Raw genomic sequence first — 130,292 nt, 5'->3', positions numbered from 1 at the left:
GATGGTCGCCACCACCTACCACCACATACAGTAAAAGCAGCTCTATATTGGAGCAAGAAATACAATGTCTGGTTATAGCCATTAGTTGCCAAAGAATAGATCTATACATTGTAACCAAGCAAGATAAATGGTATAAATCGAAAAATGGATGAAACAAATTCTACATAAACAGTACTTTACAGAGAATCTTTTCATCAATATCCCACCATCGCTGGATAACGAAACCCCGCTTTAATAATTTACTTAAGTGGAAAAAAACCTAAGTATATCTAAATGAATTACGTATGCTGATAGCTACCCACTGTATGCTAATTTCATTCCTTTGTGGGTATGGTCAAGGCTTAAACCTCCCCCAAAATGACGTACACCACCATGTCCCGCAATTTAAATGACACAGTAAACAAAGCTTGACCAAGGTACATTTCCCGCCCGAAACTCCCTCTTTTACCTACAAATAACACAGTAATTCACTACATTCACATTCTACTTACCCTCACTGACGCCCTAGGTTGCTAATTATGCGTGTGTGCGTCCATAAACACTAATTATTACCAAAATAAGAGCACCTCCCCGTCACACATAAACAAACCCGGCCCGCTCAGGCAACACTTTTTGAAATCGGCCAATCACGAGCCGGGATTTTGGAGGGTAGCGAAAACCTATATTATTTCATTAATTCACTTCTTACACTAAATTATTATGCATTGGTTCACTATAAACAAAATAATGCTATATTATCTGCGGTGTTAAAATACCCATCAATAGCCTACATTAATATCAATGGAAGACTATGACGCCACTCAGGTCACCGCCATCTTGCCCCACCCATTACTCCTCATAGTCTAATTTCTGTTATCCTTTCACTACCTTCAACTCATCCATTACTCCTCTCCGTGATATTTTTTGTTACCCTTTCACTGTCTTCAACTCATCCTCTTCTCTTTTATCTTATACTCTTATCCTTGTCCATGCATACTCTTCATTTCCTTTTTACTTCATTTCCCCTCCTCTCCTTTCTTCCATTTCTTCTGTTTGTTCTTCTACTACTGTACTACTTCTTTGCTTTTTCTTCCAATATGTTTCTCTTCTTTTCCTCATCTTTCTCCATTCATACTTTTTAACTATTTTTTTATTTATTTATTCCTCTCTCTTTCCCCCCTTCTCTCTTTTCTTAACCCTCCTTCTCTTCTTCCACTCCTCCTCTGCTTTACCTTCATCTTCTGCTCCATCTCTCCATCCTTCTACTCCTCCATTTCTTCCCTACCTCATTTTTTTCTCCACTTAATCCTCCACCTCTTTCATTTTCCTCCTTCCCAAAACACTCCTACAGTTTTCAGTTTTATATCAGGCAAACTCTGATCAAACTTGTGTGAATAACTGTTGCTATTCTATCTCTTCTTGCCATCGTCTCCCCCTCTCAGTTTGTACTGTCTCCTTAACCTGCCTTCAGGCAGTTGTAATCCTATTCCCTTGGCCTTATTCTTAATCCTACCATTTAACCTATTCTTATTTTGAACACCCAAACCATTTTTAATGCTACCCTCTTAAAATTTACAAAATTTGCAGGGTGTTGTAGTGTTATGCAGCAAAGGTTGACCAGATTCATGAAATAACACTACTTAGGCTTACTGTATACAGTACCTGTACCAGTAAGCTACAGTAGGTTATAAGTGTGTATATATTGAAGATGGTCAAGTTACAGGATCAATCTGTGACTCTTGCTACTATGTGGAAGGCACAAGTTAACTCCAGACCAGTGTAGAAACCAGGGATTCTGTTCTTCTCCAGCTGCCACAGGAAGGTCCTCTGTTAGGGCCTCCAGTCCCGCCAGGGTAAGATGCAACCACTGTGGATCCTGCCAAAGCAATGTAGCTGGGCAGTGCTTCTGATTCAGTTCATCTTGCAGCTGATGGCAAAAACTGCCCTGGCTGCATGATCTTCTGCATGCAAGTAAAGCTGCGGGTCCCTTGCATTCTCTTCAGAGTCTTCTAAAGTAGGGTTCCCATAAGACCCAGTCAAACTCTGCATCGATACCTTGAACAGCTACTCACTGATCCCAAGATGAAAATGTAGCAGTGGTGATATCTGCTGATAAATATTGTGTCAGAGGGCAGAGCAAAACTCAATGGACACCTTTGAGAGGCATGTTGTGGACCTGGCATGGGCCTACCACTCAGAGATGATTGCCTCAAGTGGCAAGCCCTGACTTATTTTACCACCTTCAGGGTTAAATGGTGGAGTATTGCTAGGTGGATTGCTATGGGAACTGCAAGAAGGCCTGAAGGGGCATCACATGCTTCAGGTTCAGAGATGCTTGTTGGGTTTTTTCTTCCTGCAACACCTTTTATATCCAGCTACTCTAAGAACCAGGAGGATTTTCTCTCTTTGATATTTATGACAGGAGATCTGATGTCAATCTGATAGATTGTTTTGGTAACAAAGAGTGGTCATGTGACCTTCGGAGCAGGCAGGAAAGCCTTGTCTAAAGGAAAAAGGCATCTCCTACTTCATCATCTTCTGAAGAAGCCACAGCGATGCAAGAAGGACTCTTCTATTTGGTGAACCTGGTGGAGAATCTTGGAGTCATCAACAGATGCTGACTGCTGGTGCTAGTGACAATGAACATGGGTAGAGGGCCCCTGAAGATGAGGGGGAGGTCCATATCAGTTGTCAGGCCTGATATGTTCTGTCTTCTTTTGTTGGTCAGTTATCTCTTATTCAGTCTGAGCTGGGGGGCTGCCAATGAATTTTTTCATTTTGTTAGTCACCTGCAACGGTATTCTCAAACAGTCTGCTTGCTTCTCACAGCCGTTACTGTCCTGTGCTGCACAACATTTTCCTTTGGAAAACATCAGTTCAACATCTAGTCCTTATTTACTAATCTGTTCCTGAATCCCTTCATCACAGAGATATAATATGTAAATTATTTTGGTTGTTACCATGCAATTTTATTTTCCCCTGGAGAGACCTCTTGGGGTGAAGGAGCTAAAAAAAAAATCTCTTGTTCATCCCAGGAGAGGCCTCCTGGAGTGAATGAGCTAGAAACAATCTCCTGTTCATCCAGAATGAGAAGTCTTCAGGTGAAATGAGCCAGAAACAATCTCCATTACCCATATACCCTTCAGCATGATGATGTGTTTTGTATTTCGTTCAGGATAATACCAAATGATATTCAGGAGAGACACCCTGAGGTAAAGGGGTTAAATTACAGTACTTGTAAGCTGAGGGATAACACATGGACACCCTGATATTCAGCAAATATAGCACACAATACCTTTTTTATTATTCATTCTTCACATAAACTTTGCATGTTTAACAAAATAATATATCAATAATAATCTGTACATAAAGTTTCACAAATGCTTGATCCCTAATTATTTCCAAGATTCCCATTTATCAGAAAAGTACTTATGTCAGTATATCTAAATCTTAATTTTGGAAGGTATCATTCGGGTTGCTGGTTCTTTGAAAGCAGTGGTAAGAAACAGGGAAGTGAGCATGGAAGTGAAAAAGTTACTACATGACAGTATTGTGATACCAACTCTAACGTATGGAAGTGAAGCTTGGACATTGTTGGAAGGACACAAGTCAAGAGTGAGAGCAGTGGAAATGAGTTATTTAAGAGAAGCCTGTGGAGTCACATGGAGAGACAGGCTGACGAATGAGGATATAAAGGAGCGTTGTGGTGTGGATGTGATAGGAAGCATTATGAGGAACACACTGAGGTGGTTTGGCCATGTGGAGAGAATGGAGGGTGAAAGACTGATGAAGAGAGTTTATGCGAGTGAAGTGGAGGGGGGAAGATGGAGGGGGAGGCCAAGGATGAGATGGAGGGAGAGGGTGGAGAGGTATATGAGAGAGGGGTGTGTGAGTTGGGAGCAGGGCAGTGAAATGGCGGGAGACAGGACGACATGGAGGCGATTTGTTTGTGGCCACCCCAAACGGGATTGAGGTGTCTGGCAATAGATAGATAGATAGATCATTCGAGTTGCATGGGTCAGCCTCATTTGCTATACTTGTAGTTCATCCACCCTAACTTGGCAGAAATTTAATAGTTTTGCAACTTATTTCCTACATTTTTCCTTTCCACAGCACTTTTTGTGACTGGGACAGTACAGACTCTCAAACCCAAAATGCTTGGTTCTAAAGGCTTCATAGAAAATGGAATATTTTCAAAAGTGGAATCATAATGATAACCATGAAAAAGACATTTATAATAAATAGTGTAGAGCAGTGCTATTCAACCTGGGTGGACGGTCCACCTTAGGGTGGACGAAATTCAGTGTGGGGTGGACAGCTTTCTTTGGGTGGACAGAGAGTGGACCAGATCATTACCGTATATGGATAGAAGAAAAAAGAAGAAATTAATAATATAATACAAGTGGAGAATTTACATATGTGTAGTCAAAGATAGCCTGTATGTTGATTTTTCTGTGGCTCACGAGCACTTAATCCAGCTTTATCTCGAAATGCATACACTATACAATGAAATTTATACAAGATTTAACCTCTCTGTCTTTCCCTTCAGATTTATCACAAAGTGTAAACATGAAATATATATTTGTATATTGTTTTTACTTGCCTACGTATTTGTACATTCAAGAATCTAAAAAAGTAAATATATAAGGGTAGGATCATGGGATTATACAGTTAACCGATTGGGGTGGACAGCTTTTAGCAATTCAACACTAGGGGTGGACGACGCCAAAAAAGGTTGAAGAGCACTGGTGTAGAGTACAATACTGTGAACAGTAAATATAATACAGTACCTTGCATTAGTAATTTTTCATCTACAATACTCTTACACATGCCTACAAATGAAATATCTATCTACTTATCTATGGCAAGATTCCATAATTCCGTAAGGGGTAGCTGCTTTTTGATTGAAGTGTTTTATGGGGAAGTGCACTAACCCTCCACCAAACCAACTGTTGACACACAGGGAACTCACATAGGTTGGTTATATGGTTACCACCCAGCACTGTCAATGGTTTCCTGGCTTACAGGAACCATTTGGCTTGTCATTCAATGTAAAGCCACCTGAAAAGGAAAGAAGACTAATAAAAAGTGACGGGAAAGATGGGAGAAATAGGAATAGAGGAGGGTAGGTGCAATAAAAACACGATAAAGGTGAAGGAAGAAGTAGGCAGCACTACGTCAAGTGAGCATACGATGGTCGCCATCACCTACCACCAACAAAAGAACTCTGTCTTCAAATGTACCTTAATTGTGTAACTACCGGTTACATCAATACTCCTCTATAGCATGAAAAAAATATTTTGGGAAGTAGGAGTTTTTGGAAATTGGGTGTTTGGATGTGTGAGTCTGTACTATACTACAGTATATTCTAGTGTTAATCTCTCGTTTCTTCAGAAATCAGTATCCAAGATGAAAAGATGGGAATCTTATGCCAAGTCAAAGTGGATGGAGTATTGTAACCAAGCCAGTATTCATATATCACCCATATACATGTAGCCATACTGCCACCTGTCAGTGGTAGCCAGTTCACCTACAGTGCTACAGTGTGTTTGCTCTAACCTGACAGAGATCCCTAACCCCCTTCAGCTTAGCCAATGGCCAAGTGTGGTCAGACTGATGGGCTGATTTGACCTATAACCAAGGACTCTCATTTTAACCTATTATGGCTCATTTATTGGTTAAGCGTAGTCTGACAGAAAGGTTGATTCGATTTGAAACCAGGGAGATGCCTAGCTATCACGTAAGGCTCATTGAATTTCATGCATAAATGACATGATTCAAGCTGCAAGTGACATACTGTAGTTCAATCAGGTGAGAGCAAACTGACTTTAACTACCAGTACAGTACCATACTGTACTGCAATATTTACAGAGAGCTGAGATTCAATTACAGTACAGTACCATATTATACAAAATAATTTTGCAAAAATATATTTTTGTAGTACAGTATCATCTAAATAAATAAATTTAATTTTTCTCTTCCAATATAATTCACAACCATTTAAAATATATATCTGTATTTAAATATATAATCATATTTATATATGTCTGGGTATGACTTAACATAAATATGGTACCAATTATAACAATTACAGTATAGTTAAAAAAACGGTGTCATGACTGGCATCTTTACCCTGAGACAAGGAGTTCATCATGACACATTAAAGATTCTTCCTACTTTCCCCATGTCTATGCTTGTAAACCTAGTAAAGGTACAGTGATCCCTTGGTTATCACACATAACTGGTACTGCCTCCAATGTATGAAAATGAAACTGTGGAATAAAAAGGCACACAACCTATGGGACTTATCTTAAGTGGTACCGGGAACCCCACTTGTAAACCCAAATACTCCCACTTACAACAATTTATTCCCAGTAGTACATACATACTGTGATGGTAGGTATCAGAAACACACACACAGGCATGGTTAGGTTAACAGAAGTGACAAAAAGGGCACAATAAGGAAGAAACACATACCATAGAGAGAACTGGGATGGGCTTGAGGTACCTGCAAGGAGTTCTGAGGTGGGGGGTGGAGAGTCAGTGATCTCCACCACCTGGGATTAAGTCTTCGAGTAGGGCTTCATCTTTGAATCCTTCAAAGCCATCAGAAACCACTTATTCTACACCATTATTGTTGGAAGAAACAGGCTCAGGTGTGTGATAGTGAATCATTTTAGCCAAAAAATATGCAATAATGACAGGAGTGCAGATTTTCATCCTGCAGTGGTAACAAAAACCTCTACTGTATAACCAAAGGCATGATAACCAAGGAACCACTGTATTCACAAAAACTTGCCCTTTTAGAACTATAATACTGTACCTTATTTATTCTACTTACAGTATCTATTTATTTATTTATGGCCGTGAGGTACTTTTTTACTATGTTTGGGTAAACCTCTCATAGTAAAAATGTTATTGCTGTTGTGACCCCAGGGACATCTGAATGTAAACCTGGTGAACTGAAAACTGAAGATGCCTTTGGCCGGCAGTCCACCATCTTCCATTTGGGAGAAAGGGTTAGATATAATCTTTATCGCCTCCCTCAAGTTATAATTTCCTTCCTATTTAATTCCTACCAATGGATGATTTCATTCAGCCTAGAGGAGACTCTCATGATGAGAGGATTTGATATCATCCCCATTAACCTCATCAGTATGATGAGGTTGTCCTTTAAAATATATAGTTGCTAACAAAAAAAAAATAATAATAATAATAATAATAATAACAATAATAGTTCAGCTTTAGAAAGATCTCTAATAACGAAGGGCTTCTATATGAAGGATGAGGGGAACTACAGAAACTACCATTGTTATTATTAGTGCCCCAAGTTCATCTGAAACATGAACCTGCTGGTCTGCAGGCTGAAGTTCCTCTCCTCCTGCATTCCACCACCTTCCTTTGTGGGACAGGGAGGGAGTTGAGAAGCATTTGTATAACTGGTTAGTTGAGCCACAACATAATGGTGCCCCCACATGAAGGCATCTCTCTCCATCACCACAGAATATCTTAAGTACATGTGTGTGCAGTCTGGGGCTCATATTCTTGTTGATTAAGGCTGATCTCAAATTCACCTATCTACTAATCTAATTTTGCATAAGGCACATTAATATCCACTTGTATTCTATTTATACTATCTATGTTGGCAATACAAAGGCATAAATAACATACAAGTGAACAGTAAAGCGTAATATGCAAACTAAATGGTAAACAGTTGATGATATGGGCAAGTGAGAGCATTGTATTATTCTACTGACAAGGCAAGGTTAAGCCCCAAGATCATAAAATTAATCTTGGCTCTATCTATCTACCATACAGTATTTGTTAATCCTGGTTCTATCTCTTAAAAAAAAAAAAAAAAAAAAAAAAAAAAAAAAAAAAAAAAGGTAAATCCCATTACCACTCTTTTCCATCTCTTTAAGGTTCTCTTTTTTAACTCTCTCATAGTCAGGACAGCTCCAGTATTATATTCCAACTAAAGACAGCTAAAATTATTATATTCCAGCTAAAGACTGCTAAAATGACTATGAGTGATAATGGAGACAGTATTAACATTCAAAAGTTCCCATGACTTAACTGTATCTGAATGAAGAAGTCTCATACTGTAACAACCAAAATATTATAGTTGTTATTGTTGCTGTTAACTCAGTCTGTCTGGCAATGCATATCCACCAACTGCAGGCAAGCAAACATCCCTGCAGGAGTGTCCCAGGCAGTGAACTGATGTTCCATGCAGTAAACAGCAACACGCTGCAATGAGGCACAGGGAAGGGCATGGAGATTTGGTTTCAGATAGACTCTACATTTGTGTTTTCCCACTTAGTTAACTGGGGCACCAATATCATGGTAAAACCAAAGCGATCATGAGAAAGCTAAAAAGAGTTTTGTTGTCTTAAGTAATTCAAGTTTTTGGTATAAAAAACAAAGAAAATCATGTGACCTTACCGGAAGTCTGAGAATTAGCTGTCCTGTATAGCTGAGCATAATTGTGACAAATTTTAGCTGCCAGTTTCCTCAGCTGTATCTGAAGTCTTTAAAGAGTACAAGAAAGATTATCCACCTTAACTCTGATTGAGATTTTCATCCTTTTGTTGTTTCTCATGCCTCAGTGGCAGATTAAGACAAGCACTATGGCTCTACATTCTTTCCATACTACATCTTTATGACTAGCACCATATTCTTGTGTTAATCTTTTGTTACAGCTCAACATTCATGAAGAAGAGATGGTAATATCAAGACACGTTAAAGTGGACAATATAGAAAACCCTACTACTTCTAATGTTCTGCTGCCTTCACTTCACAGGAGATATGTGGTACAGTAAATTCTCTAACCTGCAGGAGATATTTGGAAAATTATCATACCAAGAGAGATATGTAGGAAATCATCTTACCAACAGACATGGAAAATTATCATACCAACTTGAAATGTGCGCAATTATCATAACAACAGGAGATACAGTGTGTGGGATATTTTCTTATCAACAGGAGATGTAGGAAATTATCTTATCAAGAGGAGATATGTGTGAAATTACCTTATCAACAGGAGATCCTGTGTGTGGGAAATTATCTTACTAACAGAAGGTATGTGGGAAATTATCTTACCAACAGGGGATATGTGGGAAATTACCTTACCAACATGAGGTATGTGGGAAATTACCTTATCAACAGGGGATATGTGAGAAATGATAAACAGATGAAAAGGAAATAGATCTTACCATATAGAGCTGCCAATATTGCAACGTAATGAATTACGGCTTACGGAAGAACTCACAAGACCTTTCTAACTTATGTTTCCTTGTTGTCTGGAGAGGTGACCAACGTGGGTACCCGGTCACTGTACCCAAGAATCGGGTATTTGGGATCATATCGGAGTTTTGTTGCTACGGCTGCCACCTGGTACCATCCCTCGTCACTGGACTTTGGCCGGTCTGCATCTAATTTCTGCGGTTCCCATTTATCTGTCTCTCTTCTACTCTGTGTGTCTACTTTCTGCAGTTTCCATTTGTTCATCTCTTTTCTATCTTGTGTGTCTACTTTCTGCCATTCCCACTGGACTGTTTCTTTGCCTGCTGCTGTGCCTAGTTTCTGTGGCTCACAGAGGCCTGTCTCCTTTCTTGTATATGCATTTTCTCTCCGCTGTTCCCATTTATCTGTCTCTCTTCTTCCTTCTGTATCTATTTTCTGTGGTTCCCAACTAACCATCTCTTTTCTTCCTTCTTTATCTTTCTTTAGTTCTTCACTTGTGTCATCCAGCTTAATATCTGATGGTGATTCCTGCTCTTGACATGTTGCTGTTCCATCATTCCATATCTTCTCTACTCCCTCTTTACTCTTCTCCATTTCCTCCAGTCCTTCTGCCTCCCTCACACACATACTTTTGCTGCTTCCTTGCTTAGTTTCCCAGTCTTTGGTGTGCTTATTACAATCCTCTTCCACTGGTTGCCTCTCCCTTTTAGTTTCTGATTCTGATCCTTCCTCCCTGTCATCTTCATCTGAATCCATATTCACTCTTGTCACAGTCAGCACATCCCCCTCCTTGCTTCTGTATACGCCAATGAATTCCTGTCAATAAATAATCAGTGTTAATTTCAGAGAAGGCTATATCAGAAGGTTGTCATAGCAATTCATGGATGTGTTGCAAAGTATTCAAATTTCTGCCATACAACTGAGACAGTACTGTAAAATTGAGGAAACTGACAAAGCAGCTTTAAAGGACATCATGGAACTTTAACAGAGAAATTTCCTCTTATTATTTTTCTTGTATTTCCTGAATACTACAACCAGAAAAGATCATAAAAGAGTCAACTTATAAAGAGAAGTTTTAGTGTTTTCACTACCTGTAATATAAAATCGTGTAGGTGGCCAGTAAACAGCACTCTTCTAGAAAGTGATGTGGCACTATCTTTGCATTGCAGGGATAACTCAGTTGGTAAGTAAGGGCATAGTTGTGGCATTTGGAGTAGGAAATGTGTAAATGATGCAGGGTAGAAACTAATAACGACTGAACCATCCCCACAACACATGAGAAATCAGCCAATGGAGCATCCTGTGTGTTCATCACTCTGCAGTAATACAAAATCTTTCCACCTAAATAACATTAGAGGAGTCATATCAAAACACTGAAACTGAATGCCATGTAAACTCTGGGTTATATTATAATGGTAAAAAAATGGGATGATTCTGGCTTTTTGTCTGAGCTATATCCTTAGCTATTTTTTACCAAAGTACTTGGTTATTAATCTTAATTTCCACCTCTCTCCTTCTCACTTTTTATCTCTCTATCTCTGGAACTATATCTCTGGCACTACAGATTCACAAGATTCTGTGGAACTCTAACCTTCATAAATATTCTGGCCTCAGTATATTTTGTACCTTAGTCTGTTCTTCTAAAAAACATGGGTAACAAAACAAGTAGTGTCCATAGATCTCTACATTCAGTGAAACTGGGTTTGAGCATCTTATCTCCATTTTTCTTCTGATTATGCTTCTCTGCAAAAATAAATATATAAACAAATAAACAAATATGGGGTAGAATGTGTGGGGCGGTATAGGTGGTATGGGATCAAATGGTTGTGAGTGATGGGACATGGCAGGGGAAATACACCCCGTGAACACTGGTATTTTGGGGTGACCTGTATGGGCATAGTGATAGCTAAAACAAAAACTTTATCCAAGAAATAAAACAAAAACATGAAATACGTATGCACCCCCCTTGCACACACATCTTAGGGCACAGATTCTATACTCTTTACCCTACCTTGGCCTATAATTCCCATCTCTCCATTGTGAATTCTGAGCTGTAACAATAGATTAACATTAGAATATGGTGCTAATAACAAAGAAGGACTATGGAAATGATGCAGAGACATACCATCATCTTATTCAGCCATTGAGCTGTGATGTAAGCTCCAAAAGGACAAAAATCTGGGCTAAGTTAGAGTGAAAAAGCTACAGTTACTCATCTCTGAAAGCTACCTACATGAACAGCGAGAGGCTTGCTTGCCTTAACCCTGTGATGCACATGTTCAATAAATATTTTCACCTGAAACTGACATATAATGCTATCCTGTCTGGAAAGTACATGATTTGATTCATATTTTACTTCACGTTGCAGATAAATACTCAATTCTTCACCTAAATATAACACCCTCATATTAGACATTCAATTTTAGATTTCATGAATGTTTTACCTAAGAACAAATGTTTTTGATACCACATTATGCAAAACTTTAAAAGCTTTCCAAAATGGTTTCAGAATTGTGAGATGATAAACAGCTTTTAAATGATAAAAAACTGGGAGGAATCTGGATTTTTTAAGCATGGATGGTATTAATTATCCGAAGGATTTAGTCATGCTTTAAAATTTACAGTTACAAAACATTATGTTAATTTTAAATGACAGTATAATAAGTATTACATAATGAAATTTGATGCAAGCTAGATAGACAATAATTCATTTGTGAATATTTTTCAAATGTTATTCACTGGTAGGTGGGGGTGCTCACCATCCACTCATTTGATGCAGTGGTGCTTTGGGTGTCTGCTCTTTCCTCTCTTCCTTCCTTTCTGTCTTTCCTTCATTCTTTCCTCTACCTTCTGCCTATGGATGACTTTACACTCCCTCTTCTGTCTTTCTTTCACTCTTTCCCTTTCTTTCTGCCTATGGGTAACTCTACAGTGAGTGACAAGCCAAATGGTTTCCTGTACACCAGGAAACCATTTACTATGCTAGGTGGTAACCATATAACCAAATAACGGCGCCTGGTGGTTTAGTAGGTAATTAAGGCGCTTCTGTCGGATTGAGCTTGTGCAGGTGGTTGGAGTTTATTGCTCATGTAATGCCACTCAAGGATGATGAGGGTGGTCACTCTCATCTTAAATGTCAGGACCAACTTGCCTAGCCCCAGATTCCTATGCTCCTCTTGGGGTGGCATAGAACTGGATGATGGATGGATGGAATATTCACTTTACTTACACTTTTTGCAGCATCCAGTGTCAGTTTAACCTTAACACTGCCAGATGCATGTACAGTATATTCACATCAGTGTTCAAGAAAAGGTTAACATTACAGAACTATACCTGAAAAACAATGAAATATTTTACCTACTCGGCCTAGTATTTTGGCTTTTGTAACCCCATATGAAAAGTATGTACAGTAATGTATAATGAATGCTTGCTTAGTTTCTACACAATTTCACAACAAATTATATGCTCAGTACCTTAGTATCCCATTTACTTCTTTGATATTATTCTGTATTTCAGGTGCATTATGTACCATCAGGTGTCAATGTATAAATTATTTTCCCCTTTTTACTTTCATTATTTTTATCAAGCATGATGGTTGACAGATCTGATGTTAAGTTGGCAACTAACTCTTTTAGTAACATAATTTTTGAATTTATTCCAGATTATCACTTATCCATCATCCAACTCTGTATCATCCCCATCAGGACCACAGGGACCTTGGTCTAAGTAACTCAGTCCAGACAAATGTGGCAAAGAGGAACAGCTGTTCTCCCCTGAGAAGCATGACATGTGCCAGAAAACCCAACCACACCTCAGAAGCAGATCTTATGGGCCTCAATCAGCTGCAGCACCCTAACTCAGTAGACAACCAGACATCTGAAAAAGTACATGAGGATCACAGGACTTAAGTACCACATCAGAACTTAGCATATAGGCCCATCCAGTATCTCCCAGCATACATCAGAGAACTATCCCACAGAGAGGAAAGTACCCAGTGATCCAAAGGCCCTTCTGACTACCACCAGATAATATTTCTATCAAGCAGGAGAAATCTTACACTAAAGGGAGGACAAACTATACCCATAAATCCTCTTCATATAATAATGACTATATTCTTCAGTTCCTGATACACCTCTGAGTTAATGGGTTAATTTATCTATAGCCAGATGCCTTAATCCCATAAGAGGTAGCCACAAACAAATCGCTTCCATGTCTCCCTGTCCCTCGCCATTCAGCTGCCCTCCCCCCCCAACTTACACCCCCCTCTCTCATGTACCTCTCTACTCCATCCCTCCTCACTAAGTCCCATGTCTGGTCCTTGGTCATCACCAGCAGGTCTGTCTGGGTTCAAGGCATTTTGTTTGTCTTTTTAGTCAGTTGTTTTTCGGGGAGGGGTACTAATCCACCACTAACCCACTTCTTGACACAGAGGGAACATATGGGTTGGTTACATGGTTACCACCCAGAATATTATATTAAATGATTTCCTGATTTATAGGACATCATTTGGCTTGTCACTCAATGTACAGTCACCCTGGAGTACCCCTACACTGAATGCGTGGATGACAGGCAACCCCATCCACCACACAATGGGTTAATGGCAAATGATAAAATGACTAAGAATATTTTCAAGCTCAGAAATTACCTCCAATACAATTATTGGTGTTCTTTATGTTTACTCTAGCTACTGGCAAATAAATTCAGACGAGAGGACCCTTGATAATGAAAGGATTAACAGTGGTCTTCGCAAGCTTTCTCAGTCCAATGGTGGGATTGTTCTGGCCACTGGCAAATGATTTCATTCATATAAAGAAGGACCTCTCGTAGTGAAGGGGTTATTATGACTGTTGTACACCTGAGAGGTCAGTAGGAATGGAACTAGAAACTGAAGAACTACTTTTGAACAATTATGTACTACATCATCACAGATGAAGTCCCCTTTATTCTGAAGATCTGAATTCATCATCATTGTTTTTTCAGGGCCCTAGTTAACTTTCCTACAGTGGACTGTGACAACACCCATCTTTGATTCTAGTCCAGTACCATCTGCTGGTTTAAGCACAAGGTTAATAAGACAAGTTCTAGTTTTTCTTAAAAATTTTACTAACACTACATAGTTTACTTGACATAAGGCACAACAGCAGCAACAACGACTTACTATCAGGTGTAGTGTAGAAATAAACTGTCAGGGAGGCACTGGACTAAGCTGAAGCTTAATTATAAACAGATGGATTTGAACCCCTTCACTATGATAAGGTCTTTTCAAGCTTGCATCCTGGTATCATGGTGCCATGAACTGTTCACATGAAATTGGTCACTTGTAAGTTATTGGCCACAAGGAAGTTGAAAATATCAATAATGATAATTTTCACAGTATTAGCATAAACTGCATTTAAATTAGACAAATATTGTGTGAGGGGTTCTGACATAATAGAAAGTACCTGATGAACAGTGTTATGCTTTGACTTAAGACATAAAAAAGGAACCTACAATATTGTAGGTTGTTTATTATTTTCAGTGTTTGAGAACTGCTTATTATTTTTCTTGTGTTCCACTAAACTGAAACTGAACATTATTCATCAAGTGCCTGATATTACATCAAAGCTATTTTCACACATTTATTCTAAACACAGTTTAAGATGGTAGCACAAAAATAATTAATGTTGAAATTTTCAATTTCCCTGTAGCCCCAAACTTGCATGCAGCCATATTATACTCATGTAAATATACTTTGTGGTAGATGGGGGCGCTCACCATCCACTCACTCGATGCAGTGCTGCTGTCGGGTGTCTGCCCTTTCCTCTCCTCCATCCTTCTTTCCTTCCATCCTCTTCTGTCTTTCTTTCTTTCATTCTTTCCTTGTCCTTCTGCCTACGGGTAACTTTACACTCCCTCTTCTGACTTTCTTTCCCTCATTCTTTCCTCTTCCTTCTGCCTGTGGGTGACTCTACACTGAGTGACAAGCCAAATGGTTTCCTGTACACCAGGAAACCATTTACTATGCTGGGTGGTAACCATATAACCAAATTTTGGCACCTGGTGGTTTAGTGGGTAATTATTGAGCTTCAATCGGATTGAGCCGGTGAAGGTTTATGTCCAAGGGGTGGTTGGGGTTGACTGCTCATGTAATGCCACTCAGGGATGAGCAAGGCTGGTCACTCTCATCTTAAATGTCGGCCTCCTACGCTCCTCATGGGGCAGTGCAGGATTGGATGATGGATGGATGGATAGATATACTGCTTATTTTCAACATAGAGTACAAATTTTTGGGCCAAACTTAATATATGACATTTCTGTCTATGGGTACAATTCTGCCAATGAAAGATTCTCACAGTGAATTGATTTGAAACTGTCTCCATTAACCCCTTCAGTACCAGACTTTTCTTTATCTCACTTTGGCTACTGACAGGCAATTTGATCCAGTCCAAAGAAGACCTGTAGTGAAGTGGTTAACAATGTCATGATACATACCAATATAACTAAAGTACAGTACTGTTACTAACAAACATTTTCTTTATGTACCAGGATCACTTAAAGGAATATTATCATCATTAAAAACACATGCAATCATTAACCTTTCAATACAATCATGTCTTTTTCACATAAGTCTTGTAACTGCCAAATGATTTTATTAAATTCAGAGATATTTAAAGTGAAGTGGCCAGAAACCTTCACCAATTACTGTAACTCTTATATATGACATTTTTTTCACTATTCCTCCTACTCTTGTACCAAGCTTATTACTGTATAACCAGATGACGAGCCATAACCTTTTTAAGCTCTTCAATACAGTGACTCATTAATTCACTCTAAATACCTACAGATGATTTTATTCAGCTTTGGGTAGACTTGTTGTAGTGCAGGGGTTAATGAAGGTCATATGTAGCCCCACCAGCTCAATCCATCTCACTAAACCTAAATAAAATCACCGAAAGGTAGCATGAAAATACTGTATATAATAAAAAATACCTGTATGTTATCACATTAATGGGTTAAGCTCAGCTGATGGCCATGTATAGTCAGATTAGAAAGATGAATGAATTAGCAACTAGTAAGTCATTCCTGCCTCATAACTAAGGTTCACTGACTTTAATGAACTCACAACTTTGCATTCAAGCTGTGGATGTGGCATAGTTCCAGCAAAAAAAAAAAAAAAAATTACTCAGCTCTGGAAAGATCTCTGCTAGTGAAGAGGTTAAACAAAATCCAAAAGGTAAGTCACATTGAGGTGTGGCATCTGTATAACAAATTGCATTTGGTACTATCTTGAGTAAAAGTACTCTGGTAATCCCCTGCCAACACTGTGTCCTGTCGTCCATATTTCTCACTCCTTTATAAACATCACAGAGTATTCACTCTTGTCATGCTCTTTTGCTGCATGTTTCATTCATAATGTTATCCCACAAGAATATTACATGTAACATCTTCCTCAGTACAGCTAGCATGGTACTGTCAGCAGACTTTTTATCAAGATAGTACAGTAAGGGTACTATTGTTACTGGAAGCATCAATATCACCTATCTGTGCAAAATACCAGAATTGGTAAATTGAAATACTGTAACTTCATACTCATCATCTCCGATGCCTTGCTTCCTCCCAGGAACCCTCAAACAGGGAATGGATGTGACACAAGTGCCTCCAGGCTACCTATTCCTCACACACCTTTCTCACTCTATCAAACACTCCTCTTCCTGCTCTTCAACAACTTAAAAATGCTTAAGGAGCTATATTCTTGTCAGCTTAGGAGGTATGCTACTACTTCTTCCTTAACAACTTATTTCTGCATAAACTATGGTACGCCAAGCCTTTCAAGCCTGATGATGTCCTCTTCAGCTTATTTTTGCTGCTACCAGACTATTTCATGCAATTAGGAAAGATTCTTGTATTGTATGGGGTTTGCTATGGCTTTATCTATATCCTCTTGACTGAAATATCTCACCTAAGTTAAATAAAACTGTTAAGAGATGGCAAGCTTTACACGTAAAAGACACCTTTTGGCTCAAATAATTAATATTCTCTTTTATGTGCTGGACTTGGGTAAATTTGCCTCAGGCCCCTACATCTCAGGGGTAATATGATACTGACTTTCTTGTGTGTGTTATTTGTGCAAAATACAGTATTAAGAAGACATTAATGTTCATCATCATCCAGACCTCCTTTCCCACCCTAATGCATGATGAAGTTGAGTTCAGAGAACCAGAAAAAAAGTGATAGAATGAGATACTAACTTGAAAATTCAGAGATGTAATATCCAAAATCAACTGCTAAGTAAGAGGTGCCTAGAAAGTCTCCTAAGCTCAAAAGAATATGGCGTTTCGTAAATGAAGTACATGAAATCAAAAGAACAGTCGCTAAATATTCTGCGTGGCAAATTACAATGCAATATAACTGCTCTGTAAGTAACTCTTGCTGCAAAGAAAAACACTATCAAAATATCAAAAAACACTAACAACTGAACCTACTATGAAAACTTCACTGAATAATTACAGTAAATCAGACTATAAAATTAAATATACAATAAAGGCAAGAATAACACTAAAACATCATATTAAAAAAAGTGATAATGTCTGATAACAGTAAAAACACAGTCCTTCAGGAAAAAAAAAAAAAAAAAAAAAAAAAAAAAAAAGTGTCCATACACAGAACAACAAGGGGTTAAAAAATATCAATAGCTTTGAACTCAGTGATGGCTAAGGAAATACTTCATTGTATTAAGAATGAATCAGAGGTTGAAAAAGCTCAACCACTTTAGTACAATGATGTCTCTTTGTTGTTTGTTCTTGCTGTTAACAGAAAAATGTATTCAGTAATATATTATAGGTCTGTTACTGAGGGGAAAGGACACACAGTGAGGTGCTGTACAAAGACCTCAGGGTATAATACTAAACAGAGTTGCTGCAAAAGATCAAGCCATCTGGACAGCAGCTATCAGGTGACCAAGGCTTAAATGTTATACTGTTCATATCTTGTCTTGCAGATCTCTCTGTCTCTCTCTTTTTACAGAGATCAAGGACAGAATAACACACTACTATAGTTCTCAATCCTTTCCATGACACTGTTTCATGGTCAGCACCATATTCTGATGTTAATCTCTTACTACAACACAGCAACCAAGATGGAGAGACTGCAGTTTTAGCCAGGTCAATGTGGGTCAAGTACAGCAGAGACAAACCAGTAAAAAAGATAATGTAAATGTGACTTTCAAACAAACTATAAGGGTTAGATATAACTTTCTTTAATCCCTTCAGTGCTAGGAAGCTCTCCTAAATTGACTTAAAGATCTAAAGTATATTTCTTCCACACTAACTTGACCAAGATTATTATCCTCTGCAGCCTAATTCAGACAACTTAGTGGCAGAAGAAGACAATGTTACAGCTCCATATCTTTCCACAGCACTGCTTCATGACTAGCACCATATTCTTGTGTTAACCAATTGTTACAACTCAGCATTCAAGATGGAGTGATGGCAATTTTAGGTCAAGTTAGTGTAAAAGGGGTATGGTAGCAGCAAGAATACAAAAAGATGTCATCATACTAAGGAGGTTAAAGTGATTCTAAGCACTACAATAGAGCATTTATACAATTTCTTATTATATATAGTATCTGTAAGTAAAAACTCTATTCATACAAGCTGAACAGAGCACTTTACATATGTGGTTGTTGCTTGACCCCTTCCTGGCCGAGCAAACCTACTGACCACAGGTACATAACTGCTTCTATGGGGCATCCTGCAGGTATAACACAAAACATACACCATCTAGGGATCCGGCACCATGTTTGGACCAGGGTCCTTCCCATAGTGAGGTGTACAAAAACATGAGGAGGCAAGACTCCTGGACAGGTGCTGCAGCTGCTTTGCTCCATCCAGGGTACACAATGCCACCACATGTGGGTTCCTCATCAGTGCTACTCTTTACTATTACATAACATAAACTGGCAACTGCTAAATACAATAAAGTATAAATAGATACAGCTGTATCAAAAAACTCTCTAGGTTTCTTCATTATGATGATGTCTTCAGCATTTTTTGTTTTTCTTGGTTACTGCACAGCACCCTTGTTTGGTGCATTTTTCTTACCTGCCAAAAATCTATAATTTTTTTCTGCTCATTTTATGGCCATGTGTAGTAAAACTAGAGGATTAATTTAACTGGTAGCCAGGGAGACCCATTCACACTATATAACAAAGGCTCGCTAAACTGGACCTAACTATGACTTACCCGTAATATTAAAATTTTGGGAATGGTGCAAATTTGGTCGTGTGAAACCATGCCAACTACACTGAAGGGATTTGAAACTTTTAGCTGACTTTCCAGGTCTCTTCTAGGCCAAGCACAACTGCCTGGCAGTAGCAAGACTAAAATACATAAAGACATCGCAGTACTGAAGGGGTTAACTTTTATAAGAACACAAGACTGAGCCAGCCAGAAGGTCCTATACACAACAGGGATGCAGGGTTACAGTCAATAGTTCCTTTACACTTTAACAAGGTGCTGGAGAGGGGCACCTTCAAGTGGTGGTACCAATATAACCAGGTCCTCAACTATTTCTCTATCCCCCCAAAGGAGGATGGTGAACTGCAGACAAGCTTAAACCCGCAGTCCACTGGGTTCGCATTGCAGTTGAGCCACGGGTTGCAACTCGTACTTCTACTACTACTACTATTACTGCTGTATTTGTGTGTTTTTTTAAGTTGAATAAAACTATCTGGTACCTGTATCAGAAATAAGAACAAAAGAACTACTGTATATCATCTGACTGAAGTGGTTAAAAGCCTCAAAAGTGTAAAGGAATTGCTGACTGGAAAATACAAAGAGGTTAGTACTGTACTGAAATACTTATACCCTAAGCTGATGACAATATATAAAGTTCTTAAATGTTAAAATCAAAGGTGATCACAATAGACAAAATTCTAAAATGCTACTACCTTAGTCTCTGAGGAACATTATTAATGTATCTGCTTTCTGCAGATGGGATATGTATTGTTTGATGCACATGAATGATTAACATGCAAAAAGGTCTTCTATACAATGAATTTGCACTATCTGCACTTCCATAACATCACAACACTGTACTTTACTATACCTCACTTACAAACTACACATTTTATTTATATATATATATATATATATATATATATATATATATATAATATTGTGGTAGGTGGGGTCGCTCACCATCCACTCACTCAATGTAGTGCTGCTCTTGTGTGTCTGCCCTGTCCTCTCCTCCATCCTTCTTTCCTTCCATCTTTCTTTCCTTCATTCTTTCCTCGTCGTTCTGCCTACGGGTGACTTTACACTCCCTCTTCTGTTTTTCATTCCTTCATTATTTCCTCTTCCTTCTGCCTATGGGTGACTACACTGAGTGACAAGCCAAATGGTTTCCTGTACACCAGGAAACCATTTACTATGCTGGGTGGTAACCATATAACCAAATTTTGGTGCCTGGTGGTTTAGTGGGTAATTATTGTGCTCCAATCGGATTGAGCCAGTGAAGGTTTATATCCAAGGGGTGGTTGGGGTTTATAGCTCACGTAATGCCACTCAGGGATGAATGAGGTTGGTCACTCTCATCTTAAATGTCAGGACCAACTGCCTAGCCCCGGGCTCCTACGCTCCTCATGGGGCAACGTAGGATTGGATGATGGATGATATATACAGTATATGATTTCAATTATCCATCATCGCAATATCAGGCGCTGCTGGCTCGGCTCTAATGATGCAATATCCGACACTGAAACAGGATGTAACTGGTGGTTCTATGCAATATCTGGTACCAAGGTACCGGTATATCAACCAGCTTGTAAATGGTTGCTAACCGGAGCTGTATTGCTGTATTTTATCATTACTTTATTGTATTTTATGCTTAATTTTCATCTTTTACTTATGGGAAAGCTCTTGGGACAGAAAGCTGAGACGAATAATAATGCAATATCCATCTCAGTGCCGAATATTGAGCTGGATGCAATATCCAGCATTGGGACTGCCTGAATTATGCCAGAAAATATAGAGTTTGCTGTATAATTATGTATGTACCAGTAAGTATGTATGAATGTATGTTTGTACAGTACTGTATATAAAATTTGGTTTTACGCAAGGTATCCCCGAAGGGCTAAGGCGTCGTCCCTGGGTAGAGGACTTTGGATTGGAGCGTGTGGCATTTTATGAGCGGATGCCCTTCCTGATGTCTACCAATGACCCTTGGGTGTATGTCGACATTTGAGATTTCACTGTATGTATGCCCTATTGATTATTCTCTTAAATTTAAAAATTTTCTGGTCAGTAACTCCATAAAGGATATATTTTGTATATCTAAGTTTTTACTTAAGAAACCATTTCCAGCGTGACAACTTAACTTTCACGAGCATTCTTCTTCACTTCACTCATTATAAGTACAGTACCTGAATAATAGCATTTTCTGTTCATTTTGCACTAAAAAAGTTGATCATGATGGAAAAAAAAAAAAAAAAGAGGGGGGGGGGGAACTGGAGTACAATACTATAAGGCAATCTGGGTTTAGGGAGGTCATAACCACAGAAATCTATTACGTTGATTCGTTCAGTTTGATGATGCATTTTTCATTTTATCCTTGTTACTTTCAGGCAATTTCTTTAAGTTTAGGAGGCTTTTCATACTGGACACAATAGAGACAGCCGTTGTTTACCTATGAACTACACAAAGTCTCCTCAAAGCTGAATAAAATCATTGGGGGACTAGAGGAATAAAGCAAAAAATACATATCAGGTTCAAAAAGGTTCAAGGGGTTAAACTAGGCCATATCATACACTGCAGCTCTTGTGGCCATACGCTGGTATGAATATGAACCGGGTGAACTGCTGGCTAAAATTGTCCTCTGCAGTCCACCATCCTCCTTTTGGGAGATCGGGAGGGAAATGAGGGATGTTTGTATTACTGGGCTGCAGATCCACCTGTTTATCTCAATGTCACCATATGAAGGTATTCCTCTCTAGCACCAGTTGTTACCTGAATGCATGTTTGCTGATAATGTTATCTATGATCAAATGCCACCTAAGAATGCATTTAGTCACTGGAATGGGATGGTTACCTGATGTGGTTATATTATTAAGTCACCTGGGGATTACAGAAGTTACCTGGGGTCACAGGTCAGCTGGGATTGCAGAATATCACCTGAAATCATGTTTAATCTGCTAGGGGTTACTGTAATTATCTGAGGTCATAGGTGTGGGATTTTTTAACAATCAAAATCCTATTGTTACTTAGATCTGCTTCTGTGGAAGGAACACGAGAGACAGGAAGACTTTACAACCTCCTTTCTCTGTCCTTCCTGGGAAAACAAATCCCAGTGGCAACTAGGAGTTTATCGTAAATTTGTTTGTGAATCAGATCCCAGGTCAGCTCGAGTTGTGGCAGGTGTATGTGGTACCACACGTCAGTTAAGAGCTGTGGTATGCATAGTGTCAGGGAGGTCACAGGCCAGGAAGAGTTGCAGTATGTTAAGTGTGGTCACAGGTCAGACTGAGTTATATTGCTGCATGAATAAAAATCATCTGAGGGGTTCCAGGTCGGCTAGAGTTGTGGCATATGAACATCTTAAGAGGTCACAGGTCACCGAGAGTTGTGGTATGTCACCTGGAGGTCTACGGAGAACAGATGTGACCAAGGTGTTCGCACGGCCTGTATGATGTGACATGCGGCCACCTCTGAAGCCACATGCAGGTCCCAGCTGCTCTCTGTCCCTGTCACCTCATCCTGGAACTGTAGGCTGATGTGGCTTGCACTACCCACTTCCTGAGCACAGGAAGACATACAAAATTATCATCATTATTATTATTATTACTTTTTTCCAATGAAATGTCTCTAGTCCAGGTAAATCTATGGGGAAAAAAAAAAAAAAAGTATGACCTATTTCAATGGATATTCTGTACACAGATACCTGTCCTTCTTCTATTTCTGGATTCTACACACCCGCTTTATCAGTGGCACTGAATGTAAAACTTGGACCTTGCTTGAAGGACACAAGTCAAGGGTGAAATGTGAAGAAATGAGTTATTTAAGAGGAGTTTGTGGAGTTACATGGAGAGACAAGTAGGTGTTAATGTGGATATGCTGGAAATTGTTAGAGTACCCTGAGATGGTCTGGCCATGTGAAGCAAATGGAGAATGAGTGATGGAATAGGAAAGTATATATCAGAGACAGACACTGAGGATGAGGTGGAGAGACAGGGTAGAGAAGCATATAAATGAGAGTGGTGAACTGAGTGAGATAAAGGATGGGCTGTCTAATGGCAGGACAGGATGATGTGGAGGCTATCTGTCTGTAGTTATCCCCTCCATGATTAAGGTGTCCAGCTATAGAGTAGATACCGGTACATATACAGACACACAGAAACAGGATGAAGATAATAACAGCATACTGTATGCATTCAAAGAAAATCTATCATCACTGTTTGTATCACAAGGGGCTGAGCTGTCAAAGAAATGATACTGGTATATCCATCACCATCATCATTACCCTATTCTACTTTCCCCATTAGTGTGATGTGTAATCCCCCAAACAGAAATGTCAACAACGGAAACAGATCTGCTAAATTAATATTTCCATCTTTCAAAGTACATTACACATTATCCTAGATGTTCTGAACACACTTTAAAGCATCATTCAATATTAACTGATAAGAAAAATGGCATCTGCATAATTCTTGGATCATTTACATTTACTCACTTTTTCCAAAAAATTCCGTTGTTGATACTTTAACAATCACAATCTTTTTAAACTTCACTACAGATCCACCAAATAATGTGACAGATCATCTCCTGAAAGTATCATTACCGTAATCCATTACTATTATCCCTGTTTTTATTAAACAATACACATTACATCAATCATATACCAGTACGAGTCACTCTGAAAATTAAATTCTAAATTTTTTCTACAGATAAATATTTATTGTATATTACTCACACCATACATACCAACAACTAATTACCATACAATACGAAAACACATCAGTGATCATCATATGCAAAACTGTAAACTCATAGAACCTGTAGATGTTCTGACCCCTGGCTTGTGTGGATGCGAACCCAGTTGACTGAAGGAAAGTGGTCACTTCAGTTTGGTTTTAACAAAGATACACTGAGGTTATGTTCAAGGAATGGCTGTGTTATAAGGGTGAAGTGCATGAAATAACAGTTGCAAAGATATAGAGTGTCAAGTAATAAAAAAAATTAGGTGGTATTTCTGAATGGCTTTAAGGATTTTGCGATTCTTCTTCCTCCGCGATCTATGTTGCACATCAGACCTAAATATTCATCTACAGTAGTATGTTTCTGTACTGACAAAAACCATGTCAGAATTCAACACATACATAGTACATAACATAAAAGGGAAAGCAAGGTGTAAGAAAGAAAAGAGATAACTAAGAAACCTACAAAGTTCCCTAAGGCACCCGGAATACAACTCCATGACATACAGATATTCTTACAACAGAAGTAATACTGGCAATTATCTGGGTACAGACAAGAACAAGTGAGGTCAGCGACAGGGGTTGGGTAAATGCCATGAAGATTAGGTGTGTTAAGAAAGAAAGAAGATAGAGGATATACTTGCAATAAAGATGGCAGGACATATACTTACAACAACAGTGATACTGACACTCTTCGGAGCACCTTTGAGGGTACATGAGATGGTCAAGGGAAGTAACAAAATAGCAGCAGCAATCAGTTGTGTCAAGAAATAAAGATAGGGCATATACTTACAAGAGCAGTGAGATTAACAAGCTTCTGAGTAAAGCTGAGAGCAAGTAAAGTGATGATGGGGGTTAGATAATGCCGGCAAAGATTACGTGTGTTAAAGAATAAAAAAGATAAGGTATACAGTATCCTCGCAATAAAGAAGGCAGGACATATACTTACAATAGCAGTGATATTAGCAATTTTCTGCGTACAGTTGAGGGTAAGTGAGGACGACAAGGGGGGTGAGGGTGGCAGGTACCAATTCAGGTCAGCATGGAACAACACCAGGTCAGCCTCCGTCACCACCAGGAACTGACTCTCGCTGCAGCCACCCTCTGATTGCAAATGGGAAATGGAACAGGATACAGGAAACATTTTTAACCCCCTTCAGTCAGATGAACCAGGGTACAGGTATTATTTTAGTCATGATAACTGCAACCAATTCTATTCCCCTCAAAAGCTATTTTTTAAATAAAGGGTTTGATAGCTTTCACTAATGATTTCACAACAAAAATATTCCCCCAAACTGACTTTAAAAAAAAAAAAAAAAAAAAAAAAAAAAAAAAAAAAATAATAATAACTGAATTGCAGGGGTTAACCAGTTTGCCCTATGTGACATGTAGAGGTGTATGGAAAGCAGGAGGACTACTGCATCTTGATAGCAGGCTGTGAAGCCTATGCCCGAAGTAAAAAAAAAAAAAAAAAAAAAAAAAAAAAAAATCCATGCTGTAGTAGGATTGCATCTTTATTTGCCAAAAATAATTTCAGGCGTTTATTTTCACTTTCACCCCAAAGATGTCTTGCCTTGGTTTATTGGGTTATTCTTCTGCCTCAAGATTATTATAATTATCATTATTACTGTATTACTATTATTATTATGACTTTTATTAATATCATTTTTATATTCATTATTATTTTTTCGTTGGGGGGAATCTCTTGTCCTGAAAGTGGTTTACAAAAGCATTATCATATCCCTCAAGTTTTTAAAAAAGTCTCCATAAGTTGAATACAATTTCATTGAGGGAGGAAGAACAAAATACAAATGATATGTTGACCCTGAGGGGTTAATTGTATCCTCTGATGTCATTTTGGTTAATAGACTGAACTTGCATAACCATCTGCACATATTTTTCTGAATTAATATATCATAATCCTACCAAAAATAACACAAAATAAGAAACACATCATCATACTAAAGTGATTAAGTGATAATGGCAAAGCATCTGGGAAGGCAGTTATTTCAAAGAGACATGAAGCCATGAGCAAGGAGATGATAGGAAAAACAGAGACTGTGGCAGAAGGGAATCTGAATCTGCCCAAGATGATTTAACGCTCCATAATGTAACCTTTTTCCAGCCTAAAGATGCTGTGAAGTAAATGTTCCATTATGAGTATTAACAGAAAGAGACATGAACCCATAAGCAAGAAGACGATGGCAAAAGCTGAGGATGCAGCTGCCAGGAACAAAAATTTGCCTTGGTGGATTTAACTGCTCATTATGTTCATGTTTCCCAGCCTACAGACAGATATTCAAAGCAAAACAAAACCATGAGCAAAAAAGTAATGGCAAAAAGTAAGGATGTGGCTGCAAAACTATCCCTGCAGCCAAGTCAGGGCTTCCTCCTGCATTGAACTGGTTTTCTCTCTGTTAGGGCTCATATTGCTCTCATCTGCCACACCAAGCACCTTTGCACACTCATTTATCATATCTATTCACCTTGACCTCCTACACCTCCTTCCATCTCACTCACATATTGTACTGCATACCCTTTTCAATAATGTATGGAAGACATTAATGGTGGTAAAATTCCTGTCACTTCTTATTCCTTTTCTTTCCTTTACAGGTGGCTTTACATTTAGTGATAAGCCAAATGGTTTCATGTAAGCTAAGAAACCATTTACAACGCTGGGTGGTAACCATATAACCAACCAAACATGCTCCCTACGTGTCAACAAGTGGGTTGGTGGAGGGTTGGTGCCCCTCCCTGTAAAACAACTAACTCAGTGTCAAATGGCCACCCTTTGCGGGATTGTGGTGTCTGGCAATAGATAGATAGATAGAAAACTGAACTTACAGTATTATACTTGTAGTCATTTTACCTTAATATAGTTAAGATTTTTGTCTTTCTGCAGCTTACTTCATGAAGCTTCAAGGTAGCATAAGCCCATATCATGGCTCTACATCCATTCCACATCAACTGACTTGCATCTTATTCTAGCATTCATCTTTTGTTACAACTCAGTATTCAAGATGAGATGATGGCAATTTTAGGCCACATCAGAGTAAAACAGGCTTAAGTAGTAAATGCTGTGACACACACCCATTAGCAAGGATACGATGGCAAAGACCGAAGGTGTGGCTGCAGAGGGAGTCACCCCAGCAGCCTCTGCCACTAGCCTGGTGAGGGCTTCCTCCTGTGCTGGACTGGCCTCCTCAATGTCTGGGCTCACACCACGCTCATCTAGCACCTCTGTGGGGACGAGATTAATGACATCATAATACTGTAATCACTATCATCATCATCACCTCTACCAACACTGATTTTCTCTTCCAATAGTCTAGCTGAAGCCTGATTTAATGGACTAATTCAGCCAACCCCCATTCCATTATCTCAAATTGCTAAATCGAGTTCCGTAATCAAGGCTCAATACAAGGGAAACTTTTCCGGTAATTGGAGGTACTTTCTGCTAAATCCTTGAGGGCAACTGTCAAGCTGAGTTCCAGACAATGTGCACCTGAACCTAGCAATCTAGGCTAACTCTCAATGCTACACACTGCAGTCTGAACCCATAATTAATACCCCCACTTTAATGCACTAGCTATTGTGTACACGTTAACAGTGCTACATACAATACTCACTTACTAATAAAATATGCACACATACAGAGTATGCTGAAGATAGTAGTGTACAGTATGATGAAATGTCTAGCAGGATATGGTAAGGATTGCACTGTAAAGTACTGTATGATGAAATGTCTTGTAGGATAAGGTAAGGATAGCACTGTCAAGCATGACGAAATGTCCAGTAGGATAAGGTAAGGACAGCATGGTATGACAAAAGGACTAGAAGAACAAGGTAGAGATAGAACAGCAAAGAGACAATGGCAGGGATAGCAAAATACACTAAGGCTTACCTTGGTGGTTTTGGGAATGGAATTTCTTAACGGAATTATACTAGTGTCAACGGAAATTTTCCTTTAAATAGGGCAAATAAATACCAGAGAATAATGCGTCCGCTTTTTTGGGCTCCCTTATATCGGGTTTCTACTGTACCTTCAACTTCTTCTTTATACTCAGTACATAACTACATACTGACACTGTTTCTACCTTCTCTTGGTATACCAAATATCAGAAAGTTCTTCCACTTAAAAAAAAAAAGAAAAGAAAAAAAAAAAAAGAAAAGAAAAAAAAAAAAATTATAATAATAATGTAATTATGATCTAACATTTGAAGATATTATTCCTTTGCCAAAGAGTAGAGCTGGATTTAACAAGACATTAACTTAGGCTGTAGAAGGATGTAATTTATCCTTCCATCCACAGCAAGCATTCCAGTGTATTCCATAAGGAGAAAATTCCCATGACAAACTATGCCACAGAGATTATGGGCTCTGAATAATAAATCCAAAGCAAACACTTAAGGTTTAGAACATAATGACCTTAGTTTATACACTGTTTCACAGCAGCTATACACTGAATCAGCTTGAACCTAAATCTAAGATGATTAGAACTAGTCCCTTGTAAGCACTGAAAACCGTCCTTAATGCAACTTGTAGATCTGATGCAAAATACATCAATATACCTAAAAGACTTAAAGTCCATAGTTCTGAATTTTAAGAAATGCTAATACCGTCTTATCAGCAACAATGATGAAATGACTACAACAGTGTGCATCCTGAAGCTGCCAAAACTTTCTGACTTCCATTTTCTTTTATTCACTTTCTTATCATTTAACTCATTTTGTGCTACAGTACAGTAGTTATAGCAAGCAGAACATGTTCCTTCTAACTGAGTACTATATGTAACAAAACCTGTAATGTCTAAACTCATACATCATCTCTGTGAAAGAAGACACACAATCAGCCTTACCACAGATGGATGACAAAATATGGAAACTGTTATTTATATACAGAATATATATTTATATACAGGCAGTCTGTTTAACCTAAAGTTCATTCATTATTGCACTACTGATGCATTCAGATCTATTTTTCACTTAAAGTTGCTCTTGAATCATTAAAGCCAGTACTCAATTTGTGTGCTTTTAATATCTAAATCATGGAACAAAAACATACCTCATATAAAGCTGTTTTATTTAAAGTTGCATTTAGCCTGTGTATATCCATGAGGGCTCATAACGAAGGGTCATGATCAATCATACTTTCCCAAACTCACCGCTAAGGAAGTTAAACAGACAGTTGGCCCTGTGTGGGTCGGCAAGCGAGATGAGGATGAGTGAGTCCGGCACCGAGACAGCCAGACCTTGCCGCTGGTAGAGGCTGTGTAGGCAGCTCACCTCGCCTAAGCTGTGGCTTGAATGCAGCTCCAACCACGACTGAGGGGCATCACTATACAAAAGGTGGAGGTGAAACTGTAAACTTGGATTCTACTGCATTACTATCTACATAGCTTGGACTTTTCTTATCTTTTAGTACTTTTTCTCATTATTACATTTGTTCCCCAACCTAATAACTTAACTGGGACTGAGAAATGTTTTCCTTAATCAAAATTCAGTAGTATCTGAGGCCAAATATGTAAAAATTACTGGTGAACACACACAAACACACACAGAAAATTAATACCATTGTCGTATCAACTACTTCAAGCAAATCTGATTGTTTGTACCACTTCATTAAAAAGTATTGTATGCTGTACTTTGTAAATGTCACTGATAAAACGATTAAATAAGTGCTTCTGAAAAAAGGTTGTACCTCTGAATTTTGTACCTTGAGAAAGAACTGTAGCACCATCTATGTTGCTTGGATAATTGTCCCTTTAGTTTTTTTTTCTTTAATTACATACCTTGGAACAAGATGGCCAGACGATAGGAGAACTGTCTACGGCATGCCCAGTAATATGGGCCACACAATCACTCACACGTTATTCAAACTCCCACAGTTATGGTTTCAACTCACAAGCCTAAACAGCTTCACAGGCTTTTGCATCTTTCTTCATAGCTATACCTCACAAAGCTTCACTTGTCAGATTGCCAATCCACTGTCTTCCATTCCAAGTTAACAAAAGTGGGTGCCTAATACTCATCATGTGCTCCTCTACACAGTACATACTTAATTAAACCAATTTAATCCTCTGTCACTTTCAGAACACAATAAACAAGAAACAGTAAAGGTTGAATGAATGTTAGAAAATCCATACTCACTCCTCGGGCCCAACAATCTCCAGGACGTACAGCTTCTTGTTCGATATGACTAACAGACCCTGGAACTCACGTCGCCCTCCCTTCACCAACAGTACACCCTAGGGAAGAGTGACATAGGCCTATATTTTCATCAGTTAAGAAGCCTCTCTAGAAACTCTTCCTTAACAGCTATTTCTGGATCTGGTGCATTAACAGCTTCTTGTGTTACCTTTGCATTTTCTCATCTAATCTAATTTAAAAATGATGCCATGTTTCCTCTTGAGGATCCCTATATTACGGTTAGCTGAGGTACAGCTGATGCTTTCTAAGGACTGGATGCTAAACCAAGTGCCAAATCTGCTAATTACTTTCCAACAGCTGCTGGTAGCTGTTGGGAGAAAAGAAATCTGAGATGTGTAATAAGATCTGTAACAATGCGAGAGTCTCAGCTTAGACTTCGACCCCATAATTATACAGTTACTCAGAAGACGGATCACTGAGCAAGTGTACTGTACTTGTGGCTGAATCTTTCCCGCCCAAGAGTAATAATTTTGTGGCCAGTTACCAAGCTTGCAGCCGCATTTCACTCTCATGGACGTACATCCAAGGTAGGTGGTAGCCATCCAACTACTACCTACTATTGTGTTTTACCTTTGTATTCTCTGACAGTACTCAAAAGATACAGATATCATAACAGCAACAAATAAGGTATAACATGCAAAAAACTTCATTTTGGAGGCTCTCTGGTGTATCTCCTTCACCATTTCATTTCTGCATATGGCATCTATATTTAAGATATAAATATCTCATGAGAATAATATGGAATAATACTGTATGCAAACTATATCACCAATAATGAGGTGCTAAAAAGCCTCTTAAAGCAACAATATTATGGTTCTTGTTCATGTATTTCTTTGGGCTTAGGAGGACTTTCTAGAACATCTTTCTTTGCAATTTATTTTGCACATTACATGATGACATTTTCTCATAACCTATTCATGCCCTTTGATACTGAAATTTGGAGCAGATGGGCAGTGCCAATCATCCACTCTCTCAATGTGGTGCTGCCTTATGGTTTCTACACCGAGTGACAAGCCAAATGATTTCCTGTAACCCAGGAATCCATTTATGGCATTGGATGGTAACCATCCATCCATCATCCAATAACCATATAACCAAATTATGGCACCTGGTGGTTTAGTGGGTAATTAAGGTGCTCCAATTGGATTGAGCCTCTGCAGGTTTATATCCAAGGGATGGTTGGGGTTTATTGTTCATGTAATGCCACTCAAGGAATAAGTGAGGCTGATCACTCTCAACTTAAATGTTAGGACCAACTTGCCTAGTTCCGTGCTCCTATGCTCTAATGAGGCAACATGGGATTAGATGATGAATGAATGAATGAATGATACAGAAATTATCATCACTGCCCTGCTCATTCCTGGGCACCCCACCATGACAAGACACACCTCCATGCTACCGAATCCCCATACAGTGACATAAAATCCACAAACATCATGTCTCCAAAGGTCCTTCTGTATGTGGTATTCAAGACATTGTAACACCTTTCCTCTCTTCGCCATACCCTCTATTCTCCCTTTCACATGACTATGCATAAAATCATACCTTCCTGTACTTCATACTTGTGCATCTTCCTTTCTAATTCTCATCGATTATAATCCTCTCGTTTTCCCAGCTTTATCACTGCTTCTCTTTTTATCCTTATCTTCCTCTATATTCCTTACTTTTCATTCTTACTTTTACAAGATATCTCACTGAATAATACAATCAAAGGTATTTCTTTCCTACTCCTCATTCGTCATAATCTACATTTCCTTGTTTCATTTCAGGTTCCTTCTTCTCTTCCTGTATTCTTCACTCATCATTACAAGACTATAATGCTACAATCCAATGCATCCTCTTTCCCTTTCCTCCTTTTTTTTGCTTAACCTCTGCTTCCCTTTTTCTTGAGTACTCGAATTTCTGCTTCCCTCTTTCTTCGTTTTTTCTGCTTGTATCTTTTTTCCTCTTTCCTCATCTTCCTCTACTTTAAGCTCACCTTTACAAGACCAAGCAATTCCTCTTGTTCTTTGTGAAATAGTACTACATCACAGTGCAATTTAACTCCTATTCTTTGCTTTATCTCAACTCTCCTCTTTCCTCATTTTTCTCAGTTACTCTCTACAGTATTTCCTTAGTTCCTCATCCTCTTCTAAACTCACCTTAACAAGACCAAGCAGCTCCTCTTGTTGTTCATGAAATAGTACTACATCACAGTGCAATTTAAGGCGGTGATCAACAACAGAGAAATCTTCATATGAGTAACGGATGGGATTGGTGGCTCTCTGCACTTTACCCTCGGCTTCTGGTACCTCCTCCCACCACACCCAGTAATACCCTGAGGGTAAAAAATATAGAAAAAATAATTTAGTACAGTTGTCTTATTATGATCTGATGGAACTGAGCCACTCCCACAACTTGAACACTAAGTTGTGGCTGCATAAAATTTGATAAGTCTTAATCAAGTGGTAGGAGTGAATCGCCTTGGTTAGTAATCGGATCAACCCTCTTACTGACGATGCCCAGCCATCAAATGAACTTGATGGGGTTTGGGGTCTTTGCTAGGTTAGAAACAACTATCTATCTATCTATTGCCAGACACCACAATCCCGTAAAGGGTGGCCATTTGACACTGGGTTAGTTGTTTTACAGGGAGGGGCACCAACCCTCCAACAACCCACTTGTTGACACGTAGGGAGCACGTATGGTTTGGTTATATGGTTACCACCCAGCGTTGTAAATGGTTTCTTGGCTTACAAGCAACCATTTGGCTTGTCACTCAATGTAAAGCCACCTGTAATGGAAAGAAAAGGAATAAGAAGTGACAGGAAAGATAGGAGAAATAGGAAGAGAGGAGGGCAGGCACAGAAAAAGAATGATAAAAGCTAAGGAAGTAGGCAGCACTACATCAAGTGAGTGGCTGATGGTCGCCACCACCTACCACAAAGTGAAGTGTTAACCATTACACAGCAGAGCACAATCATCTGGAGTATGCCTACATAAAACATCAAAATTACTGTACTCCAACACTGCAAAAGGGTTAAATTACATAGCATTAACTATGGAAGTAACAATATCTTGCAAATTTAGTAGTGGCAATGGCTGTGGATGTGAAAATACTGATAGTAATGACTGATAATAACTATGACCATAACAATGACAGCATAAAGCGTAAAGGAAAAGAAAAAGAGATGGTAATGACCACAATAACCATAAAGGAAATGAATACTGAGAAAGGAAATCATACTGTTTATACCATCAACAAAATGCAAATGGGAGATGGCATCAACTACTGTACTTGCCTGTAAGTGTGTGTAGAAGGGACTGGACCCAGGAAGCCAGGTTATACCTCTGCCCCTCCTCCCCTTCTTCCTCCCTCATGCTTGTCATCACTCCCTTGTTCTGCAAGGTTTTCACATTTTCCGAGTTGTGTGTTTTTTCACCTTCCATGGATTCTGGACCAAATGTGTTTCCGTTCTTTACTGTATCTGGAGATGAAAGGATATCATTAACATCTTTTATCGATACAAGAAGTACCGTATATTCGTGTCATAATTTTTGCTCAACCTTTACTTCTCGCCGTGACTGGAAGGGCGACTTCATGTGGTGGTGCTGATATAACCTGGAGGTGGAGCTGCCATTCAGCTTGTCCCTAGTGTAGAGTCACCTGAAGATACCACTTCAAGAGTGCGTGAATGATGGCCATATCCACCCACCACCATGAAAATAAAATTTAAAAATCCTGACTGTGAACCAACACACTTGTGAAACTTGAGCAGAGCAGCCACAAAATGTTTAGAGAGGTGGTACTAAATATATATCCCCAGAGTAATGGAGTTAAGATAAAATAAAATATCCTGACTATGAAGACCCTTACTTGTGCAACTTGAGCCGAGCGGCCAAATACAGTACTGTAATGCTAAGGGAGGTGGTGTCAAACAGACATCCCTAGGGTAAAGGGATTAAGAAACAATAAAATAAAAAATTCTGGCTATGAAATGTAGACTCATACTGGGATAATGAGCAAATCAAAATAAAAGTAAAAATTTTTTTAGTGAGAACTGACCCACACTGGTGCAACTTGAGCCAAGAACTGGTGAAGTGCCCGGTGAAATTGTGTGATGGGCAGGTGATGATGACATTATCCCCACCAACGATGACTCGGCAGTCTGGTACAGCGCACTGGATGAATCTGTCAACCAAAACACCAAAATAAACTGATTTTAATGTTGCTTTGAACCCAGGCTCGATGGGACATAACCCCGCTGGACTGCAGAAATCCGGGATGGCAGAATCATCATAATCAACTGAATCTCTTTTGTCCACAGTCATCCTGATCCCTTTTTTTCAACTTATGGATGGGAGGAGGTAGGGTTAAAAAACCTGGAGATACAAAAAACATGACAGCAGGAGAACTAATCAACAACACATCCGGTGAATTGGACTACACATACATTCACTCACCATTCAAGTCCCTGGAATCTTCACTCTGCCTCAAAGTAAATTAATATGACCACAACCTATAATAAGCCATGCCAGACTGAGTTATCATGTGGAAAAATTACGGTATTGCAGTGCCTGAGGATATAAATTCCCTTCATCATCCCCACTTCTTTTCCCACCTAAAGATGGAATGAAGCAGGATCCAAAATCAAGGGAGAAAATATGGAGGTTGAAGAACTGTCAACAGCATGCCCACAGTGAACTGGTCCATATAATTACAGTATTTGCATATCATATAACTGTCAGGAAAAATAATGATGTACACCTACTAAAATAATTATCAGCACTCTTATAGCGTGATGAAATTTGACACACCGGATGAGAGATCTGAAAATAAACTCCTGAGTTAACGTCCTAGGTTAGTATCCCAGCTCTGCTGAGCCTTAGGTCTGTATTCATAGTGCCGTCAGAGGCTTCGTAGCACCGCTTACTGAGCAGTTTGTTTTACTTATTATCAACCTTTTTATGGTACTTAATGACTTTAAGTATCAACATAGTTTTCATAAAAGTTATAAACGAGGATTTTGATGTGTAATGTGCAGAATAACTTGCTATTTAAGAAGTGTTACGAAAAAACCTTGAGACATTTTGAATATGAACCCTAGGTGCGAATATGTACCCATACTATGTACACCTAAAACCTTTATATATATGTATATGTAACCAGTACCATTGATGAAATCAGGACACTTCTCTAAACTGCTGACTTAAACTAAGGTTCCCATCCCACCGCTGCCACCAAATTGTTTCAATAGCCTCGTCCTCCCCACTCAGGTTTATTTCAAAGATCTGAGGTGACGTATAAAGGAGGTTTATTCCAGAGAGAATTTCTATACCTGTGCTCTGTTAGATGTCTAGCCCCATACTAACTCACAGTGCTAAGGCTGCAGTGTGTGTGGATGGTGAACTGAGTGAATTTTCCTCTTTGAAGGTTGGGTTGAAACAGGGATGTGTCATGTCTCCATGGTAGTTCAATCTGTACATGGATGGGGTTATTAAAGAGATACAAGGCAGGGCAGTGGATTTTGGTGTGGCCCTAGTGAGAGAGGGTAGTGTTTGGAAACTCCCTGTACTGTTGCTTGCAGATGATACTGTGTTGTTAAGTGAAGACGAAGGGGAGCTGCAAGACTTGGTGGATGAGTTTGGGAGAGTGTGTAGGAAATGGAATCTAAAGGTGAATGTAGGTAAAAGTAAACGATGGTCTTTGAGAGATGTGAAGTCAGTGAATGTACAGTGAGGTTGGATGGTGAGGAAATGGAAAATGTGAGTATGTTTAAGTACTTTGGGAATGTGATGAGTAAGGATGGAAGTTTGGAGGGTGAAGTGCTTGAAAGGGTACAACAAGGAAGAAAGGTTGCTGGTTCCTTGAAAGCAGTGATAAGAAACAGGGAAGTGAGCATGAAAGTGAAAAAGTTACTACATGACAATACTGTGATACCAACTCTAATGTATGGAAGTGAAGCTTGGACGTTGTTGGAAGGACACAAGTCAAGAGTGAGAGCAGTGGAAATGAGTTATTTAAGAGGAGCCTGTAGAGTCACATGGAGAGACAGGCTGACAAATGAGGATATAAAGGAGCATTGTGGTGTGGATGTGATAGGAAGTGTTAGGAGGAACACACTGAAGTGGTTTGGCCATGTGGAGAGGACGGAGGGTGAGAGACTGATGAGGAGAGTGTATGTGAGTGAGGTGGAGGGGGTGGAGAGGGAGGGAGAGGCTGAGGATGAGATGGAGGGATAAAATGGAGAGGAATACGAGAGAGGGGGGTGTGCATTGGGAGCAGGGCAGTGAAATGCCGGGGAACAGGGTGATGTGGAGGCGATTTGTTTGTGGCCACCCTGTATGGGATTAAGGTGTCTGGCAACAGATGGACAGACAGACAAAGGAGGGAATAATAAAACTTTAAAAATTCCTAACGGGAATGGATGTTGATGTAAGAAAGAACATGAGGCAGCTCAGAGATACAATACTGTAGTATAGTTCTTTGGAAGTGGACGTGTTTACTTGAGTTTGCCATCAACCCACTCCTTAAATGCTAATGGTGGTCGTCAGTCAGAAAATCATAAGGTGGTAACTTTGGATACAATGGGTGCCATGCAGAATAAGAGCACTCTGATTTCTATACTTTCTAGTGGATAATGCTTTGAGACTTTTCTTTGAGCATCAAGTCCACTGCTTTCAATTATTCATTATACACAACACGAAGATATGGGAGTTTTACTATATCTGGGGGGGGGGGGGGGTAGAGAGAGAGAGAGAGAGAGAGAGAGAGAGATGGGGGGGAGGGACAGAATCAGATGTACCAACTGTTACCGAGTATTTATGGTTTCTGTGTCAGTATGGTTTCTGTGTAAGAGTTAGAAAGGATATCGAACACATGGGGTGCCAAAATTATTATTATTATTATTATTACAATGTACGGTACCTTTTAACTCTTGGAGGTACTGAGGGAGACAACACTGGGTTTATATGGTGAGTCTGTTTAAAGTCAAAGGATTCAACCTCTTACCTGCCAGATTCCTATTTAGCTCCACAAATACGACTGTCTTCACTTACAACCCCTTCAATCCTGAGAACTTATTTTACACATACGTCAACGCTGCATGATATAGTACTCTTTGTCGAAATAACATGTTTTTTTAAAATGAACATGGTAATCAGAGTAAAACTGCCTATTAAATTTTCATCGTTATCTATAATGCTGAGCTGCCATTTCCTCAGATTTACAGTGCTCGTTGTACAGAATAAGTGCTTATGCTATGGAATGCACTCCCAACACATCATATGGACTTACAGTAAAGGTTATTATTTTTAAAGTGTTATGGTATCCTTTATTTGGATCTTAATTGAAAAAGAAAAAAACAAATGGGTAATTATAAACCCAATGAACTGAAGGCTGATGCTCCCCTTTTCCTGCAGTTCACCATCCTTTCTGGGGCCAAAGGAGGGAGCTGAGGGATGTTTGTACAAGTATTGCCTTATTTCAGTTTTAACAGTAAAAAAGGGCAAATGGGCATGATGCAACAAAGACCTTCAGTACAGTAAACAGACAACAAACACAGGGATCCTACCACTGGCGGTGTCCATGAAGGTGGTGGTGTGGGGTGTGGAGGTGAGGGTATGGGGTGCGGGGGTGCGGAGGGGGGAGGTGGTGAGGGACCCGGGTCGCTCATACGTCGTGCACACGCTCCCCGTCATGGACCCTGCAGCATGGCAAGGCAGGGTTGATTAGGCTAGGCATGGATGGTAAGGCAGGGAAAGGTAACTCAGAGTTGGGTGGAATAGGTTAGGCATGGTTAATAGGGCATAGAGAGGTAAGTTAGAGTTGAGATAGATAAATGGCAAGGTAATGTGCACGACAAGAGGAAGGGTTAGGCAAGGGAACAACAAAGTGATGGGAGACATGGCTAGGTAAGGAAAAGGAGGTGAGCATAGGGAGGGATGAAAGATAATGTATGGCAGGTGATGTGGGGAGGGGTTGGATAAGAAGAGGTAAAGTTGGGTAGATGCCTAGCAGGACAAGCAAAAAGTAAGGTTTGGATTGCGAGGAAGGGTAAGTAAAGAAATAAAAAGTGGGGTAGTTTTCAGGAATGCTAGGAAAGAGGTAAGATTAGGAAGAGTTGGTAAGGTGGAAAACAGGTAGGGATTAAGGTAAAAGATTGGAAGGGAAGGTGAGAAGGGGTAGGGTATAGGGGAAAAAAAAAAAAAAAAATAGTGTAACGGTCAGGTAGGGTATGTATATGGCGCGGAAAGGAAGTCAGCGTTGGGCAGACTGAAGGGGAAGGTAGTGCAGGTTAGGTATGAAGAAGCAGGGTAAGGTAAGGTACAAGACTGTGAAATATGATGAAGGATGGCAATGGTAAGCACAAAAAGTAAGAGGTAAGGAGAGGTGAGATCACCAAGGATGCAAGGAGACACAGGGAAGGTAAGGTACGAGGCTGGGTAGGGCAAGGAAAAGCAGGGTAGGGGTCATGCAGGCCTGGCAGGAGGTAAGATTAAGTATTGTTGGTAGGGTAAGAAATGATAAGGCAGGGTTGGCAGGGATTGTGAGAAAAGTAAGACAGATGAGGTAAGAAGGAGTAGGATAATGAAAGGGGAAGGTTAGGTGTAATATGGTTAGAGGAGGTAAGGTTAAGTGGGATAGGTAACAGGCAAAGTTAGGTAAGAAAAGGTATGTTACTGATGGTAGACTAAGTATGACGAGATGGAGTGTTGCAGGGTAAGGCAATGGCAAGGCAAGTTAGGTAAGAGGTAGGGTAAAGCAAGAAGAGGAAGGTTAAAGTCAGCAGAGATGGAGGAAGTGGTAAAACACAAGAGATGAGTGAGGGAAGGCAAGGGTAAGGTGGAGAGGATGGTCAGGGTAGGCAAGGAAAAATTAGTCAGGCAAAGAAACGTTGGTTAGGGCTGGGAAGTTGTACTGGAATGAAGGGAAAGCCAAACATTAGTAGCATTTACGAGAAATTAAAGACACCTAACTGATAGTAAGATTAAAGGTAAATAACTTAAATCCTGCACTATGATGGCACCACTCTTTATACAGTATTATTACCTCCATATGGTTGTATTCTGCTTAGGGGAGACCTCACAGTGGAGACAGAAGCAATCTTCATTAACCCAATTGGTACGATCATTTTTTTTTTTTTTTTTTTTTTTTTTTTAATGCTACTGCCTGACAAAATTTATTCAATTTTGGAATGACCACTCACAAAGAACAGGTCAGACACTATCTCCATTAACTCCCTCAATACAATGACGTCTATTCTATTTCACTCTTTCTCATGCTAAACGATATTACCGGGTATCTATCTTAGGGGAAACTTCTTGAACTGAAATTTTTTATTTTAATGCAAGTTAGAAAGAACCAAAGGCTGGAAACCCACACTATTATTCCCTTAAAAAAAAAAAAAAAAAAAAAAAAAAAAATAATAATAATAATAATAATAATAATAATAATTTTGAGATGTCTAGACACAATGCATTTAAAAGACTGGAAGTAACAGGCAGAAGGAAATAATTTAAATGTAAGTGTGAGGAAGCAGAATTAATAGCACTGGAATCTGTGAATGTACATTTAATAACATACACACACACACACACACATGCACACAAGGTATTGCAGTAACAAAACTGACACTAGACACTGGCCAGACAACAGCATCCAAACCTGCTTCTGTTCCACACCCATCACCCAAGCATTTAATTGCCCCATCAGGAGTACAGGGACCTGGGGCTAGGCTATTAAGTCCTTCATATTAGGTGAGAATGACCAGCTTTTCATCCATCAGTGGTATTATATGGACAATAAATCCCAACCAATCCTTAGACTTAAACTCCTATGGCTAGATCTGACTGAAGTGTCTTGACTCTTTATACAATCAGGTATCCACTTGGTTACACTGTTACCACTCAATGGTTTCCCAGGCTACAAAGAATCACTCAATGTAGCAAATGGTTTCCCAGGCTACAAAGAATCACTCAATGTAGCAAATGGTTTCCTAGGCTACAAAGAATCACTCAATGTAGCAAATGGTTTCCCAGGCTACAAAGAATCACTCAATGTAGCAAATGGTTTCCTAGGCTACAAAGAATCACTCAATGTAGCAAATAGTTTCCCAGGCTACAAAGAATCACTCAATGTAGCAAATGGTTTCCTAGGCTACAAAGAATCACTCAATGAAGCAAATGGTTTCCCAGGCTACAAAGAATCACTCAATGTAGCAAATGGTTTCCTAGGCTACAAAGAATCACTCAACATAGTAAATGGTTTCTGAGGCTACAGAGAATAACTCAGGGTAGTGGCTTGTTTCCTAGGTTACAAGAAATCATTTGGCTCTTCACTTAGTAACAGTACCGGTATAAAGCCAAGTGAAATATGCACATCATCTGAGTGTGTAAAATAATAGGTGAAGGGAACTCAAGTAATCTGAGACCTACCTGATGAGCTGCTCTCCTGCATGTTGGTGGGAGGGGGATCCTGTTTGTGAGGGGTGGCAGGGGATGGGGAGGGGGCAGAGGGAGGAGTTCGAGCATCACTGTTGACGGCTGCAGGAGGAGGGGGTACCAGGCCTTCAGAATATCTCCTCCCAGCGACTGCATCCTCCTCTAGAATGACATCTGTGAGTAAATCTCATCAAAACATGTTTGTGGTATGATTTATGGGTGAGTCTGTGCTCAGGCTTTCCTTGATCATATTAATGTGAAACTGAAGAATAAATTGGCTAATATTAGGCTTAGCCCTTGCTTATCAAAACTGAAAGCTATTTTCTCTAAAATCGGTATTTAAAGTACCATACATATACAGTAAATCCTCGAATTTGGACACATTTTACTTCGATGCCTCATTTTTGCACAAGAAAAAAGTTTCCGAGTTGTCTCACAATTCGCGAATTTCCCCACAATTCGATGCTCCCACCCGGCAGCCGACACTCAGCAGATGATGCGTACCCATGCTCAGTCTAGGCACTGTCCATTTTTCTATGCAACAGTTTTACATGATCTTTATACAGCAGGTCCAGAGGGGCATTAGCCACAAGTGAGAGTGTTGTTGTTTATGATCGCAACGTACGATCTTCAGCCATGTCGTGAATACACAGCAGGCCCAGCTCGGCAGTAGACAATTGAGTTTGTTATTGTTTGTGATCGTAACGTACGATCTTCAGCCGTGTCGTGTTACTATTTCTCAACAAAGAATCGTTATGTGTTTCGCGTAACACTATTTATTTTTGTTTTGATGGACAAATACCTGAAATGGATGTAAAATAAAGCTTATCGATATTTAAGGAAGGAAAGAATAATAACTGTCCCAATACAGAGATGGTAGACTCAGCCCACCAACTTTTTATTCTATTTGACTATATTACAGCCTCTCTTCCTTGTAGCAGTGAGTAAAATAATGATATTATAATTTCTCCCTTCCATTTAGTGACAAAGAGGGCACATAAAATGACCAGGGTTTTGTTGAGCTACTCTGATGCCGAAAATTAAGTAATGTGGTGAAAAGTGGCAGCTTTTCCTTGGTTAGTGACATCGGGAACTAGCCCATCCACTTTCAACACACCTTCACTTGCCACTCAAGCCAGTCTTCACTTTATTTCTGGTAAGGATTTTTGGCATTGCAGCTCTTTATAACAGTTTTAAAGTCTTTTCAGGCACATGTTTATTGTGTTATGCTGTTTTAGCAGTAGCAAACACTCTTCATTTAATTTTGGGTAGGGCCTGTTTGGTGTTAAAGTTCTGTACTTTCCGATAGGGTAGGTACGTGTCCTACCCGAACACTCCTCTATTTTTCCCACTGATTCTTAACTTCACACGTCAACGTTTCATAGTCGCGAGGTTTTGGCGGAACATCCAGGCAGCGAAAAACGAGGATTTACTGTATATATATATATATATATATATATATAATATATATATATATATATATATATATATATATATATATATATATATAATATATATATATATATATATATATATATATATATATATATATATATATATATATATATATAATACTTTTGAGAAAATAGAAGCAAATGCACAGGTACCTGTGCTGTGACTACTGTATTCTCTGTTAAAAGATTTACTACTGAAAATGGTGGAGTTACCATTTTGGAAGTTTACATATCAAGATAATTCAACAGTCATTTGCAAATTAACATACACAGGACACTGGACAGGAATTTTCAGGGGAAAGCTGAATGTCAAGAGACAGAGAATTCAAACTTCCACAGTAAGATAGTGTATGTATGCAAGGTTATTAACATACTATATTATGAAATCTAAGTTAAATGTCAAATACACACACAACTCTTAGCATAATTTGTAAAAATTCTTATTACAGTCTTGCTAAATTTACTATACACAAAAAGTTGGTCATTCAGCAGGCTTTATATGCAGCTCACCAAGTGAAGACATCAACTCTAACTCCAGATATAAAAATTATTGATGGGAGAGGTATGACTGACAAGCTGTTCAATTATTCTACACTGTTAAATGCAACAGTTACAGTACCTGTACTACCAGTTTTAAGCTTAGGAGGGGATAATACCATAAATGGCACAGGAAAATTTCTTATTACATTACTGAACTACAGTCTCAGTAGTGTTAAAGAAAAAATGAATTTACATTATCATACAAAAACCTGATTTATATGTCTACTAGTATGTTACCTGATATGTAATTACTCTAAGATAAACTCACACAAAGGAATTAATTACAAGCAGAAGAAAATATTTTACAACACAAAAAAATAAAGCATACAAAATATCTGTAATATATAAAACAGTAAAAGGTTTTAGGAAGCAAATTAACTCTCTCAGGCTCCTGTAACTCAATGTCAGCTGGAAATAAAAAATCTGGCATTAATTGAAACAGAATACACTACTAGAGTTCCCCTGAACTTGAGAGGATTAATGCCAATAGCTTTAACACTCTCAGGCACATACAACTCACTCTTGGATGAATAAAATAATCAGGAGTTAACTGAAGGAAAATACTAAAGTTGTGACCATGAGAGAGCTAATAATGAAACAAAAACTGCCAAGAGAACAGCTATACCAACTAAAACACCAAACCACCACCAAAGCGTTAGGCAGAGTGCTGTACAAAACTGCTCTGTTACAACCACACTGTTTATACCAGGATGTTCAGTTTAGGTCAATTATTCTTTAAAATATCAACCACTGAATGCAAGAAGGACCAGAAACTATTTTTCTCTGACATATCACATTTTAAGTCAAGAAAGAGGTCCACAATAACTGGGAATAAATATTTGGGTTCAGGTGCTGGTGAGGGATGCCCCAGTGTAGCCAATATAACTAAGGTGTTCCACAGCTCGGTTATACAAATGTCCCTCAGCTTTCTCTCCATCCCCCCAAATGAGGATGGTGAGCTGCAGGAGGGTTATTTCAGCCAGCAGTTCATCAGGTTCATATTCAGATGAGCTTGGGATTGCAAATACTGTACTACCAATACTAGGACTCACTTGCATCACTTGCCCTGACCACACTAGACTAGAATTATACTTCAAGTCAAGAATGCTGAATTATTGTCATGAATATTTTTTGACTTCAAGCCAAGAGCAGTGAATTATTACGTAGTGAATATTTTTTTGTAACACGACAAAAGTTTTGGTGATACCTTTAGGACATATAAGAGTAAACCATTTTGATTCACAGAGGAATTTGGTATGACTGTTTAAGTGGTACATAAAAAGTCATTCATTCATTCATTGCCAGACGCCATGTATCCCAGACGGGGTGGCCAAGGGCTTAGAGTTAATTGTTTTACAGGGAGGGGCACTAATCCTCCACCAACCCCACTTGACACGTAGAAAGTGAAATTGTTTTCTATTCTGCTGTCAGTATACATTAGCATAAAGCTAGTGCAAGAGACCATGTGACACCATGTAGAATAAAGTAAGAGCTTTACTATCGCTCACTGATATAAACTAAATCTTTAGTACATAACTGCCATCTCAACTTCATCATCAGAGTCTGTAATGAAGTTTAAAGTGCTGTTGTAAAATAATGTACAAGTATTGGCTACTATGTTCATGACAGTTCTTAAACAGTATTTAATTCTTCCCACATATGAACATTGTCTTGAGTCTCCACATGAAGTGTCAACTTGAATGACAGTTCTCATATACCTCTGATAAGTCATTCATGAATATGTAAATCAGCATGTTCTTGTAATGTTACCTTCACAGATCATGAGGATCTTTTTTTTTTTTTTTTTTTTTTTTAATGTGCTCCACTCTGGGCATAGGCTTCTCAGCCTGCTCCCAAGGCCCAGTAGTCCTCCTACATATCATACACCTCTACATGTCACCACTTCGGCATTAACACCCACTGTCCATATTGAATACATGCTAGGGCTGTCTCATACAGGACTGGTGTATTGGTATTAGCGGGGGTATTTTTACGACATGTCGGCGGGTCTTCTGGTAGATCGGTAAAGTCTGCCGTAATGCACTGTATGGTACCGGCACTCATGGTAAGATTATGAACGCATTTTTTTTTTTTTTTTGATCAATAAATTGAAATGCACTGTGCAATGACATCAGAGGGTCAAACTATAGATGGTACAGGAGTCTGCCGTAATGCATTTCATGTAATTTTATTATTTGGTTTTTAAATAACATCATAAAGGTATCACAGCTGATTCACCTCCTGTATAGCACAACAGTGCATGAACTGTTGGATTCCGGAAAATAATTACTAACTGTACTATAGGTACAGAAAACTTCCTGAACCATATTCTACAAGAAAACTGAAAAAGTACTGTAACCACATTAATCTCCCAAATGCACAAGACAGAAATTGGTTAGATAGGGGCAAAACTGGGGAAGTAGTAATTTTATCAAATTCAAGCCAAGCAGATTTTGTTTAATTTTTAGTTACCAAAAACCAAACTATAGGATGTGATAAGGCTTCAATCATCCAATGCAATTACTATGAGAATGAGCACCCATTATTTCCTGACAAACATCAATTACAAAAATTGTAATGGAATAAATGCAGCAACAGCAATCACATCAACACAATAAACCCCTCATATGAACAAGGATTTCCCTACTATAGAATGTTCGCTCTAACCTGAGAGATCCCTAACCCCATTCAGTTCAACTGATAACGAAGTGTAGTCAGACTGGATGGTCAGTTTGATCAGTAACCAAGGAGATTTATTCTTACCTCATAACTAAGGCTCAAAATTTCACTAGCACCTAATATTCGAGTTGTGGGAGTGGCCCAGCTCCATCGGACAAAAACAAACTACATAAGTGGAAAATTCTTGGGTAGTGGGAACCAACATCATTATAAGAAAGACATGATCTTCCACTACTGAGATGTCTGACTAACCTTACCATATGATAAAATCCAGCCAATGATTATGCAGATGGCTTATCCGGAAAAACATTCTTGTACAGCAAGGATCAACTGCCCCTTTCCACACTCCTGAAACTGACAGAACTTATCCCATCCCTTGCAGGATGTCTCCATATATAACACTCTCCTTCCACTTTACCTTGCAATATCTCATGTGTTGTGGGACAGCTCAGATTGCATCTATCCGGCATCATTTATTCATTTACTACACCCACCCAAGCCCATATCAGCATACTGAGGCATCCCCACAACAACACTTAAGATACTACCAGGTGAGTCTCGTGGATCATTATTTTCAGACCATCCTGTATTCTATTCTTCCTACACCTACTAATTTTTGCTGCAAAATATTCAACACTGGAATGGTTAGATAAAACTTACAATAATCCCATCATCCCAAGAGGTATAGTACACTTGGTAGCTCCCTCAATCTGGTGATGAATATACAGTACTTCAAATATTCTATTCTTGCCACTGCTATGTAATTTCATGGAGGCTTTTAACTGGAGAGGTTTGACAAGTCTTTGCAAATTCCTTCAATGTGACGGCTCTTCCCTAAGTTAAATAACATCACCTGGACACAAAATAATTTAACAAGAAAACTAAAAATAAAGATAAAAGTACAGCATGTCCTTAAACAGAGTATCCTACAACTCTTCAAATACTTTTAAAGTGGCAAAACTATCCCAACGTCTAAATTTTAAGTGCCAACATACTGTACTAAGTCAGTGAGAGCCAGCTACACCTAAATCAATACCTGGTTAGATACAGCTGTCCCTTGCTTCTTGTGGATGTTAGAGAACAGGACACATGCAAAGGAAAAAAAAAAATCTAAAAAGTTCCCACAGCCATAATGTAACAATGCAGTCAATATGTTTAAGGGCATTCTCAGATGATTTAACATCAAATTTTGTGAAATCTCCCCCCAATACATTTTAATATAGTGTATTTTGTTATGATTTGCTCATCTGCACATAAGTGAAACCAGCAAAGTAAAAAATGCAAAAAACAAGGGGTGGCTATACCGGTACAGCTTTTAATCTCTAAACTACTGATGCATTCTCATAAGCTGAGTAAATTTTCTGGGATAACAAAAATCAAATATTAATTGAAGTCCCTGTATGCTGTTATTGTTGCTGTTGCTGCTGTTGCATCAGAGTCATCTGGACATGAACCTACTGGGCTGCTGACTTAAGTCCACCATCCTCTTTCTGGGGGATGAGGAGAGTTAAGAAATGTATGTATAACTAGGCAGGGGAGCTGCCTGGTTATATCAGTGCCACCACAGGATAATATCCCTCTCCAACACCCATCAATGTACCAAAAGGGTTAAAATTGACACCAAATTGTCACTGGATGACTGTCAGCCAAACACACCCAAACCAATCCCAGGCAAGGCAGGAACTGACCCTGGATAATCAGCTGGTCAGGAAGGACCTCAATGCTCGAGACGGAAGGGTTGGATATCACCTCCACGTCACTCTCCCGTCGCAGCGACGCATCACTACATACGCTCACACTCTCACTAGATTCACCCTGCCCCTCTCCACCCACTCCTGCACCTGTCATCATACCTACGTACATTAACACACACACTCATCTCTTTTCTATAGTGCAGAGGTTCGCAACCTATGATACAACTGCTGACAATAATACTGCTCCACAATTCAGTAAAAAATTTCTGAAAGACTTACACAATATTCTGAGAAGTATAATGGCCTCTGATGATCACAATATTACTGGATTTCAACAGTCACTGTCCCATTATTTATCATATGGAAGTGGACCAATATTAATGCCTGCGACTGCATTGCTACTAGTATATCGCCTTTGCCAGCAGTACAGGGTGATTTGAAACAATACAGTACAGACTATTCAGTGAAACTAAATAAAAATAAGTGATAAAAAATTTCAGTTGTGAGTGTCAAGTACTTGGTGCTATCCTTAGAGATAGCAGAGTTGCCAATTTAACAATTTTTGAGTCAGAAGAAGAGACAGAGCTCTAAATTTTAGTGCTAGATTTTTTACTGATATCACCATTATTTATACTGGGAAAAAAAGTAAAGGTAATATCTGTTATGATTTAACCGTTCATGGTATAAGCTGAAAGTCAGTCTATGAGCAACTATCCAGCTTTCACACTCACCCACGTACTGTATAGATAATGTTAAATACTGATATGCAGCTATCTATGTAAGTATCAAGAGGTACATGAAATAAGGCTGAGAAACCTTGGTAATGTGCAATACTGGTAATTGCACTGTATGGTACTGGTGCTCATGGTAAGATTGTGAAGGACTTTTTTTTTTTTTTTGAATAAATTGAAATGCACTGTGCTACGACATCAGAGGGTCAAACTATAGATGGTACAGGTTTTGTAGCACCTTCTTTGCTATTTACAGTATTTTACACATTACACATTCTTTTGTATGTTATTTATATCACTTTAATACTGACAGTTTGCATCAATAACATACAGGAGGAAACTGAAATGTAATGTGCAGAATACACTGCTAAATATAACCTCGACACTACCAGAAACTTCATTCTTCAATCAATAAATTGACTCCTTACAACCACTTAAACATTTGCTTGGTTCATCGTAACATTCTGAATACTTGTTCCGGAAGGCTGCAGCTAACATCAACATCACTGTTACTCCCATCATTCTAATCCTGTTTCCTTTACGATGCATAGGGGGGAAAATGATCCATGGCAAATCTGTACGAGGGCTTTCAGCATACATCACTGAGAAGGAAGCTTTGGATTTGCAATAGGAGGGGTTTCCATTCCTGTGTCCACAGTTTTCAACAGATTCACTAATATCCAATCATCTTTTTCAGCACCTTCCATCCATACTCTCAAACTCGTTCACATTCAGTATACGGTACTCTCTTCACCACACTTTTCACATCCACCCTCTGTTATAACATTAGTGAGAGGGGGTACAAAACCTGGAGGGATTAGATACAGCCTTCATTAACCCCTACACTACTACATACTGAATCAAACCGGTCAAGTGCACTTTGTGAGTGCATGACGAGTGAGTGAGTGTTTGTACATATGCCTATCATTGTCATTTCATCTTGGTGTAAACTTTCAACATTTCTGGTGAGGTTGTTGAACAATAACAGAAGAATAACTAAGCTAAAATATTTACTTTCTCACATTTTTTCCTCTCTCTCTCTCACACACACACACACATGAAAGTGAAAAACAACTCATACCTCCCATGTGTCACTTTCATTTTGCTTTAAACTGATTTCAGTGGAGCATGTCAGCTGAGGCCCTCAGTGGAAAGCTGGGACTCCAGGGGGTTTCTTTGGTCTCATTAGTAAATATGTAACTAAGAACAAAATTTATTGAATGTATCTACTACTTACTGAAAGAAACTCTTCTCTACCTCATATAGCAGAAAAGTTATTAGCATCTGAAAACTATCGCGGTCGGGCCACTCATTTCTCCTGAACATAAACATAGCTTCCCTATGCTTGCCTGCTCACTCATAATGAAATTACATTTTAAGGCTGAAGGGGTTAATTCTCTCTCTGTCGCTCTCCCTCCCTCTCTCTCTCTCTCTCTAAGCCTGGGAGACAGTCAGAGCACACAGGGGTGAAGATATATAATCAGAACAACAAAAAATGCAGGAATAAGAAGAGTATATACATAACAACACAGCCACAAATAATGACTAACATCTGTAAACAACACAGAGTTGCTGAAGTATAATGAAAGTTGAAAAAAGACAAATAATAACCACTCAAAAACAACAGAGAAATACTGCATTGGATGAAATATATAAATTAATTTCTGAGCCAAAATTGAAATAAAACAATGCACACAATTACACAGAACATAACTATAATCATCGAATGCAATATAGTCCATAATTAATTAACTTAATCACTGCACTCTTATATACACAAATTTCTAAATAAATTCCTGAGTAAATATTCACTAACTATCATAAATAGCTATGACTATTCCTAGATTAACACTGCTAATGACTCTTTCACTGAAATGATGTCTTAAATTTATTCTCCCTGTCTCCACATTATTTTATAAGGCTAATGAGAGGCTTTTTCAAACTGGAGAGGTTAGATGATGTCTTCAATGGTCCCTTCAATTGGCCACTTGAGTTTTAGGTTACAAGGAAGCTGAAAATATCAACACTGATGACTTTCATAGTATCAGCATAAATTGTGTTTATAGCTCATATATCTCTCCATTCCATCCTCCATCTCCTCCTTGGTTTCCCTCTCCTCCTCTCCCCCCTCATTTCATCCTTGGTTTCCCTCTCTTCCTCTCCTCCTTGGTTTCCTCCTCCTCTACCCCTCATCTCATCCTAAGTCTCCCCCTTCTTCTCCCCCTCCACCTGACCCATATACAGTCTCATAGTTTGTATTCTCCAACCTCTCCACCTGGCCAAAGCAATTCAACCTATTTTAACTGACTACACTCCACATTTACTACTGTACCACAGAAACAATTTTAGCAGACCTATACTAAATAACCACTAGTCAGTCTCTCTGTTTTTTTCTCTCGCTCCTAAAATGTACTTAACCAATTCAGGTGGGCCTAAGCATACCTCCACTCCACAACTACTAAGCCTACCCTTTTGTAATGTGGCTAATTCAACCTTACTAGAGCAATTACACCTATACTCTACACCCACCCTACACACAAACCTGACTGTGAGGGTGGCATCTGTGTGGGTGTACTGGAGAGGCCTGGAGGGAGGAGAGGAGGCGGCTGGGCACTGAGCTGAGGGGATGAGGTGGATACAGCTGGGTGGTCCACGCTGTCCGCTCTCACCACAACCCCACCTCCACAATTAGGGCATCGTAATGCATTGCCTGTTGGAGTTGGGATTTCTGACATCATCATCATCATCAACAACAACAACAACAGCCTGTCATTGTTATCATCATCCTCACCATGATCTTTTCTTCACATATAAAGAAGAAGTAACGTAAGATCCAAAAACAAGGAATGGGAAAATACAAAAAGGGGAAAACTATCAACACGGCCAATGAAAAGGGTCACACAGTTATTCAAAGACCAATCAAACCCCCACAATACCCCAGGGATTTCTGTTTAGTTAAACAATTCCTTGTGATGATGCATGGGGGCAACAATATGATGCAAAAATAATCATAATCATCATTCCAGCCCTAATCTCCCTCTAAGACATGGTGTGAGGTATGCTTCACAAACAAAAAAGTGCAAGCACAAAAGTATCTATCTATCTATCCATTGCCAGATGCCATAATCCCGTAAGGGGTGGCCATCGACTTTGAGTTAATTGTTTTACGGGGAGGGGCACTAACCCTCCACCAACCCACTTGTTGACACGTAGGGAGCACGTATGGTTTGGTTATATGGTCACCACCAAGCACTGTAAATGGTTTCTTGACTTACAGGAGACCATTTGGCTTGTCACTCAATGTAAAGCCACCTGTAAAGGAAAGAAATGCAATAAGAAGTGACAGGAAAGATGGGAGAAATAGGAAGAGAGGAGGGCAGGCACAGAAAAAAAAAAAAATGATAAAGGCTAAAGAAGAAGTAGGCAGCATTACATTAAATGAGTGGATGATGGTTGCCACCACTTACCACAAGCACAAAAGTAGCAGAACCTTAATGCCCACCTAACATACAGGTTGAGGCAGAATCCAGAAAAAGAAACGATCAACAAAAAAAGAATATATATATATACAGTATATATAAAAACTGACCATGTGAGGACTGAGCCAGGTCGCGTGAAAACTGAGCTTGGCATCGGAGACACACCATGGCTGAGTGCAGTAGCGCATGAAGCGTGTTGCGTTCCAGTATTGGGGACAACACTGCCTGGAGGCTCTGTAATACAACAACGTTCAAGAGAGGGATGCCTTCAAGTGGTGGCACTGATATAACCCGCTGCCCCATTTTACAGATTTTCCTTAACTCCTTCCTTATCCCTCAGAATGGAGAACGGTGGACAGCAGAAAAACACGACTTCAGCCAACAGTCAATCAGGCTTGTGTCCAGATAAACCTAGGACCAAAATAATGATGGCATTGCAACACCACAAAATATCCATATCATCATTAGCAGCAGCAGCAGCATCCCAACCACTTTTTGCTACCCAAAGATGGGGTTGGTAGGGTACAGTTGAACAGTATTACAATGAAGAACATCACACCAACACTACATTCTAATGGTCTTATAAGAACCATATAACAAAACACTAATTTATGACAATACCACATTATCAAACATCACATCTAAGAGAAGCATATGAAGTTACATGGACAGACTGACTAACATGTGAGGACATGAGGTAGCATTGTGGTGTGGATGTGGATGTGACAGCCTTCTTGTCACATTTAATTACTCTTCTTTCTTCTTCAGGTGGTAACGGCTTCCTGGCTTACAAAGCTGGGTGGTAATCATATAACCAACCCATACATGTTCCCTATGTGTCAACAAGTGGGTTGACAGAGGGTTAGTGCCCCTCCCCATAATACCACTAACTCAAGACAAACGGCATGTGGGTTCAGATAGATAGAGTGTACTTCCTCTTTAGGCAAACGACTTAACACAAAATTATTTTCAGTCACAAGTTATTGGTGGATCCTGAATATGAATAAACTGAGTATATTTTTTTCTGCCAGGCTGTCTCCTTTGTGTCAGGTAGCAGCAAGCTACAGTCCACAGCCACTTTATCTCTCTCTCTCTCTCCTTGCCTTCCTTGCTTTCATTTTTTTTTTTTTTCCCCCCGGACCAATTCAGAGATGAGGCAGGAGTTCATTTTGTGGATGTCTGGAGCTGGCTATACTCATCCTGCAACATTCAAGAGATTTAACCCATCGTACAATAGTTTCTGCATGCACTTTGGTCACCTTTCTTTTGTATATGGGCACAATTACACCAATATTCCATTTCACTGATAAGAATCCATTCATCTAAGACCAGCATATTTCCCACAAATATATCACTCTACTCTTCACTACATTTTATCATTTCTTCCTGTATTGTATCTTTCAGACCAGATGATGAACATGAGTAGACAAACTGATGGGTTGATCTTACTATTTAACCCGCGCCGTCCCGAGGACGTACTTCCACGTCCTCACGTTTTGTCACAGCTAATCCCGAGGACGTACTTCAACGTCCTGCAATTGCAAGGTTCATAATTTCCACAATTTTCAATTTTCGCGAGTCATTTTTGGTACGTATACATGGGACACCTTCCTCAACAAGATGCCAGGCAGAGACAATGCCTTACCCAGCATGACCTCCCCCCCCCCTGCAGGCCCTTTTCTCAGCAATTCACCTGTTATCAGTGACCTGGCCAGTATAGCCATGTCATGCCACTGTACGAAATTCAGGGCCAGAGTGATTCCCCAATCAATGACAATGTGGAGGACAAACTTCACATAGCATTAGAGGAAGAAACAGTTAGAAATGATGATCAGGTAATGTGGCAAAAAAAGGTCAGGAATTAGTGAGTGAAACAATGCTTATAATGCCTATATTACTGCTTGAAAACCAATATACCCTTGTACTACATATAAATTCGTAACAGTAAATAAATAAATACCGTTTATGAGTGGTGTGAAATAGTTATCCTCCCATAGAACTCGTTTTCTTTGGTGCCAGCCTGATAGAAAACCCAGTAAGGTAAGGAGGCTCTCCTACCTGTAATGAGTATTTTAAACCTCAGGTGAGCGATTTCTCTATGAATTTTCGATGTTTCTCACCAAAAGCGAAAGTTTAAGCAAAAAAAAAAAAAAGGTCGAAAAATGCCCGGGATTGGGGGGTACCAGTGGTCGAAAAGTGGCCGGGACGGGGCGGGTTAAAAAGCCAAATAACGGGGTGCTGTGGAGCCTACTACGGTGCTTCTGTCAAGAGGGTGGAGACACAAATGCAGCATCCACCCAGGAACCAAACCTCCACAAAAGCGAGGTGCTGTCAGACGTATGGGAAAATCTGTTTACTGCATGGGATGGCCCTGCGGGGATGGTTGCCTGTCTGCAATTGATGGGTCTGCTTGGTCAGACAGACTGGGGTAGCACAACAACTTAGTGTTCAAGTTGTGGGCATGACCAAGCTCCCTCAGTGGAAAACAAACCAACCATAATGAGTGTTTACCTGGAAGTCTTCAGGTGCCAGAATGTATGTTCTGGTCTTGTATGCAGGCCTGAGTGTGGTGAAGGTGAGGTGAAGACGACGCACCCAGGGTTCACACACCAAGGTCTCTGCACTCTCCAAGGTCACCAGATCCCACTGAATGGTAAAAATGCCTTTGGTTACAATGCACTTTTTACTTTAACCCGGCCTCAAGCTGTCACCTCTCTACCTCGATACCAACTTGTGATGAGATTAACACTAGAATGTTATGGTAGTCTCAGAGAAGCTCTATCAAATGATGGGACAGACAGTGTTGTCTTATGCAGCCACTAAGCTACATGAAATAAGCTGCAACAAAACAAAAATCTGGACCTGGCTGGGGTAAAATGAAAACACTCCTACATCCCCACTATACACTAATAAAGGTATTCTTAACAACATCTGGCACTATACAGTATTCATAAACTTTCTTGATGTGTATAACTGCTTGCAGAATGTACAGTATATACTGTAGAAATGTATGTAACATCCACATCTGCATTCAAATAAAAATCCACATCCGCAGTTTCACTGGTCAATATCCACATAGGCATGTCATCCACATCTGCATCTGCATCTGCACTTGTATTATGAGGATGTTGCAGATATTTGCGCATGTATGAAATTATGTTACAAATTTTTTCATTAAAACTGAAAAAAGTCACATCAGTATTGTTGGGTCTCTCTCAGATACAATCTTTAAGTTTACACTAACTTTAAGTGACTACGTTGAGTACACCGCTTCCCGTCCGATCAGCGAAGTTAAGCAACGTTGGGTCTGGTTAGTACTTGGATGGGTGACCGCTTGGGAACACCAGATGCTGTTGGCATCCCTACATGTCAAGAGGGGTTGGTGGAGGATTAGTGCCCCTCCCTGTAAAACAATTAACTCTAAGCCCTTGGCCACCCCGTGTGGGATAATGGCGTCTGGCAATGAATGAATGACTACTTTCCAAAGGGTGGGGGTTGGGGAAAGCAGTAGGTGGAATGCATGATGAGATGAATCCCCATCCCGCATCATGGTAACACACAATGCTTACCTGGCTGTGTGGTTTTCTTACCAAGGGTGGGAAAAAAAAAAAAAAAAAAAAAGTTCCTATGATACAAATAAATAACAAGTTATTTGTCATACTGCTGCTTAATATACAGTAGATTATTTAAAGTCAGGTACCATCAGTATCAACTAAACTCTCAATTTTCCGTTGTCACAATATCCGGCCCAACACAATATCCAATGCTCCTGGCTCGGCACTATGAAAGTAATATCCAGCACCAAAATGGGACACAACCAGTGGTTCTATGCGCTTTCTGGCATCAAGATGTATCAACCGGCTCACAAATGGTAGCCAACCGGCACTGTATTATTGTATCATTACCTTATTGTATTTTATGCTTAATTTTCATCTTATACATATGGGAAAGCTTTTAGGATAAAGGGTTGAGACAGACAGTGATGCATTATCCGGCGTATGCTGAATATTGAGCCGATGGGGAGTACTGTGCAATATCCAGCATTTCACGTTATCCAGTGCAGGGCTTGGCTGACTTACACCAGATAACTGAGAGTTTACTATGTTAAGGTGAAATAAAATTCCATAATTTTAAAAAAGTATTTTTAAAACTGAATCCACATCAGCAAACTATGTTTAAAACCTGCATTTACCTTTAAGACATATTAAGAGGTTTGGTGGGCAGTGTGTGCATCTATTAATTCTCCTGATTAAAGGTTTAGTCCAATCCAGGAATACACAGTCATTAATGTCCAGTAATATAGCAATACAGGAATTGTTTTTATTATGAAATCTAAGCTACAGATAGAAAGATAATAAGATTTTGTTCTTAAAATAAAAATAATAATAATAAGCTGAATACCAATAACAGTACAGGAAACCTTATAACACGGATCAACTGTGGCATACATATGATCTGCTCATGCCAATAATGGCCAGACTATCTATCTATCTCTCTATCTATAGCCCGATGCCCTAATCCCGCAGCAAAGGGTGGCCGCAGACAAAACGCCTCGAAGTTGCTCTGTCACCCACCATTTGACTGCCCTCCCCCTCACTCACTCCCCCTTCCGTCATATACCTCTCAACTCCATCCCTCCACCTCATCCTTGGTCTCCCCTCCCTCTCCCTCCCTCCACTTCACCTACATACACCCTCTTAGTCAGTCGTTCATTAGACTATCTATCTATTGCCAGACACAACAGGTGGAAAAAATGGAACAGTTCTTGACTGTCCAGTACTTCTTTTTTTCTTATAATGTACATTAATCATATCTCATGTAGCTATTTGCATGTTCCGTGGATTTTTTGGGTACTTATCACACAAAATATTTACCCCCGTTCCCCCCAAAAATTCTTGAGGTATTCCATATTAGGGTTGGTCATGGTACACCTGATATTTTCTATAGACTGAAAATTAAACCAAGAGCCAAAACTAGCTAATTATTCCCCCCCCCCATCAGTTGCTAGAAGCCATTAGGAAAAAACAAATTTGAGATGTGTAATATGATCTGTGACAATGTGATAATGGCTCTTTGTATTTGAGGCAGAAAGTTTCCTGCCCAAGAGGGTGGATTGTGTGGCTAGTTACCAAGCTTGTAGCCACACTAAAAACTACAGTTAACTGGTACTGAAATATAACATGGGCATTACACAAAACTGGCTCTACAGAAAACATGAGTTTGACTTTAGCTTACCCTGTAGAGTGTCCTGGTGGTGATGCTGTGTTTCTCCTTGAACTGTGTGGCAGTAACAGCCAAGATCACATCCTCTAACAGCATCTCTTTCTTCTCTCTCTCCGTTCCACCTTCTTCTTCCTTGTCCTCAGCTTTACTCTCTAACTCTTTCTGGGCCAGAACTCTGTGGATTTCACCATCATCTTCCTCTGTATAAAAAAAAAAAAAAAAAAAAAAAAAAGTTATACAGTATCAATGTCTACCTATTTACCTACTTATCTATCATCCATTTTGGTGCCCCATCAGAAGCACATGGGTCAAGGTCTATGCTTTTCTGTCTAGATACTATCCACAGGAAACTTTACAGCCATCTTACTTCTTTATAGGCCATTCATCATCATTTGTCATCATTCTACAATAGTCACCACTGTTCAGGAGTTCCCTGAAGGACGAGCTATGTTGAGAGAGAATCATGACAATGATGATGATGCAACTCTCGCACAATACCCGAGTTTCAATAATAACCATTAAATCTCACTGTCAAAACCAGATTCCCATTTTTGACACAGGGTGGGGAGATCTACAAATTGCTCTGACAACCTGGGATGGACATGATAAAGGGTAATACAACAGCCAACCCCACTTTATTTACTTCCAAGTATAGGGGCCACATGCTAGGCTACCACAGTCTACTACATTTAGGGGTAGATGACCGGCTTACTTCCCCTGGTGGCATTGCATGAATGAACAGCCTACAAAAATCTCTCAGGGATCAAACCTACCACGAAAAGCTGTAATGCTTGACTGAGGCATTTCAACCACCAGCTCATCAAGCACCACAATGCGCACCCCACAGCTGGCTTACTCTCATCTGACAAAATAATGCTATTCTCCATATCAAACACTGAGCTATTACAGGAGATAGGTGGTAAAACAGATTGCCAGCTATGAAGAAATGTTTAGGATATTATTTATGGATGCACAGCTATGTTACTCTTCCATTAAAAACAAAAGGTAACTGGCCAAAAAGGGATGCAAATATGTCAGGTACAATCAAACTGACTTTAATTCAAATATCTCCCAACCCTTACAGTAAAACCAGATGCTCAGCTTATTCTAATGGCTACAAGAAAAGGTTACTGAAACTGCCACTCCCTGTCCTTTAATCCTTTCAGCTCATCGACATCATAATAATTTCATTCTTGTTATCTCCACTTCTTTTCTTCTTTGTTTAGGAGATACTTTTGTATTAATGGGATTAGATATAAATTTTGTTACTCCCTGCAGTAACAAAGGTCTTTCTGAAGCTAAGTAAAAGTGTATACGGAGGGAGTGAAAATAAAGAGAAATATATGACAACTAACTGTGAATATATAATCACCATCATCATCCAACCTTCCTTCCATTACATCAAAGGAACACAATATTTCAAAGAGATGAACACAAACAAAGAGCAAAGAGGAGGAAAAAAATAAAAATTACAAAAAACATTACAATACAAAATAAGAGAAAAACATTATAAAAGAAAAAAACATTAGCTAACACCAAAATAAGAGCATACGGTATAAAAAAAAAATGGAATAGCATTAACAGAAAAAAAGATAAAAACATTACAGAGAAAACACTGCAAAAAAATCAGAGACAAACATTAAACACAAATCATACAACATTACAACACAAAATTCACAGAGAAAGAACATAAAAAAAACATAAGAACAATATAAACAAAAATAAGAAAATTACACCTGAGAGAGAGAGAGAGAGAGAGAGAGAAAGAGAGAGAGTGTTACCTTCACTATCACTATGGGGAGGAGTGATGTCCCCAGATGATGCCACAGAAACATCCATTCCTCTCTTATAGAAGCTGGACTCCAGTAAGGTGGTGTTGGGACTTCTGGCTTCCTCTGTATTCTCTTCTCCCTCGCTTCCATTTTCAGTACCTTTCTTTTCCTCTGTTTTGTCTTCCTCAACTGTAATTCCTGTCTTGCTTCTATCCTGGGTGGATGATTCAGGGTCTGAGCTTGGAGCATTCTTGACTAGACTGGAGGGGCTCGCAGACGTCCCTGATTGAGGCTTTGACTGAAGTATTTCTTCAAGCAGACGGTCACTCTGCTCTGGGGCTGGGGAGCTAAATCACAATGCAGGATAAATAATGCATTATCACCACCATTACTCCCACCATCATCACTGTCACCAGCAACATCATTACAATACTGTATCACCACCACCACCATCACTATCACCAAGATCAGTACCATCACAGCCGTCATCACCACCACCCTATCATCATTAATGCCATTAACTTTGATATTTCCCACGTAAATTCAAATAAACCATATTCATAACAGAAATTATATATATATATATATATATATATATATATATATATATTAGTGGTTGGTGGGGGCATTCACCATCCACTCACTCTCTCTCTCTATATATATTAGTGGTTGGTGGGGGCATTCACCATCCACTCACTCTCTCTCTCTCTCTCTCTCTATATATATTAGTGGTTGGTGGGGGCATTCACCATCCACTCACTCGATGTAGTGCTGCTCTCGGGTGCCTGCCCTTTCCTCTCTTCCTTCCTTCTTTCCATCCTTCCTCTTCTGTCTTTCTTTCCTTCATTCTTTCCTCTTCCTTCTGTCTATGGGTGACTCTGCACTAAGTGACAAGCCAAATGGTTTCATGTACCCTAGGAAACCATTTACTATGCTGGGTGATAACCAAATTATGGCAACTGGTGGTTTAGTGGGTGATCACGGCACTCCAACTGGACTTAACTGGTGCAGGTTTATATCCAAGGGCTGGTTGGGGTTTATTGCTCACGTAATGCCACTCAGGGATGAGTGGGGCTGGTCACTCTCATCTTAAATGTCAGGACCAACATGCCTAGCCATGGGCTCCTACACCTCTCATGGGGCAACACAGGGTTTGATGATGAATGAATGAATGAAACAATGTAAAGCAACAAGTAACATTATCAGCACCATCTAGACCAAACAGGGAGAGGTAGGATCCTCAGACATGGTAGGAGATAAGAAATACATGAGATAACCATCCACAGTAAGTCCCATATAAATGGGCCACACAATTGTTCACACAGACACTGGTCACTTTCCTGTGAGCAGAATTATATAATCAACAACCACAAACCACTCCTCAAATTAATATTCTCACGGAACATATCAATTTATCTAGATGGAGTGCCTTAACCCACTAAATCACCAGGCATTTATTTGTTGAGCATGTAGTTACTACCAATTACAATAAATGGCTTCCTGGACAACAAGAAACCATTTGACCCGTTATAAGTAAAATGAAAATAGCCCTACATCAAGTGAGTGGATTTCTAGATCAGTTTGTGTCTCACCTCATCCCTGCCTTGAGTGTGAGGGCGGCAAATGCAATGGTGTCTGGAGGGCTGGCTTGCTGCATTGATGATGGAGCTGCCAGGCTGGGGGGTGGAGGCTGAGGCAAGACTGGAATGGGGTTAAAAGCAGTTTTAAATACATGAAAGGGAACATAAGACTGCGATCTTTTCACACTCTTATGGAACTCAATACGCAGGCATGCACTTGCATGCATGTGCAAACACGCCCACGCACACGTGTGTGAGAGTGCATATGCACACACGCACACACACACACACACACACACACACACACACACACACATCTTTAAACATGATTTAGGAAATGGGGAGACAGAATGGGGCACAAAGGTTTAGGGTACCGTAAATGCAGATAAAACAAAAGTGATGACATCTAGGACTGGTGAAGGTAAGCAGAGGGAATGTGGTCATATGTGGTTTGCCAAAAGAGTGTGGAAAGTTCTTGCATCTTGTGCAGTTTTTGTAATATGTTGGTGCATGGGAGATGCAGTGGTATTACAGGCAGGCTGTGAAAAAATGCTGAATTTGAATGTGCAGTGCATCAAAGACCATATAGAGACTGACAGGAATGAAAGGACTGATCTTGCTGGAGAGTCTCTCGAGTGTATAGAGGAGTTCTGTTATTTGGGGGACATGTTATATGCTGAAGGTCGGCCCTGTGGGTAGGGTAAGGAGTGCTTGGGGGAAGCTCAAGGAGCTGTTGCCTGATTTTTTTTTTTTTTTTTTTTTTTTTTTTAATGTGTCCAACTCTGGGCATAGGCTTCACAGCCTGTTCCCAAGGCCCAGTAGTCCTCCTACATACCATACACCTCTACATATCACCAGTTCCTACCACTGAAAGGGCTCTTCATCTGTGCCATGGGATCCTTATATGCAGCACATGTTAGGACAGTAATCCTGTATGACAGTAAGACCTGGGCTTAAGAAAGGAATTGGATATTTATCAACTCATGTGTACAGAAAATGAAGTGCATCTTTGAATGTGAGGTCTGGGGGAGACTAGTTTGTGACTGAAGAGTTGAGTTAAAAGATGGGACTGGAATGTATTGTGTTGTGATGATGAGAGGTTGATTGAGATGGTCTGGTTATGTTGAAAGGATGGAGGAAGACATCTGAGTGCAAAAGGTGGAGGCGTGAATGCAGATGGTAGAGCTGTGAGAGGCAGACGTAAAAAGATCTGGGACATGGTCACAGAGTGTGACCTCAGGGATAGAGGACTGAATAGGAAGGTAATGAGATATCGAGCAACGTGGAGAGTCATCATTATGTGACCAAGACCAAAGCATGGTAGCATGTTAGAGCCTTTACAAATGATACAAGATGGTTAGGCTTGTGAGGTGGAACCAGGATTCCAGAGGATTGACTGATCTGTGGGTGTATGAAACACTCTATTTCACCAGGTATACTGCTGATGGTTCTCCCTCTTTCATGCTTTCTCTTTCTTTTATTCTGGAACCTACCTCACAAAATTTGAAGGTGAGAACAAGTCAGGATGATTATGATGATGATAAAGAGGAGGAGGAGGAGGAGATGGCCTGAATAAAATGGAAAAGGCATCACCATGCTCAATGGGTTAACAGAAAACAAGACCACTGAAAGATGTACTTACAGCTGCAATCCCAGGCTCATATCAATGGCCAGTGGACTGCAGTCCTTTTTGAGGCTGAGGGGAGTCGAGGGAGGTTTGTGTATCTGGACAGGTTCTCTGTCCAGGTGTATTGGTGCTATCACAAGAAGGTGTTCCTTTCCAGTGCCAAGGTGACTATACCCTTTTTACATTAACTTGGCCTAGACTTCTGTCCTTTTGCAGCTTATTTCATACAGCTCCAGAGGTAGAAAAAGACAATTACCCTGGTACTATGACTCAACATCCTTTTCTTTACATTTCTTCTTGATCATCAACATATTTTATGGCTAATCTAATATTATAACTCAGCATTCAAGATGGCAGATGGAAAATTTAGGACAAGTTAGGGTAAAAAGGATACAGCAACTTAATGTGCTGACGTCATACTCACCTTCCACTGAGGATGGAATGAGGGAGTCTGGCCCCCCTCCCTCAGCACCCTCCTCCCCCTCCCCCTCCCCCTCCTCACAGTCTGGGTCTTTGATGGCTATGTGTCTTGTGCACTTCTTCCTCAACCTCCTTTTGGGCTGTCCATTACCTGTGTTGTGAGATATGGCAAATTAACTCACAGGTATCTATGACTCACTCTCTTTTCGTTTCATTTTTAAAGGTTCCAACATGCTTGCATGCATCAGCCTTTGTCACCTAATGGTAGCTCTCCATGCTGTTCGATCTCTGACATAATCATCATTAGGACCTCCTTTCCCACCCTACGGCAGGGTGAGGAGTAGCAACATCTCTGACAACTTCCTCATTTAGTCCCTTATCTCTGAGGTCAAGCTCAATGCCTTAATCTGCTGAATAAATGACCTGGCATTTGTTGGAAAAAAATACTAGAATTGTCTTAACCTCAAGAGGGTTATTGCATGGTAGAGGTGTTGGACTGGCAGAAAAATTTAAAATACGATAAGGAAATAAGAGATTAGTTGTCATTTTTTTTTTTTTATAACCCCTAAATACTGAAGCACGTCAATGTACGTGTTGACCACTTTAGCCCTCTCAGACGAATCACATCAATATAGTGCGCCTTGTAAAAAACTGCCTGCACATTGCTCTGCCCCGATTGTGATGTATATCCCTTCAAGCCAATGAGAACTAACCCCTCTGGCCTTGGGCTGGGTGATCCGGCCACTCTGGGGGCAGGGGGGGTCACCCCCCCTCCGCCCATCCATTGCCTGAATGTTTCGTCGTCTGTCACCTAACAACCCTCTCTGAAGACCCTCCTACCCCTCTGTACGCCCCAATAGGATGTTGTTAGTCGAAGTTTACCCATCCCCCAACCACGAGGCCCATTCCATCCCCCCCCCTACCTTGTATACCTGTACCTACCCTACCCCCTCCCTCCTTTTCAGCCCCATACTACCCTTCTACCCCAATAAACCATCATGTGATAGAGAGCACACAGCTTGGCTTGCTCTCCCCCCCCACTCCTCCCCTCCCCCACTCCCCCCACCCCCAACACATGTACACGTGCTTTATATGTATTGCCTCGATGTTTTTTTTTTTCTTTGCCTTTTCATACCTGAACATAAGAAATGCTTTCAGTATACTACTCTATACATGCAAACAGGTGCAATCACATGCATCTGAGCCCCAACCCCCCCCCACCATCCAGCCCCATCCCCCCACCATCACCCCCCCATCTCGATACATCTATTACTCCCATACGTGAATTATCTCCCCACACCTGCAAACACACCTGCTTGCATGGTTGATATGCTAAATCACATAGATTTTTTGTTTGTTTCAACTAGCCAAATTGGTTGTTACCGTAAATGATCTCCCAAGGTTCAATGTACTCGTTGTGGGCCTTCTCCCCGATCGAATTTTATCTCCCCACATGTACATAGACATCAGTTTTCATAGTAGTTGGTCAAGAATAAACTAAAGTGCTCTACTTTGATGAAAAGATGGTTTTATCCAACCTCCATACCTACAAACCTTCTCCCCACAGGGTACTTTATCTCCCCAAAAGCAAGTAATCTCCCCACATCCCAAAACACCTGTTCTCGGGCTTGGTGTGACATATGATATTGCAATGACCTATTTCAGTAACAGAAATAGTTAGTTATCAAAACTATGGGGGCTTTCGAAAATTTTTGGGGTAACTATTTTATTTTTTTTCAACTTTGACCCTCGATTGTGTGGTAACCATTAGGCCCAGGGGGGTGCCAATTGTGCTGTCAGGTGTGTAAATTCTTCCTCTTTAGCCAGAACATATTGATTTTCCCCTTGGTGAAGGTAGAAAAAATATCCCTGAATTGCGGCTCCAGTGGCAGACGAGCCAGATCGAATTGCGGTATTTAGGGGTTAACATAACAGGTCAACAGAAATTACTGACTCACTGGACATCTTGTAAAAACCTACCTGTATACAGTCAACATTACCTAGCTTGGTCAATGAAAATTCCTTATGGCTAACTTGATTGCAGTATTGTAACTGTGTTTTACATGCAGATTGAAGGTCTAATACAGTACAGTGTACTATACAGTGTACGAAGTATAGCAACCTAGGTAGTCGTCTCACCTGCAATCCTGCTCAGAGAAGTCAACGAGCCCTGCACTAGGCTGGATGGCTGAGAATCTACAGAGTCTGGGTCCTGTGGTCCAAGAGAGAAGACTGGGCAGGAGGGAGAGGCTGGGGTGGGCAGAGAGGAGGGTATGGGGGATGGCAATGCAGAGAGGGAGGTCAGCAGGTCCTCAGAATAAGAAAAGCTGGACAAGTCTGCTGATAAACCCACATCACTGTGTTCCTGTGCTGTCAGAGGCTGCCCATCCAGGATCACCTAGAAATAAACCAAACATTAAGTTCTAGCCATTAATTGTCTTTTACACAGGTAGACAGATAGAAAGATAGATATTCTGTATAGGTATAATGTCCAAGGAAAATTACTGAAAAGTGTTTCTTAAAACCTGTTGCTACCTGTTTAGCTGATCTGCCTATTTCTCCAAATCTGCAGCAGCTATGAACAGCATGGAGATGGTTATGATATTTTTTATGAGAATCCTGACTTGCAATAAGGACGGTGTAAATAAAATAAACTGTGTAAAACAACTGGAAATTTGTCTGACTAAGATATCACTCAGTTACAACAGCAAGTGCTTCCTCAAAATTTTCTAGACCAGGGGTAATAGCTTTTAGGTTAGTTGTTGAAATGCATATGTATATTCTCAAGTCCCTAACTCTTTCTCCACAATTCTAAGACTAGGGACCGTATGCTTAAACCTTAAATTACAAAGAGGGCTAACCCCGAATTCTTTATGGTCACTTTTGGAATGCCTGTGGTTATTAGGCAATGTTCACCTGCATCCCACATGACAGAGTGCAGTCAGTAACAATATGGGAAGGGTAAATACATTCCAGCTGACCCACTTGTTTTAGAAATTATTATAAAAAATACAAAACTTGCATTCCACTTACCAGCTTAATGGTTAAGCATATACACACAAAGGCAAGCCCCTTATTTTTTATTAAAATTTATGAAATACCCCTTGTTGTTGCCATATGTACTTCAGAAAAGATCATACCAAACTTTCTAGGTTGTAAGCTATAGAAATGACCTGTTGTCAGAACAGCTGGTGATGATTAAAGTAACAGAAAAACTTACCAGTACTGTATAATGAAATGAAATGGAAAAAAGGGGAACAAGAGTGACATATGGCATTACTGAATGGAAATGATGGAGGCAGACCTCATGTGATATGGAAGACGAGTGGAGAAGTATATTAGTGTGAGAGAAGGAAAAAGAAGAGTTCTTGAGAGAGTGTGATAGGAGTTATGTGAGGATAAAGTAGTCTGGGGGTCATTCTGCCATAGTTATCCCATGTCTGGGGGTTCCCAAGAGGGAACATGATAATGATGATGATGATAATGATGATGAAAATGATGATGACTTGAGTTTACCATCACATTCAAGATTTACAGCTTAACCCCTTCAATCCCATAACATAATTTTATTCTTGCTTTCACCAGATAATCTTATTCAGTATACTGTATGAAAGACTTCAAACTGGGAAGGTTTGATACAGCTTTTGTCAACCCCCTTATCTTCCTGTGTAAAATCATCTGAAGGTAGTAAGAATAAAACTTAAAATGTCATCATAGCTGTTTCTGTTGCGTAACCCTAGACTGCCTGTCTGAGCAGACCCACTGACCACAGGTAAGCAACTGCTGTAGAGTTATCCTACAAGTGCAGATTGGTACAGTAATCCCTCAACTATCCGGACATCCATTATATGAATGATTCATTACCCAGACACTGTGATCTGGCTGAATTAAATCATTATACGTACATTTCTCCATTTTATCTGGACAAAATGCTTGTGTCTGGGTGGAAATTATGGCAGTGCAAATATTTTCACCTCCCTGAGCAGGGATAGTCCCGTACAGCCGTGCTGTCTGGCTTGGTAGTTCACCCAGCATCCACTAGAGAACCCCCTCAATCGTTCCCAGTTCCCGCCCGGCAACCGTGTTGTCAACACCTATATGACAGTTGTTATGGTGGTACACGTGGTGGCTTTTGTGGTTGTTCCCTACCCTATCAGGGTATGCCATTAGACCATATGGGATGTACTGTGGAGTGCAACAGCTTCGCCAGCCACACTGCAACAGTCAAGGAGCAAGCAGGATATTCAGCACAATGCCCTGCGAGGAATCTTGAGTGTTGATGTTGATTTTACTCTAGTTTACCGTACTGTACCATTATTTTATTCTATTTTACCACGATTTTATTTCATTTTACCATTATGTGTTGTGCACCCACTGCATTTTTCTTGTGTAGCCATTTTTTTCATGACACTGCAAGGTATGGCCCTTTAGTGGTGATTGCTTGTCTGTGGCTGATGGGTCTGCTTGACCTTGGTAACTGCTTGGCTGTGGTTTACTGGTCTGCTTGACCAGACAGATTAGTGTTAAACAACAGGAACAAGTGTTGTACGATGTACTATAGTGGCCTTTTACAATGGTTTTCAAAGTTAGGTCATGTACAAAGAAGGGCCAAGGGAGAAGTCCATTATCTGGACGGATCCACCTTCCGGCCATGCCTTTGGCTCTATTACGTTGGATAATTGAGGGATTACTGTACATATATTGTGTAAGGAATTGGCACCCCCATATGGTAGACGGTACCTCACCAGGACAGATCAGAATCCTTCGCAGGGTGAGGGGCAGGGAAAAATGGGGAGGTTTGGCTTCTGGGTGGACGCCATAGCTGCTCTGCCCAGGGTGTACAGCTCCAATGTGTTTCGGCTCCTGCTCAGCACTGGTTATCGGAGGGAAAGGGTTAAGCAATTGAAGGACTCTCTACCTCTTTATTTGAAATTCTGGGGCTGAGCACGCGGACGACCCTGGTCCTGTAGTCTGGGTGGCAGGTGAGTGGGTTGTCGGAGAGGCAAAGGGTGTGGAGTTGCCCTAGTGCACCCAGGACACCCAGCACCTCCAGTAGGCTTAGGAGATTTGCTCGTAAGTCCAGATCTTCCAGGTTCCTCAGTTCCTCCAAACCTGAGGAGGACACAATAAGGGTGAAAGTGGATGTGAGTGTGTGGGTATGGGCAAGAACCATCAACATCATCATCATCATCATCCAGACCTCCTTTCCCATGCCAAGGTGGGGTGAGGTAGAGAAAAAAAAAAAAAAGTTAGAAAGAGATACTAACCAAAGTCTAACCAACTGAATGAGCCACTGTCCCCAATCATGCCCCAAAATGAGAATAACAGTGAGCGGAGATGAGTGGAAACAGGCAGGGTAGAAAGTTTCATTGAAGAGAAGTGACTAGAGAGTGGATGTGTTTAAGGATAAGCTGAGACAGGGGTATGAGAGTACAGAAGAGAAAGGAAAAGAAGAGAAGTGAGGAGGGACTAGAGATGAAATAAGCTGATCAATATCCTTCAGGCTCCTAGGCTCCTGCAAGCCTGTGTAGGAAGTACCGTACTATGAGTGGAAATGGATGTAAGGATGAGTAGGAATGAGTTATGATGAATGGAAGCAAAAAGAATAGAGTGGAAGTAGAGGTGGGAGTGAAAGTGAGTGGAGATGGGGTAAAAATGAGTACAGATGGGGGTGACAGTGAAAAGATAATGGGAATGAAAGTGAGCAGAGATGGGAGTGAATGTAGGTAGAGATGGGAGTGAAAGTAAGTAGAGATGGAAGTGAAATTAAGTGGAGATGGGAGTGAAAGCAAGTACAGGTGGGAGAGAAAGTAAGTAGGGATGGGAGTGAAAGTGAGTACAGATGAAGTGAGAAAGGAGTGAAAGTGAGTAGAGATGAGAGGGAAAGTAAGCAGAGATGGGAGTGATGGTGAGTAGAGATGAGTAAAAGTAGGGATGAGTATGGAATTGAGTGTGGACAAGTTGAGATTAGTGAAAGTGAGTAGAGAAGAGGATGGAACTGCATGGAAGTGAACAGGAATGAGAAGTGATGTGAGTAGGTCAAAATCCTCCAAGTTACTCAGTTCTGTCAGGCCTGAGAGGGATGTAGTATTGATAAGAGTGGATGTGAGTATGGAAGTGAGCTGAGATGAATGAGAAACGAGAGGTGAAGAGAGATGAGTACGAGAGAACTGAGTATAAATGAATGTGGAAGTGAATACGGATGAGCACAGATGAGAGCAGAAATGAAAGAGGAAAAAGAAGGGTACAAAGACAAAGGGAGCTAGTATTTTTTTCACTTGTACATATCAGTATTTACTAGTATTTAATCAATGGGCACTCTACTGATAACTTTTCTCCTCTTATTTATGTATTCCAGCCATCCCTTTCCCTATTAATGGGGCAACAGAGTTATGACGACAACTTTAAGATGAATTTTCTGATAACTGTGATAACAAGCTACGATGCTTGTTAGAGTACAGTACACAAGTTATTTCTGACTCTCTCTCTCTCTCAAAAGCCACCTGACCTGCCAAATGTGAGATGAAGTTATGACTAATGGCAAGGATGGTGAGTGAGGTGGCAGCAGATGGAGCAAGGGTTGGGAGGATGGCCAACTGGTTGTGGCTCAGGTTGAGGACCTTGATGCAAGGCAGGTGGCTCAGCGCAGAAGCATCACGCAGCTCGCAGTGACTCAAGTCCAGCACCTGTGATAAGAAGGTAGCAGGTAAACATCCAGTTGAAACATCTATATATTGGAGTGAAGTTGGCTGAACCTTTATAAATGATACAAAAATACAATATGTGTCCTGGGAGGAAATGGCATAACTTTGGGAAATGGTAGGTGAGGGAATTTTAAAATCAATTATTTTTCACTGAACTATCTGGCAATGCAGTGACCAAAAAAATTTGAAACCCAGCCATCACTTCTTGGGATAACTGTACCTGGTATATGAGATTAACACTAGAATATGATGCTATTCATGAAGAAGTGATTTGGAAAGGATGCAAAGCTGCAGGATTGTCTTATTCCTGCAAATTAATATAGCTACCACACTCAAATCCACATTGTGAGTGAAGTAAATGTCAATGAAAAGGATTGTGCAAACCAAAACAAAAGTGTACTGAACTTTACTACAACAGTCGCACTGATTAAAATTTGGTACTGTACTACCATTGCACATAAACATGAATGGCATATATACTTGTAAGGCACTGCATATTTTATTAACAACTATCTTAATGAACAAAGTAAAAAGTAAACACATACCAGCTTTGACCTTACTAGCTCCATGATGCCAACCACATACAAGTAATAACGCTACCACATATAACAAACCCTAAATTCACCAAACATGAGATACCATATTACCTTGATGTTAGGGAGGAGCGAGAGGCAGGGGTCAAGAACATGTAGTGTGTTGTGGGACAGCACTGCCTCCTGTAGTGATTCCCAAGCAAATTCTCCTGCCTATAAAGAAAAGACAGATCAAGGTTATATTTATAGAGAATCCTACCCAATTAACAGAAAAAAAGACTCCATACAACAATTTCCCTGTACTTTACCATGGCATTAAAAAAAATAAAATATAATAAAGATTTACCATATTCTTTACACTAAACTACAGTACTGGTAATCAACTACACTGAACCCTCAATTCAGTAATTCAGAAATACAAGTGAAAAGGAACTGAAGAACTTGGAATATATACAAACAAACTGAATCAATGATGCCAGCATTCCTCTTAAGGAAATCCCAGAATGAGGCTCCATGTTACAGTCAATAATCTTCTATGGACTAGGTGCTACACCATGTGCCCAAAAAAGCTGAGTAATTACTTCCCGGTAGTTGCTGTAAATTTTCTATCTACCTATTGCAAGATGCCTTAATCCCATATGAAGAGGCCACAAACAAACTGCCTCCACAACACCCCATCTTCTGCCATGTGGCTGCCCTCCATCCAACTCACACACACTCTTTCTCTCATATATCTCTCCACTTCATCCTTCCACCTCATCCTTGATCTCTCCCTCCTTTCCTCCCCACCACACTCACACTCTTCTAGTCAGTCTCTCATTCTCCATCCTCTCTCTCTCCAACCTGCCAAACCAACTCCAAGTAACTACCGGGAGAAAAGATATTTATGGTACTGTATGTTATATGGTTTGTGGCACGGTGAGTCTCAACTTGGACTCTGGAAATACTCACATTATCAGCACCACATCGGACAAACAGATCCTCTAGAGAGCTGAGTCCCCGGCACACGGTAAGGGAGCGCAGGGATGGGCGGAGTGTCTGTAGAGCTTTAATACTGGTGATGGGAACACGCACCACTTCCAGCCATACCACACTCCGGAAACAACGCACACTCAACGGGCCACTCCCGGGGGGCAAACCTTGGAGAAAATTCAATACAAACAAAAAGCTAGATAAGAGAAAGATATGGATGAATGATAATGCAGTAAGTAGAATAACTCTTCAATTAAAATGCATTTGCTTAACATGTTTTTGACACTTGAGCCACTAAGCAATAAAAGGACATTTCATAGATAACACCATTTGTTCATTTCAGTATTTAGAATGTGCCATGAAGTGTCAGTGCTGAAACAACTCGCAATAGTTATTATAAAAACACTGGGATACAAATGCTCCAATCTAAAAAGTTACACAATTAAGTTATGCCAATTAGGTCTCATTTCAGATTAAAAAAAAAAAAAAAAAAATCTGGTTTAATGACCACAATTCACATTAACATCTATCTCCATGTCTTTTTCTTTTTTTTATTTATCTATTTTTTTTTTTATGTGCTCAACTCTGGGCATAGGCTTCACAGCCTGGTCCCAAGGCCCAGTAGTCCTCCTACATATCATACACCTCTCTACATGTCACCACTTCAACGCTAACACCCACCGTCCATATTGAATACATGCTAGGGCTGTCTCACACAGGACTGGTGTATTGGTATTAGCGGGGGTATTTTTACGACATGTCGGCGGGTCTTCTGGTAGATCGGTAAGGTCTGCTTTGCATGAAATTCAAATCCTTAAACTGTTCCCTGCCCCAGCTGGGATTTGAACCTGGGTCCAGTAGGACCGCAGGCCACCTCTCTACCGATTGAGCCACCGCCTCCCCCATAAGAATATAAAAGAATATAAAAATGCACCTCATCACATCATACATACATACATCATCAAATCCTGTGTTGCCCTATGAGGAGAGTAGGTGCTCAGGGCTGGGCAAGTCAGTCCTGACATTTAAGATGAGTGACCAGCCTCACACATCCCTGAGTGGCATTATGTGAGCAATAAACCCCAACCACCCCTTGGATATAAATCTACCCCGGCTCAATCCAGTTGGGACACCTTAATTACCCACTAAACCACCAGGTGTCATAGTTTGGTTATATGGTTACCACCCAGCACAGTAAATGGATTCCTGGTGTACAGGAAACTACTTGGCTTGTCACTCAGTGTACAGTCACCCAAAGACAGAAGGAAGAGGAAAGAAAGAAGGAAAGAAAGACAGAAGAGGAAGGAAGAAAAGAAGGAAGGAAGACAGGAAAGGGCAATCACATGAGAGCAGCACTACATCAAGTGAGTGGATGATGAGCACCCCCACCTACCACTGTCACATCATACACATTCTGAAACTTTGTTTTACAACTTTTTTTTTTTTTTTTTAAGAAGACAATTTTTCATGCTCAAACATACTCTTCATTAAGCAATTACTGCTAACCACAAAAATTTCTAAGAACAAATCTAAGGTGGTAAATATGAAATAGCAGCAGCACCTCACCTTTTTGTCATTCAAATCTAGAAAAACATACAACCGCATACATATACAGTACAATACCAGTACACGTTCAATTCATTTCATTATGATCCAAGTGAAGTGGTCTTTGGAGCTCAACATATTTTTCAGAATAATGTGTAAGTTTTACGACTGTTCAATGCAAAATTGCATCAATATTACTGTCTCCAACAGTGCATATACTGCAAAACCGCCAAAGGTGAAGTTTCCTGGTAATAACTCTGGAGGAACATTAATCTGGGAATGATCATCTCCAGGACTTGAGTGTCAAACCCTCTCTAAACCCAATTTCTTTACACCTTTTTCAAACAAAAGTTTTATGTCAGTGGATTCCCTAAGTTTCAATTTAAAAAGATGAGAAAGTGGTAGTCATAAAAATATTTACTCTCCCAAATCTGTGCGAGACAATCTATAGTGTGTGAACCTGAAGAATTGTCTGAGCAGTCACAAATGAGGGAGTACATCTTTGTTTGGTACAGTACTGTATATATTTTATGCCTTCTGTCTGAGTTATTGATATTTGTCACTGTCTTCATCTTCAAGGAAGTAAAATTACAGGTACTGCTATAACCAAAATTGTTTATCATCTAAGGGTCAAATGCTGCCCAAGTTAAAAGATCTACTCCCACTGTTCTTTGCATCATTGTTAAGTCAATGCTTCTCTTGTAAAAGAATGCTGAGAAGAGCAATAAAATACAAGAAAATTTTCATTCCTCATCATCCCATCTCTCACTTCCACCTACAGTAATATATGGAGGGAGATACGATTCAGAAACAACAAGAAAAAGCATAAAAAATAGAAAAGTTAAACAGTATGTCCAGTGAAAAGGGTTACCAGTACACAATCATTCAGGCCTTCAAATCTTAGCTCCACCTCACAAGCAATACCAACTGCATATTATTGTTTTATTTCTGTACTGATGTGCTACATACACACTTAAAAAAAAAAAAAAAAAGAATGATAAATACATCTCCACAAATAAAGTACGATATCCATGATGATGATGATTCCAATTATTACAATACATACATCACTTTACTTTTACACAAAAACGGTACAGGTATACACGTAAAAATAAAAAACCACCTACCATCGCGAGCCCATAGTCTCAGCCCTGGTATCTTCTGGAGCAGGTCATAAACAAATTGCAGGTGTGGTATGGCAGGGTGGAGTCTGTGATTAGGAGGCAGGACATGGAAATTGGTGTGCTGTTCCACCTCCAAAATTAAACTGAAGGCTGCCTGAACCTCACTCAAGGTCCATGTGTCTGTTTGGGAAGCAACAGCAGATGATAAAACATCAATTACACTGAATACAGGATATGCCTTCCAGTAGGATGATTATTTTCAGAGCATATTAAATTTCATAAATCATCTACAACTGTACATGACCAACAAAGGATAAATACAGGAAGTCCCTGTTAAAAGTCAGGGTTATTTTCTACTGTATCACATAACTACTGTACAGCAGAACCCCTCTACCTTAGAGAATGGGGAAAGGGGGTGGGGGGGACTGTCCAAGTTATGGCATATAAATTTTGAATAAACTCAAAAGTGTTTTGTTCAACTATAATTACAATTTACAATGTTATGTCGTCTCTGAATCTAAATAGCCAGCCAGCACTAGCCCTGAAACCCGCACATTTTGTATGTTTTGCCAGATGTTCAGCAACTGCTTGAATTTCCATGCTTCTAACTTCAACACCCACTGAATACCGTTGCTGATACCACTTATAAATGGCCTTATCTAAATTTTCAAAACTAAGCTCACTAAACTGCTTTACTGTTGACTGGTCAATGCTAACACCAGACCTGGCAGCACTTCTCACAAGGCTGTCTTTAGCTTTCCTTATATCAGGGGCACACAATTTCAAAATTCCATACTTACTCAAAACTTCGACTGGAGAAGCCCCTTTGTTTAGCTTTTCTTTTTTTTTCTTTTTTTTCTTTCTTTTTTTTTCTGGGGGGGAAGGGGGGGGGGGCAGAGAGCAGATAAAAGCATTCCTGTTTACATCTGGGAGCAGATGTAGGCCAAAGGCCAAAAGTCCTTTTGGAGACTTCTTTCCTGCATATCTTTATCTTACCTGTGAAAAAATAAATAATATAAAAAATAAAAATAAAAACTAATAATAAGAAGATTTTTTTTGGCTGAGTGATGTGGGGTCCCAGTTAAAGGGGTTCTACAGTGTGAGTATATACATACAGTACATACATATTCAATTTTATATATACATATACATATATATATACCTGTATATACAGTATATATATATACACACACACACACACACACAACAGGGCACCAGGTTTCGTGCCTAACAGGGAGTGTGAAAATTGCCATGAAAGTTGATTTCATGAAAGTTGGGGCACTGACCTTATGGAAAATAAGCTAATAGGGACCGCAGGCCTACTGGGTCACACCAGATCACTTCCCGCATGCAGGTGATCCAGAACACAGTTAACAACAATGGTGGTGTTTTTTCCACCCACTTAGGTTAGTCATGAAGAAGTGCTATGACAAGAGTGAGTGCACAATGGGTACAGTTTTCATTTTGAGTGCTGTACTAGAATATGCTTTTTTTTTTTTTTTTTTTTTTTTTTAATCCCACTTGTGGGGGAGGGGACCATTGAACTGAAAGATTGTTGGCTTTATCAGATCAGGCTCCCCCTCCCAAATGATCTGGTACTGAGAGGGTCTACTGTACTGAAATTTGGGGAACTAACAGATAACTTTATAGACAACACAAGAACGTTCAACAGATATTATTTCTGTATGCTAGTGTGGATTTAATAACATAAAACAGCAATTTATAACAAGGGCTTGGTATTTGGTGCACACATTTTAGTCTACTTGAGTGGTTAAAAACAAAGGAGTTGATACAAGTGAACAGCTGTTGCCGGCTACCTAGTGAAAGCTTGTGCTGCTGGTCAAGGAGGAGGTGTGCAGAGTGTTTTAGGGCAGCAGCCAAGCCACACACCCGCTGCAGTGAGGCCTCGTCCATCACGTCCACCCTTGCATGTCCTTACCGCACATTAGGCTCATTAACGACAGGTGTTGATTCAAGCTGCAGAAAGATAACAAAAATTATAAATAAAATGGATAATGCAGTTTATCTTTAGCAAATGGAAATCACCTGTTTAAAATTTGGGAGGCGGATTTAATTTTCATGTTAACTATGTTCATAAGCAAGTGAGCTAGTAGGTTTTAACATTTTCTGTCAACTCCTGCATGTTAAATTCTAGATAAAAGTGGCAGGCTTGATTTTCAAGCTAAACTCAAAAGATATGAAGGAGAAGGCCATTTAAAGGGTGAGATAAATCATGAGGTAAACACATGGCCTAATCACATTTAATTACAGTCAAGTCACCTAAGGCGCGGCTAATTGGTTCTGGACCGAGCCCGTGCCATAGAAAACCGCTCCATACAAATAACTAAACCTATGGGAAGAATGCAATTTGGTTCTGGATATTCGCCCAAAGTCCCCCTTTTCACCCCACATGCACACAATCAAGCAATCAGTCAAACAAAAATCACAGCCCACCTTAATCACTTCCTGTGTCAGTTCAAGTCATCTCCAAGACCAAAACAAACACCATCACACCAATACAGGCTGTGTTACTCACGTACAGTAAATTGTTGCAACAACACAATAATCACATTTGCATAACGTTGGCCTGGTGCTACATGATGTATACTGTAGTACGATGCTTAGCTGAGAGGTGATGATAGCAGGGGGGCACATGTGAACGAGAGGAAAAGACAGGGTTTTGAAGGGATGGCAGGACTGCGCAACTGAACCAAAACAATCCTCTGCATGCCGGGGCTGCCATCTTGCCTGAGACGAGCAACGGTCACCTTGGGTGCACCTGGCACTTCGAGCAAAATTTTCCGATGACAATATCGTTATAGCGGGATATTTATTGTAAACTGGATTTTGGGGTGTAACATTATTGTTATCTTTGTAGCTAATTATCGTATACCGATTCAACGTATAACAAGTGAGTGATGACTACTGCACGTACCTGACTCTGACGACGATAGTGCTTAAATGGAAGGGGTAGGGTCGGGGTGTTCCGAGGCAAGAGGTGTGTTCAAACCTTGCTGTGCCTGCGCCATAGGTTTAGTTTATGTGTGTGGTTCTTTTTTTTGGGTCTGGCACCTTGCTGTGTCATAGAAAACCGTGCCACAGAAGCATGCGCCATAGGTGACTTGACTGTAACTCAATCTTTGACACTACCACCCTCCTTTCTATGATGACAACAAACAAACACAGCATCTTGTGAAAAAAAAAAAAAATCTGTTAACTAATCTGCAACACCAGTCCTCTTATTTCTGTTCTAATGACATACACAAACACTTTGGGAAAAAATAAATACATAAATAAAAATCAAGGAAATGCATTAACTACTGTATGCTCTTTTTACCTTAACTTGGCCTAGATTTTCATCCTTTTGCAGTTTATTTCATGTAACGCAATGTGAGAAAAAGACAATAATACCATATGTCCTTTCCATTGCACTTCAAGACTAACATAACATATTCTAGTGTTAATTTATTGTTACAATGCAGCATTCAGGATGGAAAGATGGCAACTTTAGGCCAAATTACTGTAAAAATGATATAATCAACAACACCAGCACCCTTCTTTCTACAGTGCTGGTCCACACATGCTAAGTAGTAAATAAATTAAGGATATCAATTAGCTAACTACTTCCTTTTCTGATGTTCAAATACTGACATACTCTTTACCAATAAAACTGCATTTCCTGTAAGAGTGAGGCCAGTAAGGGGGGGGAGGGTTCTAAATATTCACTTGGCACTACAACATATTGTACAATAGCTATGATTCTAAATTCATCCAAGTACCACCATACCATATATAGAATTTAACTGGATGAGTGTGTTGACCCAGTACACATTTCTATATCTCAACACAAACCACTGCATACCGGTACCACTGAATATATGGATAGTGGGGCCTGAATGTGAATGCATACAGGTCTATGTAATATGCTGAGAAGCTGATAACGACAGAAGATAACATTAATCTACTGTACATACAGTCAAATGTTAAATTCTCTTTGCCTGTTTTTCTTGGTTGGACTCACAGATGCTCAAATGAGATGTAGTGAACAAAGGTGCATTTAGTACTCAAATATGGATGATGATTATGAGCCGATGAGCTGATAATGACAGGAGATACGGTAGCATATCAATCTACGTACAGTACAGGAAAAACTAAAGAATACTAAATTTCATTTGCCCCTTTTTCAAAGCAAGATTCACAGATGCTCAAATGAGACATACTGAACAAAGGTACATATTACCACCCATAAATGAATTATAATAGGCTCTTTAGTCCACAACACATTCAAACATCTGTGAAACCGAGGAAAGAGAGGCCAAGGACCTTTAATCTGACTGTATCTTAGAGGCAGCAGCCTACACAACTGTACAGTAAATCCACATACACTAACAGGTTCTTGGTGTCAGTAATTTTGTGACCCTGGAAAAAAGTAATTGCTTCCTCATCTCTGTCCACATACAGTATACTGTACATTAATAAATCAGTCATCAGTAAGGGAACAACCACTGTATGCCATATTCTCATGAAAAGTGATGAAAGGTTTCTAGGTATGCCAAAAGCAGTCGATCTGTTTTATCTATCATCTGATCATTTATTTTCCTAACAAGATCACAAGGATCTAGGATTAAGCTATTTTGTTCAGACATTTAAGATGAAAATGATCACCTGCTCATCTCTAAATGATATAGACCAGGTAAAATGTTATGTAGCTACTGGTATGCAACAAACTCAAATCACCTGTTAGATGTAATCCCTTAACCCCCTCAAGCTGATGATGTATTTTTTCATTTCACTTTTCCTTTACTAGGCAGTTTAATTCAGCCTGGGTAGACTTGTAGTACAGTAGTGAAGGGATTAATGAAGGCTACATCAAACTTTTCAAGTTCCAAGAAAATTTCTCCATAGCTGAATATAAAAATTGCTAAATGGCCCCCCCCCAAAAAAAAAAAAAAAAAAAAAAAAAATCACCAGGCTGATGGGATTAAGGGTCCCATCCCAGTGGAGTGTCTTAATATACTAGACTACCGGTTGCTCATCTAGTTACCACCAAACACACTAAGTGGTTTCCTCAGCTACAAGGAATAACTGGCTTGTAACACTGTGTAGTCACTTCAAGGTAGCTCTACATCAAGTGAATGGATGTTGGGTATGCCAACCTAAAATAAATAAACAATAAATAAATAATACTAAGTGCAGCATTTTGTTAGAAAATACACAAAAATAGTCAACTGATCATGGGGAGGGGTGAATTTTGGTACTTTTCTGGTCAGTCACTGGGCCAGACAATAGCATCATTTAAACATAGTGGTATCAACATCAAAACTGACTGGGCTATAGCTCTTTCACTTAACTTGGCCAAATAATTTTCCTCCTGTAGCATATATCACATTGCCCAGTGGCAGAGACAAAGGCAATACTGCATTTACAGCCTTACAGTAAATGGCGATGGGATTTGAATGTGGCTAACTCACCCACTGATTCTTTGCAAGTTCATAGCATTATATCTACTCCATTAATAGAAATCAAGGCCATGCCAGTACTCCAGCACTCTATACTAAGTCACAGAATAAATGAATAACACTGATAAGGTAAGACAAAATGGGGTTGTCTGATAATACTTTTAGCACGACCTCCCCCGTGTTTACATTCGACCTTGTTGTTGTCACCCGCGCCTGTTGTGCTTGTGTCCGAATTTTATCTCTGGCTTCGTTATTAACAAATTATCATTACTATCATCGTTTCGAGCAAAAGGGTATACAAAAATTTTATATTAATATGGGTTAGATGGCTACTACAAACGACTTTCCTATTTCTTCTATTGCCATTTTTAAAAGTGCACACTCAAGCTTAAGCCAGTGTCTAAATCTGTGGTCGATTTTTGGATCAGCTGACTTCGTTCGAGGGTATAGTTACTACTTATCGGTTTGGTATATAAAACTGATAATACAATTTACTGTATCAAATTAAAATATAAACATAAACCAACTATAAAATTATAGTTACTCTTTCACACATACTTTACAAATGTGTAATCGTGCCAACTTTCAAAACGTTTATTTCACTGCTTCATAAATCCTTTCAATCTTAAACACCATTTGATTTTATTCAGCTTAGTCAAGACTTGGAACTGCGGACGCTTATGCTCATAAGCCCCTATAACGCACTCGTAGTCACGGAAGCTGAGTAAAATCATTTTGGCGTTAGCTGAAGCAGTGAACACTGAACAATGTTCCCTTACTGGATGGACAGCGCCTCGCCACAGCATGAGGAAGGGAAATACGTGGAGGTTTGGTTCCTGGATGGGCGCAACATTGTCTACACCAGTTAACAGGGAAACCATTGCAAGCTCCACATCGTCGGATGGTTTTACAGTATGGTTATCTTTCTATCTATTGCCAGACGTCTTAATCTCGTAAAGGGTGGCCACAAACAAATCACCTCCACAACGCCCGGTCCCCCGCCATTTCACTGCCCTGCTCCCAGCTCACACCCCTCTCTCTCATATACCTCTCCACTCCATCCCTCCTTTTCATCCCTGGCCTCCCCCTTCACCTCACTCACATACACTCTCCTCATTAGTCGCTCTCTCCATCCTCTCCACATGGCCAAACCACCTCAGTGTATTTCTAACGCTTTCTATCACATCCACATCCACACAACAAAGCTACTTCACTTCCTCATTCGTCAGTCTGTTTCTCCATGTAACTCCACAGGCTTCTCTAATAACTCCTTTCCACTGCTCTCACACCTAACTTTTGTCTTTCCAACAAGGTCCAAGCTTCACTTCCATACGTTAGAGTTGGTATCACAATACTGTCAGGCAGCGACTTTTTTTTTTTTTTTTAAATCTATGTTCACTTCCGTTTCTATCACTGCTTTCAAAGAACCAGCAACCTCTCTTCCTTGTACTCTTTCAAGCACTTCACCCTCCAAACTTCCATCCTTACTCATCACACTACATAAGTACTTAAATCACTTACACTTTCCATTTCCTCATCATCCCTACATTCACCTTTAGATTCCGTTTCTTGCACAACTTCCAAACTCATTCATCATGCCTTGCAGTTCCCCTTCGTCTTAACACAGTATCATCTGCAAACAACAGTACAGGGAGTTTCCAAACATTTCCCTCTCAAAGCCGCTCCAACATCCACTGCCCTACCTTGTATCTCTTTTATGACCTCATCCATATACAGACTGAACAAAAATGGAGACAAGAAACATCCCTGTTTCAACAGAACATTCAGACAGAACAATCCACATGCACTGCAGCCTTAGCCCCCTCATATATACTTTTCACGGCATTCAACAACTTCCCATTTACTCTTTTAAGTTCTTAATATTTTCCACATTTCTTGTCTATCCACCCTGTCATATGTTTTCTCCAAATCCATGAAGGCCTCATACTTCTTTCCCTTCTCAAGAAATTTTTCCACTAAAGACCTAAGAATGAATATCTGATCCACGCAACCATTTCCCTTCCTAAAACCTTCCCGTTCTTCATCAACTAATTACTGTTATTTCCCTAAGTGTCAGTAACTATCCTACCTTACACTTTTCCTATTACACTAAGAACACAAAGGCACCTATGACTACAACACACTTCTTTTTCCCCCTTTTCCTTTGTACAGGGATATAATTATACATGACTTCCAAGTCTCCGGGACTCTACCTTCCTCCCAGGCTAATTTGCAAATCTTCCACATCCATTCTACTACTCTCTCCACCATGCTCCAGCATTTCACCACACACTCCATCGATTCCTGGGGATTTCCCCACTTTGACTTTCTTCATTGCTCCAATACTTCCATCCTACTGATTTCTTCCACTCTTCTCACCTCCTTCCTCCTCCCAGCAATTCCCCAGCCACTTTTCCTCGCATCACTTTCATTCTCCATATTTAACAGTTCTTGAAAGTGTTCTCTCCATCTGCTCACCTTTTCTCCCTTCTCCAATAGCAATCTGCCACATTTATCTTTCACTCCCCGACTAGCATCTTTATCACCCTGTCTTACTCTCTTTACCTCTCTCCAAAACATTTTCTTACATTCCCTCCACTTTACACTCATATTCCTTCCAAATTCCCCTGTCAGGCAACTTCCCTGCTGCTAAGAGAAAAAAGTAATAAAATGCACAACAGATGTTCCAAGTTGGAGGCAGTTTTGCAACTAACGTAACAATAGCTTGAATATATCACAGCCGCCAGGCTTTGCCACCTCAATGCGTTTCTAGCATTACAGTTTGTTCTAATGAATGTAAAATTTCATTTAATACAAACTGCCTTTTTTTTTTTCACTAAGATATGTAATGCAAGTTAATTTTCAATATATCTGCAGCTGAAATTGGCATACAATGAAATGTGAGGTTTATGAAAAACTGTGGTGGTGACCCATCATCCACTCACTTGATGTAGTGCTGCCTACTTCTTCCTTCACTGTTATCATTCTTCTTCAGTGTCTGCCCTCCTCCCTTCATACATCTCCCATCTTTCCTGTCACTTTTCATTACCCTTCTTTCCTTTTCATGTGGCTTTACAGCCTAATGGTTTCCTGTAAGCCAGTAAACCATTTACAACGCTGGGTTGCAAAGGGAATAATCCCCTGAGCTAGACCTTGATAGATCATATTGCCTTCTAGGGTGACGGGAGAGTGCTACCTCTCCCAGCAAGACAGCTACCTGGGCAGGGCGCGAACTCTCGACCTTGCAGTCTCAAGTCAAGAGCTCTATCACTGAACCACCCTGCTCCCCAAAGCTGCTTAGTAACCAGATAACCAACAATGAGTTGGTTGAGGGTTTGTGCCCCTCCCCGTAAAACAACTACCGGTAACTCACAAGTCAAACAGCCACGCCTCACGAGATTATGGCGTCTGGCTATATAAATCACACGCCTGGCAGTTACGTTTGGCTGGTCCCCTCATAAACTTACTTTGACCCCTTAATGTTTCATTTTTTTCCATGGGCCCCCTACAGTATGGCACGGCTCCCTGCGGGGACATACGGTCCATGATGAGAACCACTGCATTAGAGAACTGTTCCGTAAAGAGAAGAGTACCCAAATAACAGTAACAATACATTAATAATAATACAGTAATTGACAATAATCAACATAATCATATTCTCCTTTTTCCCACCCAAAGGTGAGGAGAGGTAGGGTCCTAGAAGAAAAAAAATATAGTGGGAGACTTAATCAGTATCATGCCCAAAGAAACAGGCCACACACTTTCATTTACCAATCAGGCCCTGGGAATTTTAACTTCATCTCATGAGTACACTCCCACATATACGCCTTGCATTATCATTATCATAATAAACTGCAATTTTATTTCATCCTCAAGGAATATATGCACTGACAATATGACTGGGTTACACAGGAATAACAAATACATTTGGAATTAAAAATCTTATTCTAATGAGAACAACAAATACATAATTATTACTAAAGCTCCATCAAGAAATTCCTCCTTATTTGGTACACCGTACTTTTATTTTTATTTTTTTTTAAATTCTTCCTACCTCCAGATGATTTTTCTTCTTTCCTTTAGGTTTAGGGGAAAAATTTGGTGGTGTGATTAATGAAGTTCATACCTCCCATGCAGTTAAAAATCTTATCATTACCTGTATAAAATCGTTAGCTCAAAGGAATCTAATACAAACTGCCTCCTCTGGCTGAATGGTTTAACCCTCCATTCCAATATATTTTTCATTTTAATTACACTAATACCAGACTATTTCAGTCAGCCAACAGAGGACATGTAGTTCTATTGAGGTTAATGAAGGCTAAATCTAACTTCTTCAGTTGAAAAAGTATTCTTAAACTGAGTAAAACCAACCTGGTGGCTGCAAAAATACGAAAATATACAGCATATCATTGACATTGTTGTTAATGCTGAGTAACCCCGGTATGTCTTGTCGATCAGTTCCATTAACCACAGGCAAGCAATTGCCCCTGCAGAATCATCCTGTGCGGTGAACCAATGTTCCCCGGCGGTACACAGTACCTAACCACAGCACAGTGTAGGGAATAGTGTGGAAGTTCCGTTCCCAGATGGACGTCACATTTGCATCTCTCCACCCAGTTACCAGGGGCACCATAGTAGATTCCAAAGCACCATTATATTTGATTATATCGTTATTACCCAGCATTATCAATTGTTTCCTGGGCTGTGAGAAACCGTCAGGCTTGACACTAAGTGTAGAGCCACCTGAAGTGGAAAGATCCCTGATAAAACGTGACAGGAAGGATGGGGGAAACAGGAGGAGTGAAGGGCTGACACAGAAAATAAATGAAAAGTGTGAAGGAAGAAATTGTGTGAATGATGGACGCTAGGAAGGAAAAGGTTTAATGGTAGTGACAAATGTACTGTTTGACCGTTCCATCCACGACTTCAGGCTAAGCACAAGAGTTCATCTGAATGACATCAACACACTTAGGACCATTTTCTAGGTGGCGTAGAAGGCTTTGTGGAACCTTTTACTTTACCATTTGTTTTGGATATTGCATTTAACTTTCTCTAGTACTGTACTGTATGTTATTTATTTGAGTTGTAACATGGTTAGCCTCAGTAACATGCAAGAGGATACTCAGATGTAAGATGCAGAATAAGTCACTAAAGGAGACGTGTTACAAAACAACTGGTCACTAAGAATCAGACCCGCAACACCGTCTACAGCAAAGTCACGAGGAGTTCCCCCATCTGGGCACACAGATGTTCCTACAGTAAGAGGTCAAGTCAACCTAAAGGTACAGTCCCCCCTTCCCTCAATATCGCCTATAAGGGTAGGGTTCAAATTTCACACAATAACTTTCAAACCACAAATTCAGTAAGTTCTTAGTTATGTAGATTCCATAATTAACGAAGTTCAGAATTCTTACTATTGCAGATTCCACAACGGCGGAAGTTCAGTAAGCTCTTAGTTATGCATATTTCATAACATCTTTAGAGAGGTCAGTGGTGACTTTACTCACTAAAGACTGGATTTTAACAATAAACAATTGCCTATATTAACGATAAATGACACAGCCAACTTAGAGCTTGTCACAAAGAAAGAGAGTACGTTTCACTGCTATGTAAGCAAGTCTCACATGGGTCCAGATTTACCCACAACTCACGATTAATTGCCCATTGTAATTGCCCACTGATATGTTTTCGCAGGCAGGAAAAGACAAATGTAAAATATTCCAATGTCTCTTGCGCTTTCTAAATATGAAAACAAAGCCAAATAAGTTTTGCAAGAACAGCTAGTGCAGAAGTGGACAGAAACTTTGTATGCCTCTCGTGGTCTAGTTCATACTACAAACGTTTTGTTGGGGATAAAACTAACAGTGAGAGGGTTATGAAGTCCCCAACTTGGATTATAACTTCTGGAGCATGTAAAATATGATAAAACATGTCTGACCTTTCTGTACCCATGCTGACAACAATCTAATGTGGGATGAAGGCTGATCAAATCTAATAATTACAGATATTCCATTAAATGACTCAATAATAAGGAGTTTGTTCACATTTTCGCACAATCAGTTTTAATCCCTTCAACTGGATGACATCTTTTGTATTGCATTATTGTTGCAACCGGACGTTTCTGTTCAGCTGTAGGGGGCACGTCTTTGTAGCGAACGGGTTAATGAAAGCTATACCTAAATCCTCCATTCAAAAAGTCTCTCCTAAGATGAATAACAATGATAGCAGGCAGTAAAAATACAAAATCATGCTACTGTATTGATGGAATTTATAACAATTGCTTTAGCTAGTGAGGTGGATCACTGTCAATGTGGATCAGAATGAAGATAGATCACTATGTGGATCAGAATAAAGGTGGAAGACTATGTGGATCAGACTAAGGATGTAGATTAACTATACTACTGACGCAGAGTTCGTATATACTGTATAAACTTGACCCTTCACTTATGCAGCTTCCACGTATGCTTTTTCACTCTTACCCGGTCAACCCAAAGATCTGTTCACCCCCATACATAGCTCTTGTCACTGCACACATGGACTGATACTGGTGAAAAACTCCAAGACATTTCAAATCGGCTACAGAAATCTTTGCTGCACGGTGTTCAGAATTTATGATTCAGTGTTTAAAAGTTGCTCCTAGTAGCAGAGAGATTCCAGGCTATCTCCTAGCACTATTGCTGACGAGTTGGAGGCTAGCCCCAGTCTCAACCCCTAAGCCTCTGACCCACCCCCTCATCACCTTGCCAACTGTCTCTGTATGTAACAAGACTCCAAACCCTGACAAACAATTAATGAAACTTGAGATGGTTTGGGCATGTGAAGTGGATGGAAGATGACATCTGGTTGCAGAGGGAGAAAGGTACGAACGTTGTGGGTACAGTTATGAGATAGTTTCGTTTCGTTTCGTTTTTGAAGGCTCCAAAATGCTTGCATGAGCCTGCCTTGGTCACCTAATGGCTGCTCTTCAGGCTGCCCAATCTCTGGCAGCTTCCCTATGTAGTCCCCTATCCCTGAGGTCACACTGAGAGGCAGACTTGAAAAAAAAAAAAAAAAAAAAAAAAAAAACTTGGGACAAGGTAATAAAGTGTGACCTATGGAATGAAGGATTGAATAGCGAGGCTAATAGATCTCGTGTGGCGTGGAGAGCTGCTATTAAATAACCAAGGCTGACAGTACAGATCCAACAGCCAACCTCCAAGTTTTTGTCCACATCCTTCGAGGCAGTGTTCTGTCAACTTTTGTACTCCACCAATGGTTTCACATTCACAGGTGGCAGCAAAGCTGTCACAGGTCCCTGGCAGGACACCTGCCGCTTGTCACTGACCATTCAGATCTGTACAAAGAGGTGGATCACTGGGTACACGGATTAGTAGAAGTACGATGGTGAATCACTTTCACTGTGGGTCGGTATGGAGAGGTGGATCACCATCTATGCGGAACAGTATGGAGAGATGGATCAATGACTATGAGGATTATTATGGAGAGGCGGATCAAAGGTTACTGAAGTAAGTATGGAGAGGTGAATCACTGGCTATTAAATTACTGTGGAGAGATGGATCACTACGAAAAGGTGGATACATGCTATGTGAATTAGTATGAAGAGGTGGAACATTACATGGATATGTATGTAAAGGTGACTCACTCTATGTGGAGTTATGGACTATTATGATGAGGTGGACAACTATGCTGATCAGTATGGATTGGCAGATCACTAAGCAGTTCAGAGTGAAAAGAGGGACCACTCTGCAGACAGTAAGAAAAGGTGGATATTTGCTGGTCAGTATCAAGAGATGGATCACCATGCAGATTGGTATTATGATTTGGATCCTAAGCAGATCAGAATGAAAAGGTAGATCACTGCATACCAACAAGAAAAGGAGGATCACTATGCAGATCAATATGAGAAGGTGGATCACTATGCAAAGAGGTATGCAGAGGTGGATCACTCAATGTGGATCTGTATGATGAGGTGGATTACTGTGTGTGTGTGGATCAGTATGAAAAGGTGGATCACTGTCATTCAGTATGAAGTGGTTTTGTTGAGTAATCCCGGTCTGTCTGGCTAAGCCACCCACCAACTGCAGGAATGTGTCTCTGAAGGACTGTCCCACGCAGTGAACCTATGTTCCCCTGTAGCAAATAGTATCTCATTATGGCACTATGCAGACCAGGATAAAGAGATGGATCACTCGATGCAGATCAATATGAAGTGGTGGTTCATAATGGAGAAGTAGATCACCATCTATGCGGATGAGAAAAAGGGCTGGGAAGGACTTGATTGATATGTCCACGTGCTCCAGTTTGCTGAGGCGGTATAACTTGAAACTCTTGTAACTCTAAAATTCAAAGAAAAATTATGATGAGAAAAAGAACACAAAGATATACCCCTTTTACTCTAACTTTGCCTAAAACTGCCATGTCATCATCCTGAATACTAAACTGTAAAAAAAGACTAACACTAGAATCTGCTGCTAGTCACAAAGCAGTGCCACAAGAAGAATCTGGAGCTGCAGAACTATCCTTCTGCCATTGAGTTACGTGAAATTAGCTAAAAAGGATGAAAATCTGGACCAAGTCAGAGTAAATAAGTATAGCATATGTATCTGAATTGCAAATTACAGTAAAAAACATAATAAAATAAATATTCTGAGTGTAAGGCACCTCTCTAAATGTAAAGGAAAAATATCTGCACAATAAGAACACTAGAAAAAATTGAACATTCTGAGTAGCAGCCGCCTCTACAATGCGAAGAAAAATTGCCACCACTCACAGAAAATAAAGTATAATATTCTCTAAGTATATGGCACCACTAAAATCCAAAGGATTATTATATCATCATCATTATCATCATCTAATCCTGTGTTGCCCCATGAGGAGCGCAGAAGCCCGGGACTAGGCAAGTTGGTCCTGACATTTAAGATGAAAGTGACCAACCTCACTCATTCCTGAGTGGCATTACTTGAGTAATAAATCCCAACCATCCCTCAAATACAAACCTGCACCGGATCAGTCTGATTGGAGCGCCTTAATTGCCCTTTAAACCACCAGGCGCCATAATTTGATTACCACCAAGCATAGTAAATGGTTTCCTGGCGTACATGAAACCATTTGGGTTGCCACCCAGTGTGGAATCACCTGTCTGGACATTGTTACTCCTCACCCTGCCCTTGGGTGGGAAAGGAGGTCCGGATGATGATGATGTTGATGATTATATATATATATATATATATATATATATATATATATATATACACCCACACACACACACACGGTGACCCCTTGGTTATCGCGCATAACTGGTCCTGAGTATGGTGTGTGATAAAACTGCATGATAACAAAAGCAAAGAACCTCAGGGATTTATCCTACCCAGTGTCGGGCATCCCAAGGGCAAGGCCAAATTTTCCCTTCTGCAACAACTTAGACCCACCAAATACATACATACTGTTAAGGTATCAGCAACACACACAGACATGGTTAGATTAACATAAATAATGAAAAGGGCACAATAAGGAAGAAACATATACCACCGAGAAACCTGAGATGGGCTTCAGGTAAGGGGTTATGAGGCTGGGGGGGTTGAGATTTAGTAGTTTCCACCACCTGGGATTAACTTCCGCTATGACCAAGGGCTCATTGTTTTTTGTATTTTTGTTTTTGCTTTTGAAATTACTCCAACCATTCACCTTGTTCCCCATAATAGGCACCGCTAACTAAAACTTCATAGTCGTTCAGAAAATGGTGAAGGTGGCTGAAGGTGGGACGCCTGGACGGTATCTTGTCCCAGCATTTTTCTACCTCCTCAAACAGCCTCTCATCACAGCTGTTTGGCCGGGGCATCCGGTAATTCTGCTGCAGCTTCTCCGTCAGTTCTTGGTTGCTCATGCCTGTGGTGTGTAATCATCACCATCATCATCATTACCATCATCATCACCACTATCATCCTGACTTAATTTTTCCCACTGAATGAAGAGATGAAGTAAAGTCCAAAAACATTAGGAAAGAAAATGGACAAAGTGCAAAACAAGGGAACACTAATTTATCTATATATATCTATCTACCTGTAGTGAGGAGCCATTTTATGTTTAACTTCAAAGTCATATTAATGGATATTACACAAGCAAACCTAAAACGACTTCATCTAATCATGAAAGCCACATGACTTCTTTTGCTTTTCTCCTGTGACAAGGTACTGTCAGGAAGATGCCAGGGCTAGGACCAGAGTATGTGGCTTTTATGGTTACGTCCGGTGTTGTATGCTTGGTTTGTGTAATACTCACAAATATGGCTGCACAAATCAAATTAATAGCCTAATTTATCAAAGAATATCATCAGCATCATCATAACCCTCTTTCTCACAAGAAATGAGATACTGTATAACGGTACTGTAAATATATATACAGACACACACACGTATCTATCTATCTATCAATCTAGAGGGAAATATACACACCAGGGTAGGGCACGGCACCCCCAGTCACAATCTCTATCACCAGTATGCCAAAGCTCCACACGTCACTCTTGATGGAGAAGCGACCTCTCAGAAGGGCTTCGGGGGCCGTCCATTTTACAGGGAACCTTACATCTGAAACAGGATTCAGCACTTAGAATTGTATTTATTATTTACTGAAGTGGTAGATGGGGACACTCACCATCCACTCACTAGATACAGTGCTGCTCTCGGATGCCTTCCCTTTCCTCTCTTCCTCCCTTCTTTCCTTCATTCCTCTTCTGTTTTTCTTTCATTCTTTACTCTTTCTTCTGTCTACGGGTGACTCTGCACTGAGTGACAAACCAAATGGTTTCCTGTACACCAGGAAACCATTTACTACGCTGGGTGGCAACCATATAACCAAATCATGGCGCCTGGTGGTTTGGCGGGTAATTAAGGCGCTCCAATTGGACTGAGCCTGTATAGGTTTATATCCAAGGAGTGGTTGGGGTTTATTGCTTAAGTAATGCCACTCAGGGACGAATGAAGCTGGTCACTCTCACCTTTAATGTCTGGACCAACTTGCCTAGCCCCGGGCTCCTTCGCTCCTCATGGGGCAACACTGGACTACGTGATGGATGGATGGTTATCGTCTACTTTACTTTCTGTATCAATACAGTACCATCACTTGAATTATATTTATCTAAACTTCTGTGTCAGCACAGAATCATTATTTGAATTACATTTATCATCACCATTATCATCTATTTTACCTTCTACATCAATATCATCGCTTGGAATTTTTGTAACTGTCATAGTCATCATCTATTTCATCTTCTATGCCACTTTCATCTTTAATATGATTGTCCTTTCTCATCATCATTACCTTCAACAGGATTCAGCACATAATTATATTCATTATCCACTTAGAATTTCATTTATTATCATTGTTATCATTTCATATTCGACGTAAATCATCTTCAATATATCATTACCACTATCGTTATCTTAGGGCACTTAAGAATTACTGTATATTTATTACTGTATCATCCTTATCGTCTATATCATCTATCAATACTGTTTTCAGTATAATGTTCTCTTTCATTATCAGATTATTATCTTATGGCACTTAAAATTGGATTATTATCATCGTTATTGTCTATTTCATATTCTAGGCCAGTATCAACTTTTATATAATCCTTTCCTATCATCATCAGTAGCACTATCTTCATCTTCAGTATCATCGCCTTCATCATCAAAGCCATCATTATCAACATCACTGTTATCAACAGTATCATCAACATCATGATCATCAATATCATATATCATCATCATCATTTCAATCATACTTGTGATCATACTTTATTTTTTTCATAATTAAAACCATAATCATCATCATCATCAATCTTGCTACTATAAGGATAGGTCAATCAGAACATGCAATTTGACTAACATTCCTTAAGCTGTACAGTCGGCATGAAACGTCCTGTCATCATTTCCAACTTTCCTCTCCATGGATTTTGAAAAGAAACGTGGGTAATGACAAGCATGTGAAACTGACAACTTTTTGGGCCACAGATCACCGTCACCACTGTCGCTTGCTACGGATTAACTAGACTAATTTTCAAAGTTCAAGGAAAAAAATAAAGGAGGACAGGCGACGGGAATAGAACTGTAGGTGACCATCTGTAAGTAAGAACAATTTAAATAGGATGTCACCTCACCAAAAGGGGGCTACTGTATGCTAAAAGTACCTGAAGTAGGGTTATATTCGTTCATGCAAATGCGTGCCAGGCCGAAATCCGCAACCTTGCACTGTAAAGAGGGTCCCAAGAGTACATTTCTAGCGGCGAGGTCCCGGTGGATTAGGTGTTTGCCCTCCAAATATGCCATACCACTGGCCACCTAAGGAGAAAAAAAATGGTACCATGGATATTTTCTATTAATACTATAATAAATTTTTATTTGGGTAATAAAAAGTGACAGAAGAGATGGGAGAAACAGGAAGTGAGGAGGGCAGACAGAGGAAAAGCATGACAGAGGTGAAGGAAGAAGTAGGCAGCACTGCATCAAGTGCGTGGATGATGGTCGTCAACAACGGCCACTATTATTAAGAACTCCACAGAATGTGGAGTTCTTATTGGTATTGTAGATATCTTTTTCTTGGGAGGGGGGGGGGATCTAGAGGGCTGGCTTTCCAAGAACGTTCGAGAGAGAGAGAGAGAGAGAGGAAATTTTCAGGACTGATATGTCTTGGTTGCAGGTTTCTTTTGACACAAAGATTTTTTCCCTAGCACTAACGCCGCATTTGTTCCCTCTGTTAATTTGTTCAATTTTTGCTCTCCTGTGCAGCAAAAACTACTGAATCAATTGCTTTGCAAATGTTCCAGTAGGCAGTCGTCAACACAGAGTAGTGGACCTGAGTACTGATATTGAGATCCAACGAATACATTCTGAGATATTGAGGAAAATCTAATTGGCCGTCTCATGCCTGGAAGTGCTAAACTGCGAAGTATTTGGCCGATTTTGACAAAACCCGGTGGAAATGTAGTGGGTCATGAGTGAACATGTTTTCCATAGTATTAATGATTTTGACCTTGATCTCAAGGTCACAGGTCAAAATCCATAAAAAATTTGGAGTTATACCAGAAGTCCCTTAATATTAGGTCTACAGTGATAACCAAAGTGCTGCATTTTCATCCGGAATGTGGAGTTCTTTGAATATGCTTCAGCAATTTTAAAATTCTTGTTATTATTATTATTATTATTATTATCATCATCATTATATGTTTTGCGATACAAAGGTGCTGCGAAAGAATTGGCTTTTTTTATGAAACAAAAAAACAGTTATTGTTAGTCTTTTTCTACCTCTTATTATTACAGCATTGGTAAAATTCATATTACTATCATTACCAGTGTCGTCAAATGGAGGTACTGCAATTTTTTTTTTTCAACAGACCAGTCATCACAATTATCATTACCTGTGTTGCAATATAGAGGTGCTGCGGGAGAGCCAAGTCATCACCAGCAGGACTCCTAAGCATATCCAGCAACGATCCGCAACTCATGAACTCGGTCACAATCAACACTGGCTTATGGTGCGTGCAGACGGCATACAGGGAGATGATATTCTCGTGGTTTAGGTCCTTCATGATCCTCGCCTCCTGCAGAAACTGGTCATGCGTCATGCAGCCCTCCCTCAGCATCTTAATGGCCACTGGCAGGTTGTTGAGAGTGCCTGAGGAGGGCAGGAAAGCGTCGGTTAAGTGTCCAAAGTTTAAGCGTGTGAAAATGCTGTATGTGTGCAATGTGCTGTAGGAGTGCAAAAATGATAGGTAAGTGTGCAAAAATGATGCATAAAAAAAAGTATAAGTGCAAATGCGTTGCATAAGTGTGCAAAAGTGCTGTACGAGTATGCACACTTGACGTACATGTGCATAAGTGCTGTATAAGTGTGCCAAAATGCAGTTGGTGTGCAACAAAGCTGTACGGTATACGTGCAAAAATGCAGTATAAGTACAAAAATATTGCATACGTGCACAAAATGACTGCATGTGCAAAAACGCTGCATAAGTGTGAAATATGCTGGATAACTCAAATGGTTCCTGAGAGTGCTTTTGAATGTATGGGTGTTGGTTACGTATGCAAAAGTGTAACAAGAGAAGCAAGGTGTTATGTAAATGCCAAAGTGGCTAGTGAGAGTGTCTGAGGGGGTATGTGTGTGTCGGCTGTGTTCAAAAGTACAACATGAGTGCCGGGGTTTTATGTGCCAAAGTGCTACCCAGTCTTTAATAGTACTAAAGTGCTACTGAACTGTACATAAGTGCTACCTAAAGGTGCTGAAGTGGTTGCAGAGAGTGTCTGTGGAGGATATGAGTGCTGTTTAAGTGTGCAAAAGTATTCTCTAAGATTACATGTGTCATTTTTCTGCCAAAGTGTTATGCAAAAGTGACATTATTCAAGGGAAATTATACCGAAGTGGTTGTATGTCAGAGGTTATATATATAAGAGTTGATAAAATAAACCAAAATGTTATATAAGAATGCTATGATGTTATGTGCAACACTGATTTAACTCATGATAGTGCTATGGTGTTACGTGCTATTCTGATGTCACTAATATAGAATGATAAGGTACTACGTGTTAAACGCTGGTGTTATGGCTATTTTGAATTCACTTATAGAATGATACGGTGTTATGTGCTACACTGAATTCACTCATATATGAATGCTTAGGTGTTATGTGCCACACTGAATACACTAATAAAAATGCAAATGTGTTCTAGGCTAATTTGAAATCACTAATATAAGAACGTTAAGGTGTTGTATAGCAACTTAATTAACTCATATAAGAAAGCAAAGGTGTTACATGCTAAGCTGAATCCACTCATATAAGGTGTTACGTGCTAAGCTGAATTCACTCGTATCGGAATGCTAAAGTGTTATGTGATAAACTGAATTCATTCATATGTCCCCACAGAAGTCTTCTCCAATCTATGTTACTATTTTGTGTGATGGCATAGGCTTTTCAAACTTCTCAATAAACTACAATGCTCTCAGTCTGAATAAAGTAATCTGTTGCGGCAAAAGTTCACCCAATTAAACGTCCCCATGTGCCAGGCATGATCTTCCTTTCTTTTGTCTCCCTTTAAGTGAGGTGGGTTATGAGAGTCTTTTCCGACCTCCCACTATACCTGAATGTTATCTGTTTGAAATGTATCATCTGTTGACAGCAAGAACTCACCCATATAAACGTCTCCGTAAGAGCCATGTCCGATCTGCTGGCCGATCCAAATGGCCTGTGGATCAACTTCGAATCTGTCTTCAGGGGGCGGGAGGACGGTGATATTGGGCCGGTGTCTCCGGCAGGGGTGGCTCATGTACTGGCTAATCTCCACGTCATTTGTGTGTTGGTAGTGGTCCACCAGGTCGTTCAGGGTGTGGAAAACTTTGTCACAACCAGGGAAGTAGTAGTGGCCAGCATCCGTGACTACGATGCGGTAATGCTTCACCTTTATCCGGTCAGTTCGGAAGTCGTTAACCTGATGGGTAATAGGATTAGTGTTAGTCTGCGTCCGGCATCCTCACCCTCAAGGGGAAATAAGGAAGGAATTAGTGTAAGGATGAATGGGATTAGTGTTAATATGTATCCTCTATCCTCTGCCTGGCGGGGAAATAAGGAAGGGTTAGTGTTACCCTATCCTGCATTCACTTCATGGGTAGGCAAGGAAGGGGTTAATGCTCTGTTTGGGAGGTAAGGAAGAGGTTTGTGTTACAGTTCAACCATCGTAACTTGGCTTAGATTTTCGTCCTCTTCCAGCTGTTTCCCGCAGCTCAATGACCAAGTTAAAGTGCACAGAGTAGAGTTCAAAGTCAGACCCCAAAACACGATGGGGTTACTTCCATTATTATTATTATTATTATTATTATTATTATTATTATATTATTATTACTACTACTACTACTACTATTATTACCACTACAACTAATATTATTAAAAACCTATCAGTTTAACAGTCATCGTCATCTGGAACTTTCATCCTCACCTAAATTTACCAAAAACTGACGTCTCTCGATCATGAGCAGTGAGCTATTAAAAGGTGATAACTTCAAAATATTGCGCTGATAACAAAGCGCCATGAAGAGGATGTAAACATGTACAGCTGTTTTTTCTACCAATGCACTGTTGCCCAAGAAAAACTGCAGAATATGGTGATAGTCAAGAAGTGCTGTAAAGGATGTAGTGTCGCTGTAGTCTTCTGTCGCTGAGCTGTGCTAGTCACGAAGACGTACAATGGCGAGGATGGTGCGCTGTTGTACTGGAATATAGTGTTAGTCACGAAGAAGCACTATGGCGAGGATGCAGCGCTGTTGTACTGAGTTGTTCTGCCACCGAGTTACGGGCAATAAGCTGCAAAAGGGGGAATAAGCAGCAAAAGGGACAATAAGCTGCAAAAGGGGCAATAAGCTGCAAATGGGGCAATAAGTTGGAAAAGGGGCAATAAGCTGCAAAAAGGACAATAAGCTGCAAAAAGGACAATAAGCTGCAAAAGGGGCAATAAGCTGCAAAAGGGGCAATAGGCTGCAAAAAGGGCAATAAGCTGCAAAAGGGGCAATAAGCTGCAAAAGGGGCAATAGGCTGCAAAAGGGGCAATAAGCTGCAAATGGGGAAGGAATATACAAATAAGGCCAAAATGGACACATTGGCCTTTCTGATGTGTTGGTTACAGAATTATATACTTTATGGTCAACTGATTTTTGTCTTTGAATTTGTGCTTTTTCAGAATGGTCAGAAATTTTGGTCCACAAATAAGTATATGGTGGTAGGTGGTGGCGACCATCATCCACTCACTTAATGTAGTGCTGCCTACTTCTTCCTTCACCTTTATCACTCTTTTTCTCTGTCTCCCCTCCTCTCTTCCTATATACTCCATGTTTCCTGTCACTTTTTATTATTCCTCTTTTCAGGTGGCTTTACATCACGTGACAATCCTAATGGATTCCTGCAAACCAGGAAACCATTTACAACGCTGCGTGGTAACCATATAACCAACCCATACGTGTCAAGTGGGTTGACGGAGGATTAGTGTCCCCCTCCCCGCAAAACACCTAACTCAAAGACAGGATTATGGCGTCTGGCTATACATGTAGATAGATGGCGAGAAATAATTACGCAACACAGATGTACAGGTTCTCAAAATAATCCCAAAACTCTGTAAAGATCTCCATAATATCGCTACATTTTCTCTCACAGAACAAGCTAAAAAGTATTAAATGGAAGCAAGCATCTCGAGATCTAGGCCTATATAAAATAACTCCAAAATGAGTCGATTCCTCCCTATGGAGCTTGCGAGGAGATCGTGAATAATTTTTAGCAAATTTGGTAAATGACCTGGAAATTTTTTGGCAAATTCATAGTTTGTGTTTATAGTTCCATGTTCTCTTTTATTTATTCTTGCCATTTTCAGATATTTACCAAAAGTAAGATGGACTTTCCGAACCGCAGAAGTTAGACATACCCTTCAATACCACCTTAACTACTATATTTCCCTCCAAAGCTTAATGAAATCCCCTGGTATCACTCGGCTATCCTCTGAGACATGACAATGAGAGGGTGACTTTACAGTTGGAGTGACGTCACTGCCAACATCACGCTTTTTTTCCCCCCTTCACTCTTTCAAGCACCAGGCTATTTTAGGCAACTCTGAACAGATCTCTAGTAGTGGAGAGGTTAATAAATGCTATATGTAACCCCTGCAGGAATAGTATAGAAAATAAATAATCGGATTGGAAAGATTAGAGTTGATATCTCCTATAGGCTAAGTTTCCGAAAGCCTTCCTGCCACAACAAATAAACAATAAATAAATAAATAAATGAGGAAAAGTGAGAGGGGGTGTGAACCATGAGTAAACTAGGACGACAAAAGCAGGAGGAAAGAGTATGTGTCACTTCCCCACAGCCTTCTAAGTTCAGTTTGGGAAAAAGTTGGCCTACTATTCCACCGCGTCCCTATCTCGCTTGAAGCATGCCTGTCATTTTCCTTTTACGGTTCTCTTGGTACAGTTAAGGACAAACGCTGGGTTTCCAGTCCCCTATGTTTGCTTCACCCTTTCCTCCCTGACCCATCATATTAAAGAGAATCATGTATGGGTTGAAAAATATACCAAACCTCTCCCAGTTTACCTATGTCAGCCAGTGCAGGAAAGTGGGAAGCAGAAGAGGTGATATATTAGGCAGAGAAACACAGCAAGATCGTCTCTGAGCTTAGGAATATTTGCCAGCACAGGAAAGTGAGAAGCAGAGGTGAAATGTTACCACAGCCAGATCTACTAATTTGGAAAAGGCGAAGGGGGGAGGGGGGTCAGAGCGGAATTACCATTTAATCTATTACACAACCTAATAATACGGCACAATTATTTTACTTGTTTCAATCAGAGTAATAAGGTAACATCTCTTAATTCAAACGATTCATGAAAACATTAAGACAGCTGTTGCGTATATAATAACTAACTAACTTAAACATAATCACTCGTCTACCGAAATTAGGGACCGTGAACACCTACTACGCCCCATCAACTAAATCCGTACCGTTACCTGTATAATTAGGGCAGAGAAACATATCAAGGCCAGGATTCACGTTGCTTATGCGGGATCCCTAACACCTCTCCCTTGGCGATTTTGCTTTTGGATGCGGCTGGTTATTATTCTTTTGCACGTTATTTATAAAGAGTATGACGATATTTGAATTAAATAACACAGAAGAGGACAACAGAGTGTAATAAGCAAAAAGAAGAGTATGGTGATATTAGAAGTAAATAACAGAAGAGGATGGCAAAATGTAATAGGTAAAATGAATCGCTAAGGAACAGGTGTCAGGGAGCTTCCATAACCAATGAGGATACCGTCCCACGATTCTCTCTCTCTCAGGAATGTAAGCTAGCAAGGGAAAGTGAGAGAAAGAGGCGGAGGTGAATATTAGGTGAATTTTTGTCTTCGTTCTTTCTTTCTTTTTCTTTTTTTCCTCCTTTCTATTCCACTGCGTAACAGCGTAAGTGCCGTGACGCAACACTAGAGGCGTAAGTAGCCGTAAGTGTCAGGTAAGTAGCCGTAAGTGCCCAGGTAAGTAGCATTATAGGTGACTGGTAGATAAGAGTATTAGTAAGTGTAAGTATGAAAGTATGGAACAATGCTGTAAGTGGCCTATCGCAACACTAACGGCGTGTCCTTCGTAAGTATGAACGTAAGTACCAATGCTGTAAGTACCATATCGCTACACTAAGGGAGTAACCTTTAATTAGCACTGTAGGTGATGGATAAGAGGGTAAGTAGTCCCGTTAGTACCAGCGTAAGTATAAGCGTATGAAACAATAGGGTAAGTAGCACCGTAAGTATGAGCCTAAGAATGGCGGGTATGCATCACCTTCAGTAACAGCGTAAGTATGAGCGTAAGAAGCAATGCGGGTAAGTGTCACTGTAAGTATGAGCCTAGGAAGCAACACGGGTAAAAATCACAGTAAGTAGCAAGGGTGGCGGACAAATCAGTGGGTAAGTAGCAGTGTAAGTATGCGCGTAGGTAGGAACACTGTAAGTACCATACCGCCACACTCAGAGCAAATCCATTTCCAGACTGGTTAACTCTTATAAGGAAGGATCCAGCGCTGTTTACACTGTTTAGAAGTAACTGCTCGGCCTGTACGCGTGGTATATCCCCGAAGTACCAGCTGTGGAGGAGAGACAGTGAGATTGAGAGATAGTGGGGTATTGAGACAGGGACAGTGAGATATTGAGATACTGATAAGGACGCAGAAAGATAGTGAGAGAGGGAAATATTGAGATAGGGACGTAGAGAGATACTGACAGCGAGATACTGAGACAGGGACATACTATAGAGAGAGTGAGGCAGAGAGATACTGAGATTGAGACAGTCAGCTACTGATAAGGACGCTGAGATAGTGACAGAGGCAGTAACATATTGATAAGGACGTAGAGATATAGCGAGGCAGAGACAGTGAGATATTGAAATGGGGACGCAGATAGATAATGAGAGAGAGAGAGAGAGAGAAACGTACCGAGACACACACACACACTGACTTTCAGATATATACTTACTGAGGCAGAAACTTATTGGTATAAAGACACTTCGACAGACAAGCATAGAGAGATAAAATTCCTGATGAACTTAATTACATCGATACATAGATAGATATATTTTCTATCTATCTATATATGTACACAGAGGGAGAAGGAGAGGGAGAGCGAGCACAAACGAGTGAGGTACGAGAAGAATGAAAACAAATAGAAAAAACAGAACTAGCTCACTTACTCTTGGGATTCGAGTGAGGAGGACGATGCCGTGAAGGGAACAGGAATATAAGCTTTCGTTCGGCTCTTGGGAATGCGAGCCAGCCACCATTCTGAACTCCTGAAAGTAAAGAAAATGAGATAGTGACTTAGCCTTATGATTGAGTAACATCCTGGCGAGGGAGAGAGAGATAAGGAGATAGACAGATAGACACGCAGACTCCCTCTCTCTCTTCCTGTGGCGACATAATATTACTCTCTCTCTCTCTCTCTAGTTGCTTTGACTTGGTGCTAAAAGAATTTCGTATTTTTTGTCATGTGATAGAAATTACATGAAAGATGGGAAGCATCTGGGAAAGGAAGGAAAACCGATTGTAGGAAAATTCGAACAAGGAAAATGCGTAAGAAGAAGGTGTGGGGAATGTGGATTGTGGTGAGCAAAGTCACGTCTCAATCTATCGTCATCATCATCATCATCATCAATCGTCGTCACCATCACCACTACCATCATCATTACCTTCATCCCCATTCCTGTTATCATCACTGCCCTAATTATCGCCATCACCACAGCCACCATCCACCATCACAGTTACTACCATCACCATCATCACTGCCATTACCTCGTTCCCATCATCACTGACATCATAATCATCACCATCACAGTTATCATCATCATCATCATCATCCAACTCTAATCCCGTATATAAATCCCTTCAGCCCATGTAGTTACGATTTACAACGTGACACAAAGACTCGACTTTTATATTAGGAAAAAAAATGTCAAAGCTACGAATCAGCATCACGAAAAAAAAAAAAAAAGAATACGTTCTACTGAGAGTCCCTAAGATGTCACCCTTAAGGAAAGTGAGTTTGCCGACTGAGCTGGGGATGTAGTGCATAATCAAGAGGATGAGAGGAAGAAATACAAGAAGAGGAAGAGGAGAAGAAGAGAAATAAAAGAGGTAGAGGAAACGGATGAAGAGGATACGGGAAGAATAGGAGAAAAAGTAACAACAGGAGAAAATGAAACACGCACTGCTCTGACATACGCTACCTCACATTGATAAAAAAATTAAAAATGAAATAAAAAAAAGATGGCTCGAGTTACGTATTAAAATGGAAGAAAGGAAGAACCAAAAGAAGGAAAAGGAAAAAGAAATGATGAAGCAGAAATGAAAGACAGAAGTGAAGAGGAAGAAACACATTCTGCTTTCACATACGAGTATGCTACTGGCATAAGTAATGAATAATATATGAATAAATATACAAATAAATGCGTAATGAAATAAGATACTAAACAGCCCAGTTGCTGTTTTAAAGAGGAAGAAGGAAAAGAAGAGGAAGAAGAGATGAATAGATAGAAAAACAAAATGTACAGAAATAAACTTTGCTCGCATATGCTAGGTTGGCAACAGTATTTATATGCAAATTAACAACAGGAGAAAAGAAAATAGAAACAGTAAGTCCTTTTGTTTATTTCATCCCCAGCACTTACTTTACTTTCTGGTATTCATTTGCACAAACACACACACACACATATATATATATATATATATATATATATATATATATATATCATCATCAGCCATTTGAGTATCCACTGCAGGACCGGCCTATCCCGATCGAAGTCGGGATGATACAGCCAATGTATCTCTACCAAGTGGCTTAGGCTGTCTGGTAGAGATTGTATGTAGGGTGAGATGTGCTTGTAAGTGTAACTAGAGTGTTGGAGTGGCTTTGGATGTGTGTGTAGTCTGTGAACCAAGCGTAATCGGCCCGCGCAAGCCGACTGGGTGCAAGCATACTTTATAGTAAGCGACACTGGTTCAACCACAGCACCCCTTGTGTCCACCAATGCAGTACGAGGTCGGGTGAACACTCCCAAAGTTTATTACCCCGGCGGGGCGCGAACCCTGGTTCACCCGTGTACGAAACGCACACTCTACAACTGTACCACAAAGGCTCCATAGTATTATATATATATAAAGCTCCATAGTATTATATATATATATATATATATATATATATATATATATAAACCAGACACAAGAGTTACCTATCAAAGCCAAATACCAGAAAGTGTTGTTACGTTTTATCGAGAACGTATTGTCTCTGCTTTCAGTTCTGGTGTCAATTTGCCTACATGTATATAAACCAGATACACGAGTTACCTATCAGAATCAAATCCAAAATGTGCTGTTAACTCTTATCACGGACTTACTGTCTCTACTTTCAATCCTGGTGTCATATTGCCGACGTATACAATATAAACCAGACACACGAGTTACCGATCAAAATCAAACCCCAAAAGTGTTGTTACGTTTTATCGAGGACTTCCAAGAGGTCGCCCTTGCTGAAACTCAGCTCGTTGATGGAGCGTGCCACATACTCGTGCATGGCCACCACCAACGCCACTTCTTCCCCGTCTTCTGCTTCGTCCACTGCGTCATACCCGTTTGGACTATGGCACCTGGAGTCTGACCCGGCATCTGGTTGGAGGTCAAGGGTGTTGCCTGAAGGAAGGAAGGCTTTCATTAGTGCCAGTCACCTGCACCACGATCACTAGCTCTCTCAGGCTCCTACGGCTCACTGAATATTACACAGCCTAAATCTCTAGTACTGTGTGTGTGTGTGTGTGTGTGTGTGTGTGTGTGTGTGTGTGTGTGTGTGTGTGTGTGCAGCAGAAAAAAAATCAAGGTGTAATCCGCAAAATAAATCGCCAAAGAAGAGGTGTTACGTGAAAGAGGATATTACTGTGAAATCTAGGAAATAAATATATGGATCTAGGAAATATATCCACTTGTGACGGAGAATATAATCAACGAAGAGACGCTGTGAAGGGGATATGGAAGTGAATTAGGCAAAATAAATCGCTACTGAGGAGATGTTACGAAATAAATCCCCCCTTAGCACGCGCCTTGAGTGTGGATGGTGGTAAAGGTCGCTGCTGCAGAGAAAGGTTGAAGTATTTAAAAGGAAATGTACTTATCACTGTATCCTTCCTACCGTGATAGTGTTAGGAGGTACTACTACTACTGCTGCTACTATACCACCACTACCACTACTACTACTACTTACTACTACTATTTCTACCACCACCACCAATACCACCATCACCACTATTGCTACTTACTTCTACTATTCCTACCACCACCACCAATACCACCATCACCAGTACTACTATTATTACCACCACCACCACCACCACTACTACAACTACCATTACTACTACTACTACTACTACTATCTAACTGCTTAATAGTTATTTTGTAAAACTGAGGTCGAGCGTTTATAGTTCATCGGTATATACAATGAAGTGAAGAGCAGCCTGTTTAGGATCCTTGTTCTCTCACTACGGTTATTCTGAAGTAAAAAAAGAAAGAAAGAAAGAAAGAAAAAGAAAAAGAAAAGCGTCCAACGGAGTCAATCTAACCCTTCCAGTTCGAAAAATCCACCTAAAATAAAATCACCTCGAAATTTAAAAAAAATATATATATATACCCTTTTCACTTGCCTCCCCCCCCAAAAAAAAAAAAAAAAAAATCCTTATCACCATCTTGAATGCTGAGTTGTAACAGCGGATTGACACTAAAATATTATGCTAGTCACAAAGAAGTGCTGTAGAAATGACGCGGAGCCGTAGTATTGTCTTCTTCCGTCACTGAGCTACGTAAAAGATGCTGCAAAAGGACAAATATTTAGGCCATTTTTTTTTTTTGTGAGAAAGAAGGAACCAAAGGCCACGTGTAATGGGTAATAGTGGTAATGGGCCTATCTATCTATAGCCCCACGCCCTAATCCCGCAAAGGGTGGCCGCAGACAAAACGCCTCCAAGTTGCTCTGTCACTCACCATTGACTGCCCTCCCCCCAACTCACTCCCCCCTCTCTCATATACCTCTTAACTCCATCCCTCCACCTCATCCCCGGTCTCCCCCTCCCCCTCCCTCCATCCACTTCACCTACATACACTCTCTTAGTCAGTCTTTCATTCTCCATTCTCTCCACATGTCCAAACCACCTCAGTGTGTTTCTCCTAATTTTCTCAGTCACATCCACATCCACCCCACAACGTTCTTTAACTTCTTCAATCGCTGACGTAATGGAAAACAGCAGTAATAAAAGGGTGGGGGGTAAAATTGGCAGTTATTCCCAATGTTTTGCCAATTCTGTTCAACCATATTTAACTCCATTCTTCTTATCTGTAGACGATTTTATTCAGCTGTTTTTTTTTTCTTTTTTTCTGGAGGGGTTAATGAAGGCTTTATCTAACCCCTCCGCCTCGAAACGTCTCTCCTGTGCTGAATGAAATCGTCTGTAGGTAGCAAGGATAAAGAAAAATGTTTGTAATAAGATGCTTGAAGGTAAAACGAATGGGTCTTTCTGCTCAGTTTCCTCACAAATCATCATTATCACCATCATCATCATCATCATCATCATCATAGTGATCATCGTTTTCATCATTACATCATCACCGTCACCATTATCCTCTTCTTCATAGTGGTCATCATTTTCATCATCACATCATCATCATCATCACTGTCACCGCCACCACCATCACCATCGACCAAAGCCACTCCCAGTCGTTATAAATGGTCTAGCAATAATTAAAAAGAATAAAAAAAAGAGAGGAAAACACAGAACACTACGGTATCCACAATGTGTAGCGGAAACAGGCCACTCCTACGTAGAGCCAATTTATCTCCTCATGCGTCTCAAGAAAATTTACAACTGGCGAAACACAACGAAAATCCTATCTCAATTAAGGAGTGTCTCAAATCATTCGTCTTTTCCGCTACGTGTTCTTCAAATCTCGGGATGATAATATGCTTCTCTAACTACATTCACGCTTCAAAAATTTTCATCACATAGACTAACGAAAGAATAATGCAGGGTAGATATTAACATCGCTGACTGGGCCACGAGTCGTCAGGAGGAGTGCAAGAGGAGCGTTATATCCGGACCACCTTCTATTTTTCATACTTTTGGAGAGACTTCATTAGTGTTTCCATTTGATATCACCTGACTTCCTAACATCTATGCCTAGGCGATTTATTTTGCTTATTACTCTTTTGTTACATAATTCAAATACCACCATACACAGCAAAAACAACATACAAACTGATATTAACTAGTTGTATCCAGAATAAATCGCTAGGGAAGGGGCATTAGGGAGCTTCCTTGACCGACGAGAATACGGACCCAAGTGTAAGGTTGAAGAGTTGATCTGGCTAGTAATCAGGAGACTCATTCCTACCTAATACAACAAAGCTGAATATAAATTACTTGATTTCACTTAACGAAGACCCCTCTCACCCCTTTCAGCTCAGCTCATGGCCAAGTGTAGTCAGGCTGGTGAGTTGATCTGACTAGCAACCAAGGAGACTCATTTCTACCTTATAATGTTTACAGAACTTCATGCAACCACGACACTGAAGTTGTGAGAGTTCCCTTAGATAAAAACAAACCCGTCTGTGGTGGCTGGAATAATATACGTCATCGGAGTGAAAAGGTTAGCTCGTGAGAGGAAATGAATAAGCTGCTCCTGTCTTGGAGTAAACTTTTAAGAACGGTTTTCTTTTCATATTAGCCTACTACAAATTTGCCTCCGTGTACTGGAGTCTACAGTAAGTGTTAATTCCAGTACTATTGTTACTCCCAAGATCAGAACGATTCAAGTATTCTATCCCAGCTAACACCATACGATTTGACTCAGCTAATAGTGAATTATAGGAGTCTGAGTGTTGTTGCTACTGCTCTACCCCGATTAGTCTGGCCAAGTACACACATCGACCGCCAGCAAGCAGCTGTCTTCCTGTGGAAGCCAGCGTCCCGTCAGGGTCAGAACAGGGTCCATCTACATGACGAGGTGCACGGAAAGTAGAGGAGGCACAGCCCCCAAGAGTGAGATGTGTCTCAGGCTGGACTTTGACTACGTGGTAAATGAGGCTGAGTTGCCCGCTTGGAAATGTTGTACAGGACCAACTACCGGGCCTTAGCACCACGTCACTCCCTGGTAGTACCTCCCGAGACGATGGTAACCATCCACATAATACCTTTTTGGTGGGATAATGGGTGCTACACCTTGCTCAAGGGTGACCCGGGACTATGCAGGACAGAGGCGTCCACTTTCCCTGAGCCAGATACATGACCTGGCCGCATACCCGAGATAATGGAAGGATGAGGATGACACCAAAATAAAGATAATACTGGCCGACTAAAGAAACTATTCCTATCAGCCACAAATATGAAATAAATAAAACTACTACTACTACTACTTCTAACATTAAACATAAAAACAAGAATAACGAAGAAAAGGAGGATTAAAAAAAAAAAAAAAAAAAAAAAGGCAGCCGCAGAATCCCGTATCTTGAATAAATAAAATAAAATAAAAAATAATTCCGCCATCTTACCAGCAATTTTATCAGATCGGCGACGGCTGCAGCGCTGCCCCATCCTCCCTCCTCGTCTGCTCCGGCCTTTCTTCAATTCTTCTGTAGTTCATTCACTTCGACTTGACCCAGACTTCTGCACTTCCCCAGTTTATTTCCCGTTGCTACATGACAGAATTAGACGCTACTACAGTCGTGCATCCATTCCACAGCACTTCTTCGTGACTAGTACCATATTACAGCGTTAATTTCTTCTCACGGCTCAGCAGGCAAGAGGGAGAGACGCCGATTTTAAGCCAAATTATAGTGGACAGAGTATATTTATTTTTCGGTTAGCACTACTTTTTCCTCATGAGTTTAAACGACAACTTATTTATTTTTATTTTTAATTTACTTTTTGTGCGGGGTGAGTTTCAGATTTCGTAAGTTTTATTATTTGTCGAACAGGTTTTGCTTTTCATGTCCAGTTTTTCTTGATTTCTAATTCCGTGTTTTTTGTCTGTTTTTTCCTGATCTCTAGTTTCGTGTTGCTTCTGCCATTTTCCTTAATTCTTGTTCCGTGTTTTTGTTGTTTTCCTGATTTCTAGTTCCGTGTTTTTATGTCCAGTTTTTCCTGATTTCTAGTTCCGTTTTTATGCCGTTTTTTCTGGTTTATAGTTCCGTGTTTTTTTATGCCCAGCTTTTCCTGCTTTCTAGTTCCATGTTTTTTGTCATCCTTGTCCTGATCTCTAGTTCGGTGTGTTTTCTACCTTCCTATTATTCTCTAGTTTCAGTTTTTAATCTACTTTATTTTCTTCACTCTTTGCACACTATTTTTTGGGGATTTAATTGGTTTTCTATTTTCCAGTTTCCTTGTCTACTAGTCTTTTTTTCTTTCGTATATTTTCTTCTTTGGGGGAATTATTACATTTTTATTTTTCAGCTGTCATTTTTTTTTTTCTCGTCTATATTTTCTCATCTGGCGCCTTTTTCCTCTCATGCGCTTTTTCCTCGTTTTTTCGTGTTTATATTTTTCTTATGTGACGATTTTTGGATACTTTTGTGGGCTCCCAATTTGGCCTTTTCCCTCCTGTAATTTCTTAAGATTATTTTCCATCTGTTACGTAAGACGACTTTTTTTTTAATTATTTTTCACCTATTATTATGCAAGACGATTTTATTTTTTATTATTTTCCATCTATTATTAAGGCAATTATATATTTTTTCGTTATTATTATTCATATATTATTATGTATGAAGAGTATGTATTTTCTTTCGTTATTATTTTTCATCTATTATGTAAAACAATTACATTTTTTAGTTATATATTTAGCTATTATTATGCATGGCGATTATATTTTTTTTCTCGTTATTATTTTATCTATTATGATGCATGATATTTTTTCGTTATTTTTTTTATCTAGGCTATTATTATGTATGACTATTACTTTTTTTTCGTTATTATTTTTTATCTATTATTATGTATGCCAGTTATATTTTTTCGTTATTATATATTTTTCATGTTTTGTTTTCATCTATTTCGTTCTGCTTTTTATCTTTTTTCTTGACAAGCAATTTATATCTACTGTAGTTTTATGGATTTATTTTTGCTAGCTTTCACAGACGTCTATATGAAAGACAACAGTTTTTTAACCAGGGTAATGCCGGATATCCTTGCTAGTAACACACAAAAGTTTAAAATGACAGCAGGAAGATCACATATATTACAGCACTATTCACCGGGTCTTATATATTACCCTTACAGCAAGAAGAACGTAAAAAAAAAAAACAATAGTAGTAATTAGGAACGATTTTACAGCTAACGAAGATTGCCATTGTAAGATTGAAGATCTCTAAAATCACAGAAACTCATAGCATAAGGATATAAATGCTCACTGTCTTACTTATCAATCTTACATCACGGAATACAACGAAAAAACAATCCACCGGTAATAAGGAACGAATCTTACTGCAAAATAACGTTATGGAAGATTCACAGCAAGACAAAAGACTTCTAAAATCACAGAAAATCATAGCACAAGGATATAAATGCTCACTGTCTTACTTATCAATCTTACATCACGGAATACAACGAAAAAACAATCCACCGGTAATAAGGAACGAATCTTACTGCAAAATAACGTTATGGAAGATTCAGTATAACATTTCTAAAATCACAGAAACTCACAGCACAAGGATATAAGTGATCATTGTCTTACTTATCAATCTTACAACACGGAATACAACGAAAAAAACACTCCACCGACAATATGGAAGGAATCTCGCTGCAAAATAACGTTATGGAAGATGGCTACAATAACAGACTTTAAGAAATACGGTAAATCACAGCACACAGGGTCTTACACATATCAATCTTACAGTGCAACGAAAAATAACAGGCCACTGAGCACGAGGAACGAATTTACGACACAGTGATGCTAGGGAGGACCGTCACAATAACACACTTTTAAAAATCACAAAAAATCACAAAGAAATCACTGCTTATACCGTCTTTATCAATTTTACGGCACGAAAAACATTGAAAAAAGAATCCAATGGCCACAAGGAACGATCAAAGAGCAAAATAACGTTAAGCAAAAATCATCACAGTAGAAAAAAAAAAAGTTTACATCGTTCTAAATACGAATCTTACAGCACGAGATACAAAGAAAAAAAAATCCACCAATCACACAACGATCTTACCGCAAAAAACATCGCTATGGAAGATCGCTACCACAAGACATGAGTGAAAAAAATAGGACACAAAAATAATAATAACTGTTTGTACCGTCTTATGATAAAAAAACACACACACACAAACACACGCAACCACACCCTCTCCGGACCGCGACCGACGGATAACTGGGTTCTGACAAAGGAAAGATGGTGACAACTGGCGACATAACTAAGGCCGGATGTTATGTATCTGCTTAACGAAGATAACAACGCAGGCGCAGAGTTATACTGGGGGTGATTTCTTGGGTGTGGTGCAGTATATAAAAAGTTTTGGTGTGATGATGGTGATGATAATGATGATAGCAGTGTTGATGATGATGATGCTGACGATGATGATGTTGACGACGAGGTGGAGGAGGAGGAAAAGGGTGGTGGTGGTGGTGGTGGTGGTGGTGGTGGTGGTGGTGGTGGTGGTGGTGATGATGATGATGATGATGATGATGATGATGATGATGATGATGATGATGATGATGATGATGATGATGATGATGACGATGATGATGATCACGATGATGATGAAGAGGAGGAGGAGGAGGAGAAGGAGAAAGGTGGTGGTGGTGGTGGTGGTAGTGATGATAATAATGATGATGATGCTAACAGATTACATTTTTCACATTTTTTTATATACAGAGAGAGGCAAAAGTTACATTAAAAAAAAAAAAAAAATCTTACCTTCTACACACACGTCCTCACAGCCCAGTCAACACCCTCCGCCTCTTATGACTCATTATAAGCTGAATAGAGTTGTGCCTACCATGAGAGGGTTGATGACGTACGTGTGTGTGTGTGTGTGTGTGCTCATAAAATCTAGACACGCGACGGAGGATGTGCTTCTGTGATGAGCTCAGGGTCATGGACGTTTCATCACACACACACACACACACACACACACACACACACACACACTTTTTACTTGGATACGACCCACCAAATTGACTGGGTACGCAAGCGCCCACCACGACAAGGTGGTTCCCGTGGGGACACACACACACACACACACACACACACACACAGGACAGGAGGGGTTAGACAGCCTTCCTCAACCTTCTCATGGTGGGAACATTTTATTCTTGGTCTGTAGACGATTTTATTCATCTGAGGAGAGACACATCGGGCAGGAGAGGCACAGTGAACCTTCAACAACCCTCTAGTCACGGATGAAAGAAGTCTAATATCCTGTTCTAGATATCAGACGATTTTATTCAGTTGAGTAAACTGGTCTTCATTATAACCCTATCACTGACGGGGCAACTCTAGTATTTCCTTTCTATCTAATGCCAGATGATTTTATTAAGCTGAGTGAGTCATAGGAGCCTGAGTGTTAATACTGGCACTACAGAGAGAGAGAGAGAGAGAGAGAGAGAGAGAGCATACGTAGTAGTGTACGAGTACGCATAATAAATGCTTTATTCCATGTTTAATAAAAAATGCGAACTTGCGCTCGATCTTTCACACACACACAGTCTCTCTCTCTCTCTCTCTCTCTCTTACGTGTGTGTGTGTATAAAACTGACAAAATCGATGGAAAATAAATTAATTCGTTCTCAGAGAGCAATGGAAAGGTCAATGTTGGGAATATCTTTAAGAGACAAGAAAAGATCAAATTGGGCGAGAGTGCAGACTAAAGTCAAAGATATTATAGAAGTTAGAAAAGAACAGAAATGGAGGTGGGCAGGCCATGTAGCAAGAATAAGGGATAATCGACGGAGCAAGAGGCTGACTGACTGGACACCAAAGATTGTAAGCGTAGCAGAAAAAGGCCAGACAGGAGGTGGAGAGATGAGATAGAGAAATTTGCAGGGAAAACGTGGCAAAGATTGGCTCAGTCAAGGAATTCGTGGAGAAGGCTGGGGGAGGTCTTTGTTCAGCAGTGGACTTATAATGGCTGATGATGATGATGATATATATATATCTATATTATGCAAGGAAGAAGGAACCAAACGCAAGGAGCCCGCAAACCGTTCCCTTAATAATAATCACTAAAGTCACAGAAGGACAGAAAGAGGAGGGAGACTGACTATGAAAGATGGGAGGAGAGGGGTAAATATAGCAAGGAGGAGAGACGCAACCACCCACCTTCGAAACAATTTCAAACTAGCGATTTTGGGGGATATGGCCAGCATCACTTGTTCTCAAAAATTGCTAAAGTCGCCTACTGCAGACAAAAATACGTAGACATCGATATAAAAATGCTAATAACTATTGACTATCGCTAAAATTGTGCAAAACTAGCTAGAATATCGCTAGATTTATTGTAGTTAGGTTAGAAATTGTCGCCAAGATAATGTAAATATGCGCTAACTTGGCATCCCTGTCCGACGTCACGCATTCCCATTGGTCCATATTTTGAAAACTTTGTAGCGTCTCTGCCTCAGCGACTTATATTGCCAAGTACATCATAATTCCCTGGGGGTAGGGGGGTTTCAAGAATACTCCCCCAGTATCCCTGCTTGTCGTACGAGGCAACTAAAAGGGTTGGTGGTGGGTTAGTGCCCCACCCCGTAAAAAGAACTAACTAAAAATGCGAACATCATAATCTCCTCTTGCATGTTAGTTCCGTCAATTTTATGAAGAAATAAAGAGTATAATAGTGATGTCATTAGCAAAAATAATCGCTAAAGTGGTGCTACGATGCTTCCAACTATGTGTACAGCAAGAGCGAGACTTAGGCACATTCCTTGGCTATTAAGTTTTGTATGATGCACTTTATGTACTGTATCCCATTCTAATTTCGACTAAGTTTACTTCAACAACACGCGCTAGAAGATAGTAAGGTGCTTTGTGCAAAAATAAGTCACTGGGAAAGAACTGTTACGGAATCTCCTCGTTGCATTTTCCAAGCTGTAAGTTTAAACCATCTCCAGGAGCCAAATTTCTCTTCCCAAAATGATCTTATTTTCGTAACTAACTTCTAACCAAACAGCCAAACCTAACCTAATGTTGTCCTTCCTAGTAAAGAAAAAATGTCCAGCTCGGTCAAGTTTGGTATTTGTCAGTTTTCTTGTAACAGGAACCTGTTGTGAATTACTGGTTATGTTGACTTAAAAACTATGCATTTATTTACAACTGGATTACAGGCAATTTATATACTGAGAGAGAGAGAGAGAGAGAGAGAGAGAGAGAGAGAGAGAGAGAGAGAGAGAGAGAGAGAGAGAGAGGACTGATTTGCATTTTAACCCCTGCACTACGATGACCTCTTTCATTCTCGTTGCCACCAGACGATTTTCCTCAGCTTAGGGGAAACTTGGGACTGGAGGGGTTGGATGCAGCCCTAATGAACCCCTCCACGACTTACAATCCTTCCTGGCCTGAACAAAATCGTCTGGAGGTAGGGAAATAAAATCGTGGTGAATCAATTGACTGATGCTCACAAAATAGGACGTACGGAAAGGCTACGTAACACCTTATTTTTTGCGATTCATTCAGCATATTAAATCTTAACATTCTCCTCGATGCTACTGTTATCCTTTTAACAACGTCGAAGTTTCTATCAATAACACACATGAGTACTAAGATATAACATGTAGAAAAACTCGCTAAAGAAGTGTCGTTAAGAATATTCAAAGTCCAGCGCCAACAGAGAAAACAAGATAGATAAAACAAGCAATAGATAAAAGAAGACTGATATATAAAACAGGCCAGATAGATGCCATCAAATTTATTAGGTGAACAAGAATGTGCCTAAATATTTGTCATGTCCGCACTGGCTTGGATGATTTCGTTAACACCATTTCCTTTGCTATTCATCCTGGATATTACACCGCAGTATCCTCTTCTACCATAATCAATACAAACACCATAGGATGCAATTTTAAGTTGTATTTCACCAAGTTATATAAATCACTTAGGATGAGGTGTTAAGAATGTTCCAAAAACACGTAGAATATGAGTTTTCTTCATGATCTAATACACAAAATCGAAAACCAAAACAACCGAAGTAAAAGAAAACGAGACACTGAGGGGACGCCTGATCAAACCCAATTTATTTAGATTATTGAAAAAAAAATGGAAATGTTATAGTTTATCCACATCAGACGGAAAATTAATTGTTCTTTTGAGGATGATTTTATTATTTTCATCTGTTTAATAAATTCGTATGCAAGTTATGGTGTTAGTCTGTTCATTCTAACTTGGCTGAATTTCTCGTCCTTTTACAACTTACTTTCCATTGTTCAGTGGCAGAATAAGACAACACTACGACTCTACGTCCTTCCAAAAACACGTCTTCGTAACTATAGTCGTTTCACATTACGCTGGCCCAGAATTTTGTCCTTTTTTTGCTTATTTCACGTAGCTCAGTGGCACAATTAGACGAATACTGTGCCTTTACATGTCTGCCATAGCACTTCTTCGTGACTAGCACCATATGAATCAGTAGAATTCAGCAGTCAATATGGAGAGGGGGTAATTTTAGGCCAGGTTAGATTTCAACAAGTATAGCATCATAGCCAATGTTAATATTTTTCTTACAATTTTGTGTTCAAGATGGAGGGATGGCAATTTTAGGCCAGGTGAAAGTGAAAACAGTATATCATAATACCTGGTGATGCTCTTATTACAACTCAGCATTAGAGATGATGACAGTTTTAGGTCAAATTAAAGTAGAGTATAGCACAATATGTTGGTGTTATGTTCTTATTGTAACTCAGCATTAAAGATGGAGATGACAGCTTTAGGCCAAGTAAAAATAGACAGAGTATAGCTCAATATGTTAGTGTTACTCTCTTCTTACAACGCAGCATTCAGTATGGAAAGATGATATTTGTATGCCAGATCAAAATGGGCAGTGTATAGCAGAATGTTCTAGTGTTACTCTCTGCTTACAACTCAGCATTCAACATGGAGAGATGGTAATTTTAGGCCAAGTTGAAATGGAGACAGCATAACATGAAATTTTAGCGTTGTTTTCCTTACACTGTTCAACACTCAAGATGGAGAGATGCAAGTTTACGCTAGATCAAAAGTGTATTATTGGTCTTTCACTGAGAAGGGGTTGTATGGAATGATCTTGGTGGTAATTTGACTCCTGTAACTAACTGGGGCTCTGTTTAACTTGTAAGACTAAATACTGAGGCAACTACAGGGCTAAATACTGATCCAATTTACAAAGCTATATACATCTGTGACTTACAATACTAAACACTTATACAACTTACAAGACTAAACACTAATACAACTTACAAGACTAAACACAAATACAACTTACAAGACCAAACACTAATACAACCTACAAGACCAAACATTAATACAACTTACAAGACTAAACACTAATACAACTTACAAAGCTAAACACTGATACAACTTACGGGACTGCTAAATGCTGCTGCAACTTACTAAAGACGTGCAATTTATAAGGGTAAATGCTGCTATAACTTACAAAGATAAATCCTGTTGCAGCGTACTGGTTAAATACTGTTCCAGCTTACTATACTCGGTGTATTTTCATATGCTAAGCCGTGGTTGCATGAAATTCGATAAGCCTTAAGAGGTAAGAATGAGACTCCTTGGTTACTAGCCAATCTTATACTTCAGTCTGAATACACCTGGCAATCAGCTAAAATAAGGTACAGATCTTTGGCAGATGAAATTAAACGGACTATCGTCTAAATAGCTGCAGTTTACTAAAGACATGCAACTTGCAAGGCTAAGTACTGTTGCAGCTAACATGGCTAACATACTGTCACAACTTATAAGGCAAAATAGTGTTGCAACCTGAAAGGTTAAATACTGCTGCGCTTTCCAAGGCCAAATATTGCTGCAGATTACAAGGCCATATTCTGTTACAGTGTACTAATGCCAGTGTTCATCCTGGAGCGACATTCTATCCAGCCAAAGAGTAGCAGGTCATAAGAGAGATGATCTAGGGCTTAAGAGAACCTAGGAGACGATCTAGGGCTTGAGAGAACCTAGGAGATGATCTAGGGCTTGAGAGAACCTAGGAGACGATCTGGGATTTGAAAAACCCAGGAGATGATCTAGGGCTTGAGAGAACCCAGGAGATGATCTGGGGCTTGAGAGAACCTAGGAGACGATCTACGGCTTGAGAGGGCATACATGATGAAACATGACTTGAGATGGCCTAGATAATGATCCGGGGCTTACGAGAACCCAGATGATCTTGAGCTTGAAAGAGTCTAGGAGAGATGAGCTAGGGCTTGAGAGAACTCAGATTATCTAGGGTTTGAATGAACCCAGGAGATGATCTAGGGCTTGAGAAGACCAAGGATCTAGGGTTTAAGATGACCTAGGAGATTATCTATGACTTGAGAGAAACCAGGAGATAATCTAGGGCTTGAGAGAAGACCTAGGAACAGTGAATAAAAAAAAACTAGCACCAAGCCTAGAGGGGCTATGTGGCACTGAGGCAGCAAAGAAGAGAGGACAATTAAATTAAATGTAGAACACGCAGGGCAGAAAGAAAAGCAATAATATTTGAAAAGGATAAAGTGGGAGAATCGCCAGGGAAATCAGCAAGCAACGAGAGGCAGGATGATATGAAGAGGAAAGGGAAAGCAGAGCGACGGTCGCGAAGGGCAAACGGGCAATCGAGAAAAATGTAGCTGATTGTCAAAGGGCAGTCAGAGCTTGAACAAAGTGGCGGAGGGTCACAACTCATTAAGTGACCGTGAGTGAGGCGGGTATGACCCAAAAACGAGCAAGGACAGTCTCCCATCGACGATTGGGGTGGGTTGAAACAGGCCATGGAAGACCAGAAGGTGTGAGGAAGTTCGCCACAGGTCACGGAAGAGGCGGGTAAGAATTGGCAAACAATCAAGTGCAGGAATAGGTCGAGGAGAAGACCTGTTAGACCAAGCAGCAGAAGGAGCCAATGAGTCTGCACGTTCATTTCCGGTAACCCCGACATGACCAGGGACCCAGCAACTTTGAATCGCCTTCTTACGCACGGAAAAAAGGAAGTGCCCCTCTTGATTTTGGGTGACAAGGGGATGACAAGAAAAAGAAGAGGGCTGTAGAGAAGAAAGCACACTGTGAGAATCGGAGAAGATAACAAAAGAGGAGGAAGAGGAACAAAACAGAATTCAGAGCGAAAAGAACAGCATAAAGTTCTGCCGTAAGAACACCCGCAACAGAAGGAAGGGGACTGGAAAAGAAACACTCAGGGGAGACAATAGCAAACTCAACACCGCTAAGATATTTGGAACCATCGGAATAGATAGGAGCAGCAGAGGAGTGGGAAGACATGTGTTCAAGAAAAAGGGAATGGAGAGCGACAGGAGTAAGAAGAGAGCGAGAACAAAGGAGAAAAGAACAGACCACTGGAGGAGGTAGAAGCCAAGGGGGAAAAGAAACATGACGAAGGGGAAGAATGGGTGGCAAGGTGAAACCAATAGACCGAAGAAGAGCAGGGTCACGAAGGGTGAAAGGAAGGAGGAGATGAGGTGTAGACGGACAAGAATGGAGGAAAGAGGGAGGAGGGCGGAGCAATTTACTAGATGGAAACTGAAGCAGACGTGCATAAGACTTAACTGTAAGGGGAGAGCGACGAGAGGAGAGGGGGGGAACACCCGATCTGACGCAGGGGCTTGTGGCCGGGGTTGACTGAAAGGCACCTATGGCTAAATGAAGACCAGTATGATGAAGGGAATCAAGTTTCGAAAGAGTACGGGCAGAGGCAGAAGAATGGACTTGACACCCATAATCTAGTTTAGAAAGAATAAGGACAGAGTGGAGATGAAGAAGTGTGGTGCAATCAGCGCTCCACGATTGATGAGACAGAAAGTGTAACAGAGGTGATGAAGAGTGGAAGAACGAAATGAAAGAACATGACCATTCCAGTTTAACCGAGAGTCAAAGACCAAGAAAGGCTGCAGAAGACCGATACGGAAGAGGGGTGTCATACAGGTAGAGAGGTGGTTGAGGTATAGTACGGGAATGTATAAACAACACTGCATAAGACTTGGAGGTAGAGAAACGAAAACCATAAGTGGTGGCCCAATTGGAGGCTGCTGTAATGGCGGAATGAACAAGGGATTGGAGACAAAGGAGATTTGAATCCGCAGCGTAAATAGCAAAATCATCAACATACAAGGAGGTGGAAACAGAGAGAGGCAGGGAAGAGACAAGATCGTTAACAGCGATGAGAAAATGGGTAGTAATGAGGACACAACCCTGGAGGACACCTTCATGCTGGGGGAAGGCACCGGAGAGATGGGTACCTAGGCGGACATGGAAGTTGCAGAAGGAGAGGAAATTGTGAAGAAAAACACCAATGTTACCGTGAAGTCCAAGGGAACGAACACAATGCAGAATATGATAGCACCGTGCAGTATCATATGCCTTTTCTAAATAATACAAAAAAGCAATGACAGACCGGCAAAGGGAAAAAGCAGAATGGATAAAATACTCCAAACGAAGGAGAGGATCTATAGTGCAATGAGCTCTCCGATATCCGAACTATAATGGGGAAAAAAAGACAACGGATTCAGGGGGCCACAAACGTCGACAATTGATCATACATTCATGCAGTTTACATAAACAACTGGTCAGAGCAATGGAACAGCAGTTTTGAGGAAGGCGACCAGTTCTGCCAGGCTTAATAAATGGTAGAATGACCACACACGCCATGCAGGAAGAAAGAAACCCTCAGACCATGAATCCATATAGGGAAAATAGTAAACTTCACCTCCCAACCCCCCACCCACCATGAAGCCCAAGGAGGGGAGGCTGATGTTGGGTAAAAAAATCACCCAACAGCCCCGGGGGTAGTGGAGGAGGTATACACGGACACTGCTTGGTAAGAGATGGCATCTGCGGACCGATGAGGTGCCCACCAAACAGTGCCCATTTGACCCTAAGCAATGCACTGACCCTAGCCAAAGCGTGACCAGCCAATTGGTCCAGCAGGGGCAACACTGGACCGCCTGTCTTATTCCAACCCCACTACCAAAGGAGAGTGTTGCCCACCACAGGGAACTGCACCCTGCCCCATGGTGGACTCAACTCCAAGACAGAGGGGTGCAGGGAATATATGGGACGCCACGCACGGCAAATACGTGGGGAGGCAACAGTCCCGCCCTAGATGACAAAAAGAGCGGGGACTGGCAACATCACCGGAAGGCATGTACTGTCTGGTGAGGATAGGAGAAAAGGAAGGAAGAAGCAATAGTAGAAAAAAAGGAGCCTCGCAAAATGAGTTGAGGCAGCGACAGGGACCCAAGGAGTGGGGCAAGGACAGAGCAGAGTAAGGTACCCCAATACAGCTTCAGAGGACCTAGGAGATGATCTGGGGCTTGAGAGAAGGAAGGAGATGATCTATGGCTTGAGAGATGACCAAGGAGAGATGATCTAGGGCTTCAGAGATATGCAAGGAAAGATGAACTATGATTTGAGAAAGGATCTGGGAGAGATGATCTAGGGCTTGAGAGATGACCCAGGAGAGATAATCTATGGCTTGAGAGAGGATGTAGGAGAGATGATCTAAGGCTTTACTGAGGACCTAGCCAATCACCAAAATGTCACAAAAACTGAGCTCTCTTCTTTGCTGAGAGAGGACTTGCAGGTAGCGTCCGGCGATGGGTGATGGTGGGGTGAAGGTGATGTTGATGCCGTTGGGTCCATTGCCGCTGTAGGTGCCGAAGGTGGGGTTGGTGCTGTATGTACTGTCGTTACCCAGGGTCACCACCACGTCCTCGAAATACCGGTTTGGTCGCGAGGGATGGCGCGTGTAGGTAATGATGGTAGAAACTGCCATGGAGGAGCCCAGGTCTGCTCGCCACCAGGAATTATTCAGCAAATTACTTGTGAAGCAAAACCCCTCAAGATCGCTGCAGTAAAAGCCATTGTAGGCGTACTCTGGTTTTCGTTGTGGCTTATATACAGAACTGGCGGTGGAGGTCTTGATGTGCGGTGTGAGGTCAGCGACCCTGGGTGACCAGTTGGAGTAGCACTTGTCGTAGGTGAGGCCCGAGGCTGTGCGGTCTCCTGCCCACATCACAGTCACCCTCGCACTGAACAGGCTGCACACACTGCCTGCAACAACAGTAACAGGCTGCACACACTGCCTGCAACAACAGTAACAGGCTGCACACACTGCCTGCAACAACAGTAACAGGCTGCACACACTGCCTGCAACAACAGTAACAGGCTGCACACACTGCCTGCAACAACACCAACAGGTTACACACACACACTGCCTTCAAGTTTCAATAGGCTAAGGCATGGAGGTATGTAGGCAGCCAGGTACAGAGATGAAAACCAGTACCGATAATGTGGATGATGTGGGGAATCGTGCTACCAATATAAAGTCGTGAGGCATTGGATAGCTCGTTGTGGGTTTAGGTATTTTCTCTCTCTCTCGCCCCTCTGTCTCTCTTGTATCGTTGGTGAGGGATAGACACTTTTGGGGCTTTATTGTGACACAGTTATCGTTGGTGTGCTGCACAGAGTAACGTAGCATGACGGCTAACCTCTTACAGTATCCTATCTCCTAAGCTTCCTTCTGCCTTCTATCGTTCCCTCTGGCTCTCTGACTGCTATACCTGACTTCCAGGCATATATACTGCTCAGTGGGTGTGTGTAATGTCTAGTACTTTTCCACCACATGGGCTAACCGGCATTCACCAGTTACCCAACGTGTTTGCTGCATAATGGGATTCCCTATCATCTGGAAAGTGTTTGCTATACATTCTGTGTATGCGTTCTGGCTAGATGTCTTTACCTGAGTACTAGACATGCGTGCTGTGCAAGTGGTACCTATTGTGCTATGAGATATATATTAGTGCCTATAATTTTTACATATCTATAACTATTACGTATAACATATTAATGCCAAGCTAGTGCTATTTATCCACCCGTCCACCAATCAAGTTAATGTAAATACAATATTGTAAAACTGAATATAGTAACGTAACTGCAGAAACATAGTAACACTGTTGTAACAAAATTGTAACATGTAATGTGTAACACTAACCACACACACACACACACACACACACACACACACACACACACACACACACACACACACACACATACACACACACACACACACTGCCTGCAATAGCACTAACAGGTTGCAAAAGTAAGCAGAAGATGACACAACAGACACAACTGTAATAAGTTTGAAGTTGGTGCACCCGCTAGTTTTATGTTTATTTATTTATTTATTTACTATTTTTTAGTTATCAGAGGAGAGAAATGGGTGAGGTAAAATATTGCTTGAAAGTTGTGGGCTATTATGCATGTGCTTGTAACAGGGAGGACTGGAGATTATACTCTTTTTTCTTTAACTTGGCCTAAAACTGCCATCTCTGTACCCTGAATGCTAACTTATGCCAACAGAGTTTATTATGATGCTAGTCACGAAGAAGTGCTATGGACATGATACACAGCCGTAGCAATGGCGTATGACTGCGGTGGCGTGGTGTGTGAGTGCGGTGGTGCATACAGTATGAAAGTGAGTGTAGTGTGAAAGTAAGTTAGTAGAGTGAGAAAGTGAGTTAGTGTAATGTGAAAGTGAGTTACTCTAGCGTGAAAGTGAAATAATGTAGCGTGAAAGTGAGTTAGTGTGAAAGTGAATATGTACCTTTGAGGCAGTATAGGAGACAGCCCTGGGTGACTGCACAGAGCGAGGCGCAGGAGGTGGTAGAGGCGTGGGTCAGGGGCATCATCTTCAGCTGACACTTCGACACGTCACCTGGCAGCATCGGCGTTACCTGTGTCGTGGGGGATAGGAATTTGTAATATACTAGCTTGGCGGCGCTACAACTCGTGCATGTGACTTCGTAAAAAAAACAATATCACCTGCATGCAACAACAAACTCCATATTTGCTTCCATGGACAAATTAGAAAAGTAAAAATATCAAAAAAATCAAAAACCTGTAACAAGTGGTGAACACCCGCCTCCTTCAAAAAAACACAAATGTCAGTCGGTTTGCCAGAGGTTCCGTCAAACATCTAACACATACAGTAAGCACCATCTGTCCCCTGTGTCAATGGCTCTGAAGCAACAACAGTCATTAACCAGCTGTGCAAATCAGTAGGCATAAAAGGTGGGCAATTTAATGCGTGAACAGGGCTAAAGTCTAACACCTTCATATTTGGTGCTTATATTTTGTATCTATATTGTATAAGATCCATTTTTTAATTATTGTACAAATTTGTGTATTAAGAACCTATTATTACTATTTTTTTTTTACACGAAACCCACTCCTGTGATAATCTGTAAGAAATCATAAACATTTGAATTTGCACATATCAAAACTTCAAGGAATCAGATTCGTTTGTAAGTGCTTCGTGATCAAAGTTTCGCTTAGAGCAGGTAATTGGCTTAAAATATGCAGAGTTCTGTTAAAGTACACACACACACACACACACACACACACACACACACACACACACACACACACACAACCTTAGATATTTCTGAAACGATCTAATTTTCATACACAATTTCCCGGTCGTGTAAGTCAGGATTTTAACAGTAACAAGAACACTGTACAGTATTTTAAGTCGCATCGTGGGCTTCGTAGTACCATTTTGTCAGCGATTTATTCAGTATATCACCCGTTAACATTCTTTTGCATGTTAAAAATACTGTTTCATAATCGACATAATTTCCTTCAATAACATACAGCAGAATAATAAGGCTTGATGTGTAGAATAATTCGGGCAGGAGGAAGTGTTACGGAATCTACTAAAGCCATTTATAAAACGTCACACTTGGTCTCACTCTTGGTGTTACGTAACTCACTCTAGTCACACTTTGGGCAGATACTCATGTCTATCATATTTTTCCTGGCTAAGCTATTAATTCTGACACAAAATTATTATGTAGGCAAAGTTGAAAGAAGAAGGAGGTAGGATACATTCAGAGGATATTTTTTCCCCGATACGTAAATGATGAGGATAAAAATAGAGAATGAGACGGAGGGATGGGGTGGAGAGGTATATGAGAGAGGGGTGTGTGAGCTGGGAGCAGGGCAATGAAATGGTGGGGGACAGGGTGACATGGAGGCGATTTGTTTGTGGCCACCCCTTACGGGATTAAGGCGTCTGGCAATAGATAGATAGACAGACGTTAAATAAAGGCTAAAATGAGCAACGTGAAGTCTTGAATGGAAATCTATATGACTAATTTTTATCCCATTTCTATTTCGACTATTCTATCAGCTTTTTTTTTTTTTTCTATATATGTGACTTTGGTTTCTGTGTAAATATTTCCCTAAAAGAACTAGGTGACAGGAATATCTAGACGACGTGAAAGGAATGAAGAACTGCATTATGTGGGAGTTCAAAGAGACCCACTTCAATATACGGATCGGAGTTCGGTTGTGGCCTACGAGATGGTGATGATGATGATGATGATGATTGTAAAGTAACCGATGATGATGATAATGATGATGATGGTAAACTGACCGATGAAGATGATGATGATAGTAAGATGACTGATAATGATGGTGATAGTGGTGGTGGTAAACTGACTGATGATGATGATGATGTTGAAGATGATGATGATGAGTTGGTGATAAAGCGACATGATGACAGTGACGATGATAATGACGGTAAAGAGACTGGCGATAATAATGATGATGATGATAGTAAGGTAACTCACCCTAGTAAAGGCTCCAGGATCCAGCTGAGTCATCACCATCTTCCACACCACAGCCATCATCATCATCATCATCATCATCATCGTCTTCATCTTCATTTTTCCTGCAAAGAGAGAGACATGACTTTACGCGAAATATTTTGAGATGGTTTGGCCATGTGGAGAGGACAGAGGAAGAGAGACTGACTAGAAGAGTGTGAGTTAGAAGAAGGAGGAGACGAAGAATGAGATGGAGGGATGGAGTGGAGAAATATGAGAGGAAGAACAAGCAAATGACGGGAAAGGGCGACGTGGAGGCGATTTTCATGTGCAGAGATAGTGAAACCCTTACCAGCCTCCCCATACCAGTCACTATCAGCTTCACCTTCACCAGCCCTACAAATGCAGAAAGATAAATTACTGGGTGAAACCCTTCCTTATTACTGAGACGAGCGCTTACATATTAAATTTAACTTATTACTACTGGCTCACATTTACTGTTATATACAGTTTGGTTGCTGATTATGTTCATTTCCAATTTTCCCTTGCGTGATCCACCCATCAGGTGCATTTCTGCTCGTACCACTGCGCATAGGCGTCTGGGTAGGAGAAGGCACATGATGCCATGAGTGGATCGGCCGGTCGGCTACACTTAGCCCCAGTTGGGTGGAAAGATTAGTTTTTAGCAACTGTGACGAAATATATATATATATATATATATATATATATATATATATATATATATATATATATATATATATATATATATATATATATATGTGTGTGTGTGTGTGTGTGTGTGTGTGTGTGTGTGTGCACAGTTATGTACAAAACATAAACCACAGCACAAAGAAGTTAATCAAATATATTGCACTGGAGTTCAGGTCGCAATTTTGATACGTTGGCAAGAGTAAGAAAAATATAAAGAAAATATGACCGTTCTACACGAGTTAATAAACATATCACATTAACAGTTCACACGTTTACACTAGCAGTAATAAAACAAGGCCATAAGGTTATTCTGAAATTATTGCCTGACCTTTTCCATTCTACTGGAGTGTTGCATTCTTTTACCTTGAACCGAATGAGAAAAATATTACTACTGCCTCTCATTTGAAGGCATTACACTTAAGGTAGCGTGCAGTGACCTATTGATGTATTCTCAAACCCCTTCACTACGAAAGGGGCGCTACAGAGGGATGCCTCCACGTGGTGGCACTGATTACGACCGGGCGACTCCACTGCCCGGTTTACTAATCTCCTTCGCCCCCCTCTCCCTATGCCTGGTAAGTAGGATGGTGGACTGAGGAGGGCCAACCCCAGTCTGTAGTCCACTGGGTTCCCGTTTCAGATGAACCTGGGGCTACTACTACTATTACTACTACTACTGCTGCTGCTATAACTACTACTGGACGAGTATTATCCTTTTTCTTCTTCTTTTTCTTCTCCTCTTCCTCCTCCTCCTTTTCTTTCAAACTCAACTCCACGTTCCTTCCTCACGCATAAAACCTTCTTATTTGGGGGGGGGGGGGAAGTTCCACGCGACTCCAGGTGTAATTTGTGTAATGGATTTGCTCTGCTACACCTTACAATGTACACTTTGTTGACAGACCCCTACCCATTCCTACACTTACGTCCTGCTGACCTGTATACTTCTACATATTTATCTATTTGTATACATATATATTTTATCTATCTATCTATCTATCTACAGGTGTGTGTGTGTGTGTGTGTGTGTGTGTGTGTGTGTGTGTGTGTGTGTGTGTGTGTGTAAAAGCTTGACACACAGACATATATATATATATATATATATATATATATATATATATATATAAACTTAAATAAATCCATCTATCTTCCTATCTATGTCTATCTATCTATCAATCTATCGAACTAAAATAAAATGGGAGAAAAATTCCGAGTCACGGTTAAAAATTAAAGCCAAATATAACTTGGAAAAACACACAAAGTGAAGAATATGAAAAAAAAAATAAATCAATCAAAGCAAAAGAATACAAATCCAGGTTGTTGTAGAAAAAATAAAATAAATAAACACTTGGATGCATGAGTTATATTATCGAAATCACCACATAATAATAATAATGACGATGATGATGATGATGACGATAATAATAATAATAATAATAATAATAATAATAATAACAATCAGCGGGGGCATACGGTCAGAAAACTTTGCCCCCGCTACCTAGGCGTACCTATTGAGGGGAGGCGTGATGAGGGTTCCGCCAACGTAGTTTTTGGGACGGGGCTGGGATCTGTGCTGGAGTACAGGACAATGCAGTTCCCAGGCTGCCGCTTCCGCCAAATAGAGAGGGGCTCGAACCCGGGAGTAGCGCCCCAGGAGGCTGCCCTATCAGTGGGTGTATAATGGCGTTACAGTGTCAAGCCGTGAGTGGAGGGTGTCCCTGTAGCCTTCCTGGCAGGGTGCCCCCAGGCCACTGCCACAGCCACTGGCCACAGCTGGTGGGTTAAGGGTCCTAGGTCCCATGCCTGGAATTGGGACTGTGCAGGTGGGCGAGGCTTGTGGTCTGTCTTTCCCTCTACTTAATTTTAATGATATGACACGAGATGAGAAAAAGCGGAAGCCTGATGATACTAAATCACCCACGGGTGTCAGAGTAGCATCTTGGAATGAGGGTAGTTGGAAGGGTAGAGCGGGGAAAGTGATCAAGGCAATGAGCAGGAGGTGGGTGGATGTTGGTTGTGTACAGGAGGTTAGATATAGGGGAGGATCAGCCAGAATGATTGCCGGAAGGGACTGTCGGTATAAAATATTTTGGCAGGGAAGGGCAGAGGGATATGGTGGTGTGGGCGTGCTGGCTAAGGAAAAATGGGTGGAATATATGAATGTAATGAGAGTGAACGAAAGGATAATTATAGTGAAAATTTTGTTCGGTAGGCTGACAATTTCATTTATATCGGCGTATGCTACACAGGTTGGCTTGGCCGATGTAGAAAAAGATATATTCTGGGATGAATTAAAACGCGTAGTGGGTGGTATGGGGGATGATGAGATTGTAGTTTTGGGAAGGAACTTAAATGGTCATGCAGGTGAAGCAGCTCAAGGACATGAAGGGGTACATGGGGGACGCGCATGTGGTAAGAGGAATGTGGAAGGGGAAAGGATACTCGAGTTTGGGGAAGCAATGAACATGATTGTGTGCAGCGAGAGAGAGAGAAAGAGAGAGAAAGAGAGAGAGAGAGAGAGAGAGAGAGAGAGAGAGAGAGAGATAATTAGGTTGATTACATACGATTCTGGGGGAAACAGTACCCACATAGACTATTTCCTCGTCAGTGAGGGCGCACAGGAGGTTGGGTGAGGGATGTTACAGTTACAGGGAGCGAAGTGTGTGCAGCAACATAAATTACTGGTATGTGATACGGTACTTCAGGAGTGGGTGGTGCAGAAGAGGACCTAGGCGGCTAGGGGGAAAATATGGAAGTTGAAAAACCAAGCATTAAGGGATGCCTTCTACAGCGAGATGAGTAGGGTGGTGGCTGAACTGGGAGCTGTTGACATGAGTGTTAATGAAGAGTACAGAGGTCTCAAGAACAATCTCCTGAGTTAGTGATTCAGTGTGTGGATGGACAAGAGGACCCGCAAAACAACAAGTAACATGATGGTGGGATGAGGGTGTTGAAGCTGCAGTTATACAGAAATGAAGGCTTTTCCGGGAATAGAAAAGGGTTGGTAACAAAGGAATACTTGGCTGTCGGGCGAAGGGCTAGAAATTAGGTATACAGGGCAAACTGGATAACCTAAATTCTGTGGGATGGAAGAATATGATATTTAAGGGAGTAAATCAGATGAGGAGGGAAAACAGGGACATCACAGGTAAGCAGTGTGTGAAGAATGATGAAGGAAAGATACTGGTGAACTGTGTGGATATTAAAGACTCCTGGAAAGAGCATTATAACCGGTTGTTGAATGAGGAGTTTGGCTAGAACAGAGAAGGTTTGGAGTCAGCAGATCCAGTGTTTGGCACTTGACCTTCGATTGATGTTTCTCCTATGAACAGGGCAATAAGCAGGATGCAAGTGGGAAGGCGGCAGGCGTGTCTGGGTTGAAGACTGAAATGCTGAAGGCCTCAGGAGGTGTAGGAGCGGGGTTAGTTACTAAGTTGATACATACGATTATATATGAGTGTGTTGTCCCAAATGACAGGCTGAAGAGTGACTGTAAATATGTACAAGGGGAAGGGTGATGCCCTGGAAAGAGGAAATTATAGAGGTATAAAACTTTTGGACCAGATAATGAAGGTAATGGAGAGAGTTCTAGGAGGTATGATCAGCGAAAGAGTAACTACTGAAGAGATGCAGCGTTGGTTTATGCCATGCAAAGGGGCTACTGATGCCATATTCATTATTCGACAGCTTCAGGAAAAAAACAGATAGGAAAGAAAAGGGCGCTGTACTTTGTTTTTGTTCATTTGACAGAGTCTCAGGGGAGGTGGTGAAGTGGGCAACGAGAAAGCTTGGAATCAAGGAGTGGCTGGTTGGAGCGGTTATGACTATGTATGTAGGTGCTCCCACCCAGGACGTTTGAGTGATGAGTTTTCCGTGAATGTTGGTGTGCATCAGGGGTCAGTCTTGAGCCCCATATTGTTATGGTGCTTGAAGCCCTCTCACGTGACTTAAATGGACTCCTCTGGGAGATGTATGCCAATGATCTGGTGTTGATTGGAATGAAAGGAAGGCGGGGGAAAGATCTAGGAAGTGGAGAGCTGGTTTCAGGCACAAGGGCATGAGGGTAAATGTAGATAAAACAAAGGTGATGATTTCTAGGGTTGGTGGCAGTACTGTCAAAGAGGGAGAGCGGCCATATTTGGTTTGCCACAAGGGCGTGGGAAGTAATTCATCCTGTGCAGTGTTTGTGATAAGTGGGTGCATAAGAGATGTAGTGGTATCAGATGTAGACTGCGAGACAATGCTGATTTCATGGGTGCTGTGTGTCGGGGAAGGCATGTGGCGATTGTCGGGCGTGATAGGACTGATCTTGCTGGTGAGTCTCTTGTGCGTGTGGAAGTTTTGATATTTGGGAGACATGTTTGAAGCTAGAGTGAGAAGTGGTTGGAAGGAATCCAGGATGCTGTTGCCTCACCTGACAATGAGAGGGCTCTCCCTCCATGCTAAGGGATCTTTGTATGCAGGATGTGTTTGGAGTGTAATGCTGTATGGTAGTGAGACCTGGGCAGTAAAGGAAGAGGATATTCACAGGCTCAAACGTACTGCAATGACAATGATTAGGTGGATGTGCAGTGCGTACCTGAATGCTCGGCCTGGGGGGGGGGGTTAAGTTTACAATGGAAGAATTAAGAGGAGGGATGGAACTGGAGTGCATTGGTGTTGTGATGAGGAGGGGTAGATTGAGATGATTTGGGCATGTGGTGAGGATGGGGTATGACAACTGGGTACAGAAAGTGAGAAGTGTGAATGTTGGTGGCAGGGCTGCGAGAGGCGGACCGAAAAAGACCTGGGACGAGGTTATTGAATGTGAACTCTGGGATAAGGGACTGAATAGGGAAGTTGCCGGAGATCGAGCAGCATGTATGTCAGAGCTTTTAAAAACGAAAACGAAAGCGAACGAACAGCAGCGGTATCAAAGAATATAAATAAATAAATAAAAAACTTGCAAGACTAAATTTCTCCCTTGTTTGCTTGCACTGAGAATAAGTACACATTAGTTATTATTTTCACAGCATGTATTTTTTTTTTCTACTGCTTCATTATTATTATTATTATTATTATGTAAAATCCACGCGTTTTGGGTAAGCCGCTCATTATCAAATTCAGTTGAGAGTCAGTCTACCCAGTACGTGGCAGCGAGACACATAATTCCAATTCCTATTCGCACCTACTCGAGTGGCTAACAGATATGGGGTAAGCGTAATCTGTAATTGTAATCGATTACAGACTGTGTAATCGCAATCGATTACTTAGGCTTTTTTTTTTCTTTTTTTTTTCAAAGTAATCGCAATCGTAATCGATCACTCTCATATTGTAAACGTAATCATGGTTACTTTTGCGATTACAAGCCCCCAGGTAAGTTATTCTTCCACAAATACTCGTCAAGAATAAAATGCTGTAGTTCAGTGTCAGACAATCGAACATACTGTACACCATAAAAGTCCATAAGTAATATGAAAACAAAAGTGAATTGTAGGTTATCACTTAGAAGCTTCCATATAATATCCTACCTAAGCTTGAATGATATCACCTGGGACGATCTCAGTTGCTAGAAAAGTTAACAGCATGAAAAGGGTCAAGGACAAGGTGAAGAAAAGTCTCGGTGCTTGAATGATCAAAACACATTTGTACCGCGAACTGGCAAAAAAATAAAGGAACAACTTACTGGCCATAGCACTGTACAGTATATTTTTATCCAGAGTAACAGTCGCCATAGGTTCTGCAGAGCTTAACCCTGTGTTCTTCTTTACGCAGGCAATTCTTATCAAAATGATTTGCATCTAAGATATATATCCCTAGAAAATATCAGTTTTATATTACTAGACGATGTTTTTGCTTTTGAAAACTTACTTTAGCTATTTACTTACTCAATGTCACGTATACAAGAAACGTGCTTATAATTATATAGTGCATAACAGTACATGTAATCATGACTGTATTCATGATTACTTCTTATGTAATCGTAATCGTAATCAATTACTCTTACTTTTACTGTAATCATAATCGTAATCGTGATCTGAAGTTTGCAAAGTAATCGTAATCGATTACAATACCCCTGTAATCGCCCCACGCCTGGTGGATAACACCTCTTCCTCTGCGATTTATTTTGCATAATGTAACTTAACATTCGTATTTGTTACATATTTACATCGTTTTAATTTCGAAAATTTTCATCAATAAGAAAATGGTCACGTTGAACTGTAATACGCATAAATAAATAATAATAAAACAATACGCACAATAAATACGCTACAAACATACCTAGTAAAGTATTCCAATCTGGCCTTCCACCCTCAGCAGCTGCCAGACGCCGACTTATTCGTGACAGGTGTGGCTCAAGAATGATTAGCTTTACCTGGGCGACTGTGCGCCGGATTTACAACAGCTAGCACTTCTTCGTGACTAGCATATTTCTAGTTATGGCACACTGATAGATGTAGTTAATGTTGATATAAAATAGATAAAAACAGCATTTAGGGGAGTATTTAAGATAGCGTATGGGGAAAAAATCGCTTAGGAAAAATTGCTAAGGAAATATCGCTATGTCATCTATGTCCATACAAAATAGAAAAATAAAATGTACGAGAGTATTAAGGTGTCGCATAGAAAATAATTCGCATAGGAAAAATCGCTAGAGAAAAGGCGATATAGAACTGATAAAAAACGAAAAAATCATGTAAGGGAGCATCAAGGTGTAGAGAAAATCACTTAGGAAAAATCGCTAAAGGAAAACCGCTACAAAGCAATTCAAGTTAGCGACATAATGGCCGCCACTCGCTAATCAATCATCGTCATGCAACAATACATACATACACACACACACACCTGCAGTACGCTCACTTTCACTTGGCCAAGATTTTCGTCTTTTTTAGTCTATTTTCCGTAGCCCAGACAGTATAGCATCGTCTCTACAGCACTTCTTCGTGACTAGCACCTTTTCCATTGCACTTCCTCGTGACTGGCACCTTTTCCATAGCACTTCTTCGTGACTAGCACCATTTTCTGTCTTGCGTGTTATAAATTTCTTATGCCGCCATAGATTGGATAAATAGCCCCCAAGAAAATTTTAAGTAAATATCAAATGGTAGTAGGTGGTGGCGACCATCATCCACTCACTTGATGTAGTGCTGCCTACTTCTTAAGCCTTTATTATTCTTTATCTGTGCCTGCCCTTCTCTCTTTCTCCCATCTTTCCTGTCACTTCTTACTGCTTTTCTTTTTATAGGTGGCTTTACATTGAGTGACAAGCCAAATGGTTTCCTGCAAGCCAAGAAACCGTTTACAACGCTGGGTGGTAACCATATAACCAAACCATACGTGCTCCCTACATGTCAGCAAGTGGGTTGGTGGAGGGTTAGTGCCCCTCCCCGTAAAAAAAAATAACTCAAAGTCAAATGGTCACCCCTTACGGGATTATGGCGTCTGGCAAGAGAGAGAGAGAGAGAGAGAGAGAGAGAGAGAGTTACTTAAAAATTATTCCCACTAATCTGACATTGAAAATTCACTCTCTTTCTCTCTCTCTCTCTCTCTCTCTCTCTCTCCAATACTCACCTTCCCTATCCAACTTTAGCATTCCTTCACAACCTACTGTTCTTAATACCAGCCTTTCTTGGTATTATTATCAACCTTTTCTTAATATTAATACCACCTTTCTTGATACTGATGCCAACCTTTCCCACTGTTACTACCAGCCAAAGCTTTCAACATCAATTTTCTGCATAGACCAAAAATTTCTTACTTTTTAACTATCTATCTATAGCTTGACGTCATAGTCCCGTAAGGGGTGGCCGTTAGTCCTGAGTTAGTTGTTTTACAGGGAGGGGCACTAACCCTCCGCCAACCCACTTGTTGACACGTAGGGACCACGCTTGGGTTGGTTATTCGGACTGAGTTAGTTGTTTTACAGGAAGGGGCACTAACCCTACGCCAGCCCACTTGTTGACACGTAGAGAACACGTTTGAGTTGGTTACACGGTTACCACCCAGAGTTGTAAATGGTTTTCTGGCTTACAGGAAACCATTAAGCTTGTCACTCAATAAAAAGCCACCTGAAAAGGAATGATTAATAAAAAGTGACAGGAAAGATGGGGAAAAAAGGAGACAGGAGTGCAGACACAAGAAAGTGCTAAAGGTGAAGGAAGAAGCATGCGGCACTACATCAGGTGAGTGGATGATGGTCACCACCACCTACCACCATTACTTTTTATACTAACCTTATTTGCTTTCCACAGATCTCTTGTTTTTTGTCAACCTTTCTTGCTTTTGATTCAATTTTCTTTCTTTCTATGCCAACCTGTCATATTCTCCACTCTGAAATGTAACAATAAATAAAATAGATAAATACTGTAGAAATTAA

The 130,292-nt window shown here is 40.3% G+C and overlaps 2 protein-coding genes and 1 pseudogene across 2 annotated transcripts; 1 reads left to right on the top strand and 2 right to left on the bottom strand.

Moving 5' to 3' along the window:
- Positions 1–9,264: 9,264 nt before the first annotated feature.
- On the bottom strand, positions 9,265–74,797 carry LOC145399462 (uncharacterized). The gene is made up of 27 exons (XM_080272072.1): positions 74,701–74,797; positions 72,887–73,063; positions 70,194–70,381; positions 69,357–69,455; positions 68,514–68,691; positions 66,924–67,117; positions 64,145–64,403; positions 62,010–62,171; positions 59,971–60,079; positions 58,388–58,725; positions 56,619–56,806; positions 53,895–54,029; positions 51,494–51,617; positions 50,447–50,614; positions 47,168–47,332; positions 40,801–40,980; positions 37,938–38,069; positions 34,430–34,555; positions 33,666–33,851; positions 32,526–32,701; positions 30,325–30,422; positions 29,340–29,512; positions 27,266–27,415; positions 25,125–25,279; positions 22,839–22,997; positions 9,916–10,041; positions 9,265–9,396 (listed from the first exon to the last, which is right to left on the bottom strand). The coding sequence occupies exons 1-27, from the start codon at positions 74,795–74,797 to the stop codon at positions 9,265–9,267; spliced, it is 4,374 nt and encodes a 1,457-aa protein (XP_080128198.1).
- LOC145399590 (5S ribosomal RNA) lies at positions 54,626–54,742 on the top strand (annotated as a pseudogene).
- A 21-nt stretch (positions 74,798–74,818) lies between the features above and the next one.
- LOC145399461 (tyrosine-protein kinase Fgr-like) lies at positions 74,819–100,988 on the bottom strand. Its single transcript, XM_080272071.1, has 9 exons — positions 100,894–100,988; positions 98,596–98,694; positions 97,870–97,993; positions 93,516–93,813; positions 91,754–92,010; positions 90,527–90,677; positions 88,794–88,925; positions 88,055–88,227; positions 74,819–74,860 (listed from the first exon to the last, which is right to left on the bottom strand). Exons 1-9 carry the CDS (start codon positions 100,968–100,970, stop codon positions 74,819–74,821), a joined length of 1,353 nt encoding a protein of 450 aa, XP_080128197.1. The 5' UTR covers positions 100,971–100,988.
- Positions 100,989–130,292: the final 29,304 nt, after the last annotated feature.

The sequence above is a fragment of the Coenobita brevimanus genome, chromosome 49, assembly GCF_032717465.1.
Source record: "Coenobita brevimanus isolate Jiangsu-jjx chromosome 49, ASM3271746v2, whole genome shotgun sequence".
NCBI lineage: Eukaryota > Metazoa > Arthropoda > Malacostraca > Decapoda > Coenobitidae > Coenobita > Coenobita brevimanus.
The sequence above is the reverse complement of the archived record's forward strand: the minus strand, read 5'-3'. Positions and strand labels throughout refer to the sequence as shown.

What these genes read in the sequence shown, in the direction of transcription:
- LOC145399462 (XM_080272072.1), bottom strand. Translation starts at nt 74,797, where the DNA reads ATGGACGAGGCCTCACTGCAGCGGGTGTGTGGCTTGGCTGCTGCCCTA. An exon ending in AGCTGCTTGGTCTTGTTAAG is followed by an intron (nt 30,423 to 32,525) that starts GTGAGTTTAGAA and finishes ACTCTTCCCTAG; the next exon opens with GGTGTACTGTTGGTGAAGGG. An exon ending in CTAAAAGGGAGAGGCAACCA is followed by an intron (nt 9,397 to 9,915) that starts GTGGAAGAGGAT and finishes GACCGGCCAAAG; the next exon opens with TCCAGTGACGAGGGATGGTA.
- LOC145399461 (XM_080272071.1), bottom strand. Translation starts at nt 100,970, where the DNA reads ATGCACGAGTATGTGGCACGCTCCATCAACGAGCTGAGTTTCAGCAAG. An exon ending in TTGGAAGTCCTCGATAAAAC is followed by an intron (nt 98,695 to 100,893) that starts GTAACAACACTT and finishes CTTTACTTTCAG; the next exon opens with GAGTTCAGAATGGTGGCTGG. An exon ending in GATTTGCTCTGAGTGTGGCG is followed by an intron (nt 93,814 to 97,869) that starts GTATGGTACTTA and finishes ATTACCCATCAG; the next exon opens with GTTAACGACTTCCGAACTGA.